The sequence below is a fragment of the Salmo trutta genome, chromosome 4 (assembly GCF_901001165.1).
Source record: "Salmo trutta chromosome 4, fSalTru1.1, whole genome shotgun sequence".
Lineage (NCBI taxonomy): Eukaryota > Metazoa > Chordata > Actinopteri > Salmoniformes > Salmonidae > Salmo > Salmo trutta.
In genome coordinates this window covers 4,531,336-4,673,919 of record NC_042960.1, presented here as the reverse complement: position 1 = coordinate 4,673,919, position 142,584 = coordinate 4,531,336, and the positions used below count along the sequence as shown (strand labels likewise).

Sequence of the window (142,584 nt, the reverse complement as noted above, 5' to 3'; positions counted from 1 at the left end):
CCTGATAAATACTACACTATAGAAATGCATATACAATCTATTCCTTCTGAAGGAATTTCACAAATTGACTGATCACAAAAATCATCAAGTTAAGTAAAGCTCCAAAAACGTTATACTACACGTTCCTGTGTTTTTAAGAACCATGTAAGAGGTCAATAAAACTACACATTCCTATCCATTACACTCAGAACATTCCAGAGTTCTGGAGTCTCGACTATTTTTACAATACCTTAGTCCCAAAATCACTTGCCGTTCGTCTGACACGATGATGAGGTCAGCTAAAAACTAAGGGGATGTGGCTGACATGCAAATCAATATTTAAGAATTGGTTAAAATTAGGTTACAGTTAGGGTCAAGGTTGATGGGATGCTGGTCAGAAAAGTCCCTCTAGTCTCACCCTGCCGAGGCTTCGTAGCTACTACACCCATCTCCAACATCCATCTTCTCTTGCTCAACATCCATCTTCTCTTCCTCAACATCCATCTTCTCTTCCTCAACATCCATCTTCTCTTCCTCAACATCCATCTTCTCTTCCTCAACATCCATCTTCTCTTGCTCAACATCCATCTTCTCTTCCTCAACATCCATCTTCTCTTCCTCAACATCCATCTTCTCTTCCTCAACATCCATCTTCTCTTCCTCAACATCCATCTTCTCTTCCTCAACATCCATCTTCTCTTCCTCAACATCCATCTTCTCTTCCTGTGTCTGGACTTGGACCTGATGCTGCTTCACCAGATCTCAAACCTCTTGTCTGTCAGGAACGGACTTCTGTCGTTGATTCTGTTGTTGAAGAGCCTGTAGAGAAGAGCACTATCATCATCATCATCATCACTATTATTATTTTTAGAACATTAAACTACAGATCACCATCATTAAATAGTTGCACCCAGAAAAAGAGACCATATGATCTCACGTGTACAGACAAACTGACATCACACACACTCACCGTACGGTGCATATTGAAGTGTTGGTAGAGACCAATTGGAGTATTCTGTCGGTCAGAGCATCAGTGATGTCATTGTGACTCAGGCTACAATACAGAGACAGGAAGAGAATGAAGGATCAGACATTTGTCATGTAGTCACATGGACACACACACACACACACACACACACACACACACACACACACACACACAGAGTGAAACCCACTCACTCCAGGACTTCAACTTTGTGTAGGTGTGTGAGCAGGGGCTGTAGATGGCAGTCTGTGAGTTGGCAGTGGCTGAGGTCCAGTTCTGACAGCCCCTCTGAGTGTTCCAGAACCAGGGCCAGAGATCCACAGGCCTTCTGGTTCAGCCTGGTCTTACTGAGGTCCAGCTCCCCATCCAGGGCTCTGCACAGGGACTCTGCGTGCTTCAGAACCCCCTCTTCAATCCCTTCACACACATGGTCCAGCAGCTGAAGTAGCAGAGCTTTGCTGAGACTGAGGGAACAATAACCAGAGATAACATTATGAGACAGCTCTAACTCCTACTTTTATAAACTAGTTTGTCCTTGTGTGTCTAACCTCAGCTTGACAATACGCAAGATGGGAAGCAGCTCTCTCAGTGCTCCGTCCTCCACCTCACAGTCTTTTAGGATGAGCTGCACCTGGGGCTGGGGTCGGTTCCAGGTCGGGTTCTGAACCAGCCGTGTGCTGTGTTGGCTCTGCTTCAGAACAGAGTTTATGGCCCTACAGTGGTCAGTGGTCAGACACAGCGCCTCCCCCTGGTCGTGAGCTGACAGGTCCACAGCGGAGGAGCAGGAGAAGTCCAACCTGTGCTGCAGAGCCCTGAGCAGCTCTGCTGCTGTTGTTGTTATCGTTGGTGGTGGTGATAGTGCCCCCTGTAGGATCTGAGAGGCAGTGCAGGAGTGGAGGAAACTCAGCAACAGCTTCCTGTCAACACTACAGCAGGAGAGAGAGAGACAGAGACAGGCTTATTTACACACCAGCACACAATAAAACACTGATAAAACACACTACAACTCTGTTTATCATGTCAACTCCCATGTGTTCCCTTTCAATTCCACCCCTGAGGGTAAGGTAAGTGCATTACACTAAGGTTAGGGTTAGTGGTTAAAATCAGAGTCAGACAGTGTAAAGCACCATAGTTCTATCCATTCTAAAATGGTCAAAGAGTGCCAACTAAACCTGAGTTGGGAGACTCTGTCCAGAAGAGGCAGGATGCTCTCTATCTCCCCCGGTGGTATGGAGGTCCACAGCAGGTTGACTTTGACTTGGTGGCTGTGCTGCAGGGTGAAACACAGAGCAGTACAGTCCACTCTGTCCAGCTCTCTGCTGTTCAGGTTGATCCAATGGTCTGAAGACCTCAACAAACTGGACACACAGTCACTGTCTCTACTGTCATAGATCTGTCTGATGGTGGACTTCACAAAGCTGGAACTGAGCCTTCAGAAAGAAGATTGGATGTAGAATGGATTGTCATGGTTATGTTAAGGTTTTAAAAAGGACAACTCACATAGCAACAACTAGCTGGGTAGAACATTAACAGTCTATCAACATCAATAACAATATCAATAAATAAAGATCAAACAACTATTGCATATAACCCTAATGATAATACAGGGTAAGTCGCTCTGGATAAGAGCGTCTGCTAAATGACGTAAATGTAAATGTAACTCAAAACAATGTCACTGGGTAAAATATTTGTGTTATTCTTTCTAAAAAAGTATTTAAATAGAAAATGAAGTTCAGTCACCTCTTGAATATAACCCTTCCCAGAAAGGGGAGAAGATCTGAGATGTTCTTCTCTAGAAGCCTGTTCTTCCTGAGGTCCACTGTGATGTTGTGGGTTGAATGCTGCAGCAGAGAGAGAAGCACGTCCCAGTCCAGCCTGCAGGAGGTCAGGTCTCCACCAACCTTCTCCAGGAACCACTGAGTCAAGTCCATGTCCTGAGCTTCATACACAAATACAGCCAGCTGCTGCAGAGTGTCTGAGTTCAGTCTAGGAGGTTGGAACATATAGGCAGTCAGAAATGAACACAGATATAAATAAAAACACAAGTATAAGTTCTACCTATTTCTACTTTAATAAACATCAGCTTCAAACTGACCTGAGTGTGAGAGGGTCCTGGTGACACAGCAGTGTGATGAGAGAGTGACCCTGGATCCAGAAGTCAGTCAGGTCCAGACACTGCACCCTCCAGAGTCTCAGCAGGGACGCCACACTACTCAGAGCTCTGGATAACACTCTCTCTGGTGGCTGGCTGCTCTTCAGGACCAGGGAGAGTTCTGGGACAGTCAGTGGAGGACCCCCTCTCCCTGTCCTCCTAGCCGGTCTGGCCAGTCTCACTGCCATGCCCACATTCAGCCTGGAATGAAAAAACCTAACTCAAGCCACTTTTAAACAGAGAAACCTTCTCAGATAAAATGCTCAATAAGAAATCAAACTAATTAATAGACCTGTAAAATCTAGCTTACAAAACATACCTGAGCTTGTGTAGCTGTGACACATGTGTGAAGAGAAGCGAGGCTCCTATCAGAGAGATCTGGCTGGGGGTGAGAGTGAGGTCCACTCTGGAGGCACAGAGGCCTAGGACTCTCCCCACAGACCTGCATGTTTTCCTGGGTAACTGTCCTCCCAGTGACATGGTGGAGCCCAAGGCCTGGAGGAGAGAGGCCAACTGCTGGGCATCCTCTCTGGACCTCACAGGGATGGATTCACACACACGCTGGAAGAACCTGTCAGAATCACAGCTGAAACAGCAAAACATGAGGGACACATGAAATCAAACGACATTTAGAATACATGAATATTGAACTGTCATATGGAAAAGTAAAACCATGTGATGTTACAGAGAAAGTTCCATAATATGCCATGACATAATGTGATCTGAGTTTTATAGATCAGGTATTCTGAGTAAACATTGAGGTTTCATGTTACAAGATTTCATGAAGACACATCACTATTAGCATCACATAATCACTAACCACCACACATGTTCAGACTCACCTCAGCTGTGAGATGTAGGGCAGACACTGAAGGAAACTCCTCACTTCACCCTCTTCATCTGACCAGCCTTCCAGCTCTACTGGTTTCTTCTCTGGTTGGAGTTTCAGCACTTCTAGGAGGAGGGAGACCTTTCTCTCTGAGAGGTCTATGTACCAGACTGGAGCTGACTGGTAAACTGGCTGTAATGCTGGAAGGACACTCCTGCCTGTTTGAGTCTCATAGTCCTTCACATGTGAGTACAGATCCAGCAGGAAATCACATTGAAACCACTTATGGTCATCATCCCAGTCACAGAGAGGGAAAGTTCTGTAAGTACACACTGATGATAGCAGCTTCAGTGTCTTCTCTCCTGACTGCTCCTCCCACTCTGCTGCTTGAGACAGGAGACCCACCAGGAACTTGATCAGCTTTGAGTTATCAGACCACGATGGATAGAAACTGCAACAAGGACAGTAACAGCTGATTCAGACATGGATGGACACATGAAACCAGTCATCACTAAAAAATATATGAGTAGTTATACATTTACATAATGTGCTTTTGTTTTATGAAAAAATATATAATTTTAGAGAAATTCAAAATATCTGTATGACATTTCTTAATGCAACATGTTCATTCAGGATATCTGAGGATAAATGTAACCAGATTCACCAACATTTGAACTTTTATATTTACCAGGTTTCTAAAAGACAGTAACCAATAGCATCACATAATCACTAACCACCACACATGTTCAGACTCACCTGAGCTGTGAGATGTAGGGCAGACACTGAAGGAAACTCCTCACTTCACTCTCTTCATCTGACCAGTCCCACAGCTCTACTGGTTTCTTCTCTGGTTGGAGTTTCAGCACTTCTAGGAGGAGGGAGACCTTTCTCTTTCTGAGGTCTATGGACCAGACTGGAGCAGCTGACTGGTAAACTGGCTGTAATGCTGGAAGGACACTCCTGCCTGTTTGAGTCTCATTGTCCTTCACATGTGAACACAGATCCAGCAGGAAATCACATTGAAACCACTTATCATAATCATCCCTGTCATAGAGAGGGAAAGTGCTGTAAGTACACACTGATGATAGCAGCTTCAGTGTCTTCTCTCCTGACTGCTCCTCCCACTCTGCTGCTTGAGACAGGAGATCCACCAGGAACTTGATCGGATTTGAGTTATCAGACCACGATGGATAGAAACTGCAACAAGGACAGTAACAGCTGATTCAGACATGGATGGACACATGAAACCAGTCATCGCTAAAAGATATATGAAGTAGTTATACATTTACATAATGTGCTTTTGTTTTATGAAAAAATATATAATCTTAGAGAAATTAAAAATATCTACATGAGACATTTCTTAATGCAACATGTTCATTCAGGAAATCTGAGGATAAATGTTACCAGATTCACCAACATTTGAACTTTTCTATTTACCAGGTTTCTAAAAGACAGTAACCAATAGCATCACATAATCACTAACCACCACACATGTTCAGACTCACCTCAGCTGTGAGATGTAGGGCAGACACTGAAGGAAACTCCTCACTTCACTCTCTTCATCTGACCAGCCTTCCAGCTCTACTGGTTTCTTCTCTGGTTGGAGTTTCAGCACTTCTAGGAGGAGGGAGACCTTTCTCTCTGAGAGGTCTATGGACCAGACTGCAGGAGCTGACTGGTAAATTGGCTGTAATGCTGGAAGGACACTCCTGCCTGTTTGAGTCTCATAGTCCTTCACATGTGAGCACAGTTGCAGCAGGAAATCACATTGAAACCACTTATAAACATCCCTGTCATAGAGAGGGAAAGTTCTGTAAGTACACACTGATGATAGCAGCTTCAGTGTCTTCTCTCCTGGCTGCTCCTCCCACTCTGCTGCTTGAGACAGGAGACCCACCAGGAACTTGATCGGCTTTGAGTTATCAGACCACGATGGATAGAAACTGCAACAAGGACAGTAACAGCTGATTCAGACATGGATGGACACATGAAACCAGTCATCGCTAAAAGATATATGAAGTAGTTATACATTTACATAATGTGCTTTTGTTTTATGAAAAAAATATAGAATTTTTGAGAAATTAAAAATATCTATGTGTGACATTTCTTAATGCAACATGTTCATTCAGGATATCTGAGGATAAATGTTACCAGATTCACCAACATTTGAACTTTTATATTTACCAGGTTTCTAAAAGACAGTAACCAATAGCATCACATAATCACTAACCACCACACATGTTCAGACTCACCTCAGCTGTGAGATGTAGAGCAGACACTGAAGGAAACTCCTCACTTCACCCTCTTCATCTGACCAGTCACGTAGCTCTACTGGTTTCTTCTCTGGTTGGAGTTTCAGCACTTCTAGGAGGAGGGAGACCTTTCTCTTTCTGAGGTCTATGGACCAGACTGGAGCAGCTGACTGGTAAACTGGCTGTAATGCTGGAAGGACACTCCTGCCTGTTTGAGTCTCATAGTCCTTCACATGTGAGTACAGATCCAGCAGGAAATCACATTTCTGATCGTGATAAACTTTAGACAATGAAAACACATTCTCTACAGTTGTTTGTATGGTTTCTCTCTCATGGAGGGCTGCTTGAAGACACAGATTCAGTAGGAATGTCTTCTCTCTTTTTCTCCACTCTTCAGGGGATCCGATCTGATATTGTGGTGAAGTAAAACTGCATGAAGAGTTTCACAACAAATAGATGAATATGTGTGAGATATAATATGCATTACCGATGGTCACATTACGGTGGGTAAAATAACATGACTCTCTTTCTAAACTCATCATCCACTTCAATCGTTCCTTATAATCATGACCACAAAGTAAGACTGCATCTTTTCAAAACAGTATGTGTATGTTTAGCATATTAGGTTGTTACGAACAAACTTCCTTTTTTAAAATGGGGAATACAGGGACAGACAACAATTGTAACGTCTGCTTCCAGCTCACACTCTCAAACACATAGTCCCCTGAACGCAGCTCACTTTCCAGATCCCAATCACCTGAATTCTGATCACCTGTTCACACACCTGTATGTCATTTACACACACTATTTAGTTCAGTTCATTGCACCCCATCATTGTGAGGTATTGTTTGTTTCTGTACACATTCTATTTGGAGCGCTGTTTAGTTCCATATTAGTCCTCCCGTGTATCGTAGTTTTTGCCCATCCTCACTAACAATGTTTTTTTGGCCTATTCCCTGCCTGTATTTTTGCCTGTCAGATTTCCTGTCATCAACCTCTTGTCTGATCTCCCGGACTACGCTATTATCCTTTTTCCCTGCCTGTACTGTTACCTTTTTGGATTCCCTGTGTATGAACTTCTACCTGTCCTCCTGTGGTCCTTTACTAAATAAACAACTGCTGCGCCCTGCGCTTAAAACCAGCTCTCTGTCTCCCATCATACTCATTACAACAATCCTTCAACTGTACTGTTCAGACTCACCTCAGCTGTGAGATGTAGGGCAGACACTGAAGGAAACTCCTCACTTCACTCTCTTCATCTGACCAGTCCCACAGCTCTACTGGTTTCTTCTCTGGTTGGAGTTTCAGCACTTCTAGGAGGAGGGAGACCTTTCTCTTTCTGAGGTCTATGGACCAGACTGGAGCAGCTGACTGGTAAATTGGCTGTAATGCTGGAAGGACACTCCTGCCTGTTTGAGTCTCATACTCCTTCACATGTGAGTACAGATCCAGCAGGAAATCACATTGAAACCACTTATCATAATCATCCCAGTCACAGAGAGGGAAAGTTCTGTAAGTACACACTGATGATAGCAGCTTCAGTGTCTTCTCTCCTGACTGCTCCTCCCACTCTGCTGCTTGAGACAGGAGACCCACCAGGAACTTGATCAGCTTTGAGTTATCAGACCACGATGGATAGAAACTGCAACAAGGACAGTAACAGCTGATTCAGACATGGATGGACACATGAAACCAGTCATCACTAAAAAATATATGAGTAGTTATACATTTACATAATGTGCTTTTGTTTTATGAAAAAATAAATAATTTTTGAGAAATTAAAAATATCTATGTGTGACATTTCTTAATGCAACATGTTCATTCAGGATATCTGAGGATAAATGTTACCAGATTCACCAACATTTGAACTTTTCTATTTACCAGGTTTCTAAAAGACAGTAACCAATAGCATCACATAATCACTAACCACCACACATGTTCAGACTCACCTCAGCTGTGAGATGTAGAGCAGACACTGAAGGAAACTCCTCACTTCACTCTCTTCATCTGACCAGTCACGTAGCTCTACTGGTTTCTTCTCTGGTTGGAGTTTCAGCACTTCTAGGAGGAGGGAGACCTTTCTCTTTCTGAGGTCTATGTACCAGACTGGAGCTGACTGGTAAACTGGCTGTAATGCTGGAAGGACACTCCTGCCTGTTTGAGTCTCATAGTCCTTCACATGTGAGTACAGATCCAGCAGGAAATCACATTTCTGATCGTGATAAACTTTAGACAATGAAAACACATTCTCTACAGTTGTTTGTATGGTTTCTCTCTCATGGAGGGCTGCTTGAAGACACAGATTCAGTAGGAATGTCTTCTCTCTTTTTCTCCACTCTTCAGGGGATCCGATCTGATATTGTGGTGAAGTAAAACTGCATGAAGAGTTTCACAACAAATAGATGAATATGTGTGAGATATAATATGCATTACCGATGGTCACATTACGGTGGGTAAAATAACATGACTCTCTTTCTAAACTCATCATCCACTTCAATCGTTCCTTATAATCATGACCACAAAGTAAGACTGCATCTTTTCAAAACAGTATGTGTATGTTTAGCATATTAGGTTGTTACGAACAAACTTCCTTTTTTAAAATGGGGAATACAGGGACAGACAACAATTGTAACGTCTGCTTCCAGCTCACACTCTCAAACACATAGTCCCCTGAACGCAGCTCACTCTCCAGATCCCAATCACCTGAATTCTGATCACCTGTTCACACACCTGTATGTCATTTACACACACTATTTAGTTCAGTTCATTGCACCCCATCATTGTGAGGTATTGTTTGTTTTTGTACACATTCTATTCGGAGCGCTGTTTAGTTCCATATTAGTCCTCCCGTGTATCATAGTTTTTGGCCTATTCCCTGCCTGTATTTTTGCCTGTCAGATTTCCTGTCATCAACCTCTTGTCTGATCTCCCGGACTACGCTATTATCCTTTTTCCCTGCCTGTACTGTTACCTTTTTGGATTCCCTGTGTATGAACTTCTACCTGTCCTCCTGTGGTCCTTTACTAAATAAACAACTGCTGCGCCCTGCGCTTAAAACCAGCTCTCTGTCTCCCATCATACTCATTACAACAATCCTTCAACTGTACTGTTCAGACTCACCTCAGCTGTGAGATGTAGGGCAGACACTGAAGGAAACTCCTCACTTCACTCTCTTCATCTGGCCAGTCACGCAGCTCTACTGGTTTCTTCTCTGATTGGAGTTTCAGCACTTCTAGGAGGAGGGAGACCTTTCTCTCTGAGAGGTCTATGGACCAGACAGCAGGAGCTGACTGGTAAACTGGCTGTAATGCTGGAAGGACACTCCTGCCTGTTTGAGTCTCATAGTCCTTCACATGCGAGTACAGATCCAGCAGGAGATCCCATTTCCGATCGTGATAAACTTCAGACAGTGACAACACTTTCTCTACAGTTGTTTGTATGGTTTCTCTCTCATGGAGGGCTGCTTGAAGACACAGATTCAGTAGGAATGTCTTCTCTCTCTTTCTCCACTCTTCAGGGGATCCGATCTGATCCTGTGGTGGAGAAATCCTACACAAACAGTTTAACATTAAAGAGGTGAAGAAAGTGTTGGAGGGATGATATGAATTTCTAATTGTTACATTATAGTAGATAAAGTACAACTATCTCTCTACACTCATCATGCACTTGAATTGTTCCGTAGACTACAAAGTAAGATTGCATCTTTTCAAAACAGTATGTGTATACTTAGCATATTAGGCTAATGCAGAAAGCTACAAACAAACTCTGTGATATCTCTGTGATATAGTCCTGCTTGTAGACACAAATCTAGTAGGACTGCTTTCTCTTCTTTCTCTAGTTTTTCAGGGGATTCTCTCTGATCTGGTAGTGGGGTAAAACTGTGAACCATAAAGCATAAGAAAGTCTACATTTAGATACTGTAAATACAGGGAGAAAGTGACTGCCACTTTTACAGACTAAATACTGTTGCCATGTGTCTCTTGTTGTATTGTTGCAGTGACTTATTTGTCTAGATATTAACCTCTTGATATTGTTCCTATTTGCATTGACAACCTATGTTTTGAATTGACTTAAATTAATTAATAGTCACAAAGACATTGAATAAATACATACTGGCAGTGTAAACACTCACTTGAGTTTGTTGATATATGGTAAACACTTTAAAATGGTCTTGCTGAGAGTTTCACCGAGAAGAGGTCTCCGATCCCAGTGGAGACAGAGGTTAACCCTCTCTAGGCTCTGCTTCATCACTTCTTCTGCTCTCTCAAACACTCGTCTTTCACCCAGGAATGGAAGGCGCAACTCATTTCCACAGAGACCAAGTAAGCTGGTGAAGTCAATGTCTGCCTCACCGCTCAGCAAAGTTGTCCAGAGTTGACACAGCATTGAGGGGTCAGATCTATGATCAGAAAAGGGTTTTAAAATAGAGTATATTATAATTAAATTCGTCAAAAGTTTCAAAGTAGCATGAAACAGAGGTGTTTATAACTCAGTATCTGAGTGGAGGAGAATACAACATATAAATGTAAAAACTTTAGGATAAGGTTTGCCTTATCCTAATTTTTATTTCTTGACTAGTTAATTGGAAATAAGTTGGTGCATTAGATAACTAAATTACACAAATATTACCTGAGATATCGGACATTCTTCAGAGAGGCCAGTATCAGCCTTAGTCCTTGGTCTGACACAGTGCAGCTGTTCAGGTCCAAGTCAACCTTTCTCTCTGCAGACTGACTGATCATATAGGAGACTGCACAGCACTGGTGAGGATCAAGATGTTCTTCATCCAGGTCTAGATTGTAGTCCAGTTTGTCCAGAAGAAGCAAACAGGCCTCAGTAGACTGAGATTCATACAAGCACTGACATAAAAACAAAATATCTATCTCAAACTCAGGAGCACCACCTTCTGCATGATCTTGGTTTGTTTGAAGTGGAAGAAATGTGTTCACCACTTCCTTGAAGAACCAATCTGACGTCTTCTTCATCTGTTGAGCTGGAACTAGACCATTTACCAATCGAATATTCCTCTCATTCAGAAGCCCACACATGAAAGGAACCATGTGTTTTGTGTGTTTCCATTCTTCAGTCTGGCACTTCTGTAGAACCTCTCTGATTTTGTCTGGATTCTGTAAGAGCCAAAGGGCACCAAAGAACTCCTGCATTGTGTAATGGAGAAATGCAGAGTAAGTGTCCGATACTGTGGGCTCGACCATAATCATAAGCGCCCCCAAGAAAGAAAACTGGACACTGCTTACTTCGCAGCTCAGTTCTGTCAAGTTCATTGTTTTTTGCTGTGTCGCATCAAAAGCAATTTTTGCTAAAGACAATATTTTTTCTCTGTTTTCTATGAGACACTTGTCAAGATCATTCATCTGTTTGCCACTGTGTTTTAGGATGCCGTAACGGAGGATGTTGATGTACATCTTAGTTGTAGGCCATGGCTGCATAGAAGCCTCTGGGGTAGAATAATAAACGCAGGCAACCACCATCAATGCATACATCGGGACATGGCACAGACTGAACAACTCTAGGTTGTTTAACACACTGCTCAAGGAGTCATGGTTTGGCGTAGGGTTAGGCTCAGCGCTTAGCATCTTTGTTAAGTAAGCCCGGATGGACTCATTACTAAACCCTTTCACCTCCACTCGGAACGAGGGCCAGTCTGTCAGGAAGTCTCCTGATGGGACCTCTGGTCTGCATGTGATCACAATCTTTGCATCAGGGAGGAGGTCCTTGTCTACAAGTTTCTTTATTACTGAATGAAAGGAGAGGTCTGTGATTCCATCAAAAATGATGACAACATTTTCAGAGTTCTTCTTAATATCCTGTAACACTTCTTCTCTACTTTCTTCTGGCTCACTGTACATGTTAAAGAGAAGGTCCTCCAGTCTCATGGGATTCGTGCTGGGTGAAATGTCTCTCACATCAAAATAAAACATGTAATTTAGTTCTCTATGATCTTCCTCTGCCCAGAGGTTCAACATTTGATGGGCGACTGCTGTCTTTCCAATTCCAGGTTTTCCAACTAAGACTATCCTTCTCTTGGGTGTTTTAAGCAGGTCAGCCGGGGATGTTTCCTGTTTGGCCATGGGGATGAAGCTCTTTAGCTTTTTAGGGCGAGCTTTCTTGCATCTTTTGCTCTTCATTTTGATTTTAGAGAGAGATGAAGGCACGTCTGTATCTAACACAAGCGGAGTGTAAGAGAAAGTCACCTCCTTTCTACATCTCTCTGGTAGGAGACTACAGGTTTGTTTCCATGCACCCTCTGTGATCCTTCGAGCTTTACATTTCAGCTGTGACTGATATCTGTGACACGGGTTTGAACCTAAAATAATGATACAAAGGAAAAGAGAGAGTAAATGCACTGTGCCAACAGAAACCCTGTCCACCCGATGCACACAGTAAGCTAAATGAAACGCAACAAAAAAAATGTATACTATGTACTGGATACTAATTGTATAATATAATATATCACTAATATATCACTTGCCAACAAGGTAGTCTGTCATCTTTGGGTCTTCCTTGAAGGGGAAGCAGCTTATCCATTGCTGTAAATCAGCATTGTCTAAGGTCCTCTTCCTTGTGATGTCTAGAATCATCAGTAACTCGTAGCATGCAGCTTCTCCTTTGGCCGTGACCCAGTCCAGTACTTTTCTGGTTTGGTCAAAACGATCAACTTCTGCCTGAATTTTACTGACTTCCTCCTCCTGAAGAACCTTGCGCTGGAACAGGTTTTCCACAATGAGGGACAGATTCTGGAGCCTTTCAACAAGAAGTCTCCTTCCATTTTGAATGTACTCTAAAGCAGATTGCCTTGTACAAGCCATGTCACAGGGTGGGATTCTGCCCCATCACTGGTAAATCCCAACATGAAGGATATCTAGAAGATAGTATATAGTCAGTCAATAGTAGAACAGTCAAATAATGAGTAGGTTTATTTTTCTTTAAAAAATATTCTATTTTGAAAAAACATACACCAACTGAATGTCAATGTATCTATGACAATGGGTTAAAACAAGCTTATACTTGGGGTTCTGATTGGGTTCGACAAATGATGTATGACAGTTAAACTATGGTTATTGGGCATGTGTTAATCTCTGTTAACCCAGAAGTAAATCCCGCACTTGTGTTTACACATATTAGAAATGGAGAATTCCGGCAAAAACGATGATTAAAATAATCTATGTTTGATCATGAGTTGTTTTTTTTTTAATCATCTGTGTAGTGCTAGGGCAAAAACCAAAACGTACACCCAGGGGGGGCAGCAGGACCAACTCATGGAAAGAGCAGTTGTCTTTAATGTTTTTTGTACTGTGTATATGTTCCATGGGTATATAGTCACAAACTTGCCAAATAATTCGCATTTAATAGTAAAAAAAATAAATAGGTAACGTTAGTAGGACAAAGGCTGGGCACAGCACATCATGTGTTGGTTTCACAATCCGTTATTTATTGTTAGAAAAGCCTTACCTTGTCCCCAAAATCTTTCTCGCGTCGTATTGCAGTGAGCTCGTATAGCTTTAGCTATTTTTACTTTCACTTATACTTCCGCGTATAAAAACATTATTTGGGCGAGTTCAGACGCATGGAACGTGTTGGAACGTTCAGATAGAGATACCATGGAATAGCGTCGGCTCTAAGTTACTCATGTCGTCGACGTTTGGCTTCTAAACGTGGTGTTATTGTATCACTAAAACTGGGCGCTTTGGTTTTAAACGAATGCAGAGAAGAAAGGAGATAGGGGAGGTGAGTAGATAAAAGAGGTGAAGAGAGAAGGGGATGAGAGAGGAGAGGAAAGAGAGAGTAAAACAGTACCTGCCAGGGTTGACTTCACAAGTGCATAGCGTAGCACAATGTTTTGCAACGAAAACGAGCGTTTCTCAGGTTAGTCCCTCCCCGTTTCTGCTCGTTTATTTCCGTTTGGTTTTTAATGAATACACCCCAGTTTAAATCCGGAATGTGAGCGAACGGCCGAGTGAGCGTAGAACATCAAAACAACGTCCTAAAAAGCCCATCGATTTCAAGAGCTCGTCAAAACAAATCTCCATAGACAGTATATTAGGCCTACCCAGATATCCTGAAAGTGAGTTCTGAGCTGAATATTGCATTTAAATTGGACAATTATGTAATTACATGATAACATTAATATGTAGCCCAACTAAGACAACACCTAGGCTATGTGTAGGGTACCTGCCATAAGTATTCAGAAAAATGCATCCTTCCTCCTCTATGACAGATCCAGCCTCTCCAACCTAGTGTGTGTGTGTGTGTGTGTGTGTTGGGTACAGCAGAATACACATTTCCATCATTTCCATAATAAAGTATTTTTCTTCTCCTATACAAGTTAAACATAAGAATTCTTCAGTACGGATTCCACCAGACCAGTCATGTCTGATCAGTGCATTGAAGAAGGATGGATAGCCTACCTACCCTTGCCTGGCTACCTATTCACATCGCTCCGACCAACTGACATTTCTTCTCCATGATGCGTATGGATTTGCCACCCTCCCTGGTGATTTCTAGAACGCGAACTCATTCTGACTGTTCTGATTGGTTCCAGAAACCGATGGGTTGGACCAGAAGCAGCCTACAAATGGACAGTATCAGACCAGTTAGATTACCCGAAATTTGACTGGTCCCCCAGGGAGACATGCTGACGTCATGGTAACACTCCTCTTCTCCCCTCTCTCTTTCCTCTCATCTTCTCATCCCTTTCTCTCTTGACCTCTCTCCTCCCTCCTTCCTCTCCTCTCTCTCCTTTCTTCTCTGTTTGCATTTGTCTAAAACCCAACTTAACAGAAATCCCCACTAGATAGTAATTATTACAATACAAACATTTAGAAAAATTAACCAGGGATGTTTTTTCTTCTCCTCATTCCTCCTTTTCTATATAACATGTCAGACTGTGTATTCCAAATGGCACCCTATTCCCTTTAGAGTGCACTACTTTTGACCAGGGCCCTATGGTGGGTTGGACACCCCTGCGATCCACAACACAGGTGTGTTGAATTTAGGCAATCACTGAATTGATCAATTAGCTCAGTTGGTCAGGTGTGGTGCCTAGTTGGAACAAAATCCTGCAGTACCTGAGGCACTCCAGGAACAGGTTGTCTACCTTGACATAGGGAATATAGTGCCATTTCGGACGCACTTGAGGGTGCTTCGACAACAATGTTTAAAAATATATTTCTTCAATATGATGCTTTTATTATATTTCTGATGGCTATTTCCCATAATACTATTACTGATATTATTATTATGATGATCACACAGGCAGATCTTGGCCCTATTTATACCTGGTGTTACCTGTGTCCTGATCTTGTCCATATTCAATGCGTGCCTAACTACCTTCAGAGGTGGGCAAGAAGATCTGATCACAATCACATCACAATGCGTGAATCATCTACACCTGTCTGAAAATGTGCGCACAGCCAGAATGTGGACAAGATTAGGACAAAGGACTCATGTTAGAACCAGGTATAAACGGGGCTCATGACACTGGTTGAAGAGAACAGGAAGGACAGACAGTGTAACCAATGTACAATATCATTTTCAACATACGCAAACAAACATCTTAGTGGTCCACATATATTATGGTTCTAACTCATGATATCCCCCGCCCCCCCCATGCATACCTACTAATGTTGTAGTCTTGAGTTCTGATATATTAATGACATAAATGCTACATTCACTTAGTTCTTATTCAATGATATAATGGCAAACAAACATATGTCACAGGTCTGCATGCCAAATAGCACCCTATTCCCTTTATAGTGCACTACTTTTGACCAGGGCCAAAAAGCACCCTCTAGTGAAGTGGAGCGTTTCTTTACAGTTAAATTAGGGTTGCAAAATTCTGCTAACAAACATTTTTGTCAAGTAATTTAGCCTAATTAATGACTGATCAGGCTACATGCATTAGATTCCCAAGCATCTGCAGAGCCACAGTATTGGCTGCTGTCAGCCCTCCTCTCTGGTTGTGACTAGAAGGAGTACAGCTACGACCAGATGTTACTTTTCGTTACAGGTTAGGAGAGCAATGTAACTAACCCTGCGTAAGTTCTCCTAACCTGCTACGAAAAAGTCACTTCTGACTAGGTGGAATACATAGCTGTATTCCACCTAGTCAGAACCCTTCTCTCTGGTCGTCACTAGTTACCACAGTTACAAAGTCATAATTATGGCTAAACAATGTGTGTATGTTGGGAATGTCCTGAATTGTAGTGGCTGTGTATTATAACTTGAAGGGTAGATAAACATGATATTGCTTCCCATCAGTGATTGTGGAGATAAAAACTAGGTTACAAATGTTATGTTCTGTGGCAGTTGTCATTCATGGATTTTTTGTTGTTGTATTATTCATTATATTCAACAACCTATTTAAATAGCATAGTAATTCTTTGAATATTGTAGTTCATGATACAAAACTGTTGCATTATCAGAGGGCATCATTTGACCGGGAATCATTTGACCGGGAATCATTTGACCGGGAATCATTTCACCGTGAATCATTTTGAGCATGAATCAATTGGCAATGAATCATTTGACTCTAATATGCAACACGTAGTAAATATATTAGCAGTAGGTTTAAGGGGAGAGAGACAGTGTAGTGCAATAAGCCAAAGTAAATGTAGTTTATATCAATAGAGAAACCATTAAATAGCAAAGCAATACACTCCTATTGACCAGCAATGGAGGCAAATCTCTACTCCAAGACTGAAATTAAGAATGGACAGTCTTAGACAAGAGGACATATACGAACAGGGGGATATAAATGTTTGTTTTAGAATGTTCTAGATGGGTTGTTAGGAACATCATCTGTAGAGTATCAGATTTAGTCTACTCTCAGCAACTCTGTATGAATGGTTGTGAGGATGTGGCATCTCTACACCTCATGGCTGAAGACGTGGTCTTCAAATATAGTCTGCTCCACTCCATCACAGATGAGGGTGCAGAAGGGGTACACACTGTGGCTGTCCTCGTGCAGCTCCAGCTCATCCTGGGTGATGCCAGGGAACCACTCATGGCAGTGACGACACTGCAAGGACAACTATGGGACAGGTACAGATCTTAAGTGGTAATAATATCAAAGTCACCATTGGCCTCATGGTGAGATCCCTGAGCAGTTTCCTTCCTCTCCGGCAACTGAGAAAGAATGCCTGTAACTTTCTAGTGACTGGATGCATCCAAAGTGTAATTAATCACATAACCATGCACAAAGGGATATTCAATGTCTACTTTTTTTTTACCCATCTACCAGTAGGTGCCCTTCTTTGTGAGGCATTGAAAAACTTCCCTGGTCTTTGTAGTTGAGTCTGTTTGAAATTCACTGCTTGACTGAGGGACCTTACAATTATCTATGTGTGGAGTACAGAGATGAGGTAGTCATTCAAAAATCATGTTAAACGCTATTATTGCACACAGAGTGAGTCCATGAAACTTATTACGTGACTTGTAAAGCACATTTTTACTCCTGAACTTATTTAGGCTTGCCATAACAAAGGTGTTGAATACTTATTGACTCAAAACATTTCAGCTTTTCATTTTTAACTAATTTGTTAAAATGTAAAAAAACACAATTCTACTTTGACATTATGGGGTATTGCGTGTAGGCCAGTGAGAAAAAATCTCTATATAATCCATTTTAAATTTAGTCTGTAACAAAACAAAATGTGGAAAAAGTAAAGGAGTGTGAATACTTTCTGAAGGCTCTGTAAGTGGTAACATCAGATAGATGGATAGAGTTAACTATAGTGTAGCACAGAAATGATGGTGCATAAAGCATTATGAAACCAATCCTTTGATCCCAAATCACTAGTGTATCTTGTTGTAAACGTATAAACTGCATTTATACCATGTATAACAGGGTTCCCCTATAGGCGGGCCGTGATTTTTATGACCCCAAAAAAAGAACACAAATATACATAAAATACTTTAAAAGAAGGAAACCGGGAAATCAGCTCAAAGTGATTTTAATTTAGGAAATCTGTTCCCAAGTATTCCCACGTATAAATAGATAGATATATGTGATCGTATCCCCATGTAATCAAGGTTTGAAATTATTCTGTTTTTGAGATTCTTTAGGTCAATTTGAAGTGTACAAATTATTTATAACTATGTTCCGGCTTCCTGACCATCTGCTCAAAGAAAAATTGGGCTGAATGTAATTGGGGACCCCAGATTTATACCATAGGAATGACTCCACATACCTCTTCCTCCTCGGAGTTTGGAGCAGTGTCTGCAAACGGAATCATATGTCAGTCATAACTGAACACGTTTTGTTATTTTTCAAGAAGGAGTGTTCATGAGGCACCAGTGGCGTTCATTTCTCATTCAGGAATATTAAGGTGAGGTTTTCCAACAGCTGGAGAATTGGGATTATCTGGGGTCTCATAGTGGTTCCCAGAGGGGAGACAGGCAGACAGTACATCTAGCTGCTGCTCCTCAGTGGGGGTGGGGTCAGTTGGAGATCCATAAGGACTGGGATGCTCCAAGGACACTGGTGCAGCCTGGAGGTCAGTGAACTCCTTGCGAAGTCTCTCAATATCTCTTCTGAGGTCCTGACAGAATACAGTGGAAACCTCCATGATAAGAAAACTTCCCTAACTCTGCTGTAAAAAAAAGAGAAAAGATTTAATGACTAGTAAATAGTAGCAAAATTCATAGCAATCACCTGATTTTCTCTGGACAACTCCTCATTTTCTTCTTTAGCCATCTCTGCTATGTTTTCTTTCTCCTCAGTGATTCTGCGTAACTCTAAAAGTTGCATCTGAGAGGAGAGAACAGGCAACTTGTGATCAGCCAAGAGAATAAGCTTAGTGTGTTCTCTATTCATTTACAGGTGGACTAACTTCACAGAACAAACAACATATTGATAAACAAAAATGATATCCCTTTCGGTGGATCGGAAAATTCAATAGTGTCTAAGATATCCTTAAAGCACCTCTAGTTTAGGCCTCCCGAGTGGCGCAGTGGTCTAAGGCACTGCATCGCAGTGCTATAGGTGTTACTACCGACCCGGGTTCATTCCCGGGCTGTGCCACAACCAGGGTTGGGTAGGTTACTTTCTAAATGTAATCCATTAGTTACCTGTCCAAAATTGTAATCAGTAACATAACCTTTCGATTACCCAAACTCAGTAACATAATCTGATTACATTCTGTTAGTTTTAGATTACTTTCCCCTTAAGAGGCATTAGAAGAATACAAAAATGTATTCTACCAATTGAACGACATCTATTGCAGGATAAATCAATGTTAAAGTTTACATAGCTGGCCATATAAGGATGTTAAATGTTACTTTATTGATTGGTTATGTAGGCTTCTTCTAACCCATCGCTTTCTACTACATATAATAATACGATTAAATTATATCTTTACATTGTAATCCCCTACATGTAACAGATTACATGTAATCCGTTACTCCCCAACCCTGGCCACAACTGGCCATGGCCAGGAGTCCCATAGGATGGCGCACAATTGGCCCAGCATCGTCCGGGTTAGGGGAGAGTTTGGCCGGGGGGGTTTTACTTGGCTCATGGCGCTCTAGCAACTCCTTGTGCCGGGCCGGGTGTCTGCAGGCTGACCCCGGTCACCAGTTGAACGGTGTTTCCTCCGACACGTTGGTGTGGCTGGCTTCTGGATTAAGCTGGTGGTTGTTAATGAGCGCGGTTAGGCGGGTCATGTTTCGGAGGATGCGTGACTCCACCTTCGCCTCTCCCGAGGCCGTTGGGGAGTTGCAGCGATGAGACAAGATCAAAATTGGGGAGAAAAAGGGGAGTAATATACAACTTTTTGGTTTGTTTGTATAAATGCACCTCTAGTTTGCTGCTCTTCTTCTTGGTCTGAGCAGACGTCATGGAAATGCTCTCCATGCGCTCATAGACCTCCTCCAGTTCCCTCTCGGCTTTCTCTGCACGTCTGCGGGTATTGTGGGAAGCCTGCTGCTCCTGGTGCAACTGTGTCCGAGCCTCCTGCAGATTCCATGACGTTGAATGAATTGGCCAACTTGTCTTTTAAAGAGCGTATGTGTGTTAAAAGCATTAATTCTCATTGATTACTCAGCTGAGTGTGCTGACCTGTAGAAGTTGAATGTAATCCTTCAGTCTGCGGGTCTCCTGCTCAGATTTGAGCCTTGGGGTCATCCTGTTTACACAGACACAGGGGCATGAGGAACCACATTGGTACACAAGTGTCAAAAAAATCCAAGACAGGATGATATCGTGATATGACTGGAAAGGTGTTGGACTAGAACGCTATGTTCCCATGCATTTTAATGGATTGCTTCAGACAAGAATGACTCACTGTGCAATCTCCACACTTTGGACCTCAACCCTCCCTCTCAACTCCTCTTGCTCCTTCTTCAGCTGTTGGATCTTGATCAACACTCGTTCATTTTTCTCAGGAATAGTGGTCAGAGACTGCAGTGATTTGTCGCAAGAAATAGCAAGTTAGGAAACAGAGAAAGTGGAATAAAGAGTCGAAGATATATTGGAAAAGATGTATGGTGTACAGTACATATAGCTGTCACATGTTTTGACACTATATTCACCAAATATTTTTCATGAATAGATGTCAGAGACTGCAGCCATTCATGGAAAGAAACAGTTAGAAATAAGACAAGGAAAGAGAGACAATTGAAAAGCATTGATGGTATTCAGCTGTATAGTGTAGAGACTACAGCTGTCAGATTGTATTTTATTTTTTACTACCAATGATAATTAGTTGTAGTAGTACTGGTAGTGCATATACATAAAACATACATTCTCATTTCCATTCTGACACATGACTAGGGTCTAGAAAGGCAGCCTGGTCTCATAGACTAGACGTAACGTAGTGCATGTAAATCTGGGACACTCAAATTAGTATGATATATTACGACAAGACAGATGGTTACTTAAGGCAAAAAATTAAAGTGGGGTTGTTGGTCGGGGTGGGAGTATAATGCGATGTCTAGCAATGTCTAGCAACCCAAAGGTTGTGAGTTCAAATCTCATCACAGATGACTTTAGCATTTTAGCTAATTAGAAGCGTTTCAACTACTTACTACATTTTAGTTACTGTGCAGCTAACCCTTCCCCTAACCTTAACCTTTTAGCTAATCGTTCCCCTAACCTTAACCCTTTAATCTAACTCCTAAACTTAAACTTAACCCTAACCTTAACCCCTAGCCGAGTTAACATTAGCCAGCTAGCTAACGTTAGCCACCTATCTATAATTGGTAAAATATCATACGTTTTGTAAATTTGTAACATATTGCACGTTTTGCAAATTCTGAACATTTAATACAAATTGTAATTCATAACATATCAAACAAAATGGGTGATGGACTTCCACAAATTAATACATACCATGCGAAACGTAACATATCATACAAAAAGGAGTGTTTCGGATTAACGTACAGAATAATACAAAATGATCTGAGATCAGCTTGAGAAAGGAGCTGCTGCTGGAACAAGCAACTTGAAAACAAACCTTGAGGCGATCAATCTCTTGCTGTTGCTCCTTCAGGACACTTCTCAGAGTCTCATGTTGCTCTTTCAGTTGCTCTATCTCCATGACCAGCTCTTCTTTCTCCCTCTCACTTTACTCTACCTGTTCCTAGATTCAGAAATGCACATCATGTCATGTACATAACCTTTCCTATGGATCATTTTAGCTAATATGTTCTTGTGAGGAACATCATCAATCCAAACAGAGAGTGCTGCCTTTTAGTGACAAGTATTTCAAGCATGGTCTTCAAAACACAATCTTTGGATTTTAGATATTGTGGATTGTATTGTTCCTGCATTGTGATGACCAAGAGGTAGTTTTCCAGGCTGTAGTCTGTGTTTTGGGGTTTTAAAGCAGAGGGGGGTGCTGGCTCCTCTCACTTGGTCATTACTATCAACATAGCAGAGCTGATAGAACTCTGCAGAATCCTTTCTATGCTATCAGGAATACAATATCACTGTCAGTGTAATTCCCAGCATAATATTGATCACTTAAATATCAAAGGAAAATTGCATTTACATGATTTGTGTATAAAATCAAGAAGTTAACATAGGCCTACTGGTACCATCAAGAAAGTGTAACCTAAACTGAGCACACTGATTAATATCAAAGTTCATGTTAGTGGAAAAGTTTGAGGATAAAATGCACACATGGTAAAATCACGAATAACCAATAGTTTTCTGACTAGATCCTGTCCTATCAGATCCAATGATGGTTCTACCCACACAAATGTGTCCTTTATGGTGCTCCAGCCCGCCTGCACAATAATGCAGTTATAACACAATCATGACTGACAACATAGGGAGGTATTCCAGACTATGGATATTTATTGTTGAATATAGGTTAAAACAATCCATATCATAATGTCAGATGAAACAGATCACATATGAATATTCATGACAAAAGGTATATCATCTAATCTTGAATACCCAAGCCCAGTCTCTGGGGTTCGGTTCGATGGTTGCTGTCAGAGAGTAGCAGCAAATCACCTGCAGCATTTAGTGCGTATGAGTGGGGGATTACCTGGGAAACATGTGCCTGCACTTTCAGTGCATGGGAAATATAGCTAAATGAAAACAAGCAGGCCAAGATACCCATAAAAAAATTAAGTTTGAACTAAACAGCAGGTGCAACTCGCTTAAAGCTTCATTTATGTTGTCAACTGAACCCTTAGGCTACATCTCTTCTCTAGCAGCACACATTGTCCATGGGTCGGTTGTTTAGAAGGCCAACAATTTTATATTACATAAAAATGTAATTAGCCAACACCATCATGGTTATACATTCGGATGTACTATGACCTAGGTCAGGGATCATAAACTAGATTCAGCCGCGGAACGATTTTTGGTCAGGGGACCTGAACATGATTACAAATCATTTGTATACTGAAAATAGACAACAAGAACAGATATAATATTTTACTAAAACATTATAATTTCAAACCTTGCCTACTTTTGTATACGATCACATATTGTAGCCTATATCTCTCTATTATGCGGGGAAATACTTTGGAACAGATTTACAAAATGTAAATCACTTGGAGATGATTTTATGGTGTTTTTAGTGTTGTATGTCCAACACTACTGACTTTGTTATGTTCGCAAAACCTACGTTTGACTTTCATTTTAAATGTGTTGTGTAATTTATAGGTTTCCTACCGACCTGGCCCTCATATTTAACATAGGGCTAATTGTTTTCATAAGACTTATGACGTTTATAAGATTGTCAAACATACACTTCTAACTCGATACGTTACAGGTAGCCTAGTGGTTAGAGCGTTGGGCCAGTAACCGAAAGGACCCCGGAGCTGAACAAGGTAAAAATCTCGTTCTGCCCCTGAGCAAGGCAGTTAACCCACTGTTCCCAGGGCGCCGAAGACTTGGATATCGATTTAATAAGGCAGCCCCCCGCACCTCTCTGATTCAGAGGGGTTGGGTTAAATGCGAAAGACACATTTCAGTTGAATGCATTCAGTTGTACAACTGACTAGGTATCCCCTTTCCCAATACCTTATTCGAAATCATTTTACTCTGTTTAGCCTACTCAAGCCATGAAGATATACTGCAGGTAACGTTAAAGGCCACAAATAAATAAGAGAGAACGAATATGAAAGTAAACGCAATTCTGTCATTATTACGATCAAATGTATTATACTGTTTAGCTCAAATAAATGATTTAAATTGTTGACCTTACATGAAGTTTGGACTGGCAGTTCAATTCAGAGCTGTGTCGCACTCGCAACTCAAACGTCAGATCGGAACAGGCTAGGCTACTTGGTTTGTTCAAGACATCCCGAAACTCGGAACTAGGTGCGACTTCAGTGCGTTCAAAACAACTGGAAAGTAGGGGGAAAATGAACTCCAATTGGGAAAATAGTTTTGAATGGTAATCCAACTCGGATTTTGAAGTCGGAAACTCAAGCATCAACCGGTTTTGTCTATAAGGGATACAGCTTTTCTCAAAATTGACTTTTCATAGCAGGTTTGGAGAACCTAAGCAGCAGGTTAGGATAATTAACTTAGCAGGTTATGATCATTAGGTTAAGGTTAGGAAAAGGGTTAGGGTTGGCTAAATGCAACAACAAAACGTTTAAGTCAAATTGACCAACTGTATCCCATCTAGTAATTACGGCATCATCCTAGAGCTCCGACTTCTCCGCTCTGAAGATTACAGTCTGAGCTCGTTTTTTCAGAGATCCCAGGTGTCGTGAACAACCATGCAAATATCTCAATACATTCTCCTCAACCTCTCTCCTCCGTCTCCTTTTCAAAAACCATTGGATGAGGTCAGAGGGGAAGGACCTCTGACTTTGGTTTTGAGAAAGAGGCCGCGAGGAGTATACAATTGAGCTTCTCTTCCAATGTCACAGGTATGGGACACTTTTCACCGAACTTCGATACAAATACATTTTCGTAGTAGGTTAGGACATTATTTTCGCTAACCTCCGTATCCTAACCTGCTACTGAAAAGTCACTTCGGAATCGAAGTGCAGTGAAGAGCCTCTCCCTCATCGGTATTGGTGGTGTTCCTACCCGAATAGATCCACAGACGTTGCATTGCATCAACCAATGGTCAAATTGCTAAATCACATTATTTGGTTAGCTCAATGGTGTATATATAAATCACTGGGTTAGCTGATATGTTAAACACTTATCCTGCCTTTGTAAGAGCTGGAATTAGTAGGGCAGGAACACCATCATTAATTTGAAGTGCGCACAAACCTAATCATAACCCGTACTGGCGAAATGTAGTTTCTCAAGGGTATGGCCACGACCAATCAAAAGTAAAGGCTACTTTCCCTTTTATCTTGCTGATTAACGGATTAGATATTCTAAGAGGAAAAGGGAAACACACTCAGACAATGTGGGGAACTTTGACATATTTATTTGAGGTGTATATCAGGAAGAAAAAACATTGTTTTTTTAAAACATATGATCATTGATACACATGCATTATTGACATCAAGTAAATATGATTGATTATATTTCGAAAATATTTGATATGATAAGGTTATATGATTGATTGCATATAGATTGCCATGTCAAATCATCAGCTTCTACTTCCTATGAGCTGTATATCATGTGGGACCGTCTGATTCTAACCATCCTCTTCTGGTGACCATGAGGTGATGCTGGATGCTCCCACTGAATGCAGAGTTCATCAGTTCCACTGCATAGTGTTTAACCATGGGTTTACCCTGGGGAAAGAATCAAATAGAAACGCCTCAATCAAAACCTGAAGTGGGGTAAGCATAGCATATGATCTAGTATCAAGTAGTCTTTTAAGTCTTTCTTGAAAAAAGTATTACTTTACTGATTGTGTTATCTGACTGTGGCTCAATATCATTTACTTTTTTAAGTTGGCGACATCCAGCATTGCCATCACTTTGATTCTCTTTGGGTCATAGACACAGTCTTCCTCTTGGTTGCTCGGCACCATGCCAACACCAGGTGGAACCCAGGCAGTGTCGAAGCCACGAGTGTGCCAGTTGTATTGGTTGTCATGACCTTTTTTGTTGATGACTTTAACTCTGCCAACATTCACCTTCACTTTCAGAACCATCCTGTCTGAGTCAGAAGAACCAAGGGGGTATCTAATGACTTTTCGGATGTCTCGACTGAGGTAGACACCTGCACCAAGAATGCCAACTTTAGATGGTGTGAAGCCATTTCTCTGTATTTCTACTGCAGCCTGTTTTGATGTTCCATGATACATCACGTAGACGTGGCTGTCCTCAGGGGTGACTCCACTCTGAAGATGATCATACTGAGATCTGTAAGACAGGAACATCATTTGTGTTTATAGCTATGTAAGAAATTATATTGTGTTCAGTAGGTTAATTATTTTTTAAATACATTATATCTTTACATTTATTGAAAAAAAGTGTTGTATATGAAACTTTAAGTCTTTTTCATACTTACAAGTTCTCTTCGGTAACCTTCATCACCTCAATGACTTTGATTCTCTTCGGTTCATAGACACAGTTCTCCTGTTGGTTGCTCGGCACCATGCCAACATTAGGAGGAACCCAGGCAGTGTCAAAGCCATGCACAGTGTGCCATGTCTTCTGCATGGGGTGGTTCTGCCTGTCTATGACCTTAACCCTGCCGACATCCACTCTGACTTTTAGTACTCTTTTCTCAGAGTCAGGAACATCAAGAGGGTATTTACAGGCTTTTCGGATGTCCCGACTAACATAAACACCAGCACCAAGCATGCTGATATCTGCTCTTGATGGTTTGAAACCTTCCCTTTTAATCAACTCTGCGCCCTCTTTTGAGCAGCCATGAAACATCACATATTCTCTGTGATCTTCAGGATGAGTCTTGCTGTCAAGCAAGTTGATGTAGTATGGGGAGTCAGGGTTAACATCCATAGTAACGAAACTGCTGTTAAATACACCTCTGCTGAAATGAGCTGTAATTTAAGTTCATACATTGCAATTACAATTTGTAAGTTAACATCATTGCAAATTCCTAAGGCTGAAACTGTTACACTAAATTGTTATGGCTGAATAATATTTCAAAATATGCTGAATTATTACACTAGCATTATAACACGATCATGTAAATACTTATTTATTAAGTAAACAGGGGTTGTTTGATAACCAAGTGTCCAGTAATAAGTTCATGTGTCTCGAAAAACAGATGAGACTGTTCTTACCTGCTGCTGCCAGACAAATGCAGGAATACTCCGTATGCTTAGGAAACCTAGCGCTTAGGTTTCATTTCCTGACTGCAGGCCAATCTTGCCTATTTAGGTTTCATTTCCTGGTCTAGTCTTGCAGTGTTGACCCGTCATTCAGGACAAGTGAGCACCACATGTTTTGAAAAAATAAAAATTACAATAAAATATATCTTTTTTGGGGGGGGGGGGGGGGGCTAGCCTGTTTTGCATGTAATTTTGGCATTCATATGTGTCACATCAGTTTGCAAACAATGTAAAAAAGATATATATATATATTTAATTGATTTGCTAAAGCCGCATACACACATGGTCTCTTTTTAGTTTTCTTGAGTAAGGCAGCTATAAAATGCAGGTGTTTCAGCCTAGCTCAGCGTTTTCTGTGGTGGTGGGGCGAGCCAGCAGAAAATAGGAGCATTGCGCTGTGATTGGCTCAGTGTTCTGTCACTCATGGAGGCACTACTTCATCACCAAGTCTAAGTCCTTAGTAAGGGTAGACATCCAAAATTTCAGCCCTTTGGGTCCTGCCATAGAGTTATATTACAAGTGCCCTTCCAAGAAGGCTCAAGGTCATTGGCCACAGATAAATTGACATCAAATCATGTTATATGTACTGTAGCTTTGTTTGGACTGATCATGTCAACATCTTACTTTCAAAATCTTAACTAGCAGTCATCATGAATCAAGTAGTCAATCTACTGGCAAATCCTTTTTAATCCTTGTCATATGAAGAGAAATAATGAAGAGAAATTACAGATAAAACGTATCGGTGCTCATCGGCCATTGGGCATAAAGATTACACAACAAGTTGGAAATAGCAAATTCAACAATGATTCATTTGGAAGGAATCAGTGGCTAACTGCAAGCATTGCAAAGTAACCACTAGCCTGCTATTCAATGGAGCGGCTGTGTGTTTTTCCCCCCCCAAGTTCCTACCATAAATCCAGAGAATGCCAGACTTTGATGACAAAATTTGCCCACAAAGGACCGCCGCACCACCTTCATGTTTAAGTGAGCACATCACAAGCCAAGGTGAGTCCAAAAATGTCTTGTATGCTGCTGCATAAATGATGTAATATGCAAGGGAGTTATGTATACTGTAGCTAAGAAAGTAATAATAAGTATGTTGTGTAGTAAGCTGTTAGTAGCCCATGTGCCTCACCCTAATAATTTGGTCTATTTTCACCTCTTAATTTCTCCTAATGTTACTGTTCTGACTCGGTGGTGCTGGACATGTAGCTTATAACGTGTTTTTGAGAAATGTCATCATCTAATATTGTAAGAGGTTTCATTGTTTGCTTATATGTCCCCTTTATTTATCCTATGGTTCTGACTTGGTGTACAGGGAAAATACTGTAAGAGCAGCCCATGTTTGGCATTCTGTTACTGTACATTTCAAAAGTGCTGAACACATAGTTATATTGACCACGTCCATCTTAAGTTGCTAATTAATGCCTTAATCTAAATTACGTAATGCCTCTTATCCGCTCATCGTTCCCTTATGCCATAGTTTGTACATCTCAATTGTCAGTAGAAACCACATTTGTTTAAGCAAGTCAGCCATATCAGTCACGTTTTTTAAAAAGGCAGTAAATGAGGCTGAATTAATTGTTTGACTGCCAGACAAGGCTCCGCTGATAGCCATGTGCAGCGGGGGTTAAGGATTCACTTCATGGTGCTGAAAAGAAAGCTCTGCTGTTGGGACAGCTTTATGTATATGTAACTGTGTAGGTTCAGTCCCTCTCTTTGCCCCAACCTGGGCTCGAACCAGGGACCCTTGCACTCATCAACAACTGACACCCACGTAGCATCGTTACCCATCGCGCCACAAAAGCCGCGGCCCTTGCAACGCAAGGGCAACAACCACTTCAGGTCTCAGAGCGTGTGACGTCACTGATTGAATCGCTATTAGCGCGCACCACCGCTAACTAACTAGCCATTTCACATCGGTTACACTCACCTCCCTTTTGACGACCTCCTTTTCCGCAGCAAACAATGATCCGGGTCAACAGCATCCCTCTCTCCGCCCCAACCTGGGCTCGAACCAGGGACCCTTGCACACATCAACAACTGACACCCACGAAGCATCGTTACCCATCGTGCCACAAAAGCCGCGGCCCTTGCAACGCAAGGGGAACAACCACTTCAGGTCTCATTAGCGGTCACCACCGCTAACTAACTAGCCTTTTCACATCGGTTACATAGACCCTAACAGTTTGTGGGCACCGCTTGTTGCCGTTATAGTGCAATTCATGTATTGTTTAGTGTTGTGTCTTTGCTGGCATGCACCTAAAAAAAATATTTAGAGTTTGCCCCACCAAGATTTACATGCTAAAATCGCCACTGTAGTCTTGACCCTACAGTTTAGCATCATCTTATCAAATCTCAAATGAAAAGCAGCCGCGCCCACTCAGATAAGAAGCCTAATCTAATGGGGACATAAACACATGATACTTCTTACTTTGAATCATTTTGTTATTGCACCATTGGCAAGTTGATGTTCATTTATCACACTAGAATCAGCTTGAGTAATGTGTTGGCATCTTAATCGTAGCAGCATCTAAGGGTCTAGAACTCTCATGCCATCCACATGAAAGGATGCACACTCAGGCAGAAACCATTACATATGTGGCCTCCAACTAAGAGCCACTGGCCAATGCTGACTTATTCAGGAGGTCATATCAGCTGTTGATTTCAGTTTAGAAACGCTTATTACTATTTACAACACCACAGTTACAACAGTCTTTCCCATATTGATTTATAAACTAGTATTAAGAGCAGTTTTCCATCAGACTACATGAGCAGCAGGTAGAAAAGGTGTTTGGTTTCAACACAACGGTACAAACTACATCAGCTTTATAGCCCATGTTATCCCTGAGATTGATGCATAGAAATGAATGACTGATAAGAAATTAGTTGAAGTATTTTATACAAATACTTTTAAATGTAGGCCTTACAGACAGTCACTGACAGACAAATCAACCCCAATATTTGACTTTTTTTTTTTTTTTTACCTCATACAGCAAAGTGGCACATCCCAAATGAAAGAGCACCTTTTGGCAGAACAGTACATATCAAATATCCTGCATAGTGATGTGTAAAACTAACTTTTAAAGGTAAATAAAATGTCTTCCTACCCACCAGCATTATGATTCTTCCAAAGAATGACTTGTGTTGTCATTTGAAGGGCTATGAGAGTTCACCTCATCCGCAGAGGCAGATTGGGACAGAACCCCCTCACTATGTGTGGGTGTGTCAGTAGTAGCAGCAGCAGTTAGAGGAGGCTTGACCTCCAACACTCCACTGTCCAGACCCACAGGTGGAATCTGCTGTTCCCAGCCTTGTAACATGGACTCCAGCAGGCCAGAGTCTGCAGGGTTGCCTGTGGTGGTGGTTGTGCTAGGTACTAGCACGTAGTCGCTAGTGCTGCTGCTTACCGGGCAGGTGTGGTTAGCATCGTTAGCGCCTGCGGCAGTATGTTGGTCACTGTCGCTGTCTATGGTGATGACAGTGGGCGAGTGTTTCCCGGACCCTGTGCGCTCTTTGCTTCTTGTGCTTCTTCCTCTTCTTCTTCTGGTGCTTCCTGGTTTCCTCTGAGGAGCTGCCCTCATAGATGATCTCCACGCTGAGGCTCCTGCTCCTTTTCCTCCCCAACTTCTCCTTGGACTTCCTGTGACGCTTCTCTTTGCTCTTCTTATTCTTCTTGTCTTTCGCACAGGACGAGGTGGTGGAGGAGGGAGGCTCGTCAAGGGCATTGGAAGACTTGTCTTTGGGGTCAGGTTTCTCCAGGTGTCTCGATTTGTACTTTCTCTTCCCGCTGGGCTTCTCGTGACGAGACTTCCTGTGAGCACCGGACGGCGAACACGTGCTGGAACGACTTCTGGAGCGCCTCTTATCCCGCCGGAGGGAATCAGGACTCTGGCTCCGGTATGGGGACCTGCAATCGATGTTCCTGTGTGAGCTGGAGTAGTAGGACCTCCTCTCTGTGTAGAGTGTGGCGCTGCTGTCCTTCTCACTCTCCCGGCTGTAATAGTGCCAGTGATAGGAGTGCGACGATGAGTCGTGGCTGCGGCCTGATCGGCTGCCATCTTTATTGTCACTCTTCTTCTCTCCTTTAGTGTGGGAGCGGTCGCGGCTTTGGGAGCGCGACTGCCTCCTGCCTCTGGACAGAGTGCTGTCGCTGTTGATGGAGATGGCCAGGCTCTTGGTCGAGCGGCTGCGGTCGGCACTCCTGGACCTCCTCCTCCGGTCTCTGCTTCTCGAACGTGGCCTCTCTCTAGATCTATCGCGACTTTGACATCTCCTGCCGTCTTTCTCAGTTTGTCCGCTGTTTTTGCTTGCTGACTTACTGGATGTCTCACGTCTAATTGAGGGTGAGGTGTTACGTCTCTCCTTGGAGCACGATACATCTTGCTCCCTTTCCATCCCCTCTGCCCTCCCAGGACATTGGCCTTGAGAGGAGGCGGGGCTAAGGCTGGTGAAGCGGATGTGTTGAAGCAGCCTGGGCACTTCGTCTTTGCTCTCCTCCAGAACAGACTCCTCTGAGTCAGAGGACAGCTTGACCAGCTCTGGATTCCTTTCAGCTAGGGGTTTTACAAAGCCCACGATGATGCAATCCTCATCGCCAGAGGAGGTACACGCCGGTCCATCCTTGTCGGTTTTCACCCGAGCAGAGCCTGCAGTCAGGCAAGGGGCCATTGGCTGTGACACTGCTCTGCACTCTTCCCCCACACTGCTCTCTGAGTCTGAGTCTCTGATTGATAGCAGCAGGGCCCTGGTGGGTTCTGTTGTGGAGTACGAAGGTTCGGGCGTCTCGTCGTCCCATGTTGACTGGCTCAGGGCAACCCCGGACACGGGGTTCCCCGGGGGGTCCGGCTCCACAGAATCACCCCCCTCCTCATCCTCGGAGATGGCGTTCACAGAGGAGTTGGAGCTGCTGCCCTCGTCCGAGGACAGCGCAGGGCAGTCGTAGGCGGCATGCTTGTCGTAGGCTTCCATGTTGAAGGGTGCTCGGGCGAAGTTGGCAAACTCGTGCAGGAAGTGATCGGTGCGGGCCTGGAGGAACGGCTGCAGCTCCTCCTGAATGGCCCTGTCCTCCATGTCATAGAGGGTGATGCGAGACATGATGATGTGCTGCACAATGTTGACCAGAGAGCCGTGAGCACCGTACAGCACCACCAGCTCTCTCTTCAGCCAGGGCAACAGGCGGTGCAGGCAGGCCGGGTTCCTCTGGAAGAACTCTACCGAGATGTCCCCGGAACGGCCGCCGTCCCGCATGCTCCGCACTCGCACCCCTCGCCGGTAGAGCGACCGTCTGAACTTGATCATCTCTTGCTCACGGAGGCTGTGCACGGTCCGGCCCTCGCTTTCTGCCCGCCAGGCGCGCCATCATGCAATGGAGGCCTCGGTCCTGCCGAGGAGGGGGGGGGAGCCCCCGTTAGGGCCTCGAACATGACCCCGTTGTCGGGGGGAGGGGATGTCCTTCTCTGGTCCTGCCGACGCGCCCCCGTCAGCATGGTGCGGTAGCGGAACCCACCTGCCTCTCATATTTAACATAGTTCAAATTGTTTGCAGAAGACTTTTGGACGTTTATAAGGTTGTCAAACATACAATTCTAACTCATTACCTTATTTGGAATTGTTTTATTACGTTTAGCCTAATCAAGCCATTAAAATATACTGCAGGTACTAGGCCACAAATAAAAAAAACTGAGAGAAAACGAATATGAAAGTAAACGCAATTCTGTCATTATTACGATCAAATGTGTTATGCTGTTTAGCTCAAATAAATTATTTAAATGGTTGACCTTACATGAAGTTTGGACTGCCACTGCCAACTCAAAGCGGTGTAGCACTCGCAACTCAAACCTCATATCGGAATAGGCTAGGCTACTTGGTTTGTTCAAGACAACCTGTACCTCGAAACTAGGATATATCCGACTTTAGTGCGTTCAAGACAACTAGGAACTAGGAAAAAACGCGCTCCAACTGGGAAATAATTTTGAACGGTCCTCCAACTCGGAATTTCGGGCATCAACTGGTTTTGTCTAGAAGGGATACAGCTTTTGTCAAAATTCCCTTTTCGTAGCAGGGTTTGGAGAACTTAAGCAGCAGGTTAGGAGAATTAACGTAGCAGGTTAGGGAAAGTGTTAGGGTTGGGGTTTGCTAAATGCCCCCCAATTATTTTATTTCAGTCAAATTGACAAACTGTATCCCATCTAGAAATGACTGCAGCGTTTTAGCTCTCCGACTTCTCCGCCATGAAGATCACTGACATCCCAGTCTGAGCTCGTTTTTTCAGAGTTCTCAGTTGTCTTGAACAAACCATGCGGAAAGCATACTCAAAGTCTCTCTCCTAACCTCCTTCTTAAAACACTAACCATTTTCCTAACCTTAACCTCAGTTTCCTAAACTTCTACTTTAATGATCCTAACCTGCTGCGTAAATTCATACCACTCAGGAAGGAGACGCGTTCTGTCTCCTAGAGATGAACATACTTTAGTGCGAAAAGTGCAAATCAATCCCAGAACAAGAGCAAAGGACCTTGTGAAGATGCTGGAGGAAACAGGTACAAAAGTATCTATATCCACAGTAAAACAAGTCCTATATCAACATAACCTGAAAGGCCGCTCAGCAAGGAAGAAGCCACTGATCCAAAACCGCCATAAAAAAAGCCAGACTACGGTTTGCAACTGCACATGGGAACAAAGGTCGTACTTTTTGGAGAAATGTCCTCTGGTCTGATGAAACAAAAATAGAACTGTTTGGCCATAATGACCATCGTTATATTTGGAGGAAAAAGGGGGATGCTTACAAGCCGAAGAACACCATCCCAACCGTGAAGCACGGGGGTGTCTGTGCTCCGTGTTCATTTTTCAAAATAAAACATTGTTCAGATAATAAATAAAACGGAAATAATGTAAGTTATTTATTCTTTCTCTGCGGCCCAGTACTAAACGACCCACGGACCGGTACCGGCCCGGGGGTTGGGGACCGCTGTCCTAACCTACTTGCCAAAACTATAGTTTGTTAACAAGAAATTTGTGGAGTGGTTGAAAAACGAGTTTTAATGACTCCAACCTAAGTGTATGTAAACTTCCGACTTCAACTGTATATTTCACTGGTCACCCCCAAAGCCAACTCCTCCTTTGGCCGCCTTTCCTTACAGTTCTCTGCTGCCAATGACTGGAACGAATTGCAAAAATCACTGAAGCTGGAGACTTATATCTCCCTCACTAACTTTAAGTATCATCTGTCAGAGCAGCTTACTGATCATTGCACCTGTACACAGCCCATCTGTAAATAGCCCACCCAACTACCTCATGCCCATATCATCATTTATTTTTTTGCTCCTTTGCACCCCAGTATCTCTACTTGCACATTCATCTTCTGCACATCTTTCATTCCAGTGTTTATTTGCTAAATTGTAATTATTTTGCCACTATGGCCTATTTATTGCCTTACCTCCCTAATCTTACTACATTTGCACACACTGTATATAGACTTTTCTATTGTTATTGACTGTACGTTTGTTTATCCCATGTGTAACTCTGTGTTGTTTGTGTCGCACTACTTTGGTGGGGCTGTGGTGGGGGGCTGTGCTTTGGCAATGTGGGTGGGGTTATATCCTGCCTGTTTGGCCCTGTCCGGGGGTATCATCAGATGTGGCCACAGTGTCTCCTGACCCCTCCTGTCTCAGCCTCCAGTATTTATGCTGCAGTAGTTTACGTGTCGGGGGGCTAGGGTCAGTCTGTTACATCTGGAGTATTTCTCTTGTCTTATCCGGTGTCCTATGTGAATTTAAATATACTCTCTCTAATTCTCTCTTTCTCTCTTTCTCTCTCGGAGGACCTGAGCCCTAGGACCATGCCTCAGGACTACCTGGAATGATGACTCCTTGCTGTCCCCAGTCCACCTGGCCGTGCTGCTGCTCCAGTGTCCAACTGTTCTGCCTGTGGCTATGGAACCCTGACCTGTTCACCGGACGTGCTACCTGTCCCAGACCTGCTGTAACCCTGACCTGTTTACCGGACGTGCTACCTGTCCCAGACCTGCTGTTTTCAACTCTCTAGAGACAGCAGGAGCAGTAGAGATACTCTCAAAGATCGGCTATGAAAAAGCCAACTGACACTTACTCTTGAGTTGCTGACTTGTTGCACCCTCGACAACTACTATGATTATTATTATTATTTGACCATGCTGGTCATTTATGAACATTTGAACATCTTGGCCATGTTCTGTCATAATCTCCACCCCGGCACAGCCAGAAGAGGACTGGCCACCCCTCATAGCCTGGTTCCTCTCTAGGTTTCTTCCTAGGTTTTGGCCTTTCTAGGGAGTTTTTCCTAGCCACCGTGCTTCTACACCTGCATTGCTTGCTGTTTGGGGTTTTAGGCTGGGTTTCTGTACAGCACTTTGAGAATATCAGCTGATGTAAGAAGGGCTATATAAATACATTTGATTTGCTCTATCTTGGCCAGGTCGCAGTTGTAAATGAGAACTTGTTCTCAACTGGCCTACCTGGTTAAATAAAGGTGAAATAAAATAAATAAAATCAAACTGTATTTGTCACATGCACCGAATACAACATGTGTAGACCTTACCGTGAAATGCTTACTTACAAGCCCTTAACCAACAGTGCAGTTCAAGAAAGAATTAAGAAAATATTTACAGATTTATTATAGGAAGATATATTTTTTTAAAACAACGTATGATCATCGATACACATGTATTATTGACATAAAGTAAATATGATTGACTGTATTTCAAAAAAAATTGATATAAGGTCATATGATTGATTGCATATAGATTGCCATGTCAAATCATCAGTAGGCCCATTGTGAAATATAGCGTCTTCTTCCTATGAGCTCTGGCACCGTGGTGTGGAATGTCCGCCAACTGGGTGACACTCACTCCTGGCAAGCTCGCCAAATGTTAGGGTTCGTTTCCTTGTTCCTTGTCAATCATTGGTGAAATTACCATTATGACAATATCTTTAATTAAATCATGCAAAAACCTTTATTAATGCAATTGCAGACAGAAGTTGACAATCAGGAACATAGCATGCATGTTTCTGAGTAAGTTCTGCATCAAAGAAAAGGTCCCATGTTATTTTATCAAACCCGAAGTCCAGCTTTTAGTGATGTCACTGCCTATGTCATTACCTTTTACTCCTGAGACCAAAACCATGCATACAAAGCTATATAAACAAGGCTTTTAGTGTTATCTAAAAGCTTAGCAGTAAATGTCCAAATTTATTTATAGTGGAATGTCTGAGTAGTCTTATCTCCTACACTCCCCTGCAGAGTTCTGTCTCAGTCACACATTTCTCAGAGGGGTCTCTTTATATATATATATATATATATAAAAAAAGAGAAAGAGAGAGAGAGAGAGAGAGAGAGAGAGAGAGAGAGAGAAACACTAGAAAACAACTGTGGAACAACATTAAAACCTCAATGTGTATATATATTGTTAATCTGTAGTCTAGGACCCTATAAATGTAAAGAGGGGTCTTATAACCCCTCCCTTTCTATTAATACAACATAAGCAAAATCAATTATTCTAATACATCAATCATTTGGTACAGCCCCACTCATGACCCCTAGGTGAACCTGACACCATCCTCTTCTGATGACCATGAGTTGATGCTCCCTCTGAATGCAGAACACCATCAGTTTTTCAGTAGATTGTTCAACCATGGGTTTACACTGAGGAAAGATAATTAAATACAAAATGTCTCAATCAAAACCTGCATAAAGAGGGGTAAGCATAGCGTATGTGCTGGTATCAATAACTCTTTCAAGCCTTTCTTGGAAAATGATTTATGATTGCTTTATATGTCTGCAAGCATAGTACTACTTTTGTCTAGTTGTTATAGGTGACTGTGTCAATATCACTTACTTCTTTAAGTTGGTCACTTTCAGCATTGCCAACACTTTGATTCTCTTTGGGTCGAAAACACAGTCCTCCTCTTGGTTGCTCGGCACCATGCCAACACCAGGTGGAACCCAGGCAGTGTCGAAGCCATGCTCAGTGTGCCAGGTCTTCTGCATGGGGTGTCTCTGACATTTTATCACCTTAACCTTGCCAACATTCACCTTCACTTTCAGAACCATCTTGTCTGAGTCATCAGCACCAATGGGGTATTTGATGGCTTTTCTGATGTCTCGACTGAGGTAGACACCGGCACCAAGCATACCATCTTTGGAAGGTTTGAATCCATTTCTCTGTATATCCACAGCAATCTGTTTTGATGTTCCATGATACATCACGTAGACGTGGCTGTCCTCAGGGGAGACTCCACTCTGAAGATGATCATACTGAGATCTGTAAGACAGGGAGAACATTTTGTTTACATAAAGTATATTGGATTCAGTAGGCCTATGTACATCATTTCAAATTGTAAGATATTTTATCTTTAAAGGGATAATCCACCCACAGAAATAAAATTATGAAACTGATGTCAATTTGGTGAAAGCCTATGTTTTATCAGCGGGTGAAAAAACTATTTTCTAAGTGGTCCTTCTGTGAAATCAGAAGGCTTGGCTCTGCCCACCTTGCTTTGTCTGCCCACTATGATTCATTTGCTCCCATTGGAAACAACAGGCTCTGGTCTATCTTGGGTTAGTTTTATAAACCTTTGGTAGTATTGTGTGTAGCTACGTTTTCTAGCTAGCCAGCTGCCCAAAGAAAGCATTGCACAGTGGATTTTGCAGTTGACTTGAGCTGCAACGGATTTCTACAACGATTTTCATATGTTGCTACCAACCTTGTTATAACGACAAAATGAAACATTTTTTCACCAAAAAATACTGTTTTCACATATTAGTGTTATTAAACAGTTTAACACTGTCAATCATAATAATTAAATGGTTTGGGGTGGATTATCCCTGTAGGTTTCTTGAAAAGAGAGCAGTCTTTTTCATACTTACAAGTTATCTTCAGTAACCTTCATGACCTCGATGACTTTGATTTTCTTTGGGTCATAGACACAGTCCTCCTCCTCGTTACACAGTACTATGCCAACATTAGGAAGAACCCAGGCAGTGTCAAAGCCATGCACAGTGTGCCATGTCTTCTGCATGGGGTGGTTCTGCCTGTCTATGACCTTAACCCTGCCGACATCCACTCTGACTTTTAGTACTCTTTTCTCAGAGTCAGGAACATCAAGAGGGTATTTACAGGCTTTTCGGATGTCCCGACTAACATAAACACCAGCACCAAGCATTCTATCTGCACTTGATGGTTTGAAGCCTTCCCTCTTAATCAACTCTGCGCCCTGTTTTGAGCAGCCATGAAACATCACATATTCTCTTTGATCTTCAGGATGAGACTTGCTGTCAAGCAAGTTGATGTAGTATGGGGAGTCAGGGTTAACATCCATAGTAACGAAACTGCTGTTAAATACACCTCTGCTGAAATGAGCTGTAATTTAAGTTCATACATTGCAATTACAATTTGTAAGTTAACATAATTGCAAATTCCTAAGGCTGAAAATGTTACACTAAATTGTTATGGCTGAATAATATTTCAAAATATCCTGAATTATTACACTAAAATTATAACACGATCATGTAAAGACTTATTTAGTAAGTAAACAGGGGTTGTTTGATAGCCAAGTGTCCAGTAATAAGTTCATGTGTCTCGAAAAACAGATGAGACTGTTCTTACCTGCTGCTGCCAGACAAATGCAGGAATACTCCGTATGCTTAGAAAACCTTGCGCGTAGGTTTCAATTCCTGACTGCAGGCCAATCTTGCCTATTTCGGTTTCGTTTCCTGGTCTAGTCTTGCAGTGGCGACACGTCATTCAGGTAAGGTGAGCACCACATTTTTAGCAAAACAAATGTAACCCTGTCACCAGGTTCGAATTTGACTCTCGCGATATTACCTTACATAGAATATCTCAACCGCATCGGATGTTAGGTGAGAAGGACATCTCCAATAAGAATCCCTATTGTAAACTATCTATGGTGATGACAACTAGGGTATTAACTTCAGATGGAATGATTATAGGTTTCTGTTATTGAATATGGATATGCTTTCACATGCATTCAATTAAATTGAAACAGTAAATGACTCCACCAAGACAACATACATAAGGTTCAAAATGTGTATTATTACATTTTCAAAGCACCACATCAAAATAAATAAAAAATAATAAACCCCAATGATTCATGCACAACCCATGTCCAAATTATTTCAAGTTTACTTAACCCGTTGGCGCAAAAAAATTTTTTACGACACACAATATAGTCCCGAAGCACCCCACCGCTGTTGTTACTCACCACTTAGTAGATATTCCCTCAGCGAAGTATGGCAGTTCCATGCAGGTTTTCCTCACATGGTCCAGAGCAAGCACAGCTATCAATGCGGACAGTACTCCTTAGCAGTAACCGATATCCCATGGGAACATGAACTCGCCAAGCTTTCCCAAGCAATTCTCCCTGTTTCGCTGCCAGACAAGGTTCCGCTGATAGCCAGGTGCAGCGGTGGTAAGGATTCACTTCATGGTGCTGAAAAGAAAGCTCTGCTGTTGGGACAGCTTTATGTAGTCCCTAACAGTTTGTGGGCACCGCTTGTCGCCGTTATAGTGCAATTCATGTATTGTTTAGTGTTGTGTCTTTGCTGGCATGCACCTAAAAAAAATATTTAGTTTGCCCCACCAAGATTTACATGCTAAAATCGCCACTGTAGTCTTGACCCTACAGTTTAGCATCATCTTATCAAATCTCAAATGAAAAGCAGCCGCGCCCACTCAGATAAGAAGCCTAATCTAATGGGGACATAAACACATGATACGTTTTACTTTCAATCATTTTGTTATTGCACCATTGGCAAGTTGATGTTCATTTATCACACTAGAATCAGCTTGAGTAATGTGTTAGCATCTTAATCGTAGCAGCATCTGTAAGGGTCTAGAACTCTCATGCCATCCACATGAAAGGATGCACACTCAGGCAGAAACCATTACATATGTGGCCTCCAACTAAGAGCTACTGGCCAATGCTGACTTATTCAGGAGGTCATATCAGCTGTTGATTTCAGTTTAGAAACGTTTATTACTATTTACAACACCACAGTTACAACAGTCTTTCCCATATTGATTTATAAACTAGTATTAAGAGCAGTTTTCCATCAGACTACATGAGCAGCAGGTAGAAAAGGTGTTTGGTTTCAACACAACGGTACAAACTACATCAGCTTTATAGCCCATGTTATCCCTGAGATTGATGCATAGAAATGAATGACTGATAAGAAATTAGTTGGAAGTATTTTATACAAATACTTTTAAATGTAGGCCTTACAGACAGCCACTGTAAATAAGACAAATAAACCCCAATATTTTACTCTTTTTTTTTAACCTCATACAGCAAAGTGGCAAATCCCAAATGAAAGAGCACCTTTTGGCAGAACAGTACATATCAAATATCCTGCATAGTGATGTGTAAAACTAACTTTTAAAGGTAAATAAAATGTCTTCCTACCCACCAGCATTATGATTCTTCCAAAGAATGACTTGTGTTGTCATTTGAAGGGCTATGAGAGTTCACCTCATCCGCAGAGGCAGATTGGGACAGAACCCCCTCACTATGTGTGGGTGTGTCAGTAGTAGCAGCAGCAGTTAGAGGAGGCTTGACCTCCAACACTCCACTGTCCAGACCCACAGGTGGAATCTGCTGTTCCCAGTCTTGTAACATGGACTCCAGCAGGCCAGAGTCTGCAGGGTTGCCTGTTGTGGTGGTTGTGCTAGGTACTAGCACGTAGTTGCTAGTGCTGCTGCTTACCGGGCAGGTGTGGTTAGCATCGTTAGCGCCTGCGGCAGTATGTTGGTCACTGTCGCTGTCTATGGTGATGACAGTGGGCGAGTGTTTCCCGGACCCTGTGCGCTCTTTGCTCCTGTGCCTCTTGCCCTTCTTGTGCTTCTTCTTCTTCTTCTTCTGGTGCTTCCTAGTTTGCTCTGAGGAGCTGCCCTCATAGATGATCTCCACGCTGAGGCTCCTGCTCCTTTTCCTCCCCGACTTCTCCTTGGACTTCCTGTGACGCTTCTCTTTGCTCTTCTTCTTCTTGTCTTTCGCACAGGACGAGGTGGTGGAGGAGGGAGGCTCGTCAAGGGCGTTGGAAGACTTGTCTTTGGGGTCAGGTTCCTCCAGGTGTCTCGATTTGTACTTTCTCTTCCCGCTGGGCTTCTCGTGACGAGACTTCCTGTGAGCACCGGACGGCGAACACGTGCTGGAACGACTTCTGGAGCGCCTCTTATCCCGCCGGAGGGAATCAGGACTCTGGCTCCCGTATGGGGACCTGCAATCGATGTTCCTGTGTGAGCTGGAGTAGTAGGACCTCCTCTCTGTGTAGAGTGTGGCGCTGCTGTCCTTCTCACTCTCCCGGCTGTAATAGTGCCAGTGATAGGAGTGCGACGATGAGTCGTGGCTGCGGCCTGATCGGCTGCCATCTTTATTGTCACTCTTCTTCTCTCCTTTAGTGTGGGAGCGGTCGCGGCTTTGGGAGCGCGACTGCCTCCTGCCTCTGGACAGAGTGCTATCGCTGTTGATGGAGATGGCCGGGCTCTTGGTCGAGCGGCTGCGGTCGGCACTCCTGGACCTCCTCCTCCGGTCTCTGCTTCTCGACCGTGGCCTCTCTCTAGATCTATCGCGACTTTGACATCTCCTGCCGTCTTTCTCAGTTTGTCCGCTGTTTTTGCTTGCTGACTTACTGGATGTCTCACGTCTAATTGAGGGTGAGGTGTTACGTCTCTCCTTGGAGCACGATACATCTTGCTCCCTTTCCATCCCCTCTGCCCTCCCAGGACATAGGCCTTGAGAGGAGGCGGGACTAAGGCTGGTGAAGCGGATGTGTTGAAGCAGCCTGGGCACTTCGTCTTTGCTCTCCTCCAGAACAGACTCCTCTGAGTCAGAGGACAGCTTGACCAGCTCTGGAGTCCTTTCAGCTAGGGGCTTTACAAAGCCCACGATGATGCAATCCTCATCGCCAGAGGAGGTACACGCCGGTCCATCCTTGTCGGTTTTCACCCGAGCAGAGCCTGCAGTCAGGCGAGGGGCCTTTGGCTGTGACACTGCTCCGCACTCCTCCCCCAAACTGCTCTCTGAGTCTGAGTCTCTGATTGATAGCAGCAGGGCCCTGGTGGGTTCTGTTGTGGAGTACGAAGGTCCGGGCGTCTCGTCGTCCCATGTTGACTGGCTCAGGGCAAGCCCGGACATGGGGTCCCCCGGGGGGTCCAGCTCCACAGAATCGCCCCCCTCCTCATCCTCGGAGATGGCGATCACTGAGGAGTTGGAGCTGCTGCCCTCGTCCGAGGACGGCGCAGGGCAGTCGTAGGTGGCATGCTGGTCGTAGGCTTCCATGTTGAAGGGTGCTCGGGCGAAGTTGACAAACTCGTGCAGGAAGTGATCGGTGCGGGCCTGGAGGAAGGGCTGCAGCTCCTCCTGGATGGCCCGGTCCTCCATGTCATAGCGGGTGATGCGGGACATGATGATGTGCTGCACAATGTTGACCAGAGAGCCGTGAGCACCGTACAGCACCACCAGCTCTCTCTTCAGCCAGGGCAACAGGCGGTGCAGGCAGGCCGGGTTCCTCTGGAAGAACTCCGCTGAGATGTCCCGGGAACGGCCGCCGTCCCGCATGCTCCGCACTCGCACCCCTCGCCGGTAGAGCGCCCGTCTGAACTTGATCATCTCCTGCTCACGGAGGCTGCGCACGGTCCGGCCCTCGCTTTCTGCCTGCCTTCTGGCCGCCAGGCGCGCCATCATGCGACGGAGGCCTCGGTCCTGCCGAGGAGGGGGGGAAGCCCCCGTTAGGGCCTCGAACATGACCCCGTTGTCGGGGGGAGGGGATGTCCTTCTCTGGTCCTGCCGACGCGCCCCCGTCAGCGTGGTGCGGTAGCGGAACCGTTCCCCTGCAAAACTCCCAAAGGAACCGTTCTCCGTGGGCTGCAGGTCATACTTCTTGAAGTCCTTCTCTGATTGTATACTGTGATAGATAGAGTTGAATGGCTGCTTGCATAGCGGGCACTCGGCTTTGTTCTTGGACCACTCGTGGATGCAGCGGAAGCAGAACTTGTGCAAGCAGAGATCGAGGTAGGCCATGTTGTTGAATCGGTCCAGACAGATGGGGCACTTAGAGTCTGGAGACGCCTCGGCAGACAAAACCTCAGAGGTCTTGTCCGGGGCACTCTTCTTGAGAAGCCTTAAGGTCATCTTTGCTGCTGCCATAGTGATGGTCTAGGGAAGAAAATATTGCCCCGTGTTAAACAGTGTTTTCAATAAAGAAGGGACACAACACAGCACTGACTTTGTTCAAACGTTATTTTCTGTAATATACTGTCACTAGCTAGGCCCATTGGCAGATGCAGAGACAACTCTTTCATCAACACACCCTTACAAATCATTTTAAAGGTATTAATGCAAACAGGTAAGAATTTTGTAAGACGAGCATCTAAACATGTTGTCATTATCCAATGTGTTACATAATCAGAAAACGATGATAATATAAAGATTGGAACGTTACAGGGGTCACAGCTGACTGTGTCAGAGCCATTTAGCCACATTGACCATAGATGGCAAAATGAGTGTCAACCAATTTCAACAGAATCTTACAATTACCCCACTACAGTTGTGAAATTATAATAAAGCCCAATAACTTCCCATGTAACGTTATATTACTTGAACGTGTCTTTTACTTGGTAAGATTAACGTTAGCTAGCTTGATAGATAACATTAGCAGCTACGTTAGCTGTTCTGACTCATCTAGGGTTGGACAGTGAACACTCATAATGGTTGACTTTGGCCCCAATCTCTGACCGATAATCCTGACAAGTAATTATGTATTCATGACATGTTTGTGAGTCTGAATTGTGATGAATGACAGCTTGGGTAAATTAGCAAAATAGCTTTCAGCTAGCCAGCTTCCAGCTAGCCATCTTTCGTCCCTTTGCTTACCAAAAAAAAAAAGCCGGGGATCTGAGGCAAATGTCTAGGAATCCTGTCGGCGACAACACTCAAGACCTCTCATATAACTTTTTCATATTTTATTATTTCCATGTGTACTAAAGAGAAGTAAATTAATGTTGTTGTTGTTTACCACACTCTTTGGCGTTGGCCTCCTGTTTCATACCGTGATGTAACGCTCCATTTAAAATAATAAAAAACGCAAAGGATTATGGTATACTGGAGGGTGTTTACCTTCCGCTTTGGAATGAAGTACTTTCTTTATGGTCTCGTGCGCCACCTATTGTCAGTAACTTTTAGCACAGAGGATGAATTAGCTGGAAATAAACGTAATATGGACATAAATTAGACAGTGGGGTACTAATAAACCATAGCCATCCATAATATACAAACATCAACTCTGATTGTGAGTTTGGTTACTTGTGTCAAATCGTTTGCAAAGCTATTATTTTAAACGTTTAAACAGAGGGTAGTGTGAACAGCCCAGTACATCACTGAGGCCAAGCTTCCTGCCATCCAGGACCTCCATACCAGGAAGGCCCTAAAAATTGTCAACGACTCCAGCCACCCTAGTCAGACTGTTCTCTCTGCTCTCGCACAGCAAGCAGGTCCAGAGCACCAAGTCTAGGTACAAGAAGCTTCTAAACAGCTTCTACTGCATAACACTCCTGAACACCTAATCAAATGGCTACCCGGACTATTTGCGTTGCCCCCCCTCTTTTACACCACTGCTACTCTGTTGTTATCATCTACGCATAGTCACTTTAATAACTCTACCTACATGTACATATTACCTCAACTAACCAGTACCCCCCTGTATATTCTCGCTATTGTTATTTTACTGCTGCTCTTTAATTAATTGTTACTTTTATTTCTTATTCTTATCCGTATTTTTTAAAACTGCTTTGTTGGTTAAGGGCTCATAAGTAAGCATTTCACTGTAAGGTCTACACCTGTCGTATTCGACGCATGTGACAAAGAAAATTGGATTGAAACACCGGATCTGATTTACTCAAATAAATGCAGCACTCTTTCACCCACATTCTTGTTCAAATATACATCTCTGACATGTATTAGTATTGTAAATATTATTTAATGACATAAAGTTTTTACAACAGGGCAGGGACAAAAAGACATTGTGCAATTCTTTCAACTGTGTCTTCTTCAGTGGTGACCATGGCTCTCTGGGAGGTCAGGAACAAACTCTCCCGTCTCCAAGATGGTGTCGCCCTGAACACAGACAGGGAAAATGTACAGATAATGAAAGAGTCAGTTGCTAGATGTCCCTACTCTTTCATTACAAGGTCTAGGAAAGCGGTCTGGGAATCCAGGGCTTTGGTGGTCAATTGTAGCTCAGTTGGTAGAGCATGACTATTGTAACGTTCGATTCCCAGGACTGCGCATATGCAAAATTGATGCACGCATGACTAAGTCGCTTTGGGAAAAAGCATCTGCTAAAATACATTTTGTGTTACCGTAGTAGGCCACAATTGCAGTGCAGTTTATATATAAGCTGCACTGCAATTCAGTTCTTTACTGTAAACTGCCAAAGTGCACAATTGTGTCACATGCATGTGTAAATAAATCTATAAGCAATAAATCACATTTTACTGGTCACATATACACATGTTTAGCAGATGTTAATGCGAATGTAGCGAAATGCTTGTGCTTCTAGTTCCGACAATGCAGCAATATCTAACAAGTAATCTAGCAATTCCCCAACAACTACCTAATACACACATCTAAGTCTGATATCCAGTAGTTCTTCCCAGCTGTAAGTAATAACACTTAAGATTTTCTGGGCTAACAATGTAAGAAATAATACATAAAAAAACAAAACACTGCAAAGTTGCCTAAGAACTAGAAGTGAGGCGACCCTCTCTGGTCGGCGCCATCTTGTCCAATCATCAAGACAAAAGGAAAGGGGGATACCTAGTCAGTCGTTCAACTGAAATGTGTTCAACTGAAGTGTGTTCAACTGAAGTGTGTTCAACTGAAGTGTGTTCAACTGAAGTGTGTTCAACTGAAGTGTGTTCAACTGAAGTGTGTTCAACTGAAGTGTGTTCAACTGAAGTGTGTTCAACTGAAGTGTGTTCAACTGAAGTGTCTTCCGTATTTAACCCAACCCTTCTGCCCACCCACTGGGTACAGATGGCAGTTCAACATCTACTTTTGATTTACATTTGGTTGAGTTGTCAACTAATATGAATTCATTGTGAAATCAACCAAAAATGTCACCCAGTCATTTAGGTTAAAAGTTGGGTGAAAAAAAATACAAAATTCCCTTACGTTAATGACTTTTGCAAAACCAATCAGTTTTCCTTGTTGACATTTACATTTTTCAATTGAAATGACATGGAAACAATGTATGTTTCAACCTGTTTTTGCCCAGTGGGCAGTGAATCCACTGTAACACTAAGAGACAGTTCACAGACACAGATTAATCGTAGTCTGGACTAAAAAGCACTTACAATAGAGATTCTTCATTGTATGTGCTTTTTACATCCAGGACTAGGCTTAATCATGTTCCTATAACAACACATAAGATGTACTTACAGGGAACAGTCTGGGCTTCAGCTCCACGATGCCATAGGGCTTTTTCTGTGACAAACACACAAGCAGGACAGGTCAATGTTTTAGATTGAATTGAAGACTCTTCTATGACACATGCATGATACAACTTTTAATAGAGCAGGTATAGTGAATGAACAACAACACACAGGGCTAAAAACTGCAATCCACTACTGTATAATAACATTTCATAAATCGGAGCACAATAAACCTTGAACAGCCAGGGTCAAACACATTATCAGTCCTCTTGAACATTAGGTCTCAGCCTTTTAAATCAAGACCAGTCTGTCTTGGTAGTAGGTCAGGGGAAAGCATTAGCAATGCTGATTTTTGAGTGACACAGCCTGGCATTTCATGTTTGATTTAGAGCTGGGAGGCCTGGTGTTATGAATTTAACCAATTAGGCCTGTGAAGTGGTTGGAAGAATCCAGGTGGAGTCTGGTTGGGCCAAAATCCTCTTACACTCCAGGAACAGGTTTTCCTAACAACATCACTACATGAATGAAAAGACAACATTATTGTTGGTGTTGAATTGACTGAACTTACAGCAACATGATACTTCACGTAATAATGCACAACCCAGGCAGGGATCAGCAACCGGGTCAAGGCGAACACTCCACCAGTGTAGGCTTTGTAGGTCTGGAAAGAGAGCAACACAAAGGGGACGTGATGCCAGTAGCTATGTTACATTCAGGTTGGCTGTGACACAGATGACTGGCATCACACCAAGCATGAGAATACTAGTCAACCAGTCTGTCACGAGCGTCAACATGCAACTATGTGGCTATGGTAACTAGTGACGACCCATGCAACTGGCTAGGCTAGCTAGTAAACAGTAACACCGACGTCTCAAAACAAAAACATAGCACGTAGCTATCACAAATACTAGCTAGTTAGTCATTCTAATCCAATTCACACAGCGTTGTTCGTTGAGATATATTAGAATGAAATTGCAAAATGATGAACTCACGTAAAGCCTCCACAGGGTCTTCGGTTCCAGAAAGCCAGCCCAGAATTTTGCCACCGGCCCGGGGGCTGTCTTTGGCAGCACCGGCTCTCTGGGACTGAGCTCTTGGTCCTTCAGCCATTTCCTCCTGAGGTTTGAAATCTGCTCTACGCGGAGCTTTTCGTCTGCTGTGTAACCAGTCATGATTAAGAAGAGCTAGTTCTTATTTTCTTGATATTCAACTTCACTACAATGACACCATGGAGGACACAGCCAAAACTCATGAAGAAGAAAACAGTCAACGACAACTGTAACTACTTCCCCCCTTGGCTGAGTGTGTGAGTGACATCTACGGGGCTGGAGGAGGAAACAAAACAGGGAATATTTATCATCACTGATTTCTCTGATACATTGTGCAAAATATGCTACACACAATTGCTTACTAAATGTTTTACATTCATCCAAAATGAAGGAAACTCTGTATTATGTATCCATATGCTTTTTACTATAATGGTAAATGCCTTGTCATAAACAGTAAATGATAATGAGTTTTCTGTTTGGATGTGGTTGCAGCATTATAAACTGGTGTCACCATATGGCCATTCTACCACTGTCCCCAGGGCATAAGCAGGTCCTCAATCAATTGTATTTTATAAAGAGCTTTTTACACCAGCAGTTGTCACAAAGCGCTTACAGATACCCAGCCTAAAACCCCAAAGAGCAAGCCATGCAGATGTAGAAGCACAGTGGCTAGGACAAACTGTAAAGTGTGAAATCTTAGCTATCATCAAACATTATTGCTCCAGAGGGCTTTTTCAATCATTAGTCATTACACTTAAAATACAAGCTGAAATGTTTGACATAGTTATAATCTGATGTATTATCAATAGTTAGTGATACAGTATAGTCAACTGTCTTGATCATCAATTTGTTAAGCAAACTATATCAATGTCTTCTGAAATATAGTGGACTTTATCAACACATCCACAAAATCATTCCTTCGTATGTGATGCAGAGTGTAACAGAGTAGATCAACTAGTGTGTAAGTTGCCATCAATACATAAATCAATGAACAGAAATAGTGTGTTCTCCTGACAGTAGTACTACAGCCAAATATATTTGAGTGTTCCCTCCATTCCCCGTACTGGGTTGTAAATGAACACCCAGTCTTTGGCTTACAACATGAATATTTTCTGATGACAGACAGTGTCGAAATACTCAAGACATGAAAAATATGAAAAATACGGATGTTTTATGTCACTCATCAAATAAAACCACTGACATGCCCATCTGAAATGTCTCTCTTTTCTTATTATAATTATGAATTTATTTCCAACTGACCATTGGCTTTTATATTCCAAGTACAGAGGACATAAAAGCTTGACGTAAACCCTGTTTAAAGTGGACTTTTCGCCATTGAAACTGATGTGTGTTGTCTTTGCATTTGGATCTGATTGAAATAAGATCTACTCCAAATCAGATACGCTGTGACGGCTTTACATGTGTACAGAACGCGCCGAAGCATAAATCAATAGTGATTTATTTTAGTAGCATATCATAAGAATTGGCATCATCCAACGAAAAATATGCATCAGTCCTGTCTATGAAATGCATTGGGAATTGTTTTTAAACCAGAGTAATTTAAATTACACAGGCCCCAAATGATGCATCATTAACAGTGTCATCTGCAGAGATAGTTTCGTAAACTGATAAGCCTTTCAACAGAGTCCATGAGGATTTGCACAATATAGACTTATATCAGGCGGAATTCCGAGGCCACCAAGTGTACAGTAATCCAACCTGCAGCTTCTATCTAAACCACACACTAATAAAATGTCTTTGGTGCAACCTAACCCAAGTGTTCCGTTCTTTGCAGGAAGTTGGCACTCGCCACGGTGAGTGCCAAAGAAACCACAGAAGGTTGACGAGAGCGGACACAACCCCAATAGCAGTTAGATTAGGAGAATGGCCCCTCCACCTTTATCAGTGTATGTCTCCTCTGTGTGTGTACAGCTTCTCTATGAGAAGTATATATATATATATATCTTACTTTTGGACTTTGACTCTTACAGCATATTAGGAAAAAGTGAAAAAAATAAAAGGTTTGATGCAGATGTAGGATCTTTATTTGATCACCCTGTTGCAGGAGAACGTTCCTGCAATGCAGGAAATTAAAAACTTGTGGTGTATGTGAGGTTTAAAAAGGCTTCTGAAGTTTGTAATTTCCACTTTGAAATTTCAGACTTGATGTGTCAACCCCTACAAAAATGTCCATTAATTATAATCCACATAATAATTCTAATTTCCTCTTGCTGCAGGATATTTTCCTGCTGTAGCAAACTGTCTCAAATTAAAGATCCTACATCTGTAGGTCAGAGTTGTTAGAGCGATACTGCCATTGACTTCAGAGTAAAGCATGATAAAGAAAACATTACAGTGGCAATCAAACCAGGCTCTCTTTAGTTGCATGAACATCAATGAACCCATGACCCTTTCAGTGTATTTTTCCAGAACATTTTGGTACCCCAAGGATGACTCCCCATGCACAAGCAAAGGGACATACCCAGTTTTGATTTACAGCAAGGGGCTGGTTTTGCTACCACCCTTCTATCAAGTATCACTCAAATACGAGACCATTGAAGGACCATCTCCGACTCCCCCATATGCATCAGACAGCACTGGGGGAACTGGCGTTCTCCTCTCTCACTAGTAGAATCTTGACCGATGTCCTTTACAGTGTTGTTGGGTCAGCCAGGGGTTCCGGTAAAAAAAAAACCCATCTTCCCTTGAAATGGGGGTCAGGACATACCCGGAAGCCATTTAAATCAAAGTCCAGAATTAGGTTCATAGGAGGTATCGTCATCTCTTGGACCAAGGTTAGACCCAGAGAGCTGAACTCCTTCTCTATATATTTGTTTGTGGTTTGGGTAAGGCACACTGTGTCTCTTGGCTAGAACCACAGAGCAGATGGAAGTGTTCGGGATGACTTTCATTCCACCTCTAGTAAGTCAGATCCCGTTTTAAAGGGTACATGTCCATCTTCAACCTCCCTAGACTGTCTCCAAACTCACAACCAACCACAGTTATATCTAGACAGACTTCATCAGGCGATGCAGCACAGACCAACTATACCCAGCCTTTCCATTGAATGAAGAATTCATAAAATATGAACAGAATTGAAGCCGAATGAACCTTTTACAGAAAGCTGAGTCCTTGCCTAATTATTTAACCCATTGTCTTACAAACCGTGGGAATAAGTCAAGGCTTATTGATTATTATCATCAAGATATAAAATTCCTTTAACAATTGCAAAGGAAAACTGCAATTGACTATTTGACAGGGGAAAGTTCATACTTCAGTGAATATGGCAGTTGCTTACCACCATTTGTTATGAAGTGGAGAAGGTAAGTACAACCCAAACTAGTGCTGTGTAATAGCTAAGAAAGAGAGTTGAAGGCATGACATGCCTGGTTGTTTGAAAAGTGTGTTAATTAGATACTCAATGCCATTTGAGTGATCGACAGCTTGCATGCGCCCGACATATCCCGTCATGTGAGTGGCTTCCAGAAGTCTTGTGGTGCTACACATGTTACTGCGGCATTCATTTACCATGATGTTGTGACGTGTGCTCATTCACTATAAAAGCAATCATCTCCTGCTGGGACAGTTTATCCTTGTACCACTGTAGTAGGGGGCTTTCCTGTATGTGGGGAGGTCACAGATTGGTTTGGGCTGGATTTGGGATGAGAATGTATTGCTGTATTGAGATCTCTTTTCTACTATTATGTCCTAACCTATCATGGTAGATTTTACCAGCTTTATTTCTGTATTGATTTGTGTACACCAACAGACTCTGGAATACAGTGTTACAAGAGGACTGTGAGGAGTGTACCATCTCGAAGTGAGCGAACTCAGTGAAGTGGAGGGCTGGACACCATGAGGGTCGACGACATTAACCACCGCACGGGGATGGTGGTAGCCATCAGCAGCCCTTTACTGTTCTTCGGCTTCATGTTCACCATGTCGGGCATGAAGGGAGAGACCCTGGGCGGGATCCCTCTCATCGCCATTGGACCTGCCATCTGCCTCCCAGGGGTGGTGGCTATCGTTCTGGCTAACCGAACCAACGGCTGCACCAAGTTCCCCACCCGGCGCCAATGTCTCAACTGCCTCTGTCGCAAGTGTAGGAGGAGGAAGCAGATGCCTAGAACCAAAGAGTCTTCCAGGGTGGCCAGAGACTCAGAGGAGCCTGATGGGAACAAGAGGGCTGAGGCTGAGACTGGGTATAGATCTGGGGCTGGAGCAGACTGCATCCATTACCATTACAACAGTGAAAGAGTCTGGTCATCTGATCAATAAAGCGAACCAAATCATGATGAGGTGCGACACTACCCAGCTAGTGCCTTGATGGCCATGGCAGGTGTCTCTAACTACAGTATCTATGATAGTAAGTCCTACTCTATGGACAGTCACTGTGGGGCCTATAATAGTAAGGTGCATCATGTGCCTCAGCAGCAGCAGGACAGTTTTGTGGTGTACTACGAGGGAGGCTTCTCTCCGTACGGACCCTGTTACTGCTACATCAAACCCAGAGATTTTATGTGGGGCGTAGAGACTGTGGTCTAAGTGTGGATACTGAAGCCTACTGGGGAAACCCTATTACTGGAACTATTACTGTAAACTACTAAATCTATTTAGGTGTACCTGGGACATGAATAGTAAGCCTGTTTATCTTACAGATAAATAATACTGCAGTACTAATGTTGAAGCAGTTAACATAAGAAAGACATTTGCAGTTTCTTGAATGAATTGTATGTTGCCTATTTATTTTGGATTTTTCTTTCATATTGTATAAATATTTAATAATCTAAATGGGCATTTACATTTGCACTATTTTATATATTGTTGTCTTAATGATCAAGTATCTATTATGTATCATATTCAACAAAATCCATTTAATGCATTGCTGTGTTTGTGGTATAGTTACTAAATGAAGAAATAATGAAACGTTTTTGTGATTACATCTGCCCAGATGATGCACAAATCGACGTGAATCATGCAAATAGTTCAATCTGCACATTACAAACCTGTTAGAGACCACTAGAAGGGGAAATACCACTGCCAATGTACTGTAGAGGCTACTAAAAACAAATTATTAACAGTTTGGATGTGAATTATTACCTTGCATTATTTTAAAATGTAAACATCTCCAAGAACAGACAAATAACGAAAGATATTCATGTTATAAAAAGTATACAGTATGATAATGTATCTTCATGGGCACGGTTTTCACCAATGAAGTCCAATAGAAGAAGAGAGTTGTAGTGCTATAATGAATATTCATTCTTAAAGCGGTGCATTGTTGGATACTACACATGCCATTTTTGGACTGGGTAACTTCCGATTCAATGACGACTGCTGTTACGCTACTATCAAAATAGGGAACATGACGGAGGAAATGTAACTATTGGTGTACTGAAAATCCCCATAAATGCTGCGATAGTATATCAGGTATGTGAACAGTAAATACTTGCCATAGTCCAGCACAGTTTGATAACTTGTTACCCTGATATAATCTGTCTTGAGGAATTAGCTAGCTAGCTAAGCTACTCATGCTAACAAGTAACAAAACGATAGCTACATTTCACCATGTGAAACTGCTAAAATTATGTCAGTAAGCTAGACAAACCCGTATAGTAGCTAATTACTACCTAGCTAATAACTTAACTTAGCTAGCCTTCATAATTGTGCATGAATTGAGTGTTTTTGCCAGCTAGGTTGCTTGATAGCACGATCGTGCCATGCCACTTCAGTCAATGTGACATGTTCCACAAAGACCAGCACGCGCAATCCAGACAAGTACATTGTAAAGGGAACTATGTGCTTGGCAATGTAGCTAAGTATTCATAGAACAAGATTAATTTTAAAACCGGTATGCTTTGTCGATTGAATGATGGTTGTCACTCGTTACCACAGCCACAAAGTCAAAATTGGCTATATCGTAAAAATTAATGAAAGCAAAAATGTTATTTTTGGTCTTTAAATTTAAGGTTAGTCTTAAGGTTAGCAGTGTGGTTAAGTTTAGGGTAAAGCTTAGATTTTAAGAAGATAATTTGTAGGAATAGGCGGGGTTAAGCGATAATTATGACTTTGTAGCTGTGGTAACTAGTGAAGACCTCTTGTGCCAATCGTCATCTAACGTCACAACTGTCACATGTTGCAGGGGGCCACGTTATTTCCCATGCAACCTGAGCAATGTTCTTTCTCCCCTTGTACGGTATGTGACTGAATCTGTGACAGGTCTATTAAAGCGAATGATGATACCCCACATGGTATACCATACCTGTGTGTATTTGACCCAGCTGTCAGGAGATACTAAGCTAGGTACTTTTACACAGTACATCCTATTTTGTGGGACGGGCAGCAGGTAGCCTAACGGTTAAGCACATTGGGTCAGTAACTGTAAGGTCAATGGTTAGAATCCACGAGCCGACTAGGTGAAAATCTGCCAATGTGCCCTTGAGCAAGGCACTTAGCCCTAATTTCTCCTGTAAGTCGCACTGCATAAGAGTCTGCTATATGACTAAAATGATTGAAGCTGTAGCTAGCCAGTAGTAGCTACAAACCTAGAGCAGAGCAACATAGCTTTTTGGTTCTGTTTTGAACACATACAGTATCTGATGTTATCAGACCTACATGTAGCTGAGATAAAGGGCTCAGTGCTATTATACCTGTTATCCTGAAATACCCCTCTCTCTCCACCTCTCTTCCTCACCAGGGTTCAGTGCTATTATACCTGTTATCCTAAAATACCCCTCTCTCTCCACCTCTCTTCCTCACCAGGGTTCAGTGCTATTATACCTGTTATCCTAAAATACCCCTCTCTCTCCACCTCTCTTCCTCACCAGGGTTCAGTGTGTGGATGGAGTCAGTAGCACCTGAGAGCACCCAGCATAGTTATCACAGACAGGACAATCCGAAGAAGTCCGCGTTCAGACCAACAGCCTGCACATCGGCAGGCAGGGGGAGAATGGTCAAGTACTTCTCTAACGACGTAGACATCAGGACCTCATGGGACCATGTTGTCTCTGCCTTCTGGCAGAGGTATCCCAACCCATTCAGGTACAGGACCTCGCGCTGACCCGCTTTTATGGCGGATGCCTCAATGATTTGGTGAGAAGGGCTATGCCTATTTTCCATTGAGTCACAAACTCCAGACCCATGGAAAACCTGTGTGCTTTCTCCTACTATCAGCTGTGAATTTGCACAAACGGCACCAACCATCACTCTATAACCAAATGTGTTTTTGTAAAATGTTCAGTGGACATTGTTACAAGTAGTCCTTATGCTTGTCCCTGTACAGTTTAACTTTGCAGTCATTGTTTTGTTTGATATACATTCTAAAGTCTCAGCATCATTATGTTACTGTGGAATTGCCCTACTCTCAATCACAATGAGATTATGGTGTCTGACACTGTTACAAGTTTAGAAAAAACAGTGAGAAGATTTATTAAGATGGAGAACTGAGAATGACCACAGTGGAGAAGTGATACCAGCTTTGTCAGATCAGAAGGAAGTGACTTAGTCAAGTGCTTCATTTTGTTTGTATTGCTACTATCTGCTCTGTATTTAACCCAGACATCTTTCCTTTTATTTGAGTACCTGATTCAAGGTTTGTATTCGATTGCTAATAATCAAATACAAGTACTTGAAATGTACAAATCTGCAACTATTTAGCAGGTTAAATTCAGAAGTACTGACAATGTTCAAATTTGTTTGTGGAGTATGTCAAGTGTCATAAATGTTATTTTCAGTTGTCTGAACAACTAGTAATTGGACCAACTGATGGCATACCGCCAACATTGTGTGTGTTCCCGTGCATCAGCACCCATGTTCTCACGGAGGACGTGGTGTTCCGAGAGGTGACGGTGGACCAGCGGCTTCTCTCCAGACGCCTGCTCACCAAGACCAATCGAATGCCTCGCTGGGCCGAGTTCCTCTTCCCCTCCAACCTCTCACGCTCCGTCTACATCGTAGAGGACTCCGTCGTCGACCCGGTCACCAAGAACCTCACCACGTACACCTGGAACCTCAACCACACTACGTTAATGGTGAGGTACGCCCCGACTTATGCTCCATTCCGAATCGACCCCTAGCCCCTACACCAAGAAGTGGCTAGGGAGTAGGGGCTAGGCTTCGATTTGGAACCCAGGGATACTGGTTCCCACAGCTTAGTGGTTGGAGCATGGTGCTTGCAACACCAAACGTGTGGGTTTGACACTCATGCCAGTCACATGTAGTTCATGTATGTGTTTGTTAGTATGTGTAGGTTTCTCTCTGTTTTACTAGGTTGGTGTGTCCTTTCACAGTACACTGACTCAACACCGTGGAGTATCTTGTATTTGTTAGAAATCCGTGTTCTATCTTTAGGAGATAGTATCAGCACCACCACCAGACAGAGGAACACGCTGGGTTTCCCCTACTGCGTTTAGCTGCGGCGCAGCTAAAAAAAGGAAAGACTGACACTATTAGTATTGACTAAGATAAGAATGTATCTACGCATTAGCACACAGCCTACTATTGAACAGAGACTTTGATATGCACGTCTACATGAAAACTGCTGTCCAAATAAAGTGTTATTATTGCATATCTTTAGATACGGAATGAAAGATCTTTTCCTCAACGGTTTAGGCTAGGTTGGTTTCTGCCCCTTCATGACCTCCAGTGGTTGACCTATATTACAGCCACAAGACATTGACAAGAAAGTGCCCTCTGCGTTGCCCCGCCCCCCTGAGAGACTGGCTTGTTTACTGGTCGCGCTTGTTTGTTTTCTCTAGCAACCGACCGTCTCCAAGCCTACAGCACAATGAATATACTGTTTTCCAGAGAAATTCCTTCATGTTGATACCCACAAGGTTTTCCATTGTATATAATTTGTGACATTTTGTAAAAAAAAAAAAAAAAGAGAACGGCAACATTTCTGCAGTCTGGCTGGATATTGGTTCAGACTGGTAAACCCTTGACTAGAGACACAGACGTGAAATGTATTGTTGGTGGTTTTCTGTTTCTCAGGGACCTGGTTTGTTGGATAAGAAAGATGACGTTGTGTAACCAGGGTGGGTGGATATCTCATGGTTTACGTCTCTACGAGAGTCGGAGTTCACTCTCCATTCTACGGTTAGCAATAGACAAGGCTTTAATGTGAGAGACTAAATGAGACACTTTATCTCACCATACCTGGTCAATGTCAACTAGACCTACACTACAATCATGCACAGACCTTTTTATGATTCAACCAGCACTTTGTTCATCCCCTTCCCACTTTGTATTCATCTCAAGATCGCCAACACTTGATGTCTATCGATCAAGATATATGGTGCTGTCAACTTGATGGATGAGCAGAGAGGAGCGCCATAAGGAACACACCCACACCCCACCAGATTATGCCCGCCGTCTAGTTAACGCAAAGCGTTGTGGCGGCGTGCTAGCGAGCGCTGTCTTGTTTTGATTCCACTTGACGGCAGCTGAAGGAGAGGATGACTCATATCACTAGACAGATGGAACAACTTTGTAATCATCTCCAAGATCATATTTCGGAACAAAATGTCAGACTCTTCTAAAACATTTATTATCGCACGCAACCAGTGACTCAAAATGAAGTGGAATTCATAACTTGTTCTTCGTTCATTTTGCATTGAAGTTGTTTGCTTCTTTATGTATTGTGCCCTATAGTTGAGGGCAGCAAACCAACACCACCTGGTTAACAACCCTCTTCCCCCATCCTCTCCTAGACGGTGGAGGAGCGCTGCGTGTTCCAGCAGTCAGAGGACCGGCCTGCCTTCACGCTGCTCAGACGAGAGGCCTGGATCTCTTCTGGAGTCTACGGCTTCTCCAGACCTATCCAGGTACAGCACAGATGTCGTACAGAACAGCCACAGCGCAACAGAAAACACCCCCAGACCAGCTATAGGACGGCACAGCCCCAGACCAGCTATAGGACGGCACAGCCCCAGACCAGCTATAGGACGGCACAGCCCCAGACCAGCTATAGGACGGCACAGCCCCAGACCAGCTATAGGACGGCACAGCCCCAGACCAGCTATAGGACGGCACAGCCCCAGACCAGCTATAGGACGGCACAGCCCCAGACCAGCTATAGGACGGCACAGCCCCAGACCAGCTATAGGACGGCACAGCCCCAGACCAGCTATAGGACGGCACAGCCCCAGACCAGCTATAGGACGGCACAGCCCTGTATGGAGTCTACATCCAGGACTAAAGTAATGTTCGAAGCAGACTTAGGTTCAAATAATTTGCTTTCTTTCAAATACTTTGAGAGTTTGATTGAGCCTGTCTGGGGTGCCAAATGAGTTTGGTTTTGGGACTACTCCATTGGTGACATTGCGCCAATCAAGCTCAAACAAGTGCAGCTAAATTATTTGAATGGATAACAAATACTATTTGAACCCAGGTCTGATGGCTATTGAATACATCCACGTATACGAGGCTCAGAGGACCACTACACTACAGCAAAATAGTTCAAGTACCTCAGGACAGACGACCCCTTTTCATCACCAAAGCCATGACCCGTTTAATGGGAGCAGATATTAAATAGCAGCAGTACATTTGCATTTGTAGCCTGGGAAATCAATTTGAAGGATCTGCTTGCGGTCGTTGTTGGACACCTATGAGAACATACATATATATAATCCATCTATAACAAAAGCCCAGTCTGAGTTGAAAAACAGATTTTCCCTTAAGTTCGACCCAGATATTTGGTCGACAAATCTAAGAGGCCCACATAAGTATTTTCCACCTCAGCAAGCTAGGCATTCTGTCTCTCTCTCTCACACACACGCGCGCGCACACACACACACACACACACAGAGGGTTTATAGGGTCGAATAATGCACAAGAGGAAAAGTGTGTCTGCAGATGCCAAAACAAAGAAATGGTCATCTTCCACCAGGAATGTTTTCTACGCAAGGGTAGAAAATTATTATTATTATTATTAGCAGTGTGTGCTAGCCTTGACTACCCCTAGAGAGAGAAAGGGAAGTCTAGATGACGGGAAAGAGAGAGAACGAGAGATGAAAGAGAGGGGGGGAAAGTACACTGCTGTTCATGTCTCCACCATTTAAACCCTGCTGTTTCCTGTCATGTCCGTCTGTTCTGTTCCCCAGGAGTTTGGCTTGGCCCGCTTCAAGAGCAACCAGGTGAAGGCCATGAAGGGCCTGGAGTACGCTCTGTCTAACTTACACAGTACGTACTGAAGTAGGAGGAGGAGGAAACCAAACAACTTTATTTCTGGGATTTATGTGGTTGGAGGCGATGGGCAAAATTTTTTTTAGAGGGAAAAAGTTATATTTTTGGAGATTGGTGCTTTCCGTCATATTTTCCACATTACAAAGTACCAAAAAGTCTGTCAAAGTCTACTCATGGCTGATTGCCGTGGTCTGAAGTGAAGTCGTGAAATTAATCACAGCTCCCACCCACCAATCAACTCTAACCCTCCCATCATGCCTTCTCTGTCTCCTGAAGTGTAACACACACACACACACACACAGTCGTCCGTGGATAATCAGGCCGTGATAGCGTCGCCAGACGGACGCGTCTCTTGAAGTCCTTCGCCGAGTGGAGTGATACGGCGATAATGATTACTGATTTACTGCATGTCTGAGTATGGCCATGTTCTCGTCTCGGAGATATCCCTCCCTAAAGATTGACACCTACAAGTTCCCACTCTCCTAATTGAACGAGTCCGGTTGAGTCACTGATTCAACCGTTTGTCTATGTTCAGAGGCTGAAAACATCCCATGTGATTAGCTTAAACCGTATAGTCACAGACCAGTGTTTTGTCCCACGCGTTACGTGACTGCGCCATATGCCACAGGGCCTTCAGAAAGGATTCATTACCCCTTCATTTATTCCACATTTTGTTGTGTTACAGATGGAATTCAAAATGGATTAAATATATAGTTTTTCCTCAACCATTTACACACAATACCCCATAATGACAAAGTGAAGACATATTTAGACATTTTTGCTAATTTATTACAAATGAAATACATATCTTATTTACATAAGTATTCACACCTCTGAGGTCAATACTTTGTATGACTTTGTAGCACCTTTGGCAGCGGTTACAGCTGTGAGTCTTTCTGGGTAAGTCACTAGGAGCTTTCTACGCCTGGATTGTGCAACATTTGCCCATTATTCTTTTCAAAATTCTTCAAGCTCTGTCGAATTAGTTGTTGACCATTTTCAGGTCTCTCTGCAGATTTAAGTCGAAACTGTAACTCGGCCACATTCATTATCTTCTTGGTGAGCAACTCCAGTGTAGAATTTGGCCTTGTTTTAAGTTATTGTCCTGCTGAAAGATGAATTCCTCTCCCGGTGTCTGGTGCATGGCAGACTGAACCAGGTTTTCCTCTAGGATTTTGCCTGTGCATCTTTGTTGTGACTGGGTGTATTGATACACCATCCAAAGTGTAATTAATAACTTCACCATGCTCAAAAGGATATTCAAAGATATTTTTGTTGTTGTTGCCATCTACCAATAGGTGACCTTCTTTGCGAGTCATTGGAAAACCTTCCTGGTCTGTGGTTGAATCCATGTTTAAATTCACTACTCTACTGAGGAACCTTATAGATAATTGTATGTGTGGGGTACAGAGATGAGGTAGTTATTCAAAAAAATCATGTTAAACACTTATTGCACAAAGAGTGAGTCCATGCAATTTATTGTATGACTTGTTAAGCACATTTTTACTCTTGAACTTAGTTGGGCTTGTCATAAATGGGGTGGCAGGGTAGCCTAGTGGTTAGAGCGTTGGACTAGTAACCAAAAGGTTGCAAGTTCAAATCCCTGAGCTGACAAGGTACAAATCTGTCGTTCTCCCCCAGAACAGGCCGTCATTGAAAATAAGAATTTGTTCTTTACTGACTTGCCTAGTTAAATAAAGGTAAAATAAAAATAAATGGTTTGAATACATTTCAGCTTTTATTTGTAAAAATTCCACTTTGACATTATGGGGTATTGTGTGTAGGCCAATGACAAACTCTCCATTTTAATAATATTTGAATTCAGGCTGTAACAACACTTGAAAAAGTCAAGAGGTGTGAATAATTTCTGACTGCCCTGTATGTCAAACATCAGTTCATAACAGATAATCACAGCTGTCCAATGTTTGGCAATGACGATGGTAACCATGACGGTGGTAACCATGACGGTGGCGAGGCCTGCGTTCTGTCTGACATTGTCCTAGTGTCACACTGAGGCAGCAGACTAGACACACACCTCAAAGACTTATAGGACATATTTCCATTGTTGTCTTTGTCCCCTCTGTCTGTGTTCATCATGCTTTCATTACACTGGACTAGGTCTCAGGTTTATTGCGATGGTAAGTACAGTACTAGGGTCTGTCACTACAGCTGGACGAGGTATCAGGTTTATTATGGTGGTCAGTACAGTACTAGGATCTGTCACTACAGCTGGACTAGGTATCAGGTTTATTATGGTGGTCAGTACAGTACATGGGTCTGTCACTACAGCTGGACTAGGTCTCAGGTTTATTATGGTGGTCAGTACAGTACTAGGGTCTGTCACTACAGCTGGACTAGGTATCAGGTTTATTATGGTGGTCAGTACAGTACTAGGGTCTGTCACTACAGCTGGACTAGGTATCAGGTTTATTATGGTGGTCAGTACAGTACATGGGTCTGTCACTACAGCTGGACTAGGTATCAGGTTTATTATGGTGGTCAGTACAGTACTAGGGTCTGTCACTACAGCTGGACTAGGTCTCAGGTTTATTATGGTGGTCAGTACAGTACTAGGGTCTGTCACTACAGCTGGACTAGGTATCAGGTTTATTGTGGTGGTCAGTACAGTACTAGGGTCTGTCACTACAGCTGGACTAGGTATCAGGTTTATTATGGTGGTCAGTACAGTACTAGGGTCTGTCACTACAGCTGGACTAGGCATGGCTACGATCCAATATCCATACTATTGTACCATTTGTCCAATACAGACTGTCTGAAGTGGATCCCTGTGCCCTATAGAGTGCACTACTTTAGCCCTATGGGCCCTGGTCAATAGTAGTGCACTGCACTATGTAGTATATAAGATGCCATTTCAGACAACCATAGCTTCCTCCTAAATGGTATGCTTCAAATCAAAGTTTATTTGTCACGTGCGCCGAATACAACAGGTGTGGATATTGGATCAGAGCCATAGATCTGTGACACCTTCGTCCCAACCCCTTGCTGGGGGATGTCACATGTCTGTCTGGTAGTAGCTTCTGTAGCCACTAGGCAGCCATTTCTAGAACAATCTCTAGTATCCACAGTAGTTGAGGAACAATGCAGTCCAGTCATAATTCCCTTTGGCATCAATGTGGACAGACACCAGCTATTCTAGAGCATTAGATCCTGTATTGTGCTTATCTGTAGCTGCTGCAAATACTGTGTACAAAACATTAGGAACACTTTCCTTATATTGAGTTGCAACCCCCTTTGCCCTCAGAACAGCCTCAATTTTTCGGATCATGGACTATAAGGTGTCGAAAGCATTCCACAGGGATGCTGGCCCATGTTGACGCCAATGCAAACTGTTGAAAGTGGAAAATCCCAGCAGCGTTGCAGTTCTTGTGCACCTGGCATATACTACCATACCTCATTCAAAGGCACTTCAATCTTTTGTCTTGCCCATTCACTCTCTGAATGGCACACACACAATCAGTTTCTCAAGGCTTCACCTATACTGATTTTGAAGTTGATTTAACAAGTGACATCAATAAGGGATTCACCTTGTCAGTGTGTTTCATGGAAAGAGCGGGTGTTCATAATGTTTTGTAGATTGTGTACTGTCATTTTTCCCCGGTTGATGCAAGTGTATGTAGGCTGAAGGAATTCTAACTTGAGATGAATGTCAAGGGGGATTTATTTTCATGAAAAATCTAGTTTAGCTGTGAATCATGTAGGTATGATTGAATCATATAGGTATGATTGAATCATATAGGTATGATTGAATCATATAGGTATGATTGAATCATATAGGTATGATTGAATCATATTCCACTCTAAATTGATTTCATGTCACTTCTGTGATATTTAATTCTCCTGTTCAGGCGACATGAACAAAGGAAATTTCTCGTTTCATGCGTTTTATTAATTCACTTACTTGGGGAATATAATATTTCCTCAGGGTGCAGACCCCCTGCCAGATCATTCACACATAGTGGAGGATCGTTCCTAGCGTTTAAAGCTTTACAGGGTCCCTTTATCTTAACACTTCGCACCGCTCTGCTTACCCAACCTCCCACTGTGCCCAACTTTTCAGTTAATTGGGCTCCACCGCCAGCTAGGCAGTGGCTCCGATACACGCCGCCAGCTAGGCAGTGGCTCCGATACACGCCGCCAGCTAGGCAGTGGCTCCGATACACGCCGCCAGCTAGGCAGTGGCTCCGATACACGCCGCCAGCTAGGCAGTGGCTCCGATACACGCCGCCAGCTAGGCAGTGGCTCCGATACACGCCGCCAGCTAGGCAGTGGCTCCAGTACTGTGAAAGGAGTCGGAGCAAGGATGATACAAAACTGAGAAATCGTCAAACAAGCATACCAGATATTCACGAAGGTTTGATCAAAGTCACGTGCGTCTGGAACGTCACCCTATCCACTATGTAGTGCACTACTTTTGACCAGGACCGATGGGGAGTAGGGTGCGATTTCAGACAGTGTGGTAGAAACAACCAGGACCACCTCCTGTCGTTGGCCAACATCAAAGGGGTTTTATTCATAACGGAGTGTGAGACTGCACGTATTTCTGTTGGTGTGTGTGCTAGAGACTATCCGACTGCATCGGTGTGTTTGCGACTGCATGCACACACACATCCGTTTGTGTGAAGCGACTAATCTTCCCTCCTGCCTGCATCTCCAGCCGCGAGGTTCGCGACAGCGTCCGAGAAAGAGAAGCGAAGAGAAAGAGAGCGAGGGTTGAGCTCAAAGAGCCCAGAGGAAAGATGTGGCTTTGTGTGGAGGCCTCAGAAGCCTTCCATCCCCCCCAGAGAGAGGGTGCTCTGGGGGTCAGCCAAGGCAGTCGGCCCTGGGAAGGGACCAGGGCTGTGGTTATTCTGGTCAGTGGCTCCAGACCTGCAGCTGGGCTGGGTTCAGTCAGAGGGAGACAGGGAGGAAGAGAGTGTTGTCATAGTTTCCCCCCCATTGTCTATGTAGTAGAACAGTACATGTGGTGCCATGAAGTCTTAGCCTGGCCTAGCATAGAACATCTTCCTCCCCTCATCCCTGTTCCCAGTACAGTTACTGTAGCTTCCTCCTCTCTCCTTGTCCCTGTTCCCAGTACAGTTACTGTAGCTTCCTCCTCTCTTTGTCCCTGTTCCCAGTACAGTTACTGTAGCTTCCTCCTCTCTCCTTGTCCCTGTTCCCAGTACAGTTACTGTAGCTTCCTCCTCTCTCCTTGTCCCTGTTCCCAGTACAGTTACTGTAGCTTCCTCCTCTCTCCTTGTCCCTGTTCCCAGTACAGTTACTGTAGCTTCCTCCTCTCTTTGTCCCTGTTCCCAGTACAGTTACTGTAGCTTCCTCCTCTCTCCTTGTCCCTGTTCCCAGTACAGTTACTGTAGCTTCCTCCTCTCTCCTTGTCCCTGTTCCCAGTACAGTTACTGCAGCTTCCTCCTCTCTCCTTGTCCCTGTTCCCAGTACAGTTACTGTAGCTTCCTCCTCTCTCCTTGTCCCTGTTCCCAGTACAGTTACTGCAGCTTCCTCCTCTCTCCTTGTCCCTGTTCCCAGTACAGTTACTGCAGCTTCCTCCTCTCTCCTTGTCCCTGTTCCCAGTACAGTTACTGCAGCTTCCTCCTCTCTCCTTGTCCCTGTTCCCAGTACAGTTACTGCAGCTTCCTCCTCTCTCCTTGTCCCTGTTCCCAGTACAGTTACTGCAGCTTCCTCCTCTCTCCTTGTCCCTGTTCCCAGTACAGTTACTGCAGCTTCCTCATCTCTCCTTGTCCCTGTTCCCAGTACAGTTACTGTAGCTTCCTCCTCTCTCCTTGTCCCTGTTCCCAGTACAGTTACTGTAGCTTCCTCCTCTCTCCTTGTCCCTGTTCCCAGTACAGTTACTGTAGTAGCCTCCTCTCTCCTTGTCCCTGTTCCCAGTACAGTTACTGTAGCTTCCTCCTCTCTCCTTGTCCCTGTTCCCAGTACAGTTACTGTAGCTTCCTCCTCTCTCCTTGTCCCTGTTCCAAGTACAGTTACTGTAGCTTCCTCCTCTCTCCTTGTCCCTGTTCCCAGTACAGTTACTGTAGTAGCCTCCTCCCTCTGTCCCATCTCTCCTTGTCCCTGTTCCCAGTACAGTTTGTCCCCTGAGCTAAGGTTCCTCTGGGCCACGTCACGCTATGCTGCCACTGACCCCATGTCCTGGAGACTGGAGGCTGGCCAGACTCAGTGGGCCTGACCAAGACACTTGTCTAGGTTTCTCTTGCTGGAGTCCCCAGCAGCTTTTTCTGAGTATCTTTCTCTCGCCCTCTTTGGATCTCTTTCCTTAACTTTCATCTTCGTCTTTCTTGGCCTGTGACTGGATCCATTGTGTGTGTGTGTGTGTGTGTGTGTGTGTGTCTCTCTCTTTCTCCCTCTCCTCCCTACTGGTCGCTCCAGATAGGATCGCTCAGCCTCAACAACCACTCCAAGATTGGCTCCTCTCCTCTCCGGCAGTCTAAATATTTTCCAGATGTTTGAAGTATCTGTTAGAAGCATTTGGATGGCCTCAGTGTTCACAACTCACACTGAAGAAGAGGAATGCTCTGCTTGTCTCTGTTGTGACGGTGGTAGTGTGTTGACTAGGAGACCTCTGAGGATGGTAGAGATCACCTTAACTCTAACCCCTATGTCTAAAATAGCCTTTTTTAGATGGAGGAAAGGTTATGATATTGTTTCACACACACACACGTGTAGAGAGGGCAATCACACACACACACACACACACACACACACTTGTTTTAAAATGTATTCCCAATCAAAATCCTATTTTCCTTAAACTTTTTAACCTTAACTCTAACCCTTAAGTCTAAAATAGCCATTTTTCCTTGTGGGGACCGGCAAAATATCCCCACTTGTCAAAAATGTTCCTTGTTTTGCTATCCTTGTGAGGACTTCTGGTACCCACAAGAATAGTGAAACCAAACCACACACACTGTTAGAGAGAATGCTGACCCAGGAAGAAACCCCTGAGCAGAAGACCTGCTGGCTGCCTCATGACAAAATCCCTGTTACCTGAGCCTTGTGATCTTTCCAACACACACACTTTTAGTCCCAGGATATCAAGTCTAAGTAATGTGGAGTTGTATTCATTCACTCCATGTTTACATGTTGGATTCATGGTAGCACCAGTTTTGGAACCGAGTTGGTTAGTTTACTGTATACACACTCACCCCATGTCTCTCTTGTCTTCTGCCCATAGGAGAGGCACCCCAGCGTCAGCCCTGCGTCCGGGACACAGTGAAGACTGCTACAGAGAAAGCCAAGACCCTGGCCTCGGCCGCCGCCCCACAGAAACAGCCCCAGCAGTACGTGTGACAACAGGGAACATCCACTGCTGCCGGCTGGAACCAGGACTGGGACACTGTGCACGCAGGGCAGGCACAAGCAACACATTCACATGCAACGCACAGGCTGGCCAATTCTGGTTTTTTTTCAGAGCTGATCTGATTGGTCAAAAGACCAATTTGTGAGGAAAAAACAAATCAGAATTGAGCTGCGCATGCACACACACTCATGCACACGCCTTTTCATTGACTGGAAGCTTGCTTGTATCAAGGTGTCGGTGTTCAATATGTCCATCTAAACCACTAACTAACAGCTCTGCTCCTCTGGGGTTAGGCTCTGCTCCTCTTGTTTTCATTAGCCTAGCATTAATACATCTCATGTACTGAGCCCCTGTCTGACCGCCTGCCACAACTTAGGGGCATGTTCAATAGGCACCAAACGCAAGAAAATGTTCTCAGAGGGAAACAGAGATACAAAAGTATGTGGACAGCCCTTCAAATTAGTGGATTTGGCCAATTCAGCCACACACGTTGCTTACAGGTGTATAAAACCAAGCACAGTCATGCAATCTCCATAGACAAACATTGGCAGTAGAATGGCCTTACTGAAGAGCTCAGTGATTTAACGTGGCACCGTCATAGGATGCCACCTTTCCATCAAGTCAGTGTCACATTTCTGCCCTGGTCAACGAAGTGCTGTTATTGTGAAGTGGAAACGTCTAGGAGCAACAACAACTCAGCCGTGAAGTGGTAGGCAACAAGCTCACAGAATGGGACTGCCGAGTTCCAAACTGCCTCTGGAAGCAACGTAAGCGCAATAACTGTTCGTCGGGAGCTTCATGAAATGGGTTTCCATGGCTGAGCAGCCGCACAAAAGCCTAAGGTCACCATACGCAATGCAAAGCGTCAGCTGGAGTGGTGTAAAGCTCGTTGCCATTGGAGCAGCGGAAATGCATTCTTTGGAGTGATGAATCACGCTTCACGATCTGACGGACGAATCTGGGTTTGGCGGATGCCAGGAGAACACTACCTGCCCAATGCAGAGTGCCAACTGTAAAGTTTGGTGGAGGAAGAATAATGGTCTGTGGCGGTTTATTGTTCGGGCCCCTTAGTTCCAGTGAAGGGAAATCTTAACTCTACAGCATGCAATGACATTCTAGACGATTCTGTGCTTCCAACTTTGTGACAACAGTTTGGGGAAGGCCCTTTCCTGTTTCAGCATGACAATGCCCCCATGCACAAAGCGAGGTTCATACAAAAACGGCCTGTCGAACTTCACTGGCCTGCACAGAGCCCTGACCTCAACCCCATCGAACACCTTTGGGATGAATTGGAACGCCAACTGCAAGCCAGGCCTAATTGCCCAACATCAGTGCCTGACCTCACTGGCTGAATGGAAGCAAGTCCCCGCAGCAATGTTCCAACATCTAGTGGAAAGCCTTCGCAGAAGAGTGGAGGCTGTTGTAGCAGCAAAGGGGACCAACAAATATAAATGCTCATGATTTAGGATGAGCAGGTGTCCACATACTTTTGGTCATGTAGTGTACTTTCTGAACTTGTCCAATAGAAACACCTTCTGTTGCAAAATGTTTTTATATGGTGTGCCATAATGAACACAACCCTGACTTCAGTAAGCTCTGGGACATATCTCTTGTGCACTGTCAGTGAGGCCTGTTTTGAAAAGCATAAAACGTGAAAAATCAGACATGCCAAATAACAGTGAAGGTACCAAGACAAGCTGAAGAAATAATAATGTTCCACAACACTGGATGTATGCTGGAGTTTGAGAGTTTATCATATAATATAAATAATTAGTAATTATTGTATTACCCTTCAACTGCGTCGTGCGACTGAATTTGTCAATGAGGTCTACGATTGATTTGTTGGATATATCAAGCGATATCAAATTAGGAATTTGACATTTACCAGGGACAGTTGATGCATTTCATGTTTTATTGTACATTAATAATGTATTAGTCCGACATTGGTTTGTCTGTCTTAATATTTTTGCTGCATTCCTTTAAGGTAGAACTAGCTATTATGATTTTGAAATCATTTTGGCTGTGATTTTTAGACTAGAGGAAATTGTCATAAGTCTTAACATTGAAATAATACTGCACTTAAATAAGTCTGATTTAATATTATTTGGGATACAACTTTATCAATCTTATGTTGCTCTCATTTTGTTTTGGTTCAGTTTTATGTAAACTAAACTACTGCATATTGTCATGAAATTGTAACGTTCAATGCCATGGTTTTCATATTCCTATGTACAATTTAGTCGATGTTGTGATGCTATTGCAGTAATCTGACAACAGGGGGCCTAAAAAGAGCTTGTAGAAGTTCAGCATGCCAACTATTTAAAGGGGCAGTCAGTGATTTGTGTTTTTATATATAGGTTGGAATAATACTGTGAAATTGTCCTTTTAGCATAAGAGCTGTTAGAAAAGACTGCCTGAACTTCTTGCATTTTGCTAAGAAACCATTTTTTCTTTGACGATTTAACTCTATTTTAATTGTTACCCAGAAATGATTTGATATTGAGATAAAAACAGCTGCATTGGACCTTTTTTATTACTGTTTGGCCATTCTCTCCAGTCTCCACCAGACAGAGGTTATTTTACATAAACCACTTCACTGTCCTGTTTCTCATTCTCCAGTCTCCACCAGACAGGTTATTTTACATAAATCACTTCACTTTCCTGTGTTTATCATTCTCCAGTCTCCATCAGACTACTGAGGTTATTTTACATAATATATCGCTTCATCTTCCTGTGTTATCATTGCATAGTAATAGGATCATTTGAATTCCTATTGAATCAAGTACTTACAACAGCCTGGACAAGCCTTTCTCAACCCAATCCTCGTTGCGCCCCAGTCGTTCCATAATGATGGTGTAACGTAACACCAGCACACCTGATTCAAATTAACAGCAGCGTGATGATTAGTTGACTACTTTCAGGTGTGCGGCTGTTAGAACTACATCAAATATTTTGAACGGCTGGCCTAGACCACAGGAGGTTGGTGGACCCTTCATTTGGAAGGAGGGGACTCGTGGTAATGGCTGGAGCGGGACAGGTGAAATGGTAGCAAATACATGTTTGATGCCATTCCATTTGCTCTGTTCCACCCCTTATTATGAGCTGTCCTCCCCTCAGCAGCCTCCATTGGCCTAGACAGTAGCTAGACCTCAGAACCACTATAAATATTAAAACACAAATATATTTAAATCATGCAAATAAGAAGGCTGTGACAACCTTGTGTAAAAAACATTTTTTTAATTATATTACAATTAAAGAATACACAGTAATACCTTCAAGTGTGTGCCAAAATGTTATCCAGCACCAGGTAAACTCATGTATCCATACATAGGAACTTATATAATATAGCACATCTTTTGAAAGCATATTACAACATCTGCTATTAAAGGAACATATTCACAGGTCTCTGGCACAGAACTCTCCCTACTCAGTGTTTTGCCTGACTACGATGCCAAGCTCCCTCAGCCCCCTTCATCCTCTCCCTCCCTCTGAACCTAATCTCAACCAGCCCCCCTCTGGCCAAAGTTCCGGAGCCCCTAAACTGCCTATCAACGAGACACACAACACCCTCGGGACTAAGAGTTCTCTCATGCCAACTCGACAACAAGACGACAACAAGAGAACGATCGCAGAACTCTTAACATAAAGGAGGAAAAAAATCATTCCTATCTTCAGACGGTGCTCTAGCAATGTCACACAGAAAGAAACAGAAAAGACAGTAAAGGGTTAGTGAGGGATTTAAAAGAGGGACAATGATACACTTGGACTAAAATCTACATTTCATGTTGCTATTAAAGCTGATTTAAGATGGGATTCCATAGGTGTCTGATGACTGTCCGCAATTGGGTGGAAAGAAAATCAAAGTGACTAGTTATTTGGCAGGAATCGGGTTTTCATTCCGGCATTATTCGATTGTTTGTTCATAGCGCTGCACTTGAAGAGGACAGGAATGGGTTCTATTTGTCTCTGAAAGTGACTGTGTCAGACCTGAGCTCAAATAGGAAGATTTCAAATACTTTGCTTGTTAAGTCTGCCTGCCAGCCAGATGGGTGGGATTTGCTCTTTTGGGCCCATTCCATTAAAAACAGGCAGACAGCCACAATCAAACACAGCTAAAGTGTTTTCAGAGATTTCACAATACTATTTGAACCCAGGTTTGAGTGTATGTCCATGTGTTGACTTTTCCCTTGCCTCTATACAGGCTTCGCTTGTTTGGTCTGAACCTCAACCTTATTTCACCCCAATCTCCCTCCCTCCCTCCCTCCCCTCCCGCTGACTCCCTTGGCAGCAATAGCCTGGCAGACAGACTCAATCATCATTTCGCTGTGCTTTTGTGCTTTGAAAAGAAAAACACACTTGGATACATTTCAGACCAAATGATTTTTAAAGCAGGGATCAACCACCTCGGCTTCGACAAAAGTCAACCCCCCACCCCCTCTCTCTCTCATAGCTATCGAGATTTCAGTTCTGCTCCGCTCTGACGTTTAAAGGAAGTTTGTTGGACAGCATCATTGATTAATTTTACAATAATGTCGTTTTTGCATTGTGACAGGGTTGTGAGTCGTGTACACATCTTTCAATCGAAACTTTTTCCAGGTGTTTCCAAACTCATTCACAAATCAACACATTTAGTGTTCAATGCCTATCGCCAAGTGATTTGCTCAACAATCTCTGTCACACTGTAAATACAATCTCTCTGGTTAAAAGAAAACAAAGTTATTTTCAAGGCACATCATTGAAAGAAATTCCATAACCACTATCCAGCAGTCTCATTCCCTGAAACCTAGTGAGCACAAGACGTTGAAGAGATGACGTCTTTTCAACTTCTTTTGCTCCTACATTCAGTATCTGAATCAGTATCCTCCCCTGCTAATACACCTGCCCTACAACCACTCAGTCTTTCTGAACGTGCGCTATGTGCATTAGAAAATGATGTCGCTGAAAATGAGAAATCTCATATCTGGCCCACGTGTGTTCCGCTTACTTAATCATTGCCTCACATTAGCTGATGGGAGGTTCTGTGCAAGAGAATATTTTGTTTTCATTTGACAAGTTTTACTCAGTTGTTCATTTCAAACGCAAACTGAAAGAGTAGTACATCTGTGCTCCTAACAGTCATGTACACAGGTCGTTGACATGAATGTAAACTCAAGAACTTTATCTTTCTCGGGTTAGTTTCTTTTCGCCCTCCTTCAGTGTATGGAGAGAGTTCAGAGGTAAAATCCATCAACAGAAATGTTAACATTGTTGGTCACAAAATGAACCAGAGTCGAAGCACGAATCTGGCTTTTTCTTCTTTAAAACCCAAGCCTGCCTACCAACCAACCGCCTACTTCTTCTTTAAAAAGCACAAGATGGTCATATTGCTGTGTCTCGAGACGCCCCATGACCACCAGGGTCACGGTAAAACTATGGTAGTAGAGTAGGGAAGGTGCCACCAGGAGGAGGGAGGGAGGAAAACACCACGAGCTGCCTTCATTGATTGGATTCTCCTCCCTTCTCCTCGCCCAATGGTTTCCTGTTCAAAGACAAGTGCATTTCATAAACGGAGCCAAAACAAAATGGCTGCCACAACAACAAAATAAGCAGTTTAAACCCCTAATTAGGTTGACTGATTGAACCCCAATAATGACCAGCCAGGGCGAGTCAATGGAAGCTGCCATCGGGAGTTACCAGTATGGTCAGTGTTGACTTTAAGCTGCGTGGCAGGGCAGGCAGGCAGGCGTCAAGTGGGTAGGGCGTACCTGGCAACCGCACCAGGGGTACACCTTGAGGAGTACTCGATGGAGGCAAAAGGGGCTAAAATCAGTTCTTCACGTGCCCCTTCTTCACTCAAGGAGGAGTCAGATTTACCATTTGGCTTGGGGTGGAAGGGGTTAAAACAAAGTGTTCATCTACTCCAAAAAGGGGTGGAGCTGGGGGGCAAGGGGGTGGATGTTCGGGGAGTGTGTAGCAGGGTCAAGACCTGAGTAGGGATGGAGGGAGGAGGAGTGAGGGGGCACACGACAACAGTCACCAAGGCTCACCAAGGCACAGAATGACATTGGGGAGAGTTCTAGAGAAGGGGGCAACCAGGTTCCTAGCTTCCCTGTTCTACACTCTCTCTACCTTCAACTAGCCTGGCCTTCTGTATGTCTGTCTGTCATATATTTATATAGATATACTCTTCTTTTTTGTCTTTTCGTTAAACGAGAACATTTAGGAAAATAGAATAGAAAATATAGACTACACTATCACTTTCAGTGACAGATAGCTTATTTTTTTTCATTGCAACGTTTTTCTAAGTCTTTTGTGATTTTTTTTTTGGTTCTTTTTTTGGTCAGACCTGCCAAGTTGTGGACTGGCCCTTTTTGATGTGTTGGAATGCCAAGCTCTAAGGATTACGAGAGAAACTCAGGCCTAAACGGTTAAATGTTCAGAAGGCCAAAGATATGCCTCTTCCGTCAATATTTTATACTAGTGTGCATGGCTTTGGAGACAGTGCTGTACATTTCTAATACATTACATTGGTCTTTTACAATGTCCCCAAAGCTAACAGATATAGCAGAGAAAATACATTAATCTACCTTTGAGTTAGAGAAATGAAAGCATTGTTATGATTAGTTTTGATGCAATACCTATTCCTCTACAGAGAGCTGATCATTAGAGCTGGGTTTTTATTTTTATGCACTTCTACAGCTTTGACTTGTCAATGTGTACCGACCGTGCACACACACACTTACGCATGCACGCCTGCATACACACACACACACACACGCATACACACATCTAGAACTGTTGGAACTAGGAGTAGACTGATGACAGCAGGGTAATAAATGGACCTATTAGTGAATAACAAGAACGGTTGGCCTGATCCTGCTGATCCACTGTCTTCCACTCCAAAATGCCCAGTTGTCCTCTATAATTTAGTAAAACAGGGCAATCAATCAATCAATGCTTGAGAAAGCAGTATCTTTCCGTGTTTTATTGCTACATCAATATGCTACTGAAAAGTAAAGTATAGTTTTCGATTCTGGGGATGCACCGTGTGTGAATATTTAGGGAATAGGGTGCCATTTCAGACACTTGCACCATATCGGGAATAGGGTGCCATTTCAGACACTTGCACCATATCGGGAATAGGGTGCCATTTCAGACACTTGCACCATATCGGGAATAGGGTGCCATTTCAGACCCACTTCTAGTGTCGTGTTCGGTAGTGTGGAGTAGTGGTTAAGGAACTCAGCCAGAGGGAGAGATATCAATGTGCTGCCCTTAGAAATATTGACCCTAATGTCCAGTACATTTGGTAACATTGATTGGGGTTTGTAGATTAACAAGAGATATGTTCCAATTGAACGTTCTTTTTTTTCTCCATCTGTCCACACACACACACACACACACACACACACACACACACACACACACACACACACACACACACACACACACACACAAACACACACAGTTAAACACACACGCTGAGTTCCCATTGACAAGTCAAAGCTGTCTGCCACCACACCACAGAGGTCCCCAACAAAACCACAAACTGCTCTGCTATATCCGAGCCTGCAGCCACAACAACAGGTAGAGGTGAGGGAGGTCTGGGGGTCAGGTTAGGCAAGATAAGCGGGACAAGGGGTGATAGGATAGGGGTGAGGTAGGGTGTGGTGTAGGGGTTAGGACAGGAGAAAGTCAGGAAGTCAGCCACGACAGGAACATCTACAGTCTACTTCCTGGTTCCAGGGAATAAGCGCCAATGGGGACATTGGGGATGGGTGGGGGAGGGGGAGACCACAGCAGCTGTTTGCTGGGGGGGTGGCTGATGACGGCGTAGCGTGGGCTGGGGGGGGGTGCGTGCTGGGGCAATGTTAGGGAGGGTAGGAAGGGAATAGGAGGGTACGTGGGGCTGGGGTCATAGAGGGCTGATTGGAGGTGTGGCCCTCAGGGGCCCCCTGGTGGCCCCTAGCAGTGGTGCGGCTGCAGTCTGTGGGAGGAATGCTGTGTGTAGCTGGCGTCGCTGGAGCTGCTCTGCAGGTTGTAGTCCTCCTCCTCGCCGTCCAGGAGGCCGTCGTCACTGATGCTCTCGTCCACGCTGTCCCCCTCGCCCTCGCCAAGCTCACCCTCACCCAGGGGGGACTCCATGCCTTCAATGTCCACCTCTGCATAGAGAGAGAGGGAGACAGACAAACTGTTAGTCTCCACATTTCATGGAATCAAATCAATAACTACAACAGGACTTTCAGAGAGAGAAACAAAAACAAAGAGAGCGAGATGGAAAGAGAGAGAGGGAGGGAGAGAGAGATAAATAGAGAAAGAGAGAGAGGGAGATGGAGTGTGTGTGTGTGTGTGTGTGTGTGTGTGTGTGTGTGTGTGTGTGTGTGTGTGTGTGTGTGTGAGAGAGAGAGAGAAACAGAGAGAGAGAGGGGTACAAAACAGCGTTGTTGTATTTTGTTCGTGTTGAACTTTGGGCACGTACACTGAGGAGCCCTCTCTGTGTGTCGCCGGGCGGATTAGGGACGGATTTAGACGGCCATTAACTTTGTATAACAGGCAGGTCTCTGTACTACCTCCAGTAATCCCTCCCCCTACTGATAAACATCCCCCACGTGTTCACCACCCTCATGATCAGTAAACAACAACACCCGTCTCCTACCCAGGGGCCTCCAGGAGCCAAGTAGGAGAGATACTGTATACATTTTTTCCACTAATTAGTATTTTGACAAATCACATCAGATTTTTTCACATCATATATTTTTCAGAGCTGATCTGATTGGTCAAAAGACCAATTAGTGAAGAAAATATCAGAATTAGACTGCATGTGCAAACGCAGCCATAGAGCTTGGTCAACTCGGTTCCCATTTAAAAAAATGTCTGGAACGTGGACATATGATTCAAGAGAAGCCATCCATGTAATCGCCCAATAAACGGTCATTTTGAAAGTTTCCTACAAAAACCTTGAGGGATTAACTTAAATGAACTTCAGTTGGAATGAGCAGAAGGAGCAGACATGGCATCCTTAACTGCACCAGCCCCTTATAGCTCAGCCTAGCTCCAGTCTAGTTCCAGTCTAGCTCCAGCCTAGCTCCAGTCTAGTTCCAGTCTAGCTTCAGCTTGGCTCCAGTCTCGTTCCAGTCTAGCTCCAGCCTAGCTCCAGTCTAGCTCCAGCCCGGCTCCAGTCCAGTTCCAGTCTAGCATCAGTCTAGCTCCAGTCTAGTTCCAGTCTAGTTCCAGTCTAGCTCCAGCCTAGCTCCAGCCCTGCTCCAGTCTAGCTCCATTCTAGTTCCAGTCTAGCACCAGCCTAGCTCCAGTCTAGTTTCAGTCTAGCTCCAGCCCGGCTCCAGTCTCGTTCCAGTCTAGCATCAGTCTCGTTCCAGTCTAGCATCAGTCTAGCTCCAGCCTAGTTTCAGTCTAGTTCCAGTCTAGTTCCAGTCTAGTTCCAGTCTAGCTCCAGCCCGGGTCCAGTCTAGCATCAGTCTAGCTCCAGCCCGGCTCCAGTCTAGTTCCAGTCTAGCATCAGTCTAGCTACAGCCCGGCTCCAGTCTAGCTCCAGCCTAGTTCCAGTCTAGCTCCAGTCTAGTTCCAGTCTAGCATCAGTCTAGCTCCAGCCTAGTTCCAGTCTGGCTCCAGCCTAGTTCCAGTCTAGCTCCAGCCTAGCTCCAGCCCGGCTCCAGTCTAGTTCCAGTCTAGCATCAATCTAGCTCCAGCCCGGCTCCAGTCTAGCTAGCTACAGCTTCTGTGTTTAGTAATAGTGTGAGTGGCAGCAGAGTAGCTTGACCTTGACCCCCGGGCGTGACCTCAAAACCAGGCCGGGCTCAGCAGGAGTGTGTGGTCTTCACCAGGGGTCGAGAGGGGCATTGTGTGTGTGTGTTTACAAGTGTGTGTGTGTGTGTGTGTGTGTGTGTACAGAGCAATAAAGTGGATAGTAGTTGTCTGTGTGTGTGTGTGTGTGTGTGTGTGTGTGTGTGTGTGTGTGTGTGTGTGTGTGTGTGTGTGTGTGTGTGTGTGTATGTGTGTGTGTCTGGTGTGTGTATGTGTGTGTCTGGTGTGTGTATGTGTTTTTCTGGTGTGTGTGTGTGTGTGTGTGTGTGTGTGTGTGTGTGCGTGCGCGTGTGTGTGTGTGCGCGCACGTGTGTGTGTGTGTGTGTGTGTGGGCGTGCGTGCGCGTGCGTGCGTGCATGTGCGTGTGTGTGTGTATGTGTGTGTGTTTGCAGGTGTGTACAAAGCAATAGACTGGCCTGTAGTTCTCTCAGGCTTTGTACAGATTGAGGTGTAGGCGAAAGCACTATAGGAGTCCATCAAGTCAACACTGTGTACAGAACAGACAGGGAAGGAGAGGCATCACAATAGACTAGAGCATGGTAGAGGGAACTAGGTTGTATCAAGGGCCTGGAGGCTTCAGGGCAGTATCCACTCTATGTAGTAGAGGTGGAGGTCAGGCAGAGTCCTGCACTGAAGCTGTGGATAGTATTGATCTCCATTACATGTGGATCAGTGCTTCTGCTAGATAAGGAGTGGTTCAGTGGACTATTCAGCTGTTTTAAGGAACGGTTATATCAGATCAAGTGAAGAGGTCTGGGCCCCTCAAGCCGAGTCAGTGGCTTTAACGAAGCTGTGAACAATATAGAGAATTGGTCTGTATAACTTGGCTTGGTTATATACAGATGGGGTCGGTGACCTGTTCACATTATGTATGGATCAGTGGCTATACACAGTATAGTGATTTGTGTGTCTGTACAGATGTAAGATCTTAATTTGATCACCCTGTTGCAGGAGAACTATCTTTTGCAGGAGAATACTTGTGGTGTATTTGAGGTTTAAAAAGGCTTCTAAAGTTTGTTATTTTGTATCAACCCCTACAAAAATATAAATTAATTATAATCCACATAATAATTCACATTTTCCTGCTGTAGCAAACTGGCTCAAATAGAGATCATATCCTTGGTAGATCATTGGCTAAGGTAATGCAGTGGTGTATAGGGGTTCTGTTTGGTGCTGTTTAGTACTGTTTGATGCTGTTTGGTGCTGTTTGGTGCTGTTTGGTACTGTTTGGTACTGCTTGGTGCTGTTTGGTGCTGTTTGGTACTGTTTGGTGCTGTTTAGTACTGTTTGGTACTGTTTGGTACTGTTTGGTGCTGTTTAGTACTGTTTGATGCTGTTTGGTGCTATTTGGTGCTGTTTGGGACTGTTTGGTACTGTTTGGTGCTGTTTAGTACTGTTTGGTGCTGTTTAGTACTGTTTGGTGCTGTTTGGTACTGCTTGGTGCTGTTTGGTACTGCTTGGTGCTGTTTGGTGCTGTTTGGTACTGTTTGGTGCTGTTTAGTACTGTTTGGTGCTGTTTGGTGCTGCTTGGTGCTGTTTGGTGCTGTTTGGTGCTGTTTGTAACTTACTATATCTTGTGGAAAAAATGAATTCTGTGCTAGAAAATACTGAGTGTTCTACTCAAGAGCTGCAGTGCTGCTAGTTCTCGCTCCCCTCGACCACTAATTACTTCATTTACGGTCATTGACTTGACCTAAAGAGTCCCCACACCTGGTTCTAGTGATCTACATCAGTTGTTAAATCAAAGGGGGGTCAAAGGATAAATGAAAACCACATTCATAGGTTTCTAAAGGCTTCAGGGAGCAGCGTGTGTGTGTCATGCGTATGTCCCAGCGTACCTTGCTCTGAGTACCTTGTATGTCGTGTGTCATGCGGGTGTCCCAGCGTACCTTGCTCTGAGTACCTTGTGTGTCATGCGGGTGTCCCAGCGTACCTTGCTCTGAGTACCTTGTATGTCGTGTGTCAAGCGCGTGTCCCAGCGTACCTTGCTCTGAGTACCTTGTATGTTGTGTGTCAAGCGTGTGTCCCAGCGTACCTTGCTCTGAGTCGGTGGAGATGGTGGAACCTAGGCTGTCGGTTCGGGTACGTTCCACGCCTCCAGGCATCACCAGCTGTTCCAGACGTCGTTTGAGGTAGCGGTGCTCTCTCTGGAGCTGCTCTTTGGTGTTCAGAGCCTTTCTGTCCGCCTCCTCCAGCTTCTACAGGGGGAACACACACACACACACACACATTTAGAATGACATTGGGGCGCACACACACGCACACACGCACGCACGCACGCACTCACACACACACACACACACACACACACACACACACACACACACACACACACACACACACACACACACACACACACACACACACACACACACACACACACACACACACATATTTAGAATGACATTGGGGCACACACACACTCACACACACACATTTAGAATGGTATTGGGGCACACACACACATTTAGACTGACATTGGGGCAAACACACATTTTATACTTGACAGACGTGTTCAAATACATGTGTATTTGAGTATCTGGTATTTAATATACTTTTTCTGTGTATTTCAGTATTTTCAAATACACAAACCAAAACAAGTACTTTTATTTCAGTATTTGAATGGTTATTTGTAAAATATATATATATATATATATTGTGTACCAAATTTTATTTGACAGTATTTTCAAATACTTATTTCAAATAATGTTTTCAAATACCTGGGTTAAATGCACAGGAGTGTATTTTAGTCAGTGTATTTTGAGAATTTTAAAATACTATCCAAGTGTATTTCCAAATACATTACAATTTTCAACAACTTGTGTTTTCAAATAAAACGTTTCAGAATACTTATTTCAAATGTATGTGAAAGTATTTGAGATATTTGAAATAGTATTTGAACCCCGATCTGACCCTTGATGGAGTTTTTATTAGGAACAACAAGGAAACACTGTCAATACAAAAAAACGAAATATTTGTGAGTTCATTATGTGCTTGCACTCATGAGTTATTGATTTAACTGAAATCCTTCTTCATATGATCATGTAGATTTACTTCTGATAGCTCAAACTCAGCTGTTTGGTGGTTGAGCAATACGCACACACGTGCATGTTCTCACATTAGTGATTATAATAAGGAAGTGAAACCATAGCAACAACATGACTTCAGCTGACCCAACGGCAGATATTACTCACACACTACCCAGATTGCGACACAATTCCAACCAAGGGATTTTTAAACAAGAACAAGAAAATGAACCAAGCGCTGTAACCCCGTGCTTTTAGAGATTCCTACTAACCAAACTAAAACCGTAGATATTAGAACACCAGTACACCAGAGGACAGGCCTATGTATCGTAAACAGGATGTGAAGAGTTAAAAGAGGGTTTTTCCATCGACCACACGCTCTCACCCACACAGTCCGTGCAACAGCTGTGGAGAACTAGACTGTAACCATCTGAAGTCTACTGCATCGCAACGGTAAAGACACAAACTGGAATTAGTTTTGCAACTAAAGTACAGCCCTGCCACTTGGTTTGATATAAAGTTGAGGGACCTGGTTAGAGAAATGTAACCGATCCCAAATTCATCGATGAAGTTATATTCTTTAAGACTCAATCCGCTGTAATTTCAGATTGTACCTTTAATGCAGGAAGTAAACAATGTTGTAGCGCTTGCGGTTTCGTAGCGGTTCAAAAAAAGAGTATCCACCACCCTTTGTAACGGTCCTTCTGCGGTCCTGTTTACCGACCGTACTAAGCTTCCCACCGCCATTTCAACATCTAGTTTTGGTTTACATTTGGTTGAGTTGTCAACTAAAGTCAAATCAACAAAAATGTCCCCGTGTCATTGCATTTAGGTTAAAAGTTGGGTGAAAAAGACTAAATTATTTTTTCAAATCTAGTCAGTTTTCCATGCTGATTCAATGTCATCACCATTTTTTGGTTGAAAGGACATTGAAACAATGTTGATTCAATCCGTTTTTGCCCAGTGGGTTGTCACTTGGTGTACATGAGCTGCAACAAGTAATGAACTGTAGAGGGGGCTGACCCAAAGCCAACCCCAAATCCAATTATAACGTTCGACCGCATATCTGAAAATCATCCCCATCTGACTCCAGATTTTTTTCCATGTTCTAAAAGTTTCTCTTTGTTGACTTATCATTTGTAACGAGCAAGGGGGCTTTTTTTCTTCCCTGGTCTGGGGAATGGGAATGCAACTTTTTGCACGCTAGCCATTTTTTTTAGGGCTTAACGGCTCTGATTGAAAGATTAGAGTATGTTTTCTTATTTTAGGAGAGATCGAGAGACAGAGAGAGAGAGAGGGAGAGAGAGAGAGAGAGAAAGAGAAAGAGAAAGACAGACAGAGAGACAGAGAGAGAGAGAGGGAGAGAGAAAGAGACTTAAAAAGAAAGATGTAGAGAGAGAGAGAGTAAGTGCCTGGCGGTGCAGGGAGACTCTCTGAGGAAACAGCAGCTGAGCTCTGAGCCTCTGAGGTAGGATCAGGAGGTACTTCCTGAGGACAGGGAGACATTCCTGACCTACTTCCTGTCTGTCTGTCTGCCAGTGGGTAACTCTCTGGGGTCCTTTAAAAAGAAAAGGAAAAGCTCCAATGAAATAATTTATTCACCTCTGGAGTCCGACTGGGCCCAGTGGCATAATTATGACTTATTATGATTACAGTACACCCTTTCAAAGGCCTGTGGTTTTGTGATTTGACGTTCAAGAACTTTCAGTTTCCGTTGTTCTGGAATTACAGAATAAGATGATGTCTGTGGCCCGTAGAATTACAAACGATAGAATGATCTTCCAAAACACCACCAAGTTTGGCGACATCATAGTTTGTTCATTCTAGTAATTGTACATCTACACTGATGTCCCTGATACGGCAATTCTAGAATTCTAGAAGGCTGCATTTAACATTCAGTGTGGCTCTGGTTGTGGTTGTGGCTCTGTGTGGTCGTGGTACCTTGATGTGCATCTTGGCCCTTTTCAGCAGGCTCAGTGTGGTGTGTCTACTGCTGTCCGGACCCAAAGGAACCAGCTCCTTCAGCTGCTCGAGGTACAGCCGTAGTTTGGCACGTCTGTAACACAAACAACCAGAGGTGGAGAGTGGTGAGGAGGTGAGTCAGCAACACATACAGGAAAGGCTCCTACACTGCAGGGTCAACACAGGTGAAGTAGAGAGATCCTTTTGAAGTCATCTGTGTGGTAGAAACACAAAGGGCACAAATGCACGCAGAGACTGAGAGGAGATGGGGAAGGGAGAGTAGATGGCAGAGGTTCGCTAGAGAGCGATCCGAATCACGTGACCGTTCTGTTGGTTTTCATGTCCGACTTTCATCTGGAACTCAACCACAATGCTTATCAGGTGTGTGTGTGTGTGTGGGGGGGGGGGGGGTTCATGTCAAAGTGAAACATGCTGGGAGCATACACATCCTGGTTGCAACCACTGTCAAATCCGGGGCGGAGAAATGACATCCTAGCGCATTTGCAATGCAAACCCTTCCTATATGCATGACAAAAGGCAGAGTCTCATATTCCGTCAGCACTCTATAGGGTGTTCACCCATAAAATAATCAATTCATTCAAGGTTTATACAAATATGTTCATTCTGTCAGAAAAACAATAGTCCAAACCCTATGTCTCTACCATATGTGGTTCCAACGTTACAGCCGATTCACTCTGAGAATGTAGCATGTTCACGGTGAAGGGAATGTCAGCACAGGCATGATCAACAAGTGGTCACTGCTCCATAGAACTCTGTGGCGCTGCTCCAGGGCAGAACGGCACTAACGTCGCTCGTCAACTGACAAGCTAACTAGCGGCTGCAGGTTCGTGAGTGAAAACATGGGCTTTTTCTACATGAAACCCGCTGAATACAAAACTAAATAGGGAATAAATATATATTTATTTACAAAGAGTATTTCCCTTTAAATTTCCATAGTGTCACGCCCTGACCTTAGAGAGCCTTTTTATTCTCTATTTTGGTTAGGTCGGGGTGTGACTAGGGTGGGTACTCTAGTTTTTGTATTTCTATGTTGGCCTGGTATGGTTCCCAATCAGAGACAGCTGTCTATCGTTGTATCTGATTGGGGATCATATTTAGGCAGCCTTTTCCCACCTGTTTTTTGTGGGATCTTGTCTATGTATAGTTGCCTGCGAGCACTACATTGGCGTCACGTTTCGGTTTGCTCTTTATTGTTTTCTGTGCGTTTCACTCGAATAAAGATGATGAAACCATTCCACGCTGCACCTTGGTCCGATAATTACAACAACGTTCGTGACGCATAGAAACATCCCCTGTCAACATAGATTGATCGCCAATATAGACAATAAAAGCCAAGGATATCAAGTTGATTTTAATTGGTCCAACCAGCGGCAACACCTCCAAATGGTACAACCCCACAACACCAAATATGGAAGAGATACAACCAAGAGCGGCGCAGTCTAAACTAGCAACACACACACACACACACACACACACACACACACACACACACACACACACACACACACACACACACACACACACACACCTTCTGCAGGTTTAATGGCCTGTCCAAACAACACAGCCATGCAGGTTGCATAAGCCCCGACAGCCGCAGTGTGTGAGTGTGCTTTCTGTCACATTATGTCATTGTATAGAGAGAGATAGATAGAGAGAGAGAGAGTGAGAGAGAGAGGACAATATGCTTGTGTTGAGCACTGCCTCTGGTAGCAGGAGAGCCAAAGAGATGGGCTACGTCCCAATCGGCACCCTATTCCCTACATAGTGCACTACTTTTTCAGAGCCCATTGTGCACTATCTAGGGAATAGGGTGCCATTTTGGGATGCAGACCGGGGCCTTTTACATCAACCTGTGAGCAAACGGTGGCGCTACGAGCACCCAAAATTAATTGTAAACTGCAAATTGAAAAGGGTAATCAAACATCAATAATGTGGGGGCCTTGGTCTCACAATGGGGGGAGGAGAGGAGGAGAGGTGGTGCAGGAATACAAGCTGACCATTTATGACCCGCCAGGGATGAAGAGATGATGGAGGGATAAAGGGATGAATGAACGAGGCTTCGGCAATATGCTAGAGATGATGCTCCACCACCATAAAACATGAAATCAACATTTAAGGAGAGAAATGATCTTGATGCATGTTTTCATCAACAGTTAAGGAGAGATATTATCTTGATGCATGTTTTAATCAACAGTTAAGGAGAGATATTATCTTGATGCATGTTTTAATCAACAGTTAAGGAGAGATACTATCTTGATGCATGTTTTAATCAACAGTTAAGGAGAGATATTATCTTGATGCATGTTTTAATCAACAGTTAAGGAGATATATTATCTTGATGCATGTTTAATCAACATTTAAGGAGAGATACTATCTTGATGCATGTTTTAATCAACAGTTAAGGAGAGATATTATCTTGATGCATGTTTAATCAACATTTAAGGAGAGATATTATCTTGATGCATGTTTTAATCAACAGTTAAAGCTGCAAAATGTAACTTTTTTGGCGCCCCGACAAAATTCACTTAGAAATGGGAGTTATAAATCTGTCATTCTCATTGAAAGCAAGTCTAAGAAGCGGTAAATTTGTTCAATGTGCACTATTTCTATGCTTCCCTTTTGGTTTTGTACAGCAGCTTCAAACAGCTGGAAATACAATATTTTTGGTTCTAGAAAATATATTTCACAGCGGTTTAGATGGTACAATGATTCCCTACACTATACCAGGTTGTTTTGTCACATAAACTGAAATTAGGCGAACCTATAGAATTTTTGCAACCAAGAAATGGCGGATGCATGTTTTAAACAACAGTGAAGTACAGATCATATCTTGATGTATGTTACGGTCGTAAGCTTACAAATGACTTGGCCTAATCTATGTCCAGTTTATTTGCAGGTTGGTTTGCTATTACAGTGTCGGTCCCAAACCGGTCACGACATGGGCTACACATATCCAGGGCCTGACAGCCTGACCCACTGACCTAAATATCACAGGGCCTATGCCTTTACTGTCTCCTCTACTCTCTCCAGGCTATATCTCCTCCTGCCAGACTCATGGCAACGCTGGCCAAGAAAAACCCACACAGGTGGGGGGCACGTCACACGGCCAAGGCATCTTTAGAACCAAAATGGCTGCTCTGTGTGTATATTGTACTGCAGTGTACGACCTTCAGAGAGAAAAAACCATTGACCCAATGGGCTCCAGATGCCAACGCCCCAAAATGACCACCTAACCACAGCCACACCAGTCAACACAGAAAAGCACTCGATAATTTGATGACAGTTGTTTGAGTGATGTGTGGTAGAATTAACAAATGTAAAAGTACTTGATGCTACACTGGATATGGGCTGTGTCCGATAGCGTGGCGTGTTACTGCAGCAGAAGAGAACAGAAACCAGTTGCATGAGGTTTCTGCATGATGCAAATTGAATACACCTACTGTTATTGACTCAACACTGGTTATGTCCTAGTGGGATCAGATCCGAGCACTCTTATCCTATACTACTCCTATAGTCAGTTTACGTCCCAGTGGGATCAGATCCTCCACTCCTATCCTGTATTACTCCTATAGTCAGTTTGGGTCCTAGTGGGATCAGATCCTAGCACTCCTATCCTATACTACTCCTGTAGTCAATTTGTGTCCTAGTGGGATCAGATCCTAGCACACCTATCCTATACTACTCCTATAGTCAATTTGTGTCCTAGTGGGATCAGATCCTAGCACTCCTATCCTATACTACTCCTGTAGTCAGTTTGTGTCCTAGTGGGATCAGATCCTCCACTCCTACCCTATACTACTCCTGTAGTCAGTTTGTGTCCTAGTGGGATCAAACCCTCCACTCCTATCCTATACTACTCCTATAGTCAGTTTGTGTCCTAGTGGGATCAGATCCTCCACTCCTATCCTATACTACTCCTATAGTCAGGTTGTGTTCTAGTGGGATCAGATCCTCCACTCCTATCCTATACTACTCCTGTAGTCAGTTTGTGTCCTAGTGGGATCAGATCCTCCACTCCTATCCTATACTACTCCTATAGTCAGTTTATGTCCTAGTGGGATCAGATCCTCCACTCCTATCCTATACTACTCCTATAGTCAGTTTGTGTCCTAGTGGGATCAGATCCTCCACTCCTATCCTACTCCTATAGTCAGTTTGTGTCCTAGTGGGATCAGATCCTCCACTCCTATCCTATACTACTCCTATAGTCAGTTTGTGTCCTAGTGGAATCCGATCCTCCACTCCTATTATATATTACTCCTATAGTCAGTTTGTGTAACTCTTTTCATAGCTACTTTTATCCCATTTTGTCCAAAAAGGGGTCTTAAAATATATAGACTTGTATATAGACTTTTCTATTGTGTTACTGACTGTATGTTTGTTTATTCCATGTGTAACTCTGTGTTGTTTGTGTTGCACTGCTTTGCTTTATCTTGGCCAGGTCGCAGTTGTAAATGAGAACTTGTTCTCAACTAGCCTACCTGGTTAAATAAAGGTGAAATAAAAAATAAATAAAATGCCTTATGTTTTCTAGGATAATGCATGAAGCCTTTCTTTGTCCTAGCTAGGCTTCCTTCCTTCCTCTCCTCCAGCTCCAGGCTTCTCTCCACGTGAACAGTAAACTGGTTCTAACTGCAGACTGCCTCCAGTCTGTCCACAGGTCATCCCTCCATTACAATCAGTCTAATCACAGACAGGCTGCTAGCTCTCTGGCTGAGGAGCCCAGCACACCTGGGTCTGTTGTGAACACGCACACACAGCTGCACGCACACACAGGTGCATGTACACGCAGACACACACACACACACACTCACACACATGAACGCTTGCAAACACACACACACACACGGGGTCCTTGTACTTATCCCAAGCTAGTTGTTCTGTTTCACGGCAGGGCGTTGCCTGTGTTTTATAGGAAGAGAGACCCTCTTCCTCCCAGCCCAGTCCATTAGGAGGTCAGTAAGACCCAGACAACAGAAGGTGAACCGTTAGACTAGCAGCCATCTTCTCTCCCCAACATCAAACATCGTTATTCCCCCCTAACCTCAATTAGAATGGCATCTTTCACTTCAGTGTGTTTAATCATTGTGGTCTTCAGAAAAACGTACAACATTTCTATAAAAATAGTCGAGCAAAAACATCTTGCAGGTGCAGACAGGAATTCAGCTAAAAACAAGGGCCGTGTGAAAGTGCTCCAGCGCTTTCATTCCTATTTCTCCCAAGGGGGCACCTACCCCCCCTCGTCTCCCCCCCTAATACGTTACCCCACCCTGGCTGCCAACACCAACACACCCTCCTCACCCTCCACCCCACATGAGAACAAGTGTCTTCAGAGGAGGATCAGGGGTGGGTGCCTCCACCCCACCACCTCCAACCTACCCCACTCTCCCCACTCCCCAGCCCACATGAAGCAGCTGGACCCAGGCCAGGGGAGGCCAGAGGAAGCGGGCAGGAAGGAGGCCGAGGGCCGTGGCTGGGGTCCGATCTGGTGGTGGTGTAAGACTACTTTCTCCTCTGGCTGGAAAAATCCGCTCAGTGTGCTCAGCTGCACTAGGCAGGGCTCGGCGAACACATCATCCGAGCGTAACCCGAGCCAATGGGCGGCCATCTTGGCTCTATGAAAAAGCAAAAAACAAGGCGTAGCCCCTCCATACTCCCCTCCGCCACTCCTCTGGAGATTTACCACTGTTTATTTACCTGGAGTCAGTTCCAGATCCACACCTGCACAGAGACCTGGTCTTTAGTATCCTAACTGAGAGATTTTCTGTTTGGACACCTCATACCAGGCAAACACAGACCTAGCTCAGAGGGGGAGAGAAACATCAGTAAAGTATTTTAGGATGAGATGATGGATGGAGTTTGCCGCTATGTCATTCTTCAAATAAATGTCTAATTTTACCCCCCCATTTAAAAAAGTAGATGATTATTAGATGTTACTTTTCCTCCCTCTCTTTCTGACCCCAGCCTTGCATGTCAGAGGCTATGAACCAGTTGTTCTCATGCCTGGTCTCCTCGCTCCAGAAACCTCACTGTGTGTTTGTGTGTTTGTGTGTGTGTGTGTGTGTGTGTGTGTGTGTGTGTGTGTGTGTGTGTGTGTGTGTGTGTGTGTGAGAGTGTCCCTCCCTGAAAAATCCTTGCTGCTACTTACTTATGTTTGTTATTAAACCAGACCCTGGTCACTCAATATTTATCAAGATTGCCTTGCTGACTGACACACACACACACACATACACACACACACACACACACACACACACACACACACACACACACAATAGTGTCCTTGAAAAAGGATGCCCTTCACAATTCTCATTCCAATTCATCAGGGTGGGTTGAAAATAGTATCCCCTTTTATGTTCCTGTGAATAGGACCCTTTGATGATCCAGACAGCAGACATGACAGAGAACTGGTTGATCTGAACACACTATAGGGTGCTCATATTTACCTATGGCCAAACCGGTCTGGGACCACTTCCCCCTAACGACCTGTATGAATGGAAACATATCAAGGTATGGTAGCATACAGACACGGCTGTATTAACATCAGAAACGCATATATATATATATATATGTCTAAATATCTATGGTTGACATTGTAGTGAGTCTAAGGGCTTGTGACATAAGGCTCTAATATGGATTATAAAGACTCATAAATGCTCATAAATGGTTATTAGCCTCCAGGCAGTGCTGTAGGTCTCTAGGATAGACTATAGTCCCTCTACTGTTGGGCCCTGGTGGATTGTAAGGGTTTGAGGTAACAAGACTGTAAAGCTGGCTCTCTGGACTGTTGTGACGGCGAGAGGCGCGGTCCATTCACGGTCACGTCCACGAGGAAGCCACCTGGCCGCTGTCATTGGCTGCTGAGATTGGGCTCAGTCGGATGGTTCATTTTGTGAATTACCCTGATTTTTTTTACTAACCCCTTCCGTCCACTCACTCACACACTCACTCACTCACTCACACACTCACTCCCACACACACACATACACACTTAAAGGCTTAATGCCAAACACAAAGCAAAGGCTTAATGCCAAACACAAAGCAAAGGCTTAATGCCAAACACAAAGCAAAGGCTTAATGCCAAACACAAAGCACTCACTGGGAAAAGCGATCTCCTACTCCCTTCCTTCAGAACACTGTGTCCACATTCTAATGAGTCCTACTCAACATAACCCACTAGCCTAACCCTACTCCCTTCCTTCAGAACACTGTGTCCACATTCTAATGAGTCCTACTCAACATAACCCACTAGCCTAACCCTACTCCCTTCCTTCAGAACACTGTGTCCACATTCTAATCAGTCCTACTCAACATAACCCACTAGCCTAACCCTACTCCCTTCCTTCAGAACACTGTGTCCACATTCTAATCAGTCCTACTCAACATAACCCACTAGCCTAACCCTACTCCCTTCCTTCAGAACACTGTGTCCACATTCTAATGAGTCCTACTCAACATAACCCACTAGCCTAACCCTACTCCCTTCCTTCAGAACACTGTGTCCACATTCTAATGAGTCCTACTCAACATAACCCACTAGCCTAACCCTACTCCCTTCCTTCAGAACACTGTGTCCACATTCTAATCAGTCCTACTCAACATAACCCACTAGCCTAACCCTACTCCCTTCCTTCAGAACACTGTGTCCACATTCTAATGAGTCCTACTCAACATAACCCACTAGCCTAACCCTACTCCCTTCCTTCAGAACACTGTGTCCACATTCTAATGAGTCCTACTCAACATACCCACTAGCCTAACCCTACTCCCTTCCTTCAGAACACTGTGTCCACATTCTAATGAGTCCTACTCAACATAACCCACTAGCCTAACCCTACTCCCTTCCTTCAGAACACTGTGTCCACATTCTAATGAGTCCTACTCAACATACCCACTAGCCTAACCCTACTCCCTTCCTTCAGAACACTGTGTCCACATTCTAATCAGTCCTACTCAACATAACCCACTAGCCTAATCCTACCGTGCTGGTAGGTCCTCTCACTTTGCTTACTTTACGTTATGTATGACAACAGCCCATAAATACACACACACGTACACACACCGACCCGTGGATGCGGAGGAACGAGCAGCCCGCCTGCGCCTGGCGCTGGACCAAGCCAGTTCGTTCTAGTAAAGGTCAGGGGTCAGCAGAAACACTGCTGAAATGTTTCCCCTCGCTCGCCAGGCTAACTCGGTTCGTCATGTTTGGCCGAAGGAGAAAAACCCACCCTGCCGTGCCTGACGCGCCTGTTTTGACTTCCGAACAGATGCCGAGAGAGACGTCCACATTGTTCAAAGGATAAGAGATGAGGAGAAAGATATGAGCTAAACGTCCAGTACAGGAGGGAACATAGTCTGACTGCCTCTGGAAAATATACTCCACCATCCTCTTTGTTCCTAATTCTGACCACTTCAACTCAAAACAGAACCCCCGATTCATCTGGTGACAAAAAAATGGAAGCCTCATTCCCTTTAAATTGATACTAAGCTGTTTACCAGATATGGGTCATGACATTACGACACACTCCGAAAAAAAAACCCTCTTAAAAGCTTCATTTAAAAGCCACAAAACGTTTAACCTAAGTAGTTCTAAATGCCCCCACGGTGTTAGCGTACTCTACTTCATGTAGGGTAAGTGGTGTAAGTGGGCCTGAGCTGGATCGCCTGTATCGTATCGCCATGGTGCGTTGGTGGAATTTTGGGGTTGCCAAGCATGGTGAATGGTTCCACATCTGGCAACCAGACAGACAGACTGAAGGGGGGAGGGAGAGGGGATGGAGAGAGAGAGGGAGAGAGAGAGAGAGAGAGGGAAATAGGGGAGAGAGAGAGGGAAATAGGGGAGAGAGAGAGGGAAAGAGGGAGAGAGAGAAAGAGAGAGAGGGGTCTAAAGGAGAGAGGAAAGGAGAGAGGAAAGGAGAGAGGGGAAGTGGGACAAGAAGGGATCCAGTCTCAGCCTGGGGGCTAGCAGAAACAGAACACAACACAGAACACAGCCCTCCTCTCCTCATCAGTCTCTCTCTCTGTCACCCTCTGGTCCTCAGCCCTGCCCAGGCACACATGTTTACATTAACGAGAAAGAAGAGAAGAAGAGATCTGATGGGCCGACCGCAGTGTCCTCAGAAACAGCGGAACGGAGAGAAAAACAAGAAGAGAGAGACAGTCGTCCCATGTGAAACAGGCTTTGTGGTGAGATACACAGCCCACGCCATCAGTGGTGTAGTGGAGGGCAGACGTAAGTAAACACAGTTTCCACACGTGTTTCTTTTGCTTGACAGTTTACACATTGAAAGTATAGGGTGTGTTGCTTTACTCACCGCCACTGGCGATAAGAGTTTACCCATCAACTTTTTACCACAACTTCACTGCATGCAATGTACTGTATGATAATAGAGAGAAAGGAGAGAAAGAGAGAGAGAGAGAGAGAGAGAGGGAGAGGGAGAGTGATAGAGAGGGAGAGTGATAGAGAGAGAGAGAGAGGGGGTGTCTAAAGGAGAAAGAAAGAAAGAAAGAAAGAAAGAAAGAAAGAAAGAGAGAAAGAAAGAAAGAGAAATGGAGATGTAAAGAAAGAAGGAGAGAGATAAAAGCCCGGCAGACAGAGGGAGACGATTTCCTTTCAGATATGAAATGTCAGTTCTCTGGAACAGACAGTCAGGCTTTATTTGTTTTCTGTCAGCGAGGACGACACACCCACTGAGAGAATGTATGTGTGTGTGTGTGGAGTGTATGGTGACAACTGTGTGAGGCGAGACAGAGACACAATACGCCCCATCAACACACACACACACACACATATAGGCCTGGCCACAGAAACAAGGGCTATGAGTCACGAGGCTCCGTCTTTAGCACGCAAGCGACCTAAACCTGCGTCAACACAGCAACTTAGCAAAACAACACAGTGTACGCCAAGGAGTGAGCGACACGGTCAACGTGGCTAGCTGAATTAGCCTACTTCAGCAGGAAATGCCTAAGTCTCCACACACTTTTTGATTTGTCTGTGTTGCCATAGAAAATAACAGGTTTATTGTTGTTCACTCGTTGGTAGTATTTCCATGTCTAACTGGAATTTCCATGTCTATTGGAATGCCTTGTTGCAATTAGTTTCATTTATCTCTTTCCAAAACTGAAACTAGCCCTGGGGTGACTGAAACTAAAGCATGTCACATTAAAAACACCTTTGATTCAACACGCGCTGTATTTACAAAAGTATGTGCACACCCCTTCAAATAAGTGGATGAGATGTTCGACGAGCAAGTGTCCACATACTTTTTGGTCACGTGGTGTACCTCTGTCGCGTACAAAGCAGACGTAGTGTACAAAGCGCCAGAAAAGAAGAACGAGTGAGAATAGAGAATAGGAGACGAGTGAGAGTAAAGGAGTGTGAGAAATCAAATGTCAGCTTGGAGATCGATCGCCAGTTGTGTTCTATGAAATGGTGTGGTTCAAATCAAATCAAATGCTATTGGTCGCACGTACACATAGTTAGCGGTTGTTATGGTAGGCTTAGCGAAATGCTTGTCTGTGGTGAAATGCTTGTGTTCCTCGCTCCAACAGTGCAATAGTATCTAACAATACACTACAATACACACATCTAAAAGTTAAAGAATGGTTTGGTGTGCATCTCTGTATCATTTCAAAGTTAGGATAGCCCAAACTAAATATGGACGTTTTCGAAAGCTGTAACAACAGTCTGTAATGTAATTATACAAGAAGTGCAAGGAAACGCTCGAAATGTCCCTCCTGTCCTGAGTTGCATGACAGCTAAGGTTGGAGTCAGACAGACAGACTAGTGGGGACAGGCGGTGTGAACTCAATAAACACATTCCACCTAAGGACACGGTGGAATGGGCCTACAGGTCTGCATACACACTGTACCGATGTCAATGATTAACACCCAATAACACATAACCCACTGGCACAAACCACCAATTCTCTCCTCTCTTCAGCATCAGTATAAGAATGGGTTTCTGAGAAAGAGGTGGTGGGGGCTCCATGGATATTATATCATCGGACTAGTATTGTGTGGGTTGCACAATGGGTACACAATCTCCTAAGATGTCAGGCAGAGGCAGAGATAGAGAGAAAGAGAGCTAGAGAGAGAGATAGAGGGGGGTAGAGAGAGAGAGGGAGAGAGAGAGGGGTAGAGAGAGAGGGGGTAGAGAGAGAGAGAGAGAGAGATGGGAGAGAGAGAGAGATGGGGTAGAGAGAGAGGGGGGGTAGAGAGAGAGAGAGAGAGAGAGGAGGGGGCGGTAGAGAGAGAGAGAGGGAGGGGGGGAGAGACAGAGAGAGAGAGAAAGAGAGGGGTAGAGAGAGAGAGGGAGAGGGGGTAGAGAGAGAATGCTTAACATAATGTTTTACTTTCTTTCCTCTGAATCTCTGAATCTCAACACCCAGAACCAAACCTTGTGTACATGGAAACAGAGAGACTATCTGAAATGGAATTCAGATTCAGTTGTGTGTGTTGTGTGTGTTGTGTGTGCACAACACCATGCATCAAATGAACTCTTCAAACAGACTTCTCTCTCTAGCTGTAGGTAGCCATCCACGTTCCCAAACCAAAACAACTCCAGTCTTACATGAAGTGGTGACGTGGCTTTGCTAGCCTGCAGAACATTCTCCTAGTACTACTAGGACTATTTCTACTGGAGTGTCACCCTCCCATTTCCCCCTACCCGCCTCTGTTACACAACTCAACATTCCAGCGTATGTGTGTGTGTGAGTGTGTGTTGCGTGCAGAGCTGACCTCATTTTCAATCTGCTCTACTCTGCTGTGCTCGACACACCAGCCACGTCCTCCAGTAGCAGTCGGGAGGGCCTCCCACCCTAACCTCCAGCGTCCTCCAGTAGAAGTCAGGGGGCCCTCCCACCCTACCCTCCAGCGCCACAGAGGAACCCCCACAGCCCCACACCCCCTCCACAACACAAACAACACCCGTGCTTGCCTGACTTTCTAGGAATGGCAGAGTCAAGTCGACCCAGCCTCGCTCGCTTTCTGTTCCTCACTTGTTTTCCGTGTGCTTCTGTACTCTGGGGCGCAGCTTCGGTTTTAGAAGTGGGGGGACATAACTTTTTTTTTATCTAGTCGGATAAACACTCCAAACAGCCTACCCGACTGCTCGGAGGCGTCCACATGGTCCTAAAGCACACCGTTGCCTCGTTTTGTATCACATTCCAATGATAAAACCAGGGGGGGAACAAAAATGCAATTTCAAAATGTTGAGTGAAAGTTGCGCCCCTGGCTGTCCTGTCGTATTTCACAACTCAAACAACAACCTTTCTAGAAAGAACATGCTATTCTTCTCCTCTCTCTCTCTCCCTCTCTCTTTCTCTCTCCATCTCACGGCCACACAGCTCCATAGTCCACTCCAGGCACAGTGTGATTTCATGTCTTGTTAAAATCTCTTTTTTTACGAGGTGCTGGAGCCCCCCAGGGGTGCGTGCTCAGTCCCCTCCTGTACTCCCTGTTCACCCACGACTGCATGTCCAGGCACGAGTCCAACACCATCATTAAGTTTGCAGACGACACAACAGCGGTAGGCCTGATCACCGACCAGTTGCATCACTGCCTGGTACGGCAACTGCTCGGCCTCCAACCGCAAGGCACTTCAGAGGGTAGTGCGTACGGCCCAGTACATCTCTGGGGCAAAGCTGCCTGCCATCCAGGCAGCTTTGTCAAAGACCCCAGCCACCCCAGTCATAGACTGTTCTCTCTACTGCCGTATGGCAAGCGGTACCGGAGTGCCAAGTCTAGGACAAAAAGGCTTCTCAACAGTTTTTACCCCCAAGCCATAAGACTCCTGAACAGGTAACCAAGAGTATATTTGATACATTATGAATATTTGATACATTATGAATATGGTATTCAGGTGAGGTTATCTATGAGATTATCTGTTTACTGTTGTGCGCATTCAGTTTGCCTACTATTTGCATTGTGTGCCCCCCTCCCCCCCAACCCTCTTTTACGCTGCTGCTACTCTCTGTTTATCATATATGCATAGTCACTAACTATACATTCATGTACATACTACCTCAATTGGCCCGACCAACCAGTGCTCCCGCACATTGGCTAACCGGGCTATCTGCACTGTCCCACCACCCGCCAACCCCTCTTTTTACACTACTGCTACTCTCTGTTCATCATATATGCATAGTCACTTTAACCATACCTACATGTACATACTACCTCAATAAGCCTGACTAACCGATGTCTGTATATAGCCTCGCTACTGTTATTTTCAAATGTCTTTTTACTGTTGTTTTAGGCTCAACACCTGAGATGGAGGTGGGACTACCTTCTCCTTGAGATGTGGGTATAGGAGGGGTATCCCTACATACGTATGAAGTGTGCATAACATAGACTACGTGAGCATACACACATACTGTGAGACGGACACACACCACACATGGACATGAACAAACACACACTAAAGCAGACATGTACCACATAAACAACAAGCATGCTGACATACCAGGACATGGACACACATGTGAATACACACATGTACAGTATTGTATTGTAATATATTTTATTGTATTGTAATGTGTTGTATTGTATTGTAATGTGTGGTATTGTATTGAATTGTATTGTATTGTAATGTATTGTATTGACTTGTATTGTATTGTAATGTGTTGTATTGTATTGAATTGTATTGTATTGTAATGTATTGTATTGACTTGTATTGTAATGTGTTGTATTGTATTGAATTGTATTGTAATGTATTGTATTGAATTGTACTGTATTGTAGATGACTGAAGGTGTCCAGCTTACTGGCATGCATGTGAACCTACCTTCACACCTACTATACATTTACATGCACACCTACGAATAAGTCAACGCACACGCACACACACACACACACACATTATGACAGCACAGTCCAACAGACTGAGAGACTGACACGTGGCGCCTTCCACCCCCATCATCCCCAATGAGTCACTGATCACTATTTAATTATGTGGAATGTTACAGAGTGACTTGGCAGCACGGTGTGACCAAGGTTAGGCCAGAACCATAAGGTCACATGTCCTCAACACAGAACATGTCCTATCTACCTACTCAGGATTAATAAGTTATGAGAGAGAGAGAAAGAGAGAAATGGTTGGCAATAACAGAGGCACTAAACATAACAATTACATCCCGTCATCAATTCAATGTGGTGTTTCTGTGTCTATGACCTTACAGTATATCATAGTTATAGTTAAAGACCCAACACAGCCGTTTTATATCAATATCAAATCTCTCTGGGAAACAGTTAAGTACCTTACGTAATACATTTCAATTCAAATGGGCAAAATGTGCTTTTTAGCAACAAAAATTATTCTCAAGCAAGAATTTTGCTAGGACTGTCTGGGAATGGTCCGAGTGGGGAGGGGGAAACTGACAACGAGCTGTTATTGGTGGAGAGGTTTGCCCATGCAAACCTGCTGATTAGAAAATCCTGTGTAGATTTTATTTTCAACCAGAAACTATCAATAAATAAAATGTCTTAATACATTTACAGTGTTAGTTTCATCAGCTGTTGTACAATATGATATAAAACATGTAATTTTCACTGCACTGGGCCTTTAAAACCTTATCATGTTCAACATCACAGGCCCTACATAGCCTGGGTCTTGTTCATTTGGGCATGTAACGGAAAACGTTTCCAGAGTTTCTTATTGGACAAGTCCTGGTAGTCCTTCCCTGTTTCAATATGTTTTTGTCTGTTCGCTGCCTAATGACCACAACCCTGTTGTCTTTGTATCAGATGACTTCCTCTCACTCAGACGCGAGATCCATTTCAGACAGGGCAAGCCAGCCAGGGACTCTCTCTCATACAGTTTCCTGTCCAAAAGACTCAGCCCCCCTAACCCAAATAAAAGGTAGGAGGGAAGGAGGGAGGAGAGAGGCATTTTAGCAGAGAGAGAGAGAGTGAGGAGGGTCCACTGTGAGCAGGGGCTCTGTAGGTACCCCTCCTCCCCATCTGCTTTCATCCTCCTCTTTTCCTCAGCTTTCTGCTGACTCAGTAAGAGAGAGAGAGAGAGAGAGAGAGAGAGAGAGAGAGAGAAACAAAGTAAGAAGGAAAAAAAGAAAGAAAACAGAAGACACAGATGTGGTCTCTTTGGAGAGAGAGAAGGAGAGAGGGGAGCAGAAGAGGTGAAGTAACAGGCCTGGTCTCCCCTCCTCCATCCCCTCCCCCCCTCCCCCTACCATCCAGTCTGACATATCACACACTACAGACTGGTGTTTCTTTCTACTCTGGCTCCAGCCCCAGCCAGGGCTGGCCTCTAGCTACAATGGGAGAACAGGTCCCGGGTCTGTTTGTATAGCCAACTCCTATGGTTGTTATCATGCCAAACATATTATATTGCAGGAGTTGGCTATACAGCACAAACAGATCTGGGGCCAGGCTATCGAGGGGAAATTCTGAATAAGCCAAATAAGGAGGACACTGTGATGAATGGAATCGGAGAGGAGATCAGACAGGGAGTAGTAAGGCCTATCTACGTGCACACACACACACACACACACACACACACCACACCTCCCTGTGATAATGACAGGTCTATTTATTTCCTCCTGTCAGAACATTTCTCAGTATATAGTTAGTTGTGGTTTTCCAAAAACCTTGTTACTGGTGAATTGACCAGCTGAATCACAACACAGCAGAAAACATCAACTTAACTCAAAAGCAACATTGTTTTTCTCCATCTGTACATTACCGTCGGCCGTCTGGTATTTTACCCTGGCCAACGAGAACACTTCAAAGAGGGCCACAATCAGAATCAGACCACATGTTATCAATAATAATCATCATTCATTCACTTGTCTATTTCTATGACACTTTTCATTACAATAACACTTTTAAAGTGCTTCATCACCAAACCATCAGCCAGATGATTCTCTGAACTGAGTAACAGGCCAGATTGGTTTGTGTTTAACTTCTAACCAATGCCTAGTCATCATTTTCCATCAATGACTCACTTTATGTGAAACAGATAAATGAAACTGAGAGGGAGGGACACAAAACAACAGCTGCCTGGCACCGGTAGGTAGACTGTCTACATACTCTAGGACCATAAATAGACCGGATGATCCTTTCCCAGTCGAGGAAGGGCAAACATACCCCAGGACTCCTCCCAACGTGACGGGATGTGAACGTCTGATCATGAGCAGAGAGCAGCAATGTCAGATGGGCTTTTCCAGTCAGCAGGTGTGTGTGTGTGTGTGTGTGTGTGTGTGTGTGTGTGTGTGTGTGTGTGTGTGTGTGTGTGTGTGTGTGTGTGTGTGTGTGTGTGTATGTGTGTGTGTGTGTGCAAGCCTATGATGTGGGGATGAAGGAAAAACTGGTTTCCTGGGCCTTGCCTAGAAAAGGAAACTACTGGTAGTCAGTCTGAACAGGGCAAAGAGAGAGAGAGAGAGAGAGAGAGACAGAGAGAGAGAGAGAGAGACAGAGAGAGAGAGAGAGAGAGAGACCGTCGCCAGGGAGCGATGTCAGAAATGGGAAGGAAGCCGATGGCAACAGAGGCCGACCGAGCAACCAACCACGCGGCAGCGCTGCGGTTAGCAGAGCAGCATACTAGTGTCATGCTGGATACCAGCAGAGCAGTGGCCTGTGAGAAGATTACGGAAACAGCAGTGTCACCCTGGAGGCTTCTACCTACCTGCCCATCCCCCCATATATAAATCTATCTATCGATCTATTCTACCTACCTACCCATCCCCCATATCTATCTATCTATCTATCTATCTATCTATCTATCTATCTATCTATCTATCTATCTATCTATCTATCTATCTATCTATCTATCTATCTATCTATCCACACAGATAGATAGTGTCTGAAATGGCACATTATCCCCTATATAGTGTACTTGTTTTGACCAGAGCCCTGTATGGCAGGTTGTTTCAGGGCAGGGATGTGTTGTTGTGTTTCTGAGTGAGACTGTTCTGCTGTCACCCAGCCAACAGTGTCCTGGTAACAGCACATACTGCATGGGCCTCCCTGTCACAGAGCCAGGGCACACACACACACACACACACACACACACACACACACACAGAAGGAGTAGGGCAATGAAGAACAGCCTGTACCAGCTAGGAGTACAGGACAGACCAAAACATAAAATTGCGTCTAAGGCTCTGTCCAAAATGGTAACTTATTCCCTTTATCATAGTGCACTACTTTTGGCCCATAGGGAATAGGGTGCCATTACAGCCTCGCCCTAAGGGCGTGAGGGAGTGTGCACTGAGCTATGTGGATGCCGATACAGGGATTGTCTCAGATTAAGGCCCAGTCATACTGTCATTAAAAGGGTTGGACCAGGATGACAGCTGAGAGGCTGAGCACTATAGGGTTCCTTCCATCGTGGGTCGACAGGGATCAGCCTCCCAGAGAGATCCACCAACACAGAGAATAATTGAAAAGGTTCAGGATTAATCAAGCATTCGCTAAATTCCTTTGGCTACGGCCCGGAATGAAAAATAATTGTATTGTAGTTTTTTGCAAAACCCTCAAATAGGGTATCACCGTAACATCAACAAAGATACAGGAAATGGAGACACGACAATGCCTTGAGCCCACAGTTTCACTACAATAATGAGCTATTGCAGCAGGGAGTAGGAAACTGAACCACCTCCACATTTTAACACCTATGTGTTCCCATAATGTAATTTGAGGACACAAGTCTGGACAGGGTTTGGGGATCCACGGTGCATTATGTTCTCGACGCATCGCCAACCCTCATACACACACAACATCTCCCCTCTCCCTGAAAGCCTGTCATTACAGACACACACAGGCCTCTTTTCTCCCTGACATGGGAACAGGAAAACAAGGGAATCAAAAATGGAGGGGAAAAAAGGAGATTGTTTTTGAAAGGAAATGAGGTTAAGTGAGCCAGAGTTGAGGCTTTGGGACGTTGTCTCGACGCTGTCCCCGAGGCCTTCCCCCTGTGGGACACGGTGCCACAGCGCTGCCATAGCGTTGCAGGACGGTAGTTAGTCAACAGCGTCAGCGGCCAGCTACAAAAGAAAACAGCGGCGCCCCTTTATGACCCCGAGTTCACTTCTTCTTCTCTATGGCAACTGTCTCGTTGTGACAAGAGAGGTCGAAAGTCACGGCAACTTTTAGTTGGCATTTTAATTATATGAAGAGTTCCTTAGTTCTCCTTTTTGTTTTTAAGCCCAATTAACCCCTTCACCAAGGAGGACCTTCTATCTACAGCGACCTGTCACTGTGTACCCTAGCAGTGCTTCCCTTATTGTATCTACAACTAAACCATGCTTGCTGCCTGCTATACAGGTTTTAAAAACCCTCACTTAAAGAAAAGGCACCTGCAGTGTGCATTTGAAGTACCTAAATGACCGTTCTTTAACCACTTATCCTCCTGTTCTAATCTATTGCATCAGTGACATTGAAGGTTGCATTCATAAACCTGGAAGTTCGTCACTTCAACAACAACAAAAAAGACTACTTTTCAGAAACTCGTGGCCACATTTGATCGTAAGAGAAATGAGTACAGTGATTATGGAAGAGCTTCCCAGCACTCGCACATTTCAGCATGTGAAACTGACTGCAACTATCATTTCAGCATGTGAAACTGACTGCAACTATTTTAGTAACCCAACCCCACTAGATACAACCATGCAGTAATATCTCAACAACAAGAGACCTATACTCAGGTTCATCTCCCTCTCTTTCTCCAGTAATATCTCAACAACAAGAGACCTATACTCAGGTTCCTCTCCCTCTCTTTCTCCAGTAATATCTCAACAACAAGAGACCTATACTCAGGTTCCTCTCCCTCTCTTTCTCCAGTAATATCTCAACAACAAGAGACCTATACTCAGGTTCATCTCCCTCTCTTTCTCCAGTAATATCTCAACAACAAGAGACCTATACTCAGGTTCATCTCCCTCTCTTTCTCCAATAATATCTCAACAACAAGAGACCTATACTCAGGTTCATCTCCCTCTCTTTCTCCAGTAATATCTCAACAACAAGAGACCTATACTCAGGTTCATCTCCCTCTCTTTCTCCAGTAATATCTCAACAACAAGAGACCTATACTCAGGTTCATCTCCCTCTCTTTCTCCAGTAATATCTCAACAACAAGAGACCTATACTCAGGTTCATCTCCCTCTCTTTCTCCAGTAATATCTCAACAACAAGAGACCTATACTCAGGTTCAACTCCCTCTCTTTCTCCAGTAATATCTCAACAACAAGAGACCTATACTCAGGTTCAACTCCCTCTCTTTCTCCAGTAATATCTCAACAACAAGAGACCTATACTCAGGTTCAGCTCTCTCTCTCTCTCTCTCTCTCTCTCTCTCTCTCTCTCTCTGAGAGAGGAATATGTCTTTACATGTTTTTGAGCTGTCGGCAGAGGTCAATTATTACTCGCTCACATTAGTCATGTGACCGGCAAACACCGAGCTGGCTCTCAGCAGTCAGCACGAGTGACAGCTCACACACACACCCACACACCCACACACCCCCCCCCCCCCACACACACACACACTCCACCTCTTACATGCACACTCTAACAGGGCACAGTCAGTCTGTTTTCTATTGGTCCTGTCCTAAGGCCAGGCAGCAGTCAGTCAGTCTGTTTTCTATTGGTCCTGTCCTAAGCCCAGGCAGCAGTCAGTCAGTCTGTTTTCTATTGGTCCTGTCCTAAGGCCAGGCAGCAGCCAGTCAGTCTGTTTTCTATTGGTCCTGTCCTAAGGCCAGGCAGCAGTCAGTCAGTCTGTTTTCTATTGGTCCTGTCCTAAGGCCAGGCAGCAGCCAGTCTGTCTGTTTTCTATTGGTCCTGTCCTAAGCCCAGGCAGCAGCCAGTCAGTCTGTTTTCTATTGGTCCTGTCCTAAGCCCAGGCAGCAGCCAGTCAGTCAGTCTGTTTTCTATTGGTCCTATCCTAAGCCCAGGCAGCAGCCAGTCAGTCAGTCTGTTATCTATTGGTCCTATCCTAAGCCCAGGCAGCAGCCAGTCAGTCAGTCTGTTTTCTATTGGTCCTATCCTAAGCCCAGGCAGCAGCCAGTCAGTCAGTCTGTTTTCTATTGGTCCTGTCCTAAGCCCAGGCAGCAGCCAGTCTGTCAGTCTGTTTTCTATTGGTCCTATCCTAAGCCCAGGCAGCAGCCAGTCAGTCTGTTTTCTATTGGTCCTGTCCTAAGGCCAGGCAACAGCCAGTCAGTCTGTTTTCTATTGGTCCTGTCCTAAGCGCAGGCAGCAGCCAGTCAGTCTGTTTTCTATTGGTCCTGTCCTAAGCCCAGGCAGCAGCCAGTCAGTCTGTTTTCTATTGGTCCTGTCCTAAGCCCAGGCAGCAGCCAGTCAGTCTGTTTTCTATTGGCCCTATCCTAAGCCCAGGCAGCAGTCATTCAGTCTGTTTTCTATTGGTCCTGTCCTAAGCCCAGGCAGCAGTCAGTCAGTCAGTCTGTTTTCTATTGGTCCTGTCCTAAGCCCAGGCAGCAGCCAGTTAGTCTGTTTTCTATTGGTCCTGTCCTAAGCCCAGGCAGCAGTCAGTCAGTCTGTTTTCTATTGGTCCTGTCCTAAGCCCAGGCAGCAGCCAGTCAGTCAGTCTGTTTTCTATTGGTCCTATCCTAAGCCCAGGCAGCAGCCAGTCAGTCAGTCTGTTTTCTATTGGTCCTGTCCTAAGCCCAGGCAGCAGCCAGTCTGTCAGTATGTGTTCTATTGGTCCTGTCCTAAGCCCAGGCAGCAGCCAGTCAGTCTGTTTTCTATTGGTCCTGTCCTAAGCCCAGGCAGCAGCCAGTCAGTCAGTCTGTTTTCTATTGGTCCTGTCCTAAGCCCAGGCAGCAGTCAGTCAGTCTGTTTCTATTGGTCCTGTCCTAAGCCCAGGCAGCAGTCAGTCAGTCTGTTTTCTATTGGTCCTGTCCTAAGCCCAGGCAGCAGCCAGTCAGTCAGTCTGTTTCTATTGGTCCTGTCCTAAGCCCAGGCAGCAGTCAGTCAGTCTGTTTTCTATTGGTCCTGTCCTAAGCCCAGGCAGCAGTCAGTCAGTCTGTTTTCTATTGGTCCTGTCCTAAGGCCAGGCAGCAGCCAGTCTGTCTGTTTTCTATTGGTCCTGTCCTAAGCCCAGGCAGCAGTCAGTCAGTCTGTTTTCTATTGGCCCTATCCCAAGCCCAGGCAGCAGCCAGTCAGTCTGTTTTCTATTGGTCCTATCCTAAGCCCAGGCAGCAGCCAGTCAGTCAGTCTGTTTTCTATTGGTCCTGTCCTAAGGCCAGGCAGTATCCAGTCTGTCTGTTTTCTATTGGTCCTGTCCTAAGCCCAGGCAGCAGCCAGTCAGTCTGTTTTCTATTGGTCCTGTCCTAAGCCCAGGCAGCAGCCAGTCAGTCAGTCTGTTTTCTATTGGTCCTGTCCTAAGCCCAGGCAGCAGCCAGTCAGTCAGTCTGTTTTCTATTTGCCCTGTCCTAAGCCCAGGCAGCAGCCAGTCAGTCAGTCTGTTTTCTATTGGTTCTGTCCTAATGCCAGGCAGCAGCCAGTCTGTCTGTTTTCTATTGGTCCTGTCCTAAGCCCAGGCAGCAGTCAGTCAGTCTGTTTTCTATTGGCCCTGTCCTAAGCCCAGGCAGCAGCCAGTCAGTCTGTTTTCTATTGGTCCTGTCCTAAGCCCAGGCAGCAGCCAGTCAGTCAGTCTGTTTTCTATTGGTCCTGTCCTAAGCCCAGGCAGCAGCCAGTCAGTCAGTCTGTTTTCTATTGGTCCTGTCCTAAGCCCAGGCAGCAGTCAGTCAGTCTGTTTTCTATTGGTCCTGTCCTAAGCCCAGGCAGCAGCCAGTCAGTCAGTCTGTTTTCTATTGGTCCTGTCCTAAGCCCAGGCAGCAGCCAGTCAGTCAGTCTGTTTTCTATTTGCCCTGTCCTAAGCCCAGGCAGCAGCCAGTCAGTCAGTCTGTTTTCTATTGGTCCTGTCCTAATGCCAGGCAGCAGCCAGTCTGTCTGTTTTCTATTGGTCCTGTCCTAAGCCCAGGCAGCAGTCAGTCAGTCTGTTTTCTATTGGCCCTGTCCTAAGCCCAGGCAGCAGCCAGTCAGTCTGTTTTCTATTGGTCCTGTCCTAAGCCCAGGCAGCAGCCAGTCAGTCAGTCTGTTTTCTATTGGTCCTGTCCTAAGCCCAGGCAGCAGCCAGTCAGTCAGTCTGTTTTCTATTGGTCCTGTCCTAAGCCCAGGCAGCAGTCAGTCAGTCTGTTTTCTATTGGTCCTGTCCTAAGCCCAGGCAGCAGCCAGTCAGTCAGTCTGTTTTCTATTGGTCCTGTCCTAAGCCCAGGCAGCAGCCAGTCAGTCTGTTTTCTATATAGAACAGAAGAAACACCACACTACTAAATCAGCTGGGTCGGAGAAGAAAAAAAAACTAAACACAGAGGTCCAAAAACACACTATTCTTTTTTCTTTCATCTACTCTCCTCAAACATCCCTCTACACCCCTCACTTTACAATATGACACTTTGTTGTACCATGCAGGCTCCAGTGTGTGTGTGTGTGTGTGTGTGTGTGTGTGTGTGTGTGTGTGTGTGTGTGTGTGTGTGTGTGTGTGTGTGTGTGTGTGTGTGTGTGAGAGAGAGAGAGAGAGAGAGAGAGAGAGAGAGAGAGAGAAAGAGTGTGAGAGAGAGAGAGAGAGAGAGAGTCAGAGAACCATAGGGAATGGGGGAAGAGATAAGTATTAGACAGAGAGGGAGAGAGAGCGAGAGAGAGAGAGATAGAAAGGTGCAATGCATTCTGGGATGTGAGTGGGCGACTCAACAGGCCTAGCTGAGAGACATGACAGGCGAGGCCTCCTTCCCCTCCTTTCACCACCCGCCACTGGATTATGACATTAATGGCAGGATTCCCCTGCCATACATGGTAACAAGTTTCTCCCTATGAACAGACACGGAGGGACAGACAAATCTAACACAAAGTCTAGGTTGAGGTTGCCTTGGAAATCCGATTATTATCCGTCTGCCCAAGGCACATGGAGGAGGGTGGCTCCTCATCTTTGATGTGCTTTTATCTTTTATCTGAGGTGGTGGAGTGAGAGAGGTGAAGGGAGGGGGCTGTACGAACAAGTGGACGGACATTTTGATATTTTCAGTCCACTCTGTGCTTTTGAAACTTCAGCTCCACAAGAATACATCTGACATTTACCAACAGTCCTCACCCCATCACCTCTTGTTTATTAGGGAACAGGGAGTCCTTCCAAGCCAACCATGGGACTGTCTGGGCGAGAGACATACAGTTCCTCCAGGGAAATGAACAAGAGAGACAGAGGGGGAGGAAGAAGGGTAGGGGAAGTTGAAGCCTGCTCTCAGATCTGTTTGTGTTGTATAGCAGAGTCTAATTGACCTATAGGAATTGGCTATAAACTGATCTGGGATCAGGCTAGCGCCTAGTCTAATAGACCTATAGGAATTGGCTATTAACTGAAGAGGACTGGCCACCCCTCAGAGCCTGGTTCCTTACTTTCTAGGGAGTTTTTCCTAACCACCGTGCTTCTACATCTGCATTGCTTGATGTTTTCAGGTTTTAGGCTGGGTTTCTGTATAAGCACTTTGTGACATCTGCTGATGTAAAAAGGGCTTTATAAATAAATGTGATTGATTGATCTGGGATCAGGCTAGTGCTGAGTCTAATAGACCTATAGGAATTGGCTATGAACTGATCTGGGACCAGGCTATATAGCACAGTGTTGTCTGTCATCTTACCTGTGTTTCTCCAGCTCGTTGTGTGACGATCTGAAAGGGCAAATACACAAAGACATGGATGAGTGCCTTGGGAACTGATAGTTACACTCTGTAGTTACTCTGTAGTTACACTCTGTAGTTACACACTGTAGTTACACCCTGTAGTTACACCCTGTAGTTACACTCTGTAGTTACACTCTGTAGTTACACTCTGTAGTTACACTCTGTAGTTACACACTGTAGTTACTCTGTAGTTACACTGCAGTTACACCCTGTAGTTACACCCTGTAGTTACACCCTGTAGTTACACTGCAGTTACACCCTGTAGTTACACTCTGTAGTTACACCCTGTAGTTACACTCTGTAGTTACACTCTGTAGTTACACACTGTAGTTACTCTGTAGTTACACTGCAGTTACTCTGTAGTTACACTGCAGTTACACCCTGTAGTTACACCCTGTAGTTACACTCTGTAGTTACACTCTGCAGTTACACCCTGTAGTTACACTCTGTAGTTACACACTGTAGTTACTCTGTAGTTACACTGCAGTTACACCCTGTAGTTACACCCTGTAGTTACACTCTGTAGTTACACTCTGTAGTTACACCCTGTAGTTACTCTGTAGTTACACTGCAGTTACACCCTGTAGTTACACCCTGGAGTTACACCCTGTAGTTACACTCTGTAGTTACACACTGTAGTTACTCTGTAGTTACACTGCAGTTACACCCTGTAGTTACACCCTGTAGTTACACTCTGTAGTTACACTCTGTAGTTACACTCTGTAGTAACACTCTGTAGTAACACTGTGTAGTAACACTCTGGACACTGTCATTAATACACACCGTCTCATGACCAGGGTGCAGGATGGGAATACGCACTTGGGTTGTGTTCATTTGGGAAAACGCTTGAAAACATTTTTTCAATGGGATATGAAGATGAGCGTTTCTGATGGAGAGTTTCCCAGTTTCAGTATGTTTTCTTCCGTTTTGGTACATAATGAACATGACCCATGGTGAAGGTCAGGAGACAGACAGAGAGAGGACGTCTTGATATTAGTAAACGGTTTGGTAAGCGGATGGACAGATGAAATGGACACGTAAAGGGTAGAAGAAGTGTGTGACCTACATAACATGTGTTAAAAAGAGGATGTTGGTCGGCCAAAGCCCTTTCCCAGTTGTCCTTCCTTTGCTGTTATATGTGTGGCTCTGCAGCTTTGAACACGTAGGATATGTTCCAATGTTACTAACATACTCTACTTAAATTGCAGGCCACATGCATTGCTTCATTCTAAGCAGCATGCTAGTGTGGATATCGTAACAGAGTCATAGAGTTCTTGATTGTGTCAAGGTCTTATAAGCTAAACTAGCTACAGACCCCTGGGAATTTCATGTTTATTTCTGCATGTTCATCTAGTATTTGTTGGAAATAACACACAGCGTCTCTGCAGGCCTAATCAGGCTTGGAGAGATTCAAGAGGCTGATGCTTGGAAAATGTGATTATATATATATATATATAGAGAGAGAGAGAGAGAGAGAGAGAGAGAGAGAGAGAGGGAGAGAGAGAGAGAGAGAGAGAGGGAGAGAGAGAGAGAGAGAGAGAGGGGGAGAGGGAGAGGGAGAGAGAGAGAGACAGAGAGAGAGAGAGAGAGAGAGAGAGAGAGAGAAAGAGAGAGAGAAAGAGAGAGAGGGGGGGAGAGAGAGAGTTTCCCTCTTTGTGGTCTGACTGCAACTCAGCTCGTCAAAGTGCTGTTGGACTAAACCACCAGGCAGAGCCAGGAGAGCCAGTCAGGTAAAAACAGCCACTCAAACAAACACTGCAAGGATGCAAAAATAGAGGGGAGAGCTGTAGCGCTCTTGTGTAACAAATGGTGAAACAAATTTCCCGGTATTAGATAAGGCATACAGCCTTATACAGCATTTATTTTACATAAGCCGGAAGGTTAACAACCTGTGCATTCTGGGACAATGCAATGGAAATTCAGAAATAAGGCTAAATACCATTTCTGTTTATCAGATAGATATATATATTATTATTTTTTTAAATTGTACAAAGCTCTGCATTCGTCATCGTGTGGAAAACTAAATCCTCTTCCCTCGATGTGTGTGTGTATGAAATCTGTCAGAGAGCTCTCAACAGATGACAAAAATGGTCGTCCATGGTGAGAGGGAGAAACACACACACACACATGCACACACACTAGACTGGACAGCAGTATGAGTACGTCAACAGTCCTACACTGGAAAGGGGTTACTGTGAATTTGACAGTAGCTTACGGGCAGCTCGGTGGCAACTCAAGTAGATTTCTGTCTTTCATATTACAGTGCACCTACAGTAATATAAATATGGTATCAAAGCAAGTACTGTGTAATGACACAGTACAATACCATCAAATGGACTTTATTATACTGTAAAAAAGTAAATGCTACCCTCATTTGCTCCAGGGGCACCGTACTACTATGGCTGACTCTGTAAAATAACATATTTCACTGCACCTATCCGGTGCATCTGACTAAAAATATATGGTATGATGTTGTTGTTTCTGGCTCATTAACATATTTTTAGGCGTGCTCAAGGGCACATCGACATATTTTTCAGCTCGGATATTAAAACTAGTGACCTTTCTGTCACTGGCCCAATGCTCTAACCACTAGGCTACCTGCCACCCACTAGTGGTCAAAAGGTTTTACAGTACCATTCCAAATACAGCAATTACTTCCCCGCCCACAATATTTTCCCACAATGCACCATAATGTACAGTATGCTGCAGTAAAATGTTTAAAATATTTTCCTGTTGATGATACCCCAAATGACCGTATAATTTACAGTTTTCCATTACAGCGCAGACCCTGCAGCATACTCATTAAGGCCAGGGAGCTGGGAAGGCTTTTAGGACGACCCGCCAATGGAAATGAATGAGAGCACTGAAGTTCATCTTTATAAACAAACCCCTTGGTTCTTGTCCCAATAATACCCCGAAACTACCATCTAGGATGCCAAGGAAATAACAAGCCAAGACACTAACACAAAGACCCCTGCCGTCGAGTCCACCACTCTTTTCAGCCAATCCCTCTTAAGTGCCCTTGTACTGGCGACTTCAGCCGTGGTTCCCACAGATGTGGAGGGATGGGAACGTGAAGATGACCTGAATCTGCGTAGGCCCCATTGCCCCACAGCTCACTGCATGAGACGCTTGAGCAGATGCTAGCCTATCCTGTGTGCGCCGTCACCCATCGTCATAGCATCTAGGGTGGTGTTCACTGGGACACACAACCGAAAACGTTTGAAAAACATTTTGCAATGAACAACTTGCCTTTTTGACTGGACAAGTCCAGGTAGTCTCTCCTGGTTTTAGTCAGTTTTCTTCCGTTTGGTGCCTAATGATGATACCCATCTGCACATAACACTGTGTTGTGTGTGCTGCCCCTAGGCCTCTCACTGGCCATGCTCAGTGGAAGGGGGAGGGGCTCGGGCCTACAGACGCTGCTGACAAGCCCTTTTCACCATCCGACGCCACGGGAGAGGAAATGCTTTATCTCCTGTATAAGGAAGTAGTCCTATTCAAATTTGAAACATGTGCAAATTGGGGACAGGGAAAGCATGAGGCGACTCTCCATGGTTTCCTTAAGCGAGGCATGGGTGAAAGAGGCCCAAAGAGGCCCGGCAGGGAGGTACAGTCCGACACCAGACTTGCCTCATACAGCAACAACAGACACATGACTTTGAATGTCATATAAACTGTCAGTATAAGATTGAAAAATCATCACTAGAGTCGGGACAGGACTGGTGTGTAAATAAGGCCTACATCAGCCGCCATTTTGGGGTCGCCTGGTTATAAATGCATATTATATGAAGGCCTGGGATGTCCTCGTTTGGTAGCAACGCAGTGAAACCAAAATGAGGAGCTCTATGCATCCGTTTGTTGTTTTGAGGACGCACATGTTGAAGGATGTAGTGTTATAATTGTGTGCATGTACGCCCGGGTACTGCTGAACATCGGTTACAACACAGTGGCCGTTGCATTTACTGTTTGTGTCCCGATTTAACCTCGGGCTTCAAAGTAAACAGGGAAACTCACCCCAAGGTTCTCCTTTCTATTATACCGATTTGCCTCTGTCACGTGTCGTGTAAAAGGCATAACATTGCACTACAATATTAATACATTCAATCTAAAAATGTATGGAGGGCTTCTAAATAAAATGATCGAAAACCATGTTTCCATGTGTCAACTAACTTCCACTGATTTGAATGCAGAAATGGGGTTGCACTGACGACTTGCTGTAGTGTGCAGAGCAATGAACTGGTGCCAGAAAGAATAGCTGTAGTGTGCAGAGCAATGAACTGGTACCAGAAAAGGGAGAGAAAGTCAGGCTGCAGCCAGACCAGCTGTAAACTGAGCCCTCCGCCCAGGCAGGGGCAGGGTCTGCTAAGGCTGTGTCTGTGGGGCACTGTGTTATGTGGACATCTGTGTGAGCTAAGTTGAGTTGGCCACCACACCCACCTGAGTGTGCCACATCCCCACTGTTTTGCTCCAAGAAAACACACTGTGACTGCACCACAAGACTTGAAAATATAGGCCACTGACAGATCCTATATATCTCCCACAACATATGGTTTATAAAAATGAGCCTCTTTGGTGAGGGTGGGGTCATATGACGTCTCATATGTTGATGTTATTCCTACAAATTTGAACTAGCTGCTATCCTGCATATTTTTTTCATACAAGGAAATTAAAATAATTTGCTGAATTTAGGAAGGAAAAATTAATTATCAAAGCGTGAGTCTGCTTCTAAAAAAAAGTTTTGAGCGCAGTGCATAGGACCTATCATATGATATGCCAACCAACCAATAAAAAACTAGAATGGACAGTAAATTTAGCGCAGTGACAACAAACATTTCTTAAAAGTGGTGTAATCTTTTTTTCAATTGCCAAAATGTTAAATGCTCCTGATGCACGGCCGTACAAAGCAGCCTCGGCACGACAGGAGAATCGATACATTTAACATGATATTTCTGTTATCTATGTCAGAACGCCGTGTACTGTAGCCTACCGAGATGACGATGCGCTCGGTGTCATATGGGTCATGGGAGGGAGTGACATAACACAAGTTCCAAAACGTTGCAAATGCAGCAGAAGTGTGCGTGTTCAAATCAATGCGTTACTGCATTGGAGAAATGGGGGTTAATGTCAGAATGAAGCATGGGTGTTGAAAAAGAAAGTGAGCACCAAAGTGATGCTGTACGCGTGGCAGTGTTTATACGACATCTAAACAGTGAAAAGAAAAATGGCGTTTGTATGAATGACGAATAAACACAAACAGATCGATTGAACTATTGATATATCGATAGAAAAAAATGTGTATATTTACCTATTGTTCTGAGTTTTTCTTGAAATTGGTGAAGCTTTCGTTTTCTTTCGGGAAAAGTCGCTATTGTACGGTAGAACAGACGCGTAACCATGTTCTGCTTCTATTGACAAAGTAAACAAAAACAACAGGGTTAATATCTACACATGTAGGCTAATAAATTAAACGTTACAAGGGATATAAACTGACTATCACATAATAGAACTGTCAATGCCATATATGACGTAGCCTAAGCAAAACATGTTATTTGATAAAAGTGGTTATGGTTACGTAAATAAACTCGTTGACAATGCTGGAGCAAAGCACAACATTCAGGACAATCTAATATTGAGTTTATCTACATAACCATTTATAATAAACATGATATACATAATGTATTTTGATAAGAAACTGTATCTTAACCAATTTTAAACAAGGCTATAGCCATCAGATAAAACAGGTTATAAGCATTGACTGATCATACTAATGCAAAACTACAAATGCAAATAGGTTATATTTAAAGACTTTTCCTAATGTGTTGACTAGTTTGTTTATATGCAAGTTATATCTAGGTCGGTCGGTCTGCAATAACATCACCGCACCAGCACAGTATGTTCATTGCTCATAAAGTGACATCATAGCTGCGCTATGGCAGTGCACGTCCACAACTTCACATAAGATAGAATAGAAACAGTTTTCATTTTCCTAACATTAAATACGGTCATTAACCCAGTCAAAGCCATTTGACATTCTGTCAGGGAAATACCTCTGTCTCTTCTTTCCAAGTATTCTGCAGCCTCCAGGAGAATTAAAAGAGAATTAAGTTCCATCTTGTTGACTTGTATAAAAATATAAAATAAAATCTATATACACAAATGTACAGCTAATGTAAAAAAAAATTATATGAGACAAAAATGAAATAAAAATTAAAACTGTGTTAGGTCGATACGAACGTCTATGTTCAGTTCTGAGTCTTTGGGACTCCCAGACAGATTCATATAAACTGCACCTAACTAAAAACCTGCGAAGTAAAGGACGGCTGTTCTGGCCAATTAGAAAATAATAACGTCCACATAGGCGGTCCCTGAATACGTGCCTTGGCCAATAGGGAAGCTCAGTGACGGGTTTACCAGGAGCATGTTCATACATTGCGAATTGCCTTGTGATTGGCTTGACAGTGATAGTAACAAGGTCGAAGCTATACCCTAGCAACAACGCGTGTGACCCAGCCCCGTAATCGTTCATTGGTCGGATATCTAGATAACTGGCTGTTGATTGGCAGAGGGGTACTTTTGGGCGTGTCTTTTTCCTTCCTCTTGAACATTGCACTTGGCTGTTGTCTGGGTTGCCAGTGGGCTTGCTCTTAGTCAAAAAGTGTATCTTGAATCGTGTTCGAAGTCACGTTGGTGTTTGTTGAGCCAACTGCTTCAATTAGACAACTTATTTCAGAGAAGTTTCAGCTCTGGTGTGCTTTAGAATAGAGGAAAACTGCTATTATGTTGTCATGACATTGTCTAAAAAAATGATACTTTCACTTTAATAAAATATGATACTTTCACTTTTAAAATGGTATATTAACACTTTATACTTACACTTTATTATCATGCTAAATATCCAGCAGTTACACATGATTCAAGTAAAAGCAAACATCTTTTGGGGATTGTTTTATAATAGCATTTGGCAACCACAGGATGAAGTTAAGAGAGAGAGGGGGGGGGGGCTAAGGGGCAGGATTATTATGAAATGCAAAGACTTGTGCATGTCATTATCTTTTTGAAAGATACATTTTTTATAAAATTAACCATTTTAGAATGAGATACATGACCATTATTAAGAACAATGTATTGCAAAGCCTTCTTCAGGAGAGAGCCTGCATGCCACGGTGCCGGGGGTATTTACCAAACTGTCTGCACATTTCCACGGCTAATTTTCCCAGTATTCCCTCAACTGCAACATTTTATGGAAATAGCCCTCAATGTCAGTCAGTGAGTGTCAAAATGACTCTCCAGGTGACATTTCTCAGTGTTTGCCTTAAAGTGTCATGAAGGGTAGATCAACAGAAAATGTACGTTGGTGGTGGTTGTGTGGATATTGTAGAAGAAAGATATTGAACAAGAATTTGGGTAAATATAAATTGGCTAAATGTCATTATATAATTCTGTTGTGGACACACAATATTACATTTTTTTATGGTAGTGTGCATTTTGCTCCAAAATGGTGCAAAGCAAGACGATAAAATAAAAACTACACACAACAAGCCCATAGCTTCCTCTCCACATTGCCGTAGTCTGTTATGGTGATGAGGTCACACTCTCAGCAGGGTCACAGTGTGTCGGCCTAGCTGTGCTGCTGTCCCTCAAGGCAACAACACACTGCTATGCTGTAACCATCATAGAACCAGGCCATACTCTTAAACAAAACTTACCTCACTGTTACTATAAGCATTTTACAGTAATTGGTTATAAAGTGATATTTATGATTATTACCATGCTATATCACATACCTATCTAGTTATGGCAGTAAAACGTTGCCCTGTGTGTCCTAATAGTAATCTTGTAAACTTTTATTATGTTTTATTGTAATTGCACATCATTATTTTTCAGCTCACTAGCCTTATGATAGGCAATATGTCAGTCTGTCTTCAGATGACTGTAAAACATGGCCCAGTTGGCTTAGCCTGGTTAGACCAGACTGAACGCTCCACTCACTGGTGACACAATGGCTCAGGGTGGTTTTACCAGGCTACAGCTGGCTACCAAAGTCAACCAACCTCACCCACACACTCACTATAAGACCACAGTGGTGGATAAATAAAAGAACACAAAAGGAACACACACCCGAGATAATGAAGTGGCAGAGACATTATTACGTGACAACATTATCAACGAGGATAAACGTAAAGATAAGCAATCAGCGTTATAAACTTGATCTAAAACCTCACCAAAATGCTCAGTCTTTAGGTGTAGCCGGGCGATGTACTGAGAAGAAGAAAGGAAGAGAAAGTAATATAGGGTCTCAGGAAGATAGTGATAAAAACAAAGATGATAAAAGTGATTGCCAGATGCTTGTAGTGACCAAGAAAGCATTGGCTGTGTTTGAAACATCAGAGAAATGTCTGTATGCACAATCACTCCATACGTATGCTGACTCTCTCTGTGTACAGTTCATATCAACAGACGGGTGAGACTGGACTGATGCAACATGTAGGGATCAACATAAACTAGTTATTGATCATTTTTAAGCTAAAGGACTGTTAGTCAGGATTGTAAATTATTCCCCAGATTTGCTATGGTTGGGTGTGTGTGTGTGTGTGTGTGTGTGTGTGTGTATCTAATGACACTGATGGTTTAAATGAATATTGCAAATATCACTGAATACCACTCTTTTACCAAACAGATCAAAGACAATATAGAAACCATCTAAATGAATCACCTTGAGTTGCAACTGAAACCAGGGTACTTAATACCAAGAATAGTTGTCCCTAGTGGCCTGCCCTTTGTTTAGCAGAATTCATATGCATGCCTTTTTTATTGTTTCCTGATACTTGTTTGTTGCAGTACACTTCTGCCTCTGTGAATGTTTCTACCGCTATTATTAACAAGCCAATTCTCCATTGTCCCTGTGTGTGTGTGTGTGTGTGTGTGTGTTTGTGTGTGTGTGTGCGTGCGTGCGTGCGTGTGTGTGCATGCATGTGTGTTAATGAAACCATTTATTATATATGTTCATATTTCAATTGATATATTATAGGCCTATATAAACACTGGTAGGTCGGTCTGTGTTAACCCAAAGGCAGGTGGTGTTTCTGTGTGCTATTTCCTGTTCAGCCACGACTGTGTGGATTTGCACGACACCAACTCCCTCATCAAGTTTGCTGACGACACCACGGTTGTAGGCCTGATAACCAACAACGACGAGTCAGCCTATAGGAAGGAGATAAGTGAACTGGCATTGTGGTGTCATGACAACAACCTCTCCCTCAACGTGAGCAAAACAAACACGTTGATTGTTGACTTCAGGAAGCAGAGGAGTGAACATGCCCCGATCCACATCAACGGGACTGCAGTAGAGAGAGTCACGAGTTCTAAGTTCATCGGCGTCCACATCACTGAGAACTTGTCATGGACCAACAACACCACTCTTGTCAAGCAGGCACTAAGAGCATCTCTATTTCCTAAGGTGGCTGAAGAAGTTCTGCATGTCGCTCCGGGTCCTCTCCACATACTACCGCTGCACCATCGAGAGCATCCTGACCGGTTGCAACACGGCCTGAAATTGCTCCATCCATTGCTCCATCCACGACTGCAAGGCCCTCCAGCGGGTGGTGAAGACACCCAGTACATCCCTGGGACCATCAGCAGCATCATCAAGGACCCCACACACACCAGCCACGAGCTGTTCTCTCCCCTACCTTCGGGTACATGGTATTGGAGCATAAGGTCTGATACCAACAGGTTCAGAGACATTTTCTATCTACAAGTTATCAGTCTGCTGAACACTTGAATTGGACCTACCACCTGCTCTGATTCTCCACACCTTAGCACACCCACACAGACACACACACGCACGCACGCACGCACACACACACACACACACACACACACACACACACACACACACACACACACACACACACACACACACACACACAGTATACATTCATGTTACACACACATCACAACTGCTGCTTCCAGACTATTATTATACTGCTCAGTTTATACACTGGCCCCCATCTCAAATGCACGTATAAATATTGGACTATTAATTGTGCCTTCCTGTATTATACTTATGCTAAAATATTTATTCTATTCTACTCAGCTATTTACTTTATGTTCATATTCTTATCTGTTATTATTTCTTATTGTTGTTGCATTGTCGACAAGGAACCTGAAAGTAAAACAACTTGAAACTAAGACGAGTCTCATCTATGATGCAGTGTGATATTTGAGTTGATAATGTCGCTCCCAACTGTCTCCACCCACTCATAGTTTCAATACCACATACTGCAGTTGGTTCCATCATTGCAGATGGTAGTAGTAATAGCCGAAATACACGTATAGTAGCCTGGTCACAGATCTGTTTGTGCTGTGTAGCCAACTCCTATGGTCGTTGCCATGCCAAACAATTTGTACAGCACAAGCTGATCTGGGACCAGGCTGCAGTCTGTTTCACAACAACAACTGTTACAACTGCATTTCCAGGCAGGCCGGCCTAAAAACTTTTTATTACGTCCACACTTCCTCAGTCTTGACGATCATCACATCCTCATTAGGCCGATTTATGTGGAAATGATAGATTTATGCAATGGGTGCACTTTTTAAAATCATTGTAGGCGGTCCCACGATGCAGTACTGACTTCACTCACTGAGCTGCTGTTCCACTGAACTGAACTGAACTCTGTACGTCTGCGTCTGTTATCAGTGTGTATGTGGTGTGTGCGTCCTTTATCAGTGACAGAGATTACGAAGGGCTTGACCTTGCTTGGAGTCCCAGGTGAAATTATTGGCCCTATGGATTGAACCCAGTATTTTCCATGCTGGCTAAAGATAAATGCGATAATGTGACGGTTGTCATAGGAAGGAGCGGACCAAAGTGCAGCGTGTGTGTCGTTCCACATTTTATTTTCACTGTGAAACTATGCAATACATACACATAAACTAAGGAATGAAAAAACAACAAACCGTGGCGCAGAGTTGAAACATACACTAACTCAAAAACAAAAACTATCTCCCACAAACCCAGGTGGGAAAACACCTACTTAAGTATGATCTCCAATTAGAGACAACGATGACCAGCTGCCTCTAATTGGAGATCATCCCAAACAAAACCCAACATAGAAATACAAAACTAGAACATAACAACATAGAAAAACTCAACTAGAAAACCCCCCTGTCATGCCCTGACAGCTTTCTATGGTCAGGACATGACAGATAAGTGTATTATACATGGCCTCAATCCTAGATACATAACAGAGGTTTAACTGATAGTTTGGGATTTTGGCAATGAAGCCCTTTATTTAATTGCCAAGGAAGTTAGAGGTAGCTTCGAAGAACCAATGCTACCTAGTTTAGCACAAAGACTGCTAGCTGTACCCAAATACTTCCAGTCTTTGCACTTCGCTAGCGCTAACACTAGTTAGCACTGGCTTGAGAAACTACCTCTAACTTCATACTGGATGCAGAAATACAATGGTATCCACAAGTTCATCTGACTCTGGGGAAGGAGATAAAGGGCTTCATTGCCAAAATCCAAACTTTCGCTTTAAAAGTCATGATTTGAGAAAAGCTAAATAGGTTATACCTTTTTGTCATGGTCAATGGTGCCAAATGAGGTATGATGCTACATACATAGTCCTGTGCATCCCAAATGGCACCCGATTCCCTATTTAGTGCACTACGTTTAGCCAGAGCCCTATGGATAGCCCAGTGGGATCTGGTCAAAAGTGTAGGTAATATGGTGCCACTTGGAACACATCCCTAAGTGAATCAGACTGCAATATTAACTTGCTGAGTAAGCTACAGTAACATCTGGTTCTGTAAAGTGCCTATACAGCTGTATTCTGTACTGTGGATATCAGTGTTAATCGTCTGTTAAATTTTGGTTAAGTTTGCAATGGTGACCCGACACAATGAGCACGTGTCAGGAACATGATTTCTACAGTTAGTTCAAATAATTACCGCGATCAACACCAAATACAGCCGTTATTCACATAGCCTACTGAGACTAAAGTTAGTTTTTCTGTACTGTGGCCAACCTGACTAAGGCCTACAGTACATACAGCTAAATAGAAAGTGCTTCAAATAATACGTGTTTTGAGGCAACATTGTGTATAACATTGTGTGTAATGGTACCATTGTGGGGATACATTTACCCTAAAAAAAGTGTTTTTATTCTTCGTTATGAGATTTGTCTGGATGCTCTAACGGAATGCTCTAACGTATCAGCTAATCATACAGAAATAGTATCTCCACTTTATCTCCAATATTATCTCCACTTTATCTCCATTATTGTCTCCACTTCATATAACCAGCCATCCATGCCTCAGCCTCAGCCCCAGCCCCAGCCTCATCCTCAGCCCCAGCCCCAGCCTCATCCTCAGCCCCAGCCCCAGCCTCATCCTCAGCCCCAGCCTCAGTCAGACCTCATGCAAAGCGCCATGGGCCATCACCATCAGTGACTGGAACCAGAGCAGTGACCCAGAACACCTCTCCTGAGAGAGGGAATATCAACAACACAACACAGGGAAATGGTTGTTTGGACTGAGATAAATTCCCCTATGTTTGTGTTTATTTTACGCTGCATTGTACAGGTTATGAAAGTGGGCCTGTGTTTTTTGTGACTGTCCACTTGTGTCCACCTATACTATAATACCATCTAGGCCTGCGTTTTCCCATGTGTATCAGTAGATATCTAATATCTTTGTGCAAATGTGGATCCTAGGTCGACACTTAGCTTTTTTTGTTTCCAAATAGCACAGCTTCTGCTTTTCTCCGTGCAGCCTGGCCATAATGTAACTTCTGGCTCTCTGAGAGGCTGCTGCAGCACTAGCAGCTCTACTCTCCTCTGATCTTTCCTTCTCCACTTGATCACTAGTGTTGCTGTGGAAGGATCATTTGTTTTGGGGATCAGATTTTTATGGATGGCTCACCAATGCCTGGGCAACGAAACCAGCGAGCTCCTCCAAGAGAAATTGTGTGTGTGTGTGTATGTGAGCACAGTGCAGAGTTTAGTATCAGCGAAACCAAGGCTTAATTTGTTTTTTTTATGGTCACGGGAGGAAGGTGAAAAGTGCACCATTTGCCTTTATAATTAGCTGTCATTCATCGCCATTTTTATGTTTTTATCCATTGTCATAAAACCATAAAAAACACCATGTGAGGTTGCATCGAATTAAATCTCCAAAATGCTGAGCCTAGTGTTAATCTTTCAGTCACTGTTTGAGAGGGTTCACGTACAAACAAAAACAAAATGATTGTTAAAGGGGAAATATGTGATTGCTGCATCCATTTTAAGACTTTCAAATGATTAATACATGCCCATTGATTCATGAAGAATCTAAATGATAAAGGCCTCATGAGCTTAGTTCAACTGTCATACCAGCATTTCGCTAGGCCCGCAATAACATCTGCTATATATGTGTACGGGACCAATAAGATTTGATTTGATACGCCATTGTTTGTAAATCAGTGGCGGGGTGAGCCACTTTTTCTATTGCTTGTACTGCAGATTGCAGATGGCTCCTTTAAGTATATCAGCAACATGTATCTTGTCAGATATATCGCAGACACTGTTTTATGACACTGTTTTTGACATGTTCTAATGAGATTATGTTGGTGTTGCAATTCCTGCAATGGAGAGAACACTTCTTCGTAAAGTGATAATCCTCCAATCAAGGCAACGCTCGGCACATAACTAACTACGTTCTTTCAATGTGTGTGTGTGTGTGTGTGTGTGCTGGGAGCTATTTGAGGTTCTCGACACAAGGGAGACCTCAGTCTCACAGCATTTACAGTCGTGTTAGTTGCTCGTAAAAGTGTTTTCTGCATTAAATGAGGTGCAGCGCTGGAGCCGAGCACAATCACTGGGCTGGAGCAGTGCCAGGATGCCAAAGTCTGGGACAGAGGACCGCGGTTGCTCCGCTTTACGGATTCGCTGTCTATTTATTCAATCTAATATGCAAATTGTAGCATTTCCCCAGTGGCCTGTTGAACTTGATGCCCCTCCGGTGTGTTTACAGTAACCCTGGGTTGTAGGGCTGCACCATATAGGCAAATAATCTAATTGCGATTTTACTTGCGATTTAGATCAAAACACTTGGGGTCATACAAATACAATTTGTATTCTGATCCTATGGTTGGTGATGTTTGGCATGACAACTAATGAAAAAGCCAGGTACAGTACAAGTTGTTGTGACAGGGTAGGAACCAAAGTGTTGGTAAGAGATTCCCAGTGGACCTTTATTACGTTTGAATGTTACATTCATGGCGTTAATTTTTTTTTGCAGCTTCTCGCAATATGGATATTGCACATGTCAATATTGCAATTTCGATTAAAATTCAATTAATTCTGCAGCCTTACTGTGTAGTCTGAGTCCCCCCTCTCGAACTTCTGCCTCATGAGTGCCAAGAAGTTGGCAAGACATCGCAAACAGATCTGGGATAAGGCTAATTCAATAGGGATCCTCTTAGACAAGATGACTCTACGGTGCTATCTAGAACGTAAAAGGGTTATTCAGCTGTGTCCATAGGATAGCCCATTGAAGAACCCATTTTGCTTATGGGTAGAACTCTTTTGGGTTCCCTTTCCACAGAGGGGGTTGTACATGGAACCCAAAAGGGTTCTACCTGGAACAAAAAAGGGTTCTACCTGAAACCTAAAAGGGTTCTCCTTTGGGGACAGCCAAAGAACCCTTTCGGGAAACCTTTTTTTCTGAGAGTGCAGACAATGCAGCTTTGTAAGAGTGTATGTTTACCCGTCTGACAACGGCAGGCTATCAGCTCTGTTGTGGTTGTACAGCACATGACAGAGCGCCTCACATTGCTCTGGACACGGTCAGTGAAGAATTGAAAGCAGTGATGAGAGATGAGGAAGGATAGCAGCCTCGGAACGGTTTGTCTGTTGTTAACAGTTGATTGATGTTGTCGCCTCTCCTACTTCCTGTTTGCTAGATAGTACACACACACACGCAATAGTCCGGCCCACCACAGCACTTAGGTTCTCCATGTAATAATCAGGATTATGTCTGCTAATCCAGCTGCTACACTCCAGTGTATCTGTAAAAAGGGCAAGAGTCCACAGACACATTCTGCGTTTTCCATAAACAGACTATGTATCAGATTATTGTTGGGGGCGGTTGTAAAAAAAAAAGGTCATTTTTCACAGCACATCTCAAGCCAGAGCCACACAAGCTCTGTGGATTTTTAAGTCGATTGCGATTCAAGCCTCTAAGACCATGATCATATAGCCCAGCATTAAATCCCGTTTTCAAGCCAGATGAACTATCAGGGTTCTGTTTGTTCAACCCAGTGTACCATACAGTATACTTTATTCACTTTGTGAAGCCAGCATACAAATACACAAACACAACACACCATCATACATGCATTATGGAAAACACTAGAAAGTTAGTACACAAGTCACACATATCTCTGCGGCCTACTGGCCGACCACGTACAGATGTAGGATCTTTATTTGATCACCATGTTGCAGGAGAACTTTCCTGCAATGCAGGAAATGTTAAAACATATACTGTATTTGAGGTTCAAAACGGCTTCTGAAGTTTGTAATTTCCACTTTGAAATTTCAGACATGATTTTCCCTTATGAAAAATGTATCAATACCTACAAAAATGGCCATGAATTATAATCCACATAATAATTCACATTTCCTGTTGCTGCAGGATTCTTTTCTGGCTCAATTTAAGATCCTACATCTGTATTGGGCCTGCATTTGTCCTATGTCCCACTGTTCAGTCACCATGTAGTGTGGTATGAGAGTGTTCTAGCTGCTATTACAACAACGGCCTCCTCATCCTGACTTGGAATAACAGTTAGATTGCTCTCTTGCCCTGATCTCATGCTCACTGGGCTAATTGCATCCCGTGACTGTGAGTGAGTGTGTGTGTGTGTGTGTGTGTTGGGTGCGTGTGTTTGTGTTGGGTGTGTGTGTGTGTGTGTGTGTGTGTGTGTGTGTCTGTGTGTGTCTGTGTGTGTGTGTGTGTGATTTCCAGATATCCCCATCTGCTTCCAGAGGTCCCTGCCAGCCTTCTGTTCTCTCACAAGACAAACTACACACCTGCAGTTTCAAGTCTCCCCATCCACTGTCTGTCTCTGTCTGTCTCTCTGTCGCCATGCAAGACACCCCCTTGATTGCATAGCTATACAATAACACAAACGTCTTAGCACGAAATGACAGAACATGCTCGATGTCGTCACCCCACCCTCCCCCCACTGTGGTTAAAAGCGCTTCCTACACATCCTGTGTGTCATGACTGGTGATCTTCCCAAAAAAGGACTGGTTGGTGTAACTAACTGGAAAGGAACCCTGGGAGGGTGCGGCAGAGTGTGTATCTGACGCACTAACAGGTAGTTGAAAAGGAAAGAAAGATCCCAGTCATCAGCTAATGGGAACTGAACTGAACAGGAGATCGCATGCAATAGCTGTGTTACTTCCACCCACGTGAACATCCACCACAGAAACACTTTGAAGTGGTCACAAGTCTAGTGTGTTTTACTGTGTTTCTTTTATTTGTGATTAACAGACAAAAATATGGAATGCTTGTTTGTCTGTGTCTGTCTAAGCCTCCTGAGGATAATTTGCTAGATGTGTTTTGCTTGGATAAAATGTATGATTTCAGGACGGCTCTTGCTGCAGAGTTGGGAGCATGTGTGGCTCGTACTGAAAGTTCTCTCTGAGCCTGAGAATGCTGGGAGAATATCTGTGATGAGGCAGACGACCTTTGATGCCGCTCTGCTTTCAAACCTCAGAAGTCTGTGGGCTCTCTTTCAGCCCGACACTGGTATCACGAAGATGACAAACAGGTCTTCCCACACACACACACACACACACACACACACACACACACACACACACACACACACACACACACACACACACACACACACACACACACACACACACACACACAGCTTGATGAGGCAGGGCTGTGATGTCAAGCTAATAACAGCCCTGACATATCTTCTCTCTCTGTGTCTGCGAGGGAGGCTGCAACACACTGATAAACCCGCTGACATGACAGAGGCTGGGACATTACCATTGCTGTTGTGTGTGTATGCGTCTGTGTGTGAGTGTGTGTGTGTGTGTGAGAGTGAATATAGGATTATAAAGACCTATTAGCTGTCAGCTTTGGGGTGGCAGATGTGCACTAACAGAACAGCTTCATCTGTCCAGAGGTTTTCCATGTTAGCCATACACACCGCCACAACATATGTTCACATATATAGTTCATGTAGTTGATGTATATCTCTGTGACTCTAGATATTCTGTACCTTGTAACCCTTACGTGACAGATTGAGAATATTAGAAGACTGCTTGGTGTGTTTCTGCAACTTGACCTCAATGGGACTTTGAAACGAATAAAAACTCAAGTGTGTCTCCTCCACCTCGAGTGTCCTGTTAGTTCCTGTGGCCCCTGGGGGCCTGGCTGACATCCTGCCTGCTGCAGTGTGTGGAACCTCTCCAGATCCAGGGGCATCTGGCTCTGCCCTCTACCTCTCCTCCTGGTCGCCTCCCCCCCACCTCTCCCATCTGTGTCCCCCTCTCCCCCTCCCCACACCCAGCACACTGCAGCCAAACCCACGGAGCCCGCGGCTGTTCACACCACAGAGGTAGAAGGGGAATTAGACCTACATGGGTAAACCCTGGCTGCCATAGAGTGACAGTGATATTTCAGTCTGTGTTCAGTTCCTGAGCCCCTGCTGCACCAGTAGCGGTACCAGCGGCAGGCTCTCCAGTGACGTACAGGGACACCTTACAGAGACCAGGGAGGCTTCTGTTGAGATGGAGGCAAGCTGTGTCAGGTGCTGTTCCACCTGGCCCTCCTCCAGACCCCTGGGTGCCAGTTTCCTGGTTTGGCCACTCTGTGGTTGTGTGTGTGTGTTTGTGTGTGTTTGTGTACCCGTGTGAATGTATATGTGTGCGTGTAACCGTGAGGGATTCAAGTAGCCCCAGCCCACCCCTCCACCATAACCGGGCACACATGACGACACCATGTTTCTGAAGCATATGTTCTCCACGTACCTCCAGGACCTCCAGGACCTCCAGCGGTATTTAGGGATGCATGAGCGGACCGAGAGGGCTGGCAAATGTTGTCCAGTCCTGCAGAGGGGACAGACACCAGATGTTTAACTCTAGTTCATTTAACTGAAGGCCCATGTAGAAACCTTGTAGAAACCATGTAGAAACCATGTAGAAACCTTGTAGAAACCATGTAGAAACCTTGTAGAAACCATGTAGAAACCATGTAGAAACCTTGTAGAAACCATGTAGAAACCTTGTAGAAACCTTGTAAAAACCATGTAGAAACCATGTAGAAACCTTGTAGAAACCTTGTAGAAACCATGTAGAAACCATGTAGAAACCTTGTAGAAACCATGTAGAAACCTTGTAGAAACCTTGTAGAAACCTTGTAGAAACCATGTAGAAACCTTGTAGAAACCTTGTAGAAGCCTTGTAGAAACCATGCAGAAACCTTGTAGAAACCTTGTAGAAACCTTGTAGAAACCATGTAGAAACCTTGTAGAAACCATGTAGAAACCTTGTAGAAACCTTGTTGAAACCATGTAGAAACCTTGTAGAAACCTTGTAGAAACCATGTAGAAACCGTATGGCTCTTGTTGTAGCTCCTCTAAATCCACCCCAAAAAACAGTCGACCAAGAGGACTGGAGAATCTGAGATGTTGTCCAGTCCTGCAGACACATAACAGACAAAAGACGTGACATTATTTAGCAGAGGACTGGGATGTATATTTAAGGTCTGACGGATGCTGCTCTATGTTCTGTATCCCCCCTGTAAGGTTGGTGTATCTGGACCTTTCCTGCCTTCCCTGTCCTGCCGTGTGTGTGTGTGTGTCCTGTCCTGTCATAGTGACTGTGACTGTGACATCCCCTGCGCTTTGTGTTTTGGTCTGTAAAGTGTTATGTCTCATTTAGTTGTATAGAGGCGCTGGCTAGACAGGACAGGAAGACACACACACACACACACACACACACACACACACACACACACACACACACACACACACACACACACACACAGAGTTATAAACACCCATGTAAAGACATATACACACACACACATTTTACAGCAAACCCATGCAGGGGTGGAAAAACAAGGACCATCCACAGTGGGCGGGGGTATGTGTGTGGGGGTGGACGACCGGTGCCCCCAGACTCAAATAAAACGACCAAACCCGTGGCCATGGCAACTGCTAAACCTAAGCCAATTTACAGACCCAAACAGTGAGTTCTCTGACAACAAACATCCTCCCTATAAATATGTAAACCAGGCCTATCCCGATGACTAGTGTGGGTGGGTGTGCAGTGGGGAGCAGAGAGGGCAGCCTGGGGGGGACCACCCACCATTATGGCTCTCCTCTGATGACGGATGAATGAACTGTTAGAGCCCCGTGGCTCTCAGTCACCTGGAATCAATACAAACACTCAGGCCTTTCTGATTTTTTTTATTTTTTTTTTACATATGTTGGACCGTATTCATAGAGTAGGAGTGTTGATCTAAGATCAGGTCCCCCTTGTCCATATAATCATATTCATTATGATCTGAAAGGCTAAACTGATCCTAGATCAGCACTCTGAGACGTTTTCTGAATCGAGGCCCGGTTCTTTTGACCCAATGTGGAGATGCCGTGATTTGCATACACACACCCCTTGTATATTAACCTGACTGCCCCCTACCATTTACATACTAATGGACTGTTCAGTGAATTAAGCAACAGATACACATATGACTTTCCATTTTATGGTTTATGAGTGTTACAGGTAAAAAATGTGTGCGTGTGTGTGTGTGTGTGTGTGAGCATGCTTATGTGTGTAGGCCACGGACAGAATGTGCTGTGTGTGTGTTTACCACCATCTGCCTGTGTTTTGGGCATCAGGTGTGTGTGTGGTGTGTGTGTCTGGTGTGTGTGTGTTGAATGTTTACGCCATTCGCCCTGCGTTACTCAAACGTCTGGCTGGACATTTTCATCAACTAGCTGCTAAGTCATCAAGGGGCCGTCCCAAATACCACACAACATCCCTGTCATTACTGGAGTCCCCAGGGGGGCGCCCGGATGCACGTGACGCGTGTGTGTTTGTCTGTGTGTGTGTCTGTCTGTGCATGCATACGTGTGTGTGTACTGTGTATGTGTGTGTGTATATGTGTGTGTATGTGTGGGTGTGTGTGTGTGTATGTGTGGGTGTGTGTGCGTACGTGACTGTGTGTGTGTGCGTGTGTGTGTGTGTGTGTGTGTGTGTGTGTGTGTGTGTGTGTTTTAGCTGCACCATTTATAGTGTGGTATTTTCGACACACAGCTGCAAAGTACAGAAGGGCTTTTATGTTGTGTTGGAAGTCTGGACCCTGATGAGCTGTCCACCCCTCCCCCCGTTTGTTTTCCACTGTTCCACTGTCTAGGAAACTCTTCTCACCAGCAGAAACACTGAGACAAAGACATCGTGACAACACGTCTGTAGAGGTCTCTTTGTGTTAATGTGAATCATTCACATAGGATCAAAGCGGTATATACGTTGCTCTGATTAGGATTATGAGTGTTAAAGATACGAGGAAGTTGCTGTGTTTATCTGTGCATGCTTGCTGAATCCTTACAGTTCTAGAAATGGGGCCCCTGTCCTGCTATCTGAGCTGCCCTCTCCCCTTCTCCCCCTCTCCCCATCTACCCCGTCCCCCTCTCTTACCCTCTCTCCTTCTTCCCCTCTCTTCCCCTCACTCACACTACCCCTCTTCCCCTCTTCCCCTCTCTCCATCTCTTCCCCTCTCTCCCCCTCTTTCCCTCTTCCCCTCTCTCCCTCTTCCTCTCTCTTCCCCTCTCTTCCCCTCTCTCCCTCTTCCCCTCTCTCCCTCTTCTCCTCTTCACCTCTCTCCCTCTATCCCTCTTCCCCTCTCTTCCCCTCTCTCCCTCTTCTCCTCTTCACCTCTCTCCCTCTCTCCCTCTTCCCCTCTCTTCCCCTCTCTTCCCCTCCTCCTTTTCTCCGCTCTCCCTCTCCAGTCCAAACACACAGGTAATTGCGCCCAGGTGGGAGCGTGCGTTCGTTTGTGTGAGTGTGTGTGTGAGTGTGTGTGTGTGTTTCTGTGCATGCCTTTGTGCCTGTGTATATATGTGTGTACACGTCCGTGACATATGTGCGTGTGTGTGTGTGTGTGTGTGTGTGTGTGTGTGTGTGTGTGTGTGTGTGTGTGTGTGTGTGTGTGTGTGTGTGTGTGTGTGTGTGTGGGTCAACCAAGGCTAATCCAGACATGCTAGTATTGGTGTGTGTGACCTTCAGGAGCTTTGAAACCTCTCACACTCTCCTCACACACACTCAGCTCAGGCGTTCATTAGTAAAGACACACCAAACACTGAGGTGTGTTCGGAGCCGCAGGAGGGAAACACGTGCTGAGGTAGAGCAATGTTTTCATTCTAAAACAATAACACAACTGCAGATAAAAATGGCACATTTTATTTGAGTCTACTTCAGTCTTACGGCTGTGTAAAAGCAATGAACCTCCTGGGGTGTTATTAAAGAGGGAAAGAGAAACAGACACATACAGTAAACAGCAAGGGAGAAGGAGGGAAGAAAGAAAAGAAAAACACTAGCTACGCTTTTCTTCACCGCTTGCACCAGACCCAGTGGGATTGTCTCAGGTCGAGGGAGTTTACTAATCGTAGCATATCTTTATTAATACTCGAGACCCTAGACAACGCACAACGCTGGGTAAACAGCTGACCACAGAACTCATGCTATTCCTTATTCATCACTTTTGTAGAGTGGAGTGGAGTACAGATGCCGTATCTTAATTTGATCATCCTGTTGTTGCAGGGATTTTCCTGCAAAGCAGGAAATGCAAGATTGTGGTGTTTTTGAGGTTTAAAAAGTCTTCTAAAGTTGTAATATCCACCATAACATTTCAGACTTGATTTAGTGGTGTGTGGACTGTGCTTTGGCAAAGTGGGTGTGGTTATATCCTGCCTGTTTGGCCCTGTCCGGGGGTATTGTCGGATGGGGCCACAGTGTCTCCCAACCCCTTCGGTCTCAGCCTCCAGTATTTATGCTGCAGTAGTTTATGTGTCGGGGGGCTAGGGTCAGTCTGTTATATCTGGAGTATTTCTCCTGTCTTATCCGGTGTCCTGTGTGAATTTATGTATGCTCTCTCTAATTCTCTCTCATTTTCTCTCTTTTTCTTTCTTTCTCTCTTTCTCTCTTTCTTTCTTTCTTTCTTTCTTTCGGAGGACCTGAGCCCTAGGACTATGCCTCAGACTACCTGGCCTGATGAATCCTTGCTGTCCCCAGCCCACCTGGCCATGCTGCTGCTCCAGTTTCAACTGTTCTGCCTGCTACCTGTCCCAGACCTGCTGTTTTCAGCAGGAGCTGTCTCTAGAATGATCGGCTATGAAAAGCCAACTGACATTTACTCCTGAGGAGCTGACCTGTTGCACCCTCGACAACCACTGTGATTATTATTATTTGACCCTGCTGGTCATCTATGAACATTTGAACATCTTGGCCATGTTCTGTTATAAACTCCACCCGGCACAGCCAGAAGAGGACTGGCCACCCCTCATATCCTGGTTCCTCTCTAGGTTTCTTCCTAGGTTCTGGCCTTTCTAGGGAGTTTTTCCTAGCCACCGTGCTTCTACACATGCATTGCTTGCTGTTTTGGGTTTTAGGCTGGGTTTCTGTAGAGCACTTTGTGACATCAACTGACGTAAGAAGGGCTTTATAAATAAATATGATCGATTGATTTCCATTAACGAAAACTGCATCGACCCCTACAGAAAAAATGTCCATTATTTAAAATCCACATAATAATTCAAATTTTCTGCTGCAGGATTATTTTCCTGTTGTAGCAAACTGGTTCAAATTAAGATCATACATCTGTAGAGTGGAGAGGTTTTTGGGAACAAGGGGAGCAGTTTGTGTGATGTGTGTGTCTGTGTGCATATGTGTAAGTTCTTGCTTGCATGTGTGTGTGTGTGTGTGTGTGTGTGTGTGTGTGTGAGTGCTATTGCTAACAATAAAGAGTTATCTCAGAACTGGGATGGCTGGCCCCACTAGACAGCCAGCCAGCTAAGGAACCAATGAGTGAATGGCGGAACGGCAGCACAGCTGTTTCTCATTGGTAACTCAGTACCGGCTGATGACCTACATTCTACTGGACGTCTTTAAAACCACCAGGGCCCTTCTGACTGCCACAGTTAGACTCTCTCAGAGAGAGGGAGAGAACCCACCAGGGCCCTTCTGACTGCCACAGTTAGACTCTCTCAGAGAGAGGGAGAGAACCCACCAGGGCCCTTCTGACTGCCACAGTTAGACTCTCTCAGGGAGAGGGAGAGAACCCACCAGGTGTCACGGCTGTCAAAAGGAGCGGACCAAAGTGCAGCGTGTGTTTCGTTCCACATATTTATTTAATCCGTGAAACTATGCAATACATCAAATAACTGAAATTTACAAAACAACAAACCGTGAAGCAGAGGAGAAACAAACACTACTCACAAATAATCACCCACAAAAACAGGTGGAACAAACAACAGCTTAAATATGACCTCCAATTAGAGACAATGACGACCAGCTGCCTCTAATTGGAGATCATACCAAACAAAACCAACATAGAAATACAAAACTAGAAACTGAACATAGAAATACAAAACATAGACAAACACCCCCTGTCACGCCCTGACCTACTCTACCATAGAAAATAACAACTTACTATGGTCAGGACGTGACAGTACCCCCCCCACACAAAACAACAAAACCCCCCCCAAACAACCCCCCCCCCCAAAAAAAACCCAAAGGGAGGGTAGGGTGGGTGACTAATGTCTATGGCGGCTCAGGTGCAGTACCTAGAACCTTCTTATCCAGCGCATCCCCCCGTGGAGGAGGCGGCTTGTGTCCGGGGCGTAATCCCCGCTCCACCCGCTGATCCCTCTGCTTCTGTACCACCGGACTGTAGATCTTCGCTGGAGGTTCTGGGCTGCGGGCCGCCGCTGAAGACTCCGGGCTGCGGAGCGTCGCTGAAGACTCCGGGCTGCGGAGCGTCGCTGAAGACTCCGGGCTGCGGAGCGTCGCTGAAGACTCCGGGCTGCGGAGCGTCGCTGAAGACTCCGGGCTGCGGAGCGTCGCTGAAGACTCCGGACTGCGGAGCGTCGCTGAAGACTCCGGACTGCGGAGCGTCGCTGAAGACTCCGGACTGGGGAGCGTCGCTGAAGGCTCCGGACTGGGGAGCGTCGCTGGAGGCTCCGGACTGGGGAGCGTCGCTGGAGGCTCCGGACTGGGGTGCGTCGCTGGAGGTTCCGGACTGGAGAGCGTCGCTGAAGACTCCGGACTGGGGAGCGTCGCTGAAGGCTCCGGACTGGGGAGCGTCGCTGGAGGCTCCGGACTGGGGAGCGTCGCTGGAGGCTCCGGACTGGGGTGCGTCGCTGGAGGTTCCGGACTGGAGAGCGTCGCTGGAGGCTCCGGACTGGAGAGCGTCGCTGGAGGTTCCGGACTGGAGAGCGTCTCTGTAGGTTCCGGACTGGGAACCGTCGCTGCAGGCTCCGTGCCATGGATCATCACTACAGGTTCCACGCCATGGATCATCACTGGATGGACTATGGACTATCACTGGAGGCTCCGGGCCATGGATCATCACTGGAGGCTTCGTGCCATGGATCATCACTGGAGGCTTCGTGCCATGGATCATCCCTACAGGCTCCGGGCCATGGATCATCACTGGAGGCTTCGTGCCATGGATCACCCCTACAGGCTCCGGGCCATGGATCATCACTGGAGGCTTCGTGCCATGGATTATCACTGGAGGCTTTGGACCATTGATCATCACTGGAGGCTTCCTACGTGGAGCTGGAACCGGTCTCACCGGACTGGGGAGACGCACAGGAGACTGGGTGCGCAGAGCAGGCACAGGGTATACTGGGCCGTGGAGGCACACTGGAGGTCTGGAGCTTAGGGCTGGCACACCCCGTCCTGGCTGTATGGTTATTTGAGCCCAGCAAGGGCGGAGCGCCGGCACAGGACGAACTGGTTTGTGCTGGTGAACGGGGGGGTACCGTGCGTAGAGCAGGCGCAGGATAACCTGGGCCGAAGAGACGCACTGGAGACCAGATACGCTGAGCCGGCGCACTTCTTCCTGGCTAATGGCCAACTCTAGCACGGTAACGGTGAGGAGCTTGCACCAAGTGCACCGGGCTGTGAGTGCGCACTGGCGACACAGTGCGCATCACCGCACAACACGGCGCTTGCTCAGTCACTCGCTCCCCATGGTAAGCACGGGAAGTTGGCTCAGGTCTCCAACCTGACTCTGCCAATCTCCCCGTGTGGTGCCTCTCGCACTTGCCTCTTGGTGGATATAGCGCCTCGTAGTATCGCCGCTCCGCTCTTGCTGCCTCGATCTCCTCCTTAGGACGGCGATACTCCCCAGCCTGCCTCCAGGGTCCTTTCCCGTCCAATATCTCCTCCCAAGTCCATTTGTCCTGCTGATCCATACCACGCTGCTTGGTCCTTTGGTGGTGGGTGATTCTGTCATGGCTGTCAAAAAGAGCGGACCAAAGTGCAGCGAGTGTTTCATTCCACATATTTATTTAATTCGTGAAACTATGCAATACATCAAATAACTGAAATTTACAAAACAACAAACCGTGACGCAGAGGAGAAACAAACACTACTCACAAATAATCACCCACAAAAACAGGTGGGACAAACATCAGCTTAAATATGACATCCAATTAGAGACAACGACGACCAGCTGCCCCTAATTGGAGACCATACCAAACAAAACCAACATAGAAATAGAAAACTAGAAACTGAACATAGAAATACAAAACATAGACAAATACCCCCTGTCACGCCCTGACCTACTCTACCATAGAAAATAACAACTTACTATGGTCAGGACGTGACACCAGGGCCCTTCTGATTGCCACAGTTAGACTCTCTCAGAGAGAGGGAGAGAACCCACCAGGGCCCTTCTGACTGCCACAGTTAGACTCTCTCAGAGAGAGGGAGAGAACCCACCAGGGCCCTTCTGACTGCCACAGTTAGACTCTCTCAGAGAGAGCGAGAGAACCCACCAGGGCCCTTCTGACTGCCACAGTTAGACTCTCTCAGAGAGAGGGAGAGAACCCACCAGGGCCCTTCTGACTGCCACAGTTAGACTCTCTCAGAGAGAGCGAGAGAACCCACCAGGGCCCGTCTGACTGCCACAGTTAGACTCTCTCAGAGAGAGGGAGAGAACCCACCAGGGCCCTTCAGACTGCCACAGTTAGACTCTCTCAGAGAGAGGGAGAGAACCCACCAGGGCCCGTCTGACTGCCACAGTTAGACTCTCTCAAAGAGAGGGAGAGAACCCACCAGGGCCCTTCTGACTGCCACATTTAGACTCTCTCAGAGAGAGGGAGGGAGGAGGAAAAGAGGGAGAGAGAGAGGGATAGAGAGAGGGGAGAGAGAAAGAGAGAGAGAGAGAGATAGAGAGAGAGAGAGAGGGGAGAGAGAGGGGGGAGACAGAGAGGGAGAGAGAGAGAGAGAGAGGGAGAGAGAACCCACCACGGACCTTCTGACTGCCAGAGTCAGACTCTCTCATCCCTCAGGTAGAAAGAAGGATAGAGAGAAAGGAAGAATGGGTGAGAGAGAGAGGGATAGAGAAAGAGTAGGGAGGAAGTAGGGAGAGAGAAGGAGGGAGAGAGATGAGAAGGGAGAATAGAAAGAGACTTAACAATTACGATTCAGGTAACTAAACAAGAGCGTGATATTGTTATGAAAACGTACAGGAGGGAGATGAAGAGTTAGCAAGGGAAGGAAGGAAAGGGAGGGAGGAAATACATGTGAGTTGACAGAGAGGGGGAAAGGGGTAGGCAGAAAAAGAGAGGACGGAGTGTGTGTGTGAGACAGAGAGAGAGAGGGAGAGAGCAAGAGAGAGAGAGAGAGAGAGAGGGAGAGAGAGAGAGAGAGAGAGATAGAGGGAGAGAGAGAGAGCGTTAAATATTGAGGAAAGAGTGAGAGTGTGATTGAGAGAGAATGCGAGGCAGCCACAGCCCTTGGCGTGCCTTGCGATTGTGTTTCCACAGCCCACAAGTGCAGCTGTGCACATCTGCAGTGAAAAATAACGAATGGAGATCTCTCTACAATTCCTGACCAACATCTATTCTTCCTGGATGGACTTTGTGTTGCACCAGTGGCTCGGAAAATCCAAAATTTTCCAAATTTGTTGCCTGCGGTCACTCAAACTTTCCTAAAGTTCTGCTGTCTGCATTTCAATGAGCAGATCCTTTCATTAAAGTTAGCGTGCCGCGGCAGCATTCCTTAAACGCAGAGGAGAGGAACAGCAGACAGAGAAGCAGGGATCTTATTGTACTGACCCACCAACCTCCCTCCTTCTCCCTCCAAAGGAGGCTGCTTTCCTGGGCACAGCCTGGACGAGGGACAGGGCGGCTGAGTGGAGAGCCGGAGAGGCGGAGAGGCCTGGTAGGGCAACAGACATGCAAGTTCAGCCGTTATTTAACTTCAGCACACACACACACTCCCCTCCGTTACAGAGGGAAGAAGGAACTGAAAGTGGGTCACTGTGTCCCGGGGAGAGAGAGATAGAGAGAGAGAGACAAAGAGTGTGTATGTGTGTGAGAGTGTGTGTGAGAGAGAGAGAGAGAGAGAGAAAGAGAGAGAACGAGAGTGAAACGAGAAAAGTGATGGGGGGGCAGCAGAGACGGTCCAGCTTTTTACTCCACTGCTTAGGAATTCATTGGATGGAAGTGTGCTGCAGCCAGAAATCAAGAGGAAGGAGGGGGAGGGAAAGGGAGGACAGGGGATCCAGAGATCGGGGTTATGCGAGGGGAAACTGTTTCAGGAGTCAGAGAGAGAGAGAGAGGGAGAGAGAGGGAGACTGAGAGCAGAGAGAGAGAGAGAAAGAGAGAGAGCAACCCATTTTTTGCATGACGTGTCTGTCTTTCACAGGCTTTCATGTCATCAAAAGCAGGTGTCATGTGTGACACACGACTCAACTGCTTTTCTGTGGTGCTGCAGAGAGGATGTTTGTGTTCCAGATATCAAGTTGAGATTCCACTCTGTAAACACAATGTTGACACAGTGTTGACACAATGTTGACACAGTGTTGACACAATGTTGACACAGTGTTGACACAATGTTGACACAGTGTTGACACAATGTTGACACTCAGGTTGACACAATGTTAACACTCAGGTTGACACAGTGTTGACATTCAGGTTGATACAATGTTGACACAATGTTGACACAATGTTAACACTCAGGTTGACACAGTGTTGACATTCAGGTTGACACAGTATTGACATTCAGGTTGACACAATGTTGACACAATGTTGACACAGTGTTGACATTCAGGTTGACACAGTATTGACATTCAGGTTGACACAATGTTGACACAATGTTGACACAATGTTGACACAGTGTTGACATTCAGGTTGACACTCAGGTTGACACAATGTTGACACAGTGTTGACACAATGTTGACACTCAGGTTGACCCAGTGTTGACATTCAGGTTGACACAATGTTGACACAGTGTTGACACAATGTTGACACTCAGGTTAACACAATGTTGACACTCAGGTTGACACAGTATTGACATTCAGGTTGACACAATGTTGACACAGTGTTGACACAATGTTGACACTCAGGTTGACACAATGTTGACACAGTGTTGACACAATGTTGACACTCAGGTTGACACAATGTTGACATTCAGGTTGACACAGTATTGACATTCAGGTTGACACAATGTTGACACAGTGTTGACACAATGTTGACACAGTGTTGACACAATGTTGACACTCAGGTTGACACAATGTTGACACAGTGTTGACACAATGTTGACACTCAGGTTGACACAATGTTGACATTCAGGTTGACACAGTATTGACATTCAGGTTGACACAATGTTGACACAGTGTTGACACAATGTTGACACACTGTTGACATTCAGGTTGACACAATGTTGACACAATGTTGATACTCATGTTGACACAGTGTTGACATTCAGGTTGACACAATGTTGACACTCAGGTTGACAAAATGTTGACATTCAGGTTGACACAATGTTGACACTCAGGTTGACACAATGTTGATACTCAGGTTGACACAGTGTTGACATTCAGGTTGACACAATGTTGATACTCAGGTTGACACAGTGTTGACATTCAGGTTGACACAATGTTGATACTCAGGTTGACACAGTGTTGACATTCAGGTTGACACAATGTTGATACTCAGGTTAACACAGTGTTGACATTCAGGTTGACACAATGTTAACACTCAGGTTGACACAATGTTGACATTCAGGTTGACCCAATGTTGATACTCAGGTTGACACAGTGTTGACATTCAGGTTGACACAATGTTGATACTCAGGTTGACACAATGTTGACACTCAGGTTGACACAATGTTGACACTCAGGTTGACACAGTGTTGACATTCAGGTTGACACAATGTTGATACTCAGGTTGACACAATGTTGACATTCAGGTTGACCCAATGTTGATACTCAGGTTGACACAGTGTTGACATTCAGGTTGACACAATGTTGACACTCAGGTTGACACAGTGTTGACATTCAGGTTGACACAGTGTTGACACTCAGGTTGACACAGTGTTGACATTCAGGTTGACACAATGTTGATACTCAGGCTGACACAATGTTGACATTCAGGTTGACACAGTGTTGACATTCAGGTTGAGACAGTGTTGACACTCAGGTTGAGACAGTGTTGACACATGCAGTTGAAGTCAATCAACGTTTGAGCTATAGAATCTAGAGCTGTCTGGATTGGCTGTCACAAAGCCTCTGGCTGTGTATCACTGACTGTCAGTCTATAACTGACAACCAAACCACTTGCATGTGTAACGCAGGGCTTATTCATCACGTCTCCTCCACTCCTGTAAATCAGCCTCTCATAGAAAATCAGAGAAACTTCCTTGGCGTGTCTCATGTGTTTGTCTCTGTGACTACAGTAGCATGTTGTGCTGAAGTTAAGAGTGCCGCCTGTCCTGACGGATGTTCTCCCCGAGGAGCTGGTTTCCTGTTTGTGATACAGGCCTCAGTGGGCTTTACCCAGGTTCCTTTGGGGCTCTCCTGCTTTGTGGAGGCAGAGACAGAGGCCTTGTGTCAGCAGCACAGAGAGAGAAAGAGAGAAGACTTGAAGAGAGAGGGTTGGAATTACAGAGGGCCTCCCTCGCTCTCTTTCTCTCTCGGTCTCCCTCTTTCCCTCTCTCTTTCTCTCTCTGTATCTCTCTGTCTTGCTCTCTATCTCTCTTTCCCTCCCTCTCTCTCTCTGTCTCTTATTTATCCCTCACCCCCATCTCTCCCTTTCTCTCTGGCTTGGTTAGGCCTCCTCCCGCCTACACAATTCCATAATGAATCGACTTGCATAACTTGCATAATTCATTTGGGACGGGATAATAGGAGAATGTTACAGTAATGGTGGGTGGAAGGCCCACTAGTCACTGTCAGGGCTGGTCATTGTTATTCATCTGTTCATACATAGTGTGTCCACATAATACGTTGGTGAGTTGTGTGTGCGTGTTCACAGTGTGTTTTTGTTGTGAAAAAGAGCGTGTGTGACTCCACATGCTCGAGCGTATGAATGTGTAATGTGTGTGAGAGAGAGTGTGTGTGTGTGTGTGTGCACGTGTGTGTGTGTTTTCATCTGGCGTGAGCGTATCAGAAGGGGTCGGAGGTTAAACCCGGAGGAGTGTGCTGGCTCTGGAATGCAATAAGACCCACATGAGGAACTGATTAACACAGACACACACACACACACACACACACACACACACACATAGTGAACCCGCTTAAACATCAGGACGCATCTCGAGAGTGTCTTCCCAGGGCCGGGAGGGTGGCGTGGGGGTGGGAGCTGCTGAAAAAGCCCGATCCTCCCTGTCCTCCATTAATCATGTGAAGACCATTTATCTAGACGAGTCTGACATCACAACCCAACCACACAATCACTGTATAACTGCATGAAATGACATGCTGCCAGAATACAGAACGGAACAAGAGTCGGGCTCTTTTGTAATGCATTCAACATGTCATCCTATTCCTACAAAGTGCACTATATAGGGGAAGGGGTGGCGTTTGGGACGTAGCCTTGGTTCCTAATGAATATACTTACCTAACCAGTCTGTGCCGTATGACAGCTGGTTGTGCTACTGTTTAGTACAGGACATGAAGCTCCAGATGTTTGACTTTAATACGTTTTACTCCACAACAATGTAATTACTGTGTGTGTGTGTGTGTGTGTGTGTGTGTGTGTGTGTGTGTGCACGCACGTGCACATGATGCGTAAAGGTACATTATTCTCCCCTCCTTATCGAGTTAACTGGGAATGACTTGCCAGGACTTGTCACGAGACCTGGCCTAAGGTGCCAGACTCATGTTTTTCTGCCAGTGTGTTTGTGTGTGTCAGAGGGGGAGAGGTTAGTGTAGGGGTAGTAGTCATGTGCCTTCTCTCCCATGTGTGTCAATACATGTATGTTTGTGTGTTTGTGTGTGCGTGTTGGTGCATGTGTGCGTGTATGCGTGTGTGTTTAGTGTGTATATATTGCATTAGGTAAGATGGGAGATGGGTAAGGTTGGTTACATTTCCTTCCCCTTTGCATTGTAACAAATACACATCCTTTGTCTATGTTTGTCATCATGAGGCATTTCTAAGTGATATTCTAATACTAACTCAGCGAGGTAGAGAGATCCCACTAATACTAACTCAGCGAGGTAGAGAGATCCCACTAATACTAACTCAGCGAGGTAGAGAGATCCCACTAATACTAACTCAGCGAGGTAGAGAGATCCCACTAATACTAACTCAGCGAGGTAGAGAGATCCCACTAATACTAACTCAGCGAGGTAGAGAGATCCCACTAATACTAACTCAGCGAGGTAGAGAGATCCCACTAATACTAACTCAGCGAGGTAGAGAGATCCCACTAACACTAACTCAGCGAGGTAGAGAGATCCCACTAATACTAACTCAGTGAGGTAGAGAGATCCCACTAACACTAACTCAGCGAGGTAGAGAGATCCCACTAATACTAACTCAGTGAGGTAGAGAGATCCCACTAATACTAACTCAGCGAGGTAGAGAGATCCCACTAATACTAACTCAGTGAGGTAGAGAGATCCCACTAACACTAACTCAGCGAGGTAGAGAGGTCCCACTAATACTAACTCAGCGAGGTAGAGAGATCCCACTAATACTAACTCAGCGAGGTAGAGAAATCCCACTAATACTAACTCAGCGAGGTAGAGAGATCCCACTAATACTAACTCAGCGAGGTAGAGAGATTCCACTAATACTAACTCAGTGAGGTAGAGAGATCCCACTAACACTAACTCAGTGAGGTAGAGAGTTCCCACTAATACTAACTCAGCGAGGTAGAGAGATCCCACTAACACTAACTCAGCGAGGTAGAGAGATCCCACTAATACTAACTCAGCGAGGTAGAGAGATCCCACTAATACTAACTCAGCGAGGTAGAGAGATCCCACTAATACTAACTCAGCGAGGTAGAGAGATCCCACTAACACTAACTCAGCGAGGTAGAGAGATTCCACTAATACTAACTCAGCGAGGTAGAGAGATCCCACTAACACTAACTCAGCGAGGTAGAGAGATCACACTAATACTAACTCAGCGAGGTAGAGAGATCACACTAATACTAACTCAGTGAGGTAGAGAGATCCCACTAATACTAACTCAGCGAGGTAGAGAGTTCCCACTAATACTAACTCAGCGAGGTAGAGAGATCCCACTAATACTAACTCAGCGAGGTAGAGAGATCCCACTAATACTAACTCAGCGAGGTAGAGAGATCCCACTAATACTAACTCAGCGAGGTAGAGAGTTCCCACTAATACTAACTCAGCACATAGTCTTCATAAGGAAGACGTGGTCACACACTTTTCTCCCCATAGAGAATGACTCACTCATAACAAACACCGCAGTTTCTGCTCTCCTGTCTGGAGACACACACACACACACCTCTCTGGAGACAGACTGTGATCAGCAGGCTCCACTCCTGTCAACATCACATGACCAGGAAACATAATCTAGAGAGAGGAGTCATCCAGTTGTAAATGTTTCTTTATATGACTCCATTTCTTTCTTATATGGACCAATCCTTTTAGTGGCTCATTTAAAGGAAGACAAAACACTGAACATAATAGGAATTATTTGACAATCAACTCACTTACTCAATTTCTGGCTGGCTGTTTCCCCGATCAGGAAGTACATTTGAACTTGGAACGACTCGTTCCTCTGCATTCCTTAGTTTATATACCCTGAGTGTATAAAACATTAAGAACAACTGTTATTTCCATGGCATGGAGTGACCAGGTGAATCCAGGTGAAAGCTATGTTCCTTTATTGATGCCACTTGTTGAATCCACTTAGATAAAGGGGTGGAAACAGGTTAAAGAAGGATTTTTAAGCCATGAGACAATTGAAAGGAAAATACCTAGTCTGTTGTCCAACTGAAATGTGTCTTCCCCATTTAACCCAATCCCTCTTAATCAGAAAGGTGCTGGGGGCTGCCTTAATCGACATCCACGGCGCCCAGAGAACAGCTGGTTAACTGCCTTGCTCAGTGGCAGAACAACATATTTTTTTTGATCCAGCAACCTTCCAGGTACTGGCCCAACGCTCTAACCACAAGGCCAATCGAGACATGGATTGTGTGTGTGTGCCACATAAGGTGTTCCTAATGTTTTGTCGACTCAGGGTATGTACATACGGTACACACTGATGCGCGTCTCTATGTTTTACATTCCGGTCAATGGTGATGGTTAGAGGTGCTAGGCACTCTTCAGCCAGCGTCGTCGTGGTGACCAAACATGTTCAGTGACTCAGATCTGTCTTGCCCAATGACAACAGCAGGATGTCTCTGTCTGTCTCTGCCAGTATCTGTCTATCTAGTAGGTAGGGCTCTGCTAGTCTAGGGGATTCCTCCTTTGGCTCGCCCTGCCTTGTTTCCTTCTGAGTGGCGTGACTGGGAGGTACAGGTGACTGTACATTCGAGCAGGTTAGGTGACTGTACAGTAGAGCAGGTCAGGTGACTGTACAGTAGACCAGACAGACAGGGCTGATAGCCAGGGGATGAATGGTATGGCTTCTGGTGGGTAGGGCAGTACTGGTACCATTCTTACCATTCCAAGTAAAGACACCACTATGGACAAGTCTTTCTGAAGTTTTTGTCCATAGCGTGACAAAAAATCGTTAGGGCTAGGCAGCAAAGTCATATGGCTGTATGTGATTGTGTAGTATTGTTGAGTAACTGAGTACAACAAACTGGTTAACTGAGTAGCCTGACTGGGAGGCTGGCAATGGAACGTTCAGACTTGGAGAAGGAAGGTTGGAGGAATGGGTGGAGGACGAGGAGCATCCTCTCTGCCATCGCCTGCTGTAGTGACCCCATGATGATGGACAACCCTGGGGGCAGAGAACCAGATAAGCCCCCCGGGCCTCCACATGGCTTTCAGGGCTATAGGGGGCCGAGGGGGGTGAGGGGGCCTAGCGTGGGAGTGCCTCTCTGGGGCTCCATCCATCAGCTCTGCCCTTCAAGGGGCCAGGCCTGGGGCTGCCATGTACTATCAGTATTTATGTGACATTTTTCTAAACGTCAGAGCGATGTTGATAACGTGTAGGATGTGAGGTTGTGTTGAGTGCAGATACATATGTGTCATTTGTGTTAGGCTACAATGTCATTTGCAACACCCTGCGTCTGTTGCACAGCACGCTACAGTGTTGCCCTTCTGTCACTAGAAAATGCCTTGAGTCAAATGGAAAGTCCATAATTCAGAACGTTGCCCCTTGTCTGTGTGTGTGAGTGTTTGTGTGTTTGGGTTTCCTTTCCTTCTCTTTTCCACAGTGACATCATCAGTCAGGCTCATGACTTTTGAAGGACAGCTTTTCAAAATAACATCATAGCAACGGCATGGCAACTGAAACATTCCGACGTCATCTGGAGGGCTTTTTTTATGACAATTTACAAACCTGCCTCTGCATGTCATCTCTCAAAGACAGACCTGTAGCCTGCCTCTCCATGTCATCTCTCAAAGACAACATTTTGTCATTCCTCACACTGCTGTCACCGGCTGGCATGGACTGACTGACACACTCATTTTCTGGAGATGTGTGTATGTGTGCATTCGTGGCCAAATTTACTTCCCTGTGTGTGTGTGTGTGTGTGGGGGGGGGGGGGGGCACTGACCTCATGAGTTGTGCCCTGCCGTAATAGAGCCCCAGAGTGGAGGTGTCATAATACCCAGAAAACCTAGCGGTCAAACAGGGAAATGGGTCCAACTGTTTTTTCACCATTCATTTTTCCCATAGGGTATTTTATGAACACTTAAAATAAGGTCTGTGTTTTGTGTAGGCTTACCCTGGTGTGACGTTTTGATAACCATGTAAATCTCTCTCAGACAAGGTGACTTTTATCAATATTTCAGCTGTTGTGTACATTTGTTTTATTAGATGACTTTATTATTTCATTCCAAGTCATCATCTCATCACTATATCCTGTCTGACAAAATCACAATTTTAGTAGCTCTTCAAAAATAAACAAGGAATACTTTTATGACTGCTGAATATCAACTATCAATCATTTATTTCATGTATTCTCAGGTAGAGATACCTCAAAAAGCAACTGCTCTCTTTCGCTCTATCCATCGCACATTCTTCTGTCTCTTTCACATAGCAGGTGTAAAAGAAACACACACATCAGAAAAGTAGGCGCGCAATGGGTTATTGTCGTTGTAGTTAATTGCCATGTTTTCTGAGCTAAACTATGTGGAATATTGGCCTGTTGGAAACTACAACTCCCTACTACATCGCACAGTTTGGGCTTCATCTGATTTATCTCTAGAGAAACTGTGCAATGTGTGCACTGAGCTCACAGAAATAAACTGGATAAAATGGAATTCAAATAATTCAACCGAAGACAGTCAATTAGTTGTTTAAAAACCGAAAAATAACCTACATTTCGTTTAATTGCTCAGCACTAGTGGCTTTTTTCCCCTGGTTATTTCCCTACTCACATGTATTTTAGGATGTTACTGGATACTTCATGACAATAATGATTCATAAAGTTCTCCTATGAAATGATTATGAAATCCACTCCCCCCCCCGCCCCTGTTTTGGAGCCACACTCCCAATGTGGGGGCTGAGAGAGGGGATGACCCTGGCGTGTGAGTGAGAGAGGAACACTGTGAGAGGAATGCAGGGCTGCTGTCATTACACCCTCCTGGAACAGTCCCATTCCCTCTGGCTGAGTCATAGAGAGAGAGAGGGGGAGAGAGGGAGAGAGAGAGAGAGAGAGAGAAAGAGACAGAGAGAGAGAGAGAGAGAGACGTGCCGGGACGACATGTAGTGGATACAGTGTGTGTGTGTATATGTGTGTGTGTGGGTGTCACCAGTACATAGAGTGTGTGTGAGTGTGAGTTTAGTTCATGCTGACCAGGCCCTCTTCTCTGGGTGTGTACAACACTTTGTTTTGTGACTCAGATGTCATGACAGTGTTAATCTCCCCATAACAACTGATTTGGGATCAGTTTCTAAGTGATTAAACAGACTGATTAAACAGACTGAGTTAAAAAGGCAAACACACACACACACACACACACACTAAATACCAGCCAGACTACCGCTGCACGCGACTCATTGGCGCAGTACGAAAGAGGTTCATTACGCAACATTTCAACAGGCTCCTAAAAAAACATCCTCTTGACTCTCTTGTGTCTCACTAACACCCATTGGTGGTTACATCCAACACTTCATGATAGAGACACACCATGTTCCTAACTTTAATCTGGCTCATCTCATACAACAAGTACATTCGCCTCTAAAATATAAAGTTCAGGATTTAGGCCACGGCCTATCCCTGTTTAAAACTGAAGTCAATGCATCACGATCAGGCTTTAACACCAGGGGTGTGAGAGGGTAGGGGTGTGAGAGGGTAGGGGTGTGAGAGGGTAGGGGTGTGAGAGGGTAGGGGTGTGTGAGGGTAGGGGTGTGAGAGGGTAGGGGTGTGAGAGGGTAGGGGTGTGAGAGGGTAGGGGTGTGTGAGGGTAGGGGTGTGTGAGGGTAGGGGTGTGAGAGGGTAGGGGTGTGTGAGGGTAGGGTAGTGAGAGGGTAGGGGTGTGTGAGGGTAGGGGTGTGAGAGGGTAGGGGTGTGAGAGGGTAGGGGTGTGTGAGGGTAGGGGTGTGAGAGGGTAGGGGTGTGTGAGGGTAGGGGTGTGTGAGGGTAGGGTAGTGAGAGGGTAGGGGTGTGTGAGGGTAGGGGTGTGAGAGGGTAGGGGTGTGAGAGGGTAGGGGTGTGTGAGGGTAGGGGTGTGAGAGGGTAGGGATGTGTGAGGGTAGGGGTGTGTGAGGGTAGGGGTGTGTGAGGGTAGGGGTGTGAGAGGGTAGGGGTGTGTGAGGGTAGGGGTGTAAGAGGGTAGGGGTGTGTGAGGGTAGGGGTGTGTGAGGGTAGGGGTGTGTGAGAGGGTAGGGGTGTGTGAGGGTAGGGGTGTGAGAGGGTAGGGGTGTGTGAGGGTAGGGGTGTGTGAGGGTAGGGGTGTGTGAGGGGTGTGAGAGGGTAGGGGTGTGTGAGGGTAGGGGAGTGAGAGGGTAGGGGTGTGTGAGGGTAGGGGTGTGAGAGGGTAGGGGTGTGTGAGGGGTGTGAGAGGGTAGGGGTGTGTGAGGGTAGGGATGTGTGAGGGTAGGGGTGTGAGAGGGTAGGGATGTGTGAGGGCGGGGGTGTGCGAAAGCAGTGGTGTGCGAGGGCAGGGGTGTGTGAGGGTTGGGGTGTGGTAACTGGTAACCTACGGCATAATAAATGTCGCTAATGTCAAGATTAGTGGCGGTGGTAAGTCCTGTTCTGCTCATTCACTCTTCCATGGCAACATGCGGAGTGTCATAATGCCTCATCGTGCTAACCAGGGCCATGCCCAATCACCAATACCCAGTGACTCACTAGGAAGATTACATACTGCACACACACACATACACTCTTGCATGTACACATACCCAGGTGCACACACGCACACAGCATCGTTAGCTGAGACCATGAAAACCTTTAAAATTACCGCAACATTTGATTTGCTGTAAAAGTAAATTAAT

The 142,584-nt window shown here is 44.5% G+C and overlaps 8 protein-coding genes and 2 long non-coding RNA genes across 12 annotated transcripts in view; 3 read left to right on the top strand and 7 right to left on the bottom strand.

Moving 5' to 3' along the window:
- The window catches only part of LOC115191703 (uncharacterized), a 14,682-nt gene extending 941 nt beyond the window's left edge, over positions 1–13,741 (bottom strand). Inside the window, exons 1-20 of one of the 2 annotated variants that reach the window (XM_029749549.1) lie at positions 13,668–13,741; positions 12,688–13,077; positions 10,827–12,522; positions 10,330–10,596; positions 9,962–10,075; positions 9,318–9,746; positions 8,147–8,572; positions 7,632–7,839; positions 6,198–6,430; positions 5,451–5,888; positions 4,702–5,142; positions 3,959–4,396; positions 3,436–3,702; positions 3,060–3,317; positions 2,705–2,950; positions 2,137–2,394; positions 1,513–1,890; positions 1,159–1,428; positions 950–1,033; positions 1–798 (exon numbers count right to left, since the gene is read on the bottom strand). The exon at positions 1–798 is cut by the window's left edge and continues 941 nt beyond it. In XM_029749549.1, coding sequence (XP_029605409.1) covers positions 732–798; positions 950–1,033; positions 1,159–1,428; positions 1,513–1,890; positions 2,137–2,394; positions 2,705–2,950; positions 3,060–3,317; positions 3,436–3,702; positions 3,959–4,396; positions 4,702–5,142; positions 5,451–5,888; positions 6,198–6,430; positions 7,632–7,839; positions 8,147–8,572; positions 9,318–9,746; positions 9,962–10,075; positions 10,330–10,596; positions 10,827–12,522; positions 12,688–13,024 — 6,855 coding nt within the window. In that variant the 5' untranslated portion in view covers positions 13,025–13,077; positions 13,668–13,741 and the 3' untranslated portion in view covers positions 1–731. Of the gene's footprint in view, positions 799–949; positions 1,034–1,158; positions 1,429–1,512; positions 1,891–2,136; positions 2,395–2,704; positions 2,951–3,059; positions 3,318–3,435; positions 3,703–3,958; positions 4,397–4,701; positions 5,143–5,450; positions 5,889–6,197; positions 6,627–7,631; positions 7,840–8,146; positions 8,573–9,317; positions 9,747–9,961; positions 10,076–10,329; positions 10,597–10,826; positions 12,523–12,687; positions 13,078–13,667 lie in introns of both variants that reach the window. The other variant, XM_029749550.1, reaches the window with a different exon arrangement.
- A 4,318-nt stretch (positions 13,742–18,059) lies between these two features.
- LOC115191702 (trichohyalin-like) lies at positions 18,060–24,039 on the bottom strand. Its single transcript, XM_029749548.1, has 7 exons — positions 23,882–24,039; positions 21,671–21,796; positions 20,501–20,616; positions 20,275–20,341; positions 20,014–20,169; positions 18,871–18,966; positions 18,060–18,757 (listed from the first exon to the last, which is right to left on the bottom strand). Exons 2-7 carry the CDS (start codon positions 21,752–21,754, stop codon positions 18,527–18,529), a joined length of 750 nt encoding a protein of 249 aa, XP_029605408.1. The 5' UTR covers positions 21,755–21,796; positions 23,882–24,039; the 3' UTR covers positions 18,060–18,526.
- Positions 24,040–25,052: 1,013 nt separating this feature from the next.
- Positions 25,053–26,931, bottom strand: LOC115191700 (uncharacterized). Its single transcript, XM_029749546.1, has 4 exons — positions 26,852–26,931; positions 26,110–26,605; positions 25,539–25,961; positions 25,053–25,385 (listed from the first exon to the last, which is right to left on the bottom strand). The coding sequence occupies exons 2-4, from the start codon at positions 26,562–26,564 to the stop codon at positions 25,349–25,351; spliced, it is 915 nt and encodes a 304-aa protein (XP_029605406.1). The 5' UTR covers positions 26,565–26,605; positions 26,852–26,931; the 3' UTR covers positions 25,053–25,348.
- A 9,393-nt stretch (positions 26,932–36,324) lies between these two features.
- LOC115191701 (uncharacterized) lies at positions 36,325–38,600 on the bottom strand. Its single transcript, XM_029749547.1, has 4 exons — positions 38,542–38,600; positions 37,803–38,295; positions 36,772–37,197; positions 36,325–36,578 (listed from the first exon to the last, which is right to left on the bottom strand). Exons 2-4 carry the CDS (start codon positions 38,252–38,254, stop codon positions 36,542–36,544), a joined length of 915 nt encoding a protein of 304 aa, XP_029605407.1. The 5' UTR covers positions 38,255–38,295; positions 38,542–38,600; the 3' UTR covers positions 36,325–36,541.
- Positions 38,601–38,968: 368 nt separating this feature from the next.
- LOC115191699 (E3 ubiquitin-protein ligase Topors-like) lies at positions 38,969–44,169 on the bottom strand. 2 transcript variants are annotated; one of them, XM_029749544.1, is made up of 2 exons: positions 43,826–44,169; positions 38,969–43,108 (listed from the first exon to the last, which is right to left on the bottom strand). In XM_029749544.1, the coding sequence occupies exon 2, from the start codon at positions 43,097–43,099 to the stop codon at positions 40,367–40,369; it is 2,733 nt and encodes a 910-aa protein (XP_029605404.1). In that variant the 5' UTR covers positions 43,100–43,108; positions 43,826–44,169; the 3' UTR covers positions 38,969–40,366. The 2 variants fall into 2 exon arrangements, with proteins under 2 accessions (XP_029605404.1, XP_029605405.1); XM_029749545.1 differs by having other exon boundaries at positions 43,968–44,169.
- A 738-nt stretch (positions 44,170–44,907) lies between these two features.
- On the bottom strand, positions 44,908–47,672 carry LOC115191698 (NADH dehydrogenase [ubiquinone] 1 beta subcomplex subunit 6). Its single transcript, XM_029749542.1, has 4 exons — positions 47,376–47,672; positions 46,952–47,044; positions 46,391–46,435; positions 44,908–45,064 (listed from the first exon to the last, which is right to left on the bottom strand). The coding sequence occupies exons 1-4, from the start codon at positions 47,553–47,555 to the stop codon at positions 44,999–45,001; spliced, it is 384 nt and encodes a 127-aa protein (XP_029605402.1). The 5' UTR covers positions 47,556–47,672; the 3' UTR covers positions 44,908–44,998.
- Positions 47,673–52,724: 5,052 nt separating this feature from the next.
- On the top strand, positions 52,725–66,344 carry LOC115191696 (PRELI domain-containing protein 1, mitochondrial). Its single transcript, XM_029749541.1, has 6 exons — positions 52,725–52,862; positions 54,260–54,473; positions 55,237–55,462; positions 57,143–57,256; positions 58,535–58,613; positions 65,815–66,344. Exons 2-6 carry the CDS (start codon positions 54,274–54,276, stop codon positions 65,928–65,930), a joined length of 735 nt encoding a protein of 244 aa, XP_029605401.1. The 5' UTR covers positions 52,725–52,862; positions 54,260–54,273; the 3' UTR covers positions 65,931–66,344.
- Positions 60,432–63,325, top strand: LOC115191697 (uncharacterized). The gene is made up of 2 exons (XR_003877760.1): positions 60,432–61,214; positions 61,335–63,325. It is a non-coding gene; the product is annotated as an uncharacterized LOC115191697 (long non-coding RNA).
- A 2,816-nt stretch (positions 66,345–69,160) lies between the features above and the next one.
- LOC115191694 (max dimerization protein 4) lies at positions 69,161–110,728 on the bottom strand. Its single transcript, XM_029749540.1, has 6 exons — positions 110,505–110,728; positions 109,763–109,862; positions 104,413–104,442; positions 80,709–80,823; positions 77,777–77,939; positions 69,161–74,081 (listed from the first exon to the last, which is right to left on the bottom strand). Exons 1-6 carry the CDS (start codon positions 110,566–110,568, stop codon positions 73,885–73,887), a joined length of 669 nt encoding a protein of 222 aa, XP_029605400.1. The 5' UTR covers positions 110,569–110,728; the 3' UTR covers positions 69,161–73,884.
- On the top strand, positions 80,774–90,139 carry LOC115191695 (uncharacterized). The gene is made up of 2 exons (XR_003877759.1): positions 80,774–80,862; positions 89,792–90,139. It is a non-coding gene; the product is annotated as an uncharacterized LOC115191695 (long non-coding RNA).
- Positions 110,729–142,584: the final 31,856 nt, after the last annotated feature.

What these genes read in the sequence shown, in the direction of transcription:
- LOC115191701 (XM_029749547.1), bottom strand. Translation starts at nt 38,254, where the DNA reads ATGGATGTTAACCCTGACTCCCCATACTACATCAACTTGCTTGACAGC. An exon ending in AAGGTTACTGAAGATAACTT is followed by an intron (nt 37,198 to 37,802) that starts GTAAGTATGAAA and finishes CCTGTCTTACAG; the next exon opens with ATCTCAGTATGATCATCTTC. An exon ending in AAAGTGACCAACTTAAAGAA is followed by an intron (nt 36,579 to 36,771) that starts GTAAGTGATATT and finishes ATCTTTCCTCAG; the next exon opens with TGTAAACCCATGGTTGAACA.
- LOC115191694 (XM_029749540.1), bottom strand. Translation starts at nt 110,568, where the DNA reads ATGGAACTTAATTCTCTTTTAATTCTCCTGGAGGCTGCAGAATACTTG. An exon ending in AGAAAAACTCAGAACAATAG is followed by an intron (nt 104,443 to 109,762) that starts GTAAATATACAC and finishes TTGCCCTTTCAG; the next exon opens with ATCGTCACACAACGAGCTGG. An exon ending in CTCCACCGACTCAGAGCAAG is followed by an intron (nt 74,082 to 77,776) that starts GTACGCTGGGAC and finishes CTCTCTATGCAG; the next exon opens with AGGTGGACATTGAAGGCATG.
- LOC115191696 (XM_029749541.1), top strand. Translation starts at nt 54,274, where the DNA reads ATGGAGTCAGTAGCACCTGAGAGCACCCAGCATAGTTATCACAGACAG. An exon ending in AGGTATCCCAACCCATTCAG is followed by an intron (nt 54,474 to 55,236) that starts GTACAGGACCTC and finishes CCCGTGCATCAG; the next exon opens with CACCCATGTTCTCACGGAGG. An exon ending in GCTTCTCCAGACCTATCCAG is followed by an intron (nt 57,257 to 58,534) that starts GTACAGCACAGA and finishes TCTGTTCCCCAG; the next exon opens with GAGTTTGGCTTGGCCCGCTT.
- LOC115191698 (XM_029749542.1), bottom strand. Translation starts at nt 47,555, where the DNA reads ATGACTGGTTACACAGCAGACGAAAAGCTCCGCGTAGAGCAGATTTCA. An exon ending in ACGTGAAGTATCATGTTGCT is followed by an intron (nt 46,436 to 46,951) that starts GTAAGTTCAGTC and finishes TGTTTGTCACAG; the next exon opens with AAAAAGCCCTATGGCATCGT. An exon ending in TGAAGCCCAGACTGTTCCCT is followed by an intron (nt 45,065 to 46,390) that starts GTAAGTACATCT and finishes GTCTGTGTTCAG; the next exon opens with GGCGACACCATCTTGGAGAC.
- LOC115191702 (XM_029749548.1), bottom strand. Translation starts at nt 21,754, where the DNA reads ATGGAGATAGAGCAACTGAAAGAGCAACATGAGACTCTGAGAAGTGTC. An exon ending in CAAAGTGTGGAGATTGCACA is followed by an intron (nt 20,342 to 20,500) that starts GTGAGTCATTCT and finishes CTGTGTAAACAG; the next exon opens with GATGACCCCAAGGCTCAAAT. An exon ending in ATTACATTCAACTTCTACAG is followed by an intron (nt 20,170 to 20,274) that starts GTCAGCACACTC and finishes TGGAATCTGCAG; the next exon opens with GAGGCTCGGACACAGTTGCA.
- LOC115191700 (XM_029749546.1), bottom strand. Translation starts at nt 26,564, where the DNA reads ATGGATGTTAACCCTGACTCCCCATACTACATCAACTTGCTTGACAGC. An exon ending in AAGGTTACCGAAGAGAACTT is followed by an intron (nt 25,962 to 26,109) that starts GTAAGTATGAAA and finishes CCTGTCTTACAG; the next exon opens with ATCTCAGTATGATCATCTTC. An exon ending in GATGTCGCCAACTTAAAAAA is followed by an intron (nt 25,386 to 25,538) that starts GTAAATGATATT and finishes TTCTTTCCCCAG; the next exon opens with GGTAAACCCATGGTTAAACA.
- LOC115191699 (XM_029749544.1), bottom strand. Translation starts at nt 43,099, where the DNA reads ATGGCAGCAGCAAAGATGACCTTAAGGCTTCTCAAGAAGAGTGCCCCG.